We start from the raw sequence: 118,874 nt of genomic DNA, 5'->3' as shown, positions 1-118,874 counted from the left end.
ATATGCTATTATTGGGAGGGGGCTTTTCTATCAATAAACACAATCAAACCTCTCAGTGACAAACCTGTTTTTATATTCGATAGTAATTGATAGTAAAAACAATTTTGAGAGGAGAAATCATTTATCATTTAAACACAACAAAGTTCTATGTACCTACAATCAAACTTCTCAGTAACGAACCTGTTTCAGGCTCACCCTGCTCTACTCACTAAACAGTGGACTGTTCCATTATACCCGTAGGTGTTACCCTAATTAACCTTCTAGTTCAGTGTCTGTCAATTGGGTGTCTGTCAAATGGGTGTCTGTCAAATGGGAGATAACCAAATGCAATACCTTCCATTCAGTCTTGCTGAGCAGTACATAAAGGTCCTATACTTCAAAGTTATATGCCAGTCTTCACATTAGAACCCATATCAACCCGATGATAGACGGTCAGACGTGCATCAGCCGGATCCCAGGTTCAAGGACCAGACTGAGAGAGCAGAATGGGATCCTGATATTACAAATGCCATATAAAAAACGTTTTAGCTTATACCATAACATCAAATTTTAAAATGGATCCGTTTACGAGTGAGTTACAGAACGTACAGTTTGACTTGCGAAGACACTGTCACAGGAAAGTATGGCAGACTGACAAGCAGACGACGCACCAAGGGGGGTAACTCCAATTTCCTACCGCCATGGCTGAGAAATATAGACTATTATCGCCCACTCAAAATGCACTGACAAACCATATCAGCCCGGCAACTGGTGTAATACAGGTCAAGTTATTACACCCTGGGTGATATGACAGTCTGTGTGTGGGTCGTCCGTTCATGCAAAATTCTCACGGAGCTTAATATTCGTAAATCGCGACTTTCGGTCACACATGGTGCACGAAGATTACACCAACAATATTAAAGTCGCGGAAATAAGGTTATGGTATCTAAACAAATATATCTACAAAATGAGAAGCCAAATTCCATTTGGAGCCCGGAACAATGACACGAGGCGATGTAGATTTGCCAATTCATTCCAGACATGAGCTTAACTTATTCTCTAGGAACGTCAAGTGATGCTCCGAAACTGGTCTCACGTATGATTAACTGTTATTTTGTTTCAGAGTTTTCATTTAAAAGAAAGAATAAGGATTTCTCATTCTTTCCTGACAACGGCACATGATTCTGTATCGAAACGTCGGACTTACGAAACATCCCAGCTGACACGAAAATGTGATGCAAACATTTTGTGAAACGTTCCAGAAATGTCTTTTTTAAACGTTTTATTCACGTGGAGTACCAGAAACGTTTGCCAATGTTTTCTTTGAACATGTTTTTGCAAAATATTCAATAAAACCTTCTGAAAACGTTTTTTTCACATGCATTTGCATGCTTCCGGAAACGTGTTAATAACATTTTCTGTGTATATTTCCTATCACGGGCAGCATTCGTTTTGATGATTTTCACATAGACAGCGTTGTCTAAAGTTGACTCAGTCGGTCGGTTTACAATAAAAATTTAATACAAAATACAAATCTATATTTGTTTATGTCTACGTCAGGAAAGGTGACAAAACCATCTGTAAGTTTGAGTCTGCTTTAGTTCGCTGTTTAGGAGTGGATATTGGAAATCTGCGTATGGAAAAGAACAAAAGCCCTGTCTTAAAAAAACAACAACTAACTTGTTCTGTTTCCTTTGGTATTCAGGAAATTAGAAATATATACAGCAAGACCATTTGTTGTCAAATTTGCAGATTTTTAATCCATAACGCAGACTGCACTGCAGGTAAAAGCAGCAGAGAACATCAAAACATTGAATCGTATGTTACTGTATACAGACAACTCGGCCATTAAAAAAAAAGAAGTCTTTATTCGTTAATACGTGAAAGTGTATTAACAGAGACAATATAATATAATCTGTTATATGGTCTCTGGTATTAATAAATGAAATATAAGAAAGAAGATCGTTAATACCTAGTGCTCAGCTTTCTTGTTAATTTGCACTTGTCCCCTACATGCAGCCTTCATCCCAGCACTGACACAGGACGGAAACAATTGAATGGACAGTCGGTAGGTGTTTGCGAGTCGATAAATAGAAAAGTTACGACATGAGTTAGATTAAGGTCGAAATTATTCTCCAGCAACGTATTGTGTTATGATCTAGTTGTCTCATGTATTAACTGTTGTTTTGATTTGGAGTTTTCAATTTAAAAGGAGGTATTCCTTCTTTACAACGGTACATGAATCTAAACGTCGCACTTGTGAGTGAGTTTAGTTTTGCGCCACACTCAGCAATATTCCAGCTATATGGTGGTGGTCTGTAAATAATGGAGTATGGACAGACAATCCAGTGATCAACAGCATGAACATCGATCTACGCAACTGGGATACGATGACATAAAATTATGTCAACCAAGTCAGCAAGCCTGACCACCCGATCCCGTTAGTCGCCTCTTACGACAAGCATGGGTTACTGAAGATCAATATTCTAACCTGGATCTTCACGGGTCCAAAATAAGGAATAGTATCCGACATTATCTTTGTCATTGATGTGTCACATTAAGAAATACAAGCACATGTCAACCATAAAAATTGAAAAGCTTTACCGAGGCCAAGAATGTTGCACGCTTGATTAATCAACTTCTGGGCAATATCACGGCGTGAGACACCAATATCACGGAACTACACACATTGTACCCATGTGGGGAACGCTTTAGCCACCAGGCTAACTCACCGCCCGGTGAAGCAAAGAATGCACAGTGACATAGACAGTTAGGGGCGTTGGGGTAGCCTAGTGGTTAAAGCGTTGGCTCGTCACGTCGAAGACCCGGGTTCGAATCCCCACATGGGTACAATGTGTGAAGCCCATTTCTGGTGTCCTCCGCCGTGATGTTGCTGGAATATTGCTAAAAGCGGCGTAAAACCAAACTCACTCAGTTAGACATAGACAATTACAAGATGTGCTGACTTCCGGTCAACATGCACGCTATGTTTACTTCAGTCATGTACACCAGAACCTGGTAGTTCCTCTACCAATAGGCTGTATGTCGGACCTCCTCCGTGGTGTAGTGGTTAGAGCGTCCGCCCGGAGAACGGAAGGTCGCGTGTTCGATCCCCGACCCCGTCATACCAAAGACGTCAAAATATGGTACTTGTTGGTCCCTGCCTGGCGCTCGGCATTAATGGGTACAACAAGGACTGGTCGGCTCGGAGTCAGTATAATGTGTCTGAGTGGGGTATTCATGCTTCACTGCGGCATGGTATCTCAGTGGATTAGCACTATAAAAACCAGCTTCAGTCTGGGCTAGTACAAGCAGCCGCACATACACATACACACGCATGCACGTCGTCATATGAGCGAAATATTCTCAAGCACGACGTTAAACCCAGTTTCACCTCACCTCACTGTATGCCACCACCTAATACTGTGTGGCCATTGCTGGAACCTAGGTTAGTTTTGTTCATATGAAAATGATAGTAAAGGAACTTCAGAATGAAAACAATGCATACCGCTAAAACAGATGTGAAATAAGGGTAAAATCACTGGTCTGTTTGATTGGCATTTAGAGCGAGTGAGTTTTACGTCACATCGGCGACATTTCAGCCACATCGTGACGGCGACATTAAGAAGTTGGTGAGTAACAATAAAGGCAAGATATCTGTGGGTGACATCTTCTTTATTGCATTATCATGCGGCCCTCTTGCTTGACAACGGTATACAGAAACGGCATATCATGATATAATATAGAAGTTGACATCCACAGAGTCGCTTACCTTTAAAATTAACTAGTTTCGGTATGAAATCACTAGGTATTTTGGATACAAATTCATGACATCATCGGGATTGTGTTTGTTCTGCTTAAAACAGAATCTGAAATCATTGAGTCTTTATGGGTACTATATTTCTGTTGTGTATATTGAGCAAATCACTGTGCGTTTAACAGGACTTGGTGTTGTTATAAAGTATTTCTTAATGTGCCCTGTGGTACGTAAAACATCTTGAAAAACTCCAACTGTTCAATCTTTATTTGCACTTAAGGGGCCACAGGCCTATAGTACATCAGACAATATGATAAGGAGCAGAGAGTACATTTTTTCTGTGTAGAAAGACATGACACAGAAACATTTTTTCTAGATGCTCCTTAGTAGAATAGGTTAACAGATATATACATTTGTAAATATTATGATGTACAAAGTAATGTTTCTTAATATACTTATTTCTCAAAGTGTGTTAGGCTGGACAGACACAAAGAAAACGATATTCATCTTCAATTAGATTCAAATCCCACATTTTACATATTTTCTGTCTTCTTTTCTTATTCCAATATATCTATACCTGTTTTTATTTACAAATCATGGGATGAGCAACAAAATGTTGCAAGCGTGATTCTATATTATAAGATGATAAATAGGTTTCATTATATATTGATAACTTAAACATTCTGCAATACAAATATTTATTTGACACAGATAATTGGTCAAGCCAATTCTGGAGATATATATCTTGTAACCTTTGTTTAATGGATATGAGAAACTTTGGGCACGAGTCTATGCACTATTCTTGCCATATATTACCAAAAACCAGAAGAAACTAGTAATTTGTTAACATCTATGATCCAATTACCTTTTCCATTTCTATCGTACAAAATCATCATATTGTAACATTTTGGGGGTAATCATTAAAATGGCATATTTTACATTTTTATCCAATATTTTATTACTTTAATTTTTTGTTCAACAAATAATGGAAACCTACCACATTCACCATAAACCATAATGTTTGAAGTAGTAACTTTCTCACCAAGAAAACTTTTAATTGCATACGAGTGTACTTTTTCTAGTTTGAGATGTTTAGAGTCCCCAAGTCTCAGAACCATATACAAATGTAGAAGTATGGGACTAAACCTAGAATAAAAAAAATCTAAAAAATTATTTATGTGACAAGTCACGTAAATTATAAATATATCTAATAATACCAATGATTTTAGTCTTATCTCTATTTAAGATTAGTTTCCATTCATGACAGTATTTTTCTAATTCGTTTATTTCTACTTGTAATCCGCGAATAGTAGAGAAGAAACTGATATCATCAGCATATATACTGGAAATAATAGTTGTACTATATCTGGATGTAACAGAAACCATTTAAACTGTTTTAATGAATCTTTATTGCTAGTTCATTGATAAAGAAAGAAAATATAAATCACAAGTCGGTTAAAATGTCCCGGACGCAATACAAGGCTTGACTTCGTCGAGTAGAAAATGGTGCGTCCCGGTATAGAACACCGACCGTATTTTAATAACTGATGCATTATGGGAAAGAATTCAAAATGGCGGCGGCAAATTGCCTCGAAGTGCTCGTAAACAAAGTGGATAGTAAGATCTTCGGTATACACGTTAAACTTATCTATTTGGACATGGTGGGTTAATTAAACTGTCGGAGATGGATAACAAACAAACAGTTGTTCAGACAATATTGCTGATCGATACATTTCGACCTGAAATTTTGAGTGACAATCAAAGTTTACAAAAGTTTCGAGCTTTAGTGCTGACATCATTTCGTATTTTATGTAGTCTGCAGTCATTCCAGGAATCGAAGTCTGATGGAAAACAGAAGCCCAATAAAGAGAACGGATTGAAATGGAGTTTCAAGTTTTTTAATTCACGATCTTACAAGTCATCCGCGAAACAAGTTAATCTGAGGGACTTCAAACTGAGATATTTTGAACAGTTTGAAGCTAAGCTGAAAGAAACGATTCAAGAGACAGTGGCTGAAAAATTAGGAACCAAGACAAAAGTAACTGCAGCGGAATGTCTACAGAAGGCCTTGACAGAAATAGTCACAGACATCCAGTGGCAAATGCCAGATACAGCATCACCAATGAAGGGAAGACGGTATTCCAAACAAACTCAACAATCTAAAAATCACAACATCGTTTTTTTGTTTTCCGACTTGCCAACAAATTCGCAACAAATGCGTATGTTTGCAGGCAAACGCGTTTTAGATTCTGACATTTTTCTTGATGCTATAATGCCACCACATCTGTTTGATCAGTTCTGTCATCATGCCAGGTTATCTCTGTACTGGATTGACATTTCATCACTGAACAGACCATGTGTAAGTACCATGAGCAAAGTGTCATTTATACTGCTACAAACATGAACTGTGTTCATACTTCATAATTTATGAATTCATACAAATTATATAATTGCATTTCACAATAGGTATTTTAATATTTGAGTCTTCTTATGACATATATTCATCATGTTAATTTAAAAGCTATGTTGGTATCACTTTGTAGTATGTGTATAACAAAGGTGTTTCTATCAAAACTTTATTGGTCACTATGGCAACAACCTAATACAGGACAGTAAATATAACTATTAGAGAAAAAATGTTTATGTTGATTTGTCATTCAACTTTAGCATGCTCCAATGACTTTCATACTTGTCAGCTAAGTAAACTTCACATTCATGAGAAAAACAGTAATGAATTTCATTATGACCCAGCTTCTGAAACCGTTAACCTCCAACAAATGCAGAGTAAACAATCTAAATTACAAACTATAACACGTTAATCAGTTTGTCGGAAATCTTTGTTCAGATTTCCTTGCCTTTGATTAGAATATCTAATGTATCATGTAGAATTGGCTTGAAAACTTTTTTCATTATCATTTACAGGTAGATCACACTCAACAAAATACACATTCTGTAAATATTACCTATTCTGTTATTCAGTCTTCTGAATAATAGTTCTTCAGTTTGGTGTTGACTATGCATGATATACTTATGTTGCAGTATAAAAAGCCTGGTTGTCACCAACATCAAGTGGATACCAACAGTATTGAAATCATCACAAAAAGTTTAAGTCACATCAAGGGTACAGCACTAACTGTGGATAGCCTTGTAAACCTAGGTTCTACCTATGGAAATTATTCAAAAGTTGTGGTTAAGTCAAGGCAAAGAAGAGTTTCAGCTGAAGGTTTTCTCTCTGGTGAAACATCTGATTCACAGACGAAAGAGAGTGCTGACCATGATCAAACAAAGAAGGCACATGTGTCAGTCCACAAGTCTCTTGCATCGATCTTCTCATCGTACTCTGTGATACAGGGACTGGCAGATAGCCAGAGACAATGTGAACCAAGCACAAGACAATGTGAACCAAGCACAGGTTCACATACAGCCTGTCTGCAGCTGACAGTGGGTGAGTATGTTGTACTGAAGTGGCTGGCAGGGATGGGAAGAAATATTATCAATCTTACATAAACTATTTCAATGAAATGAACTTAAAATTAAACCCAATACACAAAGTTACATGTTTATTCAAGTGGTGCTTCTAACGTGAAATTGTAATATTTAGGGGTGTAACTTACATTGACATCGCAATCCGATACATACACCAGTAATATGAGTGTGATGCAATTTGTATCTTAATACAGTACTTTTATTTCATAAGTTCATAATCTTTCCCTATTTGTAGGTGAATCACAACCTTAATCATTTGTTTTTAAATTTCAGACAACAAAAATGAGATATTGTGAGGAGAAACATAAGCTTGAGGGCACTGAACAGATTCTGCTTTTTACAGCCGTTCAGCAAATGCTAGAAATTCTTTATAAACATTTTTTGGACATGCTTTTACCTCAGTATAGCTTGTAATGTAAAGAATCAGATGTATTTGTAATACAGGAGTTTGTGCCTACCAAAATCAATTAAGATGTATTGTAGCTTGAGGCTTGTATCATGATACAATGCTGTAATGTTGATAAATAACAACACTAGTAACATTTTTACTCATTACCATGGTAATCACACGGGCCAGTTATTTCTACGCAGCGTCTTCAAATACAAATGCATTTGGTTTGATGTTCCAGAAGACAAAATCATGGACTGAGAGTGTAAGTAACTTAAAGTTGGAGCCTGTGTCTGAATGGTGTAACACCACTAGTAACATTTTTACTCATTACAAAATGGGTAATGCTTTGTTTGATGTTTGAAGACAGGTGTAAACTTAAAGTTGGAGCCTGTGTCAGAATCCAAGAAAAGGTAACTTTGCTGAGTGTAACGAGTAGCACTGCAGGAGATGAGGAGGAAACTGCATCTCTATTTGCATTTGTACTCTCCTCATGGAGCTGATAATTACTTTTGAGAGCAAACTGATCCATTCACTTAATAATGGGGAAGCAGTTTAGGGAACCAGAAGCATTTTTATAAGTATGTGTACATAGTGTTATTGTTGTTGTTTATCTTAAATGACTTTTAAAGTCTGTTTTAAAACATATGAACAAATGTTCAAGTATTACCGTTAGCCTTCATACTAGTAATTACATTTTCTTTGCCAAAATGAAATGTTTTGTTTCCTTTGGTGTCCCTATAGTATTTATTCATAATATCTGTATCACTCATGCTCATGCTGTTGATCACTGGATTGTCTGGTCCAGACTCGATTATTTACAGACTGCCGTCATATAGCTGGAATATTGCTGAGTGCGGCGTAAAACTAAAACTCACTCACTTGTATCACTCATACTGTATCATTGTGTACATGCTCATAACACGACTTCACCATTTAATATGTTCTTGTCTGTATGCTTAACATGCTAAAGGGGGCAGTGGGGTAGCCTAGTGGTATCGCTCGTCTCGCCGAAGACCCAGGTTCGATTCCCCACATGGGTACAATGTGTGAAGCCCATTTCTGGTGTACCCTGCCGTGTTATTGCTGGAATATAGCTAAAAGCGGCGTAAAACCACACTCACTCACTAACATGCTAAAGGTTAAACGACTCTCACATATTACTGGGGTGGTGGTGTAGCCTAGTGGTTAAAGCATTTGCTCGTCACGCTGAAGACCCGGGTTCGATTCCCCAAATGGGTACAATGTGTAAAGCCCATTTCTGGTGTCCCCCGCCGCGATATTGCTGGAATATTGCTAAAAGTGGCGTAAAACTAAACTCACTCACTCACACATTACAATAGCCATGCTTGTGCAATATAGCATTGAACAGTTGTAGATACTTTTAGTTTCACCAATGGAATAGTTATGATTAATGCATATATATCATGATAATTATCATGGGTTTGAATTTCCTTTTTGTGACATGTTATATTTAGGATTACACTTTCTTTTTTTTTTCAACCTTTCTTTCACTTCAGGATTGCACTTTCTTAGTAAAGTACAATTTCTGGTACCTTTGGGGTTAGAAACCTTGATGGTAGAGTGGGTTAGATTACTGACTTTGTGTGCTGGTGATTTGGTGTCTTACCCTGAATTCCGGATGGGATTTTGGCCAAAAGGTACTTTGTATGTAGTAAGAAAGTGTAATTCCAGATATAACATATGTTACATTTAACCGCTATCAAAATGCCATGGTGTATTCGTTGTTTTTGTCTATCACAGTAATGTCTTCAGCAGTCCACAGAACACATATCCCAGTACTCAGGAGTTTGTCGCTGAACCGCATCAGAAGCTGGTGAAAGTACATCTCAGTAAGGATGATGCTCCACTGACCAGCTTGACCGTTCTGTCAAACAGTGTTTCATTACCCAGAAACCTACAGCTGGCTGTTCACAGTTGCATACCAAAGTGTATGTATTCAACACACTCTACAGCAGGCGCATCAGGCTTCTGGGCCTCAGTGTGTGGTCAAGGGGAGACAATTTCATCAGACAACACACGCAGGCTGTTTCAAGATCTGTTGCAAGGTTTAGCACTAAAGGACAGTCTTTTGGTATGTAGATTCTTATCTGTATTTAGAGATGAAATGAGTTATGAAGTTAAAATTTGTCATATTTTTAAACTTATCCTATCTCACATATTGTACTCTCTCTCTTTAAAGAACCACTAAACTTTGTTTTTTGTTACTCTTTTAACCATTACATATGACAGATTTGTGGTTAGTCTTATGCGGAACACCAAATTTATTCTTTAAAAACTTGTGGTTAATTAATACCGAGCGATTAAAAGTGGCCAAAAAGTCGCCTGCTTCCCTCTCGCCCGCCAACGAAACCACAGACAGGTTACGTAACTCTGTCGCCAGAGCACTACAGTGACGTCATATGAGGAAGCGATTTTCAGTTAGTTGTATATAGAAAATGTGTAGCACGCTCATCATTTTGATGATTTCTCGACATCAATGACGACATGCGAATCGTTGCTTTTGTCGCAATTGCTCCTAGGGTCGAGGCGATGGTGTCCCCATGCACAGATTTCCAGAGGACCCAGCAGTTCGTGCTAAATGGGTTATGTTTGTGAGCGGTCTTAGCGGCGTTGTGGAAGCCTGAAACGATATCTTACTTGTGTTCAGATCGCTTCACGAAGTTAAAGAATCAAAACTACTTACTAGTTGTAGTAAAATATGCATATGATTGATGACCATAAAGATTTTCTATGACACAACTTGTAACATAACGATTTCTTCCTCGGAAGTGAGGGTTGTGGTCGGAAGTAACAATAATATTATGGGTGTAAGTAGTATTATATTGACACCCACCTCGGCTGCCACGAGAGAAATTGTTATGATATCACGGCTATGTCATGCAAAAATCCTATTGGCCATCAATAAAATACATATTACTACCAGTAGAAAGTAGTTTTGATTTTGTAATTTCGGTGAAAACAAACCTAAATACCATTTATCCTCAGACTGGCGGATGTTCCCGACAGGGCCGCCATTTTAGAAATAAAAAATCTGTTAGAATTAATGAGATTATAGTTTGTTTTCATCAAGTTAAAAATCAAGACTACTTTCTACTCGTTGTTAAATATGTATTGGAATCATAACAAGCGGATTTTGCATGACACAACTTATAACATAACGTTTTCTTCCATGGAAGCGAGGTGGGGTCGAAGTCACAATACTAGCGTAATAAATTTCTTGCTACATTCCCATGGTTAATGTCCACTCACCAGTATGTAGATACTAGTCAATAATGCGTCTTTATATTTGGTCTTATAAGCCTAATTAGTTTATTATCTCACACTTGTATGCATTTTGAAACTAAATAAAAAGCAGGCGATCTGCTGATACTTATAGTGAATTTATAACAGAACTGTAATATCTAGACATTTTATAGTTGCCAATGTGAATCATAATTCGCACACACCTAGTGCATGTTGTCTGTCTCATTACACTTCACGGCGAAAACAATGACTCTGTTGAATGCTACGACAAATGAATAAAAACAAAATGCAAATATTAAAATTAAAACAGATTAAAGTTATAGGAACAATATCAGGCCATTACCTTGTTCGAGGAATGTATCCATCAATATCCACAAAACTGTTCCAAATGATGTGTCTTTTAACAGTTTAATATCACGAAAAAGTGATAAATCTTTTCAGGTATTGGTGTATAGTCTCATTGGTCACCCAAGATAGCACACCTGGCAACTAATTGCATCATGTCCGCCTTTCTTTAAAAACAGTAATTTAGTTAGCCAATAATGGGCAATCAATCAATGTATTGCCGGTTAATCCTTTGAAAGAAGGACGTTGTTTTTACGCAGACACCGACACGACAGAGTGTATTCATTATAGATTAGTAAATCTACATACATAAACACTACCTTTTGACAATTCCGCTGTAAGATAAAAGTAATTAATCAATCAGCGTGTTATCGGTTAATCCTTTGATCGATGTTTATAATGTTGAATATTTACTCCAGACACAAGAAATGCCAAATGGGAACCTTTGTCGGGTAATCTAAGTGTGTTACCACTAATTATACCTGTTTTAAATTCATTAACTGACCATCAAGTGAATGATGACAAATAACATGTGTAGGTTTATACCACCTAACACGGGTTACAACGAGGGGAGTATTAATTGCTGTATTGCATGTGAAAACTTATGGGTCGACACTGTTTTGAGAATACAAACAGATTTTTACATGACATGATTAAATATCGAGGTAAAACAACACAGAAATGGGATCAATTTGGATCAGTCATTATACAAATAGGGCCTAACGACACCAATCGATTTTGACAGAATCGTCTATGAAAACAAGTTGTAACTCGGAAACTAGGCAAAGCAGGAGACAAAATTAAATGACAGTAGATTGTGAGAACATATAGCTTTCATTTTTCCACAACAATTGTCACGATTTCAGGTTTATACAAGCCTGTAAACACGATAATTTACCCCTAAAATGTAGATGAATTCTGCATCGGCTCTCAAAGCTATTCCTCATATGACGTCACAGAGGCGCGCCGCTCTGATTGGTTGAAATTTCGTTCGCGGGTGAGAATTGTGCACTGTTGTCAAAAAGGTCGATTTAAGTCAATTAAAGGTCGAAATGAGTAGTTTTAATGACGGGGTTTCATTTATAACGATGCCAGTTAGTGATTTATGTATTTGTACCCCCTAGGGTTTATGTGACCTTTAATTCGACAAATGAGTGGAACCAAAAAAACTTGTGAACTTATCTCAGCCTCCGGTCCAATGTTGTCCTCCTTCCTGGACATCTCACTGTCTCTCGCTAGAGGCATGCGTCACGCTCCACTACCTTCTCACATGACCATTCCTTAGGGATCATTTCTCCCTCTTGTCGCCGAGCAGTGCAGACACTAATTTGTGAACGAAATTTTTTTCCAAATGAGAATATGGGAAAGAAAGAAACATCTTCCTCTAGAAAGAGGAAACTTTGTAATAAATGTAGAACTATCTTCGTTGTTGCTGATCCCCATACATCATGTGTGGATTGTGTGGGTTTTTGTTCTTGGGATAATCGTTGTTCCTACTGTAAACCTTTGACTGAGGAAGCTTTCGCTAAATATAAGAAAGTTGGGTCCCGCCGGCATGCGGACAGAGACTATCGGAAGACATCAGGAGAGAATGGCCCATCTTCTTCCAAAAAGTCTAAAGTAGATCTTCCCAAGAAAGTAGCAAAAAGGAGATCCCACACACCATCGTCTTAACCTAGGGATGATTTTCTGAACACTTCTTCAGACTCCTATTTACCAGAGAATCTTCGCCTTTTATTGGGAGATGAAGATGTGGATTTGTTGCATCGATCATCTTTATGCCACCGAAACCTCCAGTTACTTCTGTCGGACATTGACAATCGACTAGCCATCATTCATCGAGAGATCGATCGCTATCATCAGGCAGGAGTTCTCACCATTCCTCATCATCGGGGTCGCATTCGAAGGGATTTTCATCTATGGAGGGTCATCGAATGTCTCCTATTCGTTCAGATTCGAGCCATCACCATTCGTTGAATTCACGCCATTCGGACTCACGTCATGCGAACGCTCATGTGATGTACCGCCGACGAGCTTCCAGTAGTTTTGAGAATGGGAGCACCTCAGATTGCAGGTTGGAATCCTGATGGCAATTCGGCGAATATTGTACCTCAGCCTAGGAATATGGATTCGTGTAGTCATAGTGAGATACCACTTCAGCAACATAGTTTGCCTATGTCAACGGTAACTACGGGGAATGTGATCTCCAATCAACAACCTAATTTTGAGATGATGTTGCGAGCATTCACTACTGCTTGTCGGCAATGCAGCAGCCGGCGACTACGGTACCTCCTGTACCTACGACGTCAATCCAGATACCAGTACCTACAGCCACTGTACTGACTATTACTCCAATACGTTGACACAAGACTTTGTTCCCGAATTATTCGGCCGAAATATCTGGATCTGATGGGAGTTTTGATATCGCCGAAGCAGGCCAGGTTTTAGTTTGGATTGTGGAGAATTTGAAAGTACCAAGAAGCACTTCAGCAGAAGATAGTATTTCATCGTACTGCATGAAAGGACAGGATATGTCATCCATTACTTTACAACCAAGAGACTGTATCACTCGCATGACAGGATCATTAGATTTGGCCATCATTAATCTTAAGCGCGTTCGAGATGGGTTCTCTGCACCAAGATACCCAACCAGTGCGGCGCATGTACATGGACTTACGCGTCTTGCCATGGCCCCTACAATGGATGAAGATATTAATACACTATGCCTGAAGATGAATAATTCTCCGTTCCTGGTTGAAGATAGAGAACTAGCGCACATCGAAACGTCCATTCGACGAACCCTTCCAGCATTGAACTGTATTTTATCATCTGTTGATGCAGTGAGTGAGACATCACTACATGCACTGGCACTGCAGTATCTAACCAGGATGCTTACATCAGAGGTGCGACGAACCGGATTATTGAACAACTGTCTACTGTTTTCGACCAGATATCTCTTTTTTTTGTGTGTGTGTGCTAGCCATGAGATGCAGAGGTGCATTGAATCATTCTTCATGGGAGGATAGATACAAGGTTGAACTTTTTAGACAACCATGGTCTGCCGACAACCATGGTCCGCCGAGACAGATCCACAAGGTATCTTTTACAGTGGACAGAGAAAACCAATTTCAGGTTTCAGTGGATCTTATGCAACTTCAGAAAACTCAGTTGTAGGAAGCTCTTTGGAAGCGTGAGACTCCTTACTTCACTCCATTTAACCTGGACTTGAGGGAGGCTTTTCGTCGCCAAAGAGGACGTAAGTCATTCTGGGGAACCTCATCCTGTCGTCCCCCTAGGACCGTCTCCAGGACTGGAGCCGGCTTGGGACAACTCAAGGACATCATCGCCGCGACTGGGACCTTCTGCCTCCAGTAAGTGCCGATTATCCTCTCACCCTGTAGGTTGAAGACTGGGACTATTCGCTTAACTGGGAAATATTGAAGCGATCCGTTTGTCATTAATATGCTAGCGACAGGATACAGACTACCACTAATCGATTTTACCGCCTCTCAACCAACCAGCTACTACCGAACCTATTCAAACAGCCAGCTAACAGTTTCTCACGCACCCCGATAGGATACGTTGCTAGAAATTAACAATCAGTCAGCGGTCCAGCACCTTATGACTCGAGGCTTTATTCTCCAATATTCCTTGTCCCAGACAAGACTCAGACAAACTGCGACTCATTTTCGATATATACCTTCAACTTCCGCCCCACTTCAGGATGGTTTCAATCAATTTGCTCCAGACTATCCTGAAGAAGGGGGACTATCTCATCAGTTTAGATCTCCAAGACGCCTACCTACATGTGCCGATTTATCCCATTCATCGCAGATATCTATGGTTCATCTTCAAAGGCATACATTACCAATGGAAGTCCTGCCGTTTGGAATTTCTACGTACACCGTGGCTTTTTCACTTTTCGGATAACCAAGCCCATCACTCGATTCCTCCACTGTTGAGGAATCACCTTCGAATCTTATATCGACGACTGTACCCAGGCACAACAAAACCAATTGACCCTGCTTCAACATCTTCAGTTCACAACTCAACTACTTCGGCCGTTGGGATGGTTAGTGAACGATAAGAAGTCGGAACTAACACCGACCCAGAGACTACAGTATATAGGAGCAGTATTCGACACAAAGCAGGGCAAATTGTTTGTACCCCAGGACAGATGGTTGAAGATAAAACGATGGGTTCCCCTAGCCTTATCTCAAGGGAGATCTCTTCTCCAATGGCAGGAGCTGCTGGGCCTTCTCACGTTGGCTCAATCACTCACTTACAGGGGTCAACTACAACTCCGATCGATTCAACGTTTTATAAGGCCGTACCTACAAGCTCAAGATACCAATGTATTCATTCAACCTACACCATCACTCCACCCTTACCTGCAGTGGTGGCTCAAAGAACAGAATGATTGCGGAGGAGTCTCTTTGCAGCCTTTCGTTCCGACACATCACCTATTCATAGATGCCTCCCTACTAGGTTGGGGAGCCCATCTGGGCAATCATCAGGTGGCAGGGCAGTGGTCATTCATAGAACAGACCCTGCACATCGAGCTAGAATTCAAAGCAGCAATTCTAGCAATAGAACATTGGTCGAATCATCTACAGTCCACCAATCTCCTGATTCAGTCGGACAATGCAACAGTGGTCTTTTACATCAACCATCTGGGATCAACAATCTCATCACCACATCTCCTCGATTGGGCGCTATAGTTCTACAAACTAATAGACTCCCTCAACATCGTCGTAAGGGCAAGACACATTCCGGGGATCAAGAATGTCATTGCAGACACACTATCACGGTCCAGTCAACCATCCCCCACAGATTTGAAGTTGCTCCCATCAATATTCCAGACGATGTGTTGCCCGTTAACCAGGGCCCCGTTCCTCAAGCCGATCGTAGCGCCACGACAGTCGTAAGTCTATGTTAAAGTATAGGAGTTACGATCAACTTAGCGCCTTCTGATCGCCTTGTGAACAGAACCCAGACTACAGATTGACTTAGCAGCTTGAGATTCAACCATCAACTTCCCAAGTTTGTATCTCCCATTCCGGACGAATGCGGCTTGGGATCAGGATGCACTAGCAATCTCATGGGAAGGTCGCAGGCATACAATGCCTTCTCTCCAGCAGCTCTTCTGCCAGAGTGTTGCAGAGGTGCGGCCAATAAACAGATGGCACTGATTTTGGTGGGTGCCCTACCAAATCCATCCCATCCACCTTAATCGAAATGACCTGTTACTTCATCCTCACACAGAGCAGCACCACACATCATCAAAAACCCTAAATCTTCATGTATGGTCCATCTTCAGAAATCTCTCTTCGGTAAGGGATATTCGCAGAGAGAAGCTTCGGCTATTACGATGGCTCAACGCACTTCTACTCACTCATTGCATGATGATAAATGGAAAAGATTTGCAGCATTTTGTATGAATAGAGGCATTTCTTTACCTACTTCTGCCTCTGCTCAGGTTGTTGCGGTGTTTTTACAACACCTTCATTCAAATAAGAAATTGAAGGGTACGATGCTGGCTACTTATCTGGCTGCTATGAACACAGACTTGGCAACCTCTACTGGGATAAAGGTTTTGTCGACTCCAGAACTTCAGTACCTTTTGCGTTCTTATAGACTCGCTGACCAATCTCGGAAGTTCCGACCTCCAGCGTGGGATCTATCAGTTGTTTTACGTCATCTGGTCTCAGACGAGTATGAGCCTTTACAAGATAAAGACTTTGAACGCATATCATTCAAGACCTTCTTCCTGGTTATCAGAACTCCATGCAGTGGATGTTTCTCGGGTGACATTCAAGCAGGGCAGGGTTTTTCTCGGACTCTGATGGGATTTCGTCGCTAAAAACCAGTTTCTTGGACAGCCGGATCGTATGTTTACCATCCCACCACTGTCCACTATATTGGATCATAACAACACTGAAGATTTGGCGCTCTGTCCAGTCAGAGCGATTAGAATCTGCTTAGCTGCATCACAGGACCGACGCAGATTAAGGAAACAGCTGTTCAACCCTCTATCTACTGCATCCAGGGCTGAAGTATCCCGTACCACCTTATCCTTTTGGATGCGATCAACCATCCTGCAGGCTTTCAGGTTCGCCGAATTATAACCGCCGGCTGCATCAAATCCTTCCACGACTAGGGCATTAGTCTCCACTATGGCGTTATATAGTAACTGCTCCCTTACTTGATTATTATGGAAAGGATGCTTTTGGTAGTCTGGACACGTTTTTAAGCCACACCACACTACCTCAAGACATATCTGTCACCGATGTTTACACCAATTCAGCCCCTTGGTTCTGGCTCAGCAGTTGTCGTCCAGCCCATCAAGCAGATAACTTATGGGACTGGATCCATCGATGCTTCGCTGATTCCTTGTATGTACAGAATAAATTATTGAACCTTACTTCTCACTTGGTAATGGTCATGTGACTAGGTAGTAGGAGCGTGATGCATGCCTCTCGTGAGAGAGAGCGAGATGTCCAGGAAGGAGGACAACATGGAGGGTGGGTGCTTGGACCAGAAGCCGAGATAAGTTCACAAGTTTTTTCGTTTCCATTCATTTGTCGAATTAAGGAGAGAGTGTACAATACGTGAGATAGGATAAGTATATAAATGTACAATTTATAATTAAAATTTTCAACTTAGTCATGATAGTAGCATGTTTTTTATAGATAGATAGATAGCTATTTTATATGATGCGGATCCAAGACATTTATAGTTCTGTTGCTTTTAAATTTGATTTAGAAATTGACTTCAGTATATTATCTATTATGGAGGAATGAATTTAAAAAAAGTGGTGTGCATACTCTAAATCCAGTGAGTGTTTTCTAGTTGTTTTGGTTTATAGAAACATTAACATAAGCGTTGTCATACAGAAAGTTACAAAAAACTTTAGCACCCACTTGAGACTCATAGTGAAGATCAAATACACCTCCCCTGGGGAAACAACACTTTAACTCTCAGTCGTCAAGCCGGCATCATATATTTATTATTTTTAATCAGATACCAATTTATGTCAAAGACTTAAACCGGGTTAGATCTGGGTTAGAATTGATCTTCAGCAACCCATGCTTGTCATAAGAGGCGACTAACAGAATCGGATGGTCAGACTTGCTGACTTGGTTGACACATGTCATCGTATCCCAATTGCGTAGATCAATGCTCATGCTGTTGATCACTGGATTGTCCGGTCCAGACTCGATTATTTACAGACCGCCGCCATATAGCTGGAATATTGCTGAGTGTTGCATTAAACAACAAAGCAACCCACCAACCTATGTCAGTGACTCAGGACACTTCCACTCAAGTTGCAGTGAGAATAGCGCTGAACACAAACCCATCTAAATAAAACTCGATCAGTAAATATTGATTCTGCAAAGAAAAAGCTGATCCATATTTCATATTTTTATTTTTTATTACTATGACTATTTTTTATTTTTCATTTTCATATTTCAATAGTTTAAAACTTGCAGTTTTTTGTTTCCCCTTAATGTATATTCTGCAAAGTTGTTTGTAATTCATCCTGATCATCAACAACATAATCATGTCCTTGATATTACCCAGGTGCTGACAGTTCAGTCTGGTGGCCATGCCTCCCCCCTCCTAGCTGTACTGGATACCGTGTCTCCCCGCACAGCTGTCCTCACACTGCTGCCCCTGGGGGCCACACTACAGGTGGAGAAGGCCTGTCTCTCACAGGTATGACATGCTCGGTGTCGTCAGCTGATTTAACTGAGCCACCTAGGATCTTGTTAGCTACTCTGTGAAGTCTCTCATCGTGGTCATGTCCCCTCAGTACAGTCCTGGGGTGGTGAGGGCGGTGGGGTAGCCTAGTGGTTAAAGCGTTCACTCGTCACGCCGAAGACCCGGGTTCGATTCCCCACATGGGTACAATGTGTAAAACCCATTTCTGGTGTCCCCCGGGGTGATATTGCTGGAATATTGCTAAAAGCGGCGTGAAACCATACTCACTCACTCACTCCCTCCTGGGGTGGTGGGGTAGCCTAGTGGTTAAAGCGTTTGCTCTTCACGTCGAATCCTGGGTTTGATTTCCCACATGGGTACAATGTGTGAAGCCCAATATCTGCTGTCCCCCACTGTGATATTGCTAGATTATTGCTAAAAGCGGCGTAAAAACCAAACTCAGTCACTATTACACTAGTAATACTATTCAACACCCAATAAACACTTCCTTGTATTTGTTTCTGTTGGTCTAATGTTGACTTTGGATTTCAGGAATTATTGCTCTGGTGAAACAACATCAATGCCCAACCAATTGTTTACTGAGACTGTAGTTAAAATGTCCTACCCAGTTATTCTGTTATGACAGGGGCGGTGGGGTAACCTAGTGGTTAAAGTGTTTGCTCGTCACACCGAAGACCCAGGTTTCATTCCCCACATGGTTACAATGTGTGAAGTCCATTTCTGTTGTCCCCAGATGTGATATTGCTGGAATAATGCTAACAGTAAAACTAAACTCACTCACTCAACTGTTATGACAAATTACTGTAATAACGATACCTTAGACTGACATCATCATTTTGTGATACAACCTTGTAGTACACTGTCAATATTACTGGACAAGGTGATTGCTTTATAGTTTTCTAGGCAAATGTTTAAATGTTTAACTTATGCTAAATGTAACTATTTGTATTTAAGTCTGAGATGTGTTCTTCTCCACCTGATGTTGTTCAAACTGAGAGTCGTCTCCACAACCTGCATGCTGCATTGAAGAAGGAATGTCAGTCTGTAAAGGGGAAGATCTCGGCTGGAGGACCTCACAGGAAATGCAGAAAGTCAGGTAATCATTTCTGATGTTGAGGTCTCAGGAGATAAAGAATATGAGATAAATGTTTATTCTGGAAGTGATTATAGTTGGTTTGAGCGCTGCTAACTGTTTTCATTATCCCTATAATCACTTCAATAAATTGCGGTTTTAAATGACATTTATCGAAGCGTTTATACCTTATTCTGACTCCTTTCTGAACAATCCCTCTCCTCTCACAAGTTGGTATCACTTCTGTCCCTGCCTGGTGTTCAACATGAAGCTGATGAAACAAGGACAAATCAACTGGCACTGGTGTTGGAGTGGACTAACCACAGGCATAGAAATGAAAATTGTTATGGGTGCCATAGGGCCCCAGACATATAATTTATGTGTACCTTTGCGAAAATAAAATAAGCATGCCCATACCTTTTGATGATCAAGTTAAAATTAAAACATCTCAACAATTATGTTATTTCAATTTTTGTTCATAAGTCAGTAACCATGATTACACAATGCCATTTAGAAAGTGGTCAAATTTAACATATATTCTATTAACTTTGTTGGGTTGAGCCCCATGCGGGATTCGAACCCACACCCTCAGAGTCAGGCACCTAATCGCCAGCACACAAAGTCAGCCACCTAACCTGCTCAGCCACCACAATTTCCACACAAATGGAAGTCGGACAACTGGTAGTCTAGACTGCGGACTTTGTGTACCCCTCTGATAAGTGTAAATTAGCATGGCTCCAACGGCCGAAAGCCATGATTACACAATGCCATTTAGAAAGTGGGTTCGAATCCTGCAGGGGACCAAACAAAGGTACTAGAATCGGTACTTTACTAAGAAAGTATAATCCCAGATAAATTATATATGTTAAAGTCAGTAACCATCATGTAAACCTGTAAACTGTTAACCAGTCTGTCTCACGGTCCCTGAACCACGTTATTTTCCCCTACTGCCTAGCCCTTTCTGCAATGCTGAAGCCCTAAGGAAGCAAGTCTAGATTTCCTCAGGTTCTACCTCACTCTACCACTGAAAAGAAAAGCCCATTATTTTTATAATTAGTTCTGTAACAATTTGTGTATTGCAGGGGTACTAACTGCGGACACACCTGGGTGTTATAACCCTCAGGTTACCAACCCCTGGCATCTCCCTGGCACCTCCAAAGGTCTGCCAGCTCTCATCAATAAACTCAACAACAGGTGACAGTAACAGAATTATCTCTCAGCTTTGTTTAGTATTGTTTCTGAAGATGTACATCACCCAGATATATTTTTTAGGGCTGCCAACTGAGAGTCTCCATCTCTGTGCAGATTTGTGAAGAATAATTTGTTTGTTGTTTGGAAATACTGAAATTTGGATTAATTTTAAGATTTTTTACATTGATTGATAGTTTTATATCAATATTTGCTTAAACCATGCTAAACAATTTATTCATCATAAAAGAAACAGTTTCAAACTACTTACAAACATTTTGCTTGTCTTGAACTTGACAAATATTTGACACACCCTTGGCTTTGAGTCAGTGAGGCTTCACAGTAAGTTTACTGTGCATTGACTGTATTACATAGCCATGTGTTTGTATGAATCTGAAGGAAGATAGGGGCACTGTCTCCAAATGTACTCCAGGAGTGTCATTCATTAAAACACAGATTATTATGATGTGTTTGCTCTGTATTGACTTATTTCTAGTCTGGCAACTATCAAGGAAACAACAAAGATATATCATTTGTTCGCACTTTTACTCCATGTTTCTGTTTGTAGACTCAAGGACCTGGATTTTCTAACATCAGCTGAAAAGGAGACGCTTAAAGCTCTTCAGAAAATGTATCGGAAAGACAACCAACCACAAGCCTTGATACAGAGATCACGACAACAGCCAGACACTACGCAGACAGGAAAAGCTGGAGGTATATATAGTGTTTTCATCTTGACCTTCGAAGACAGCCTCCATGGTGTAGTCGTTAGAGCATCCGCCCGGAGAGCAGAAGGTCGCGGATTCAATCCCCGACCGCGTCATACCAAAAGACGTTAAAATATGGTACTTCTTGGTCCTTGCCTGGCGCTCGGCATTAATGGGTACAACAAGGACTGTGTCTGAGTGGGGTGTTCCTGCTTCACTTCACATGGCTGGCACTATAAAACCAGCTTTAGTCTGGGCTAGTACAAGCAGCCGCACATACACACATACACACGCATGCACGTCATATGAGCGTAATATTCTCAAGCACGACGTTAAGCCCAATTTACCTCACCTCACCTTGACCTTCGAAATGTAATGTAGTTTGTAAAAAAGGTAAAGAATCCTGCTTTAATTTAGATAAGTATGTGGCTCTTCATGCTATAAACTTATTTCCCAGGAAAAGGGTTCTCAGGATTCCACATTGCATTACATAGAGCCTACTATAAGTAGTGGAAGTATGAGAAGGTCCCCTCACTGTTATGTCATGAGAGGTGAATAGATGGGTTTAGAGATGAGTTGTTGTAGCTGATTGCATGTCATCATGCCCTAATGACAGTTGTTGCTCGATACCAGTCACTGGCTGATCTGGTCCAGACTTCAGCATCTACAGGTTGACCTCACATTTCTGCAATATTGATGAGTGTGTAAGTAGCAGATGTAGAATGGTGCAGGTAGATCAGGGGTAAGGCAAAAGTTTCTGGTGAGAGTTGTCCCCCCTAGTTTGATATGCTGCCTGGCTGAAGGCTTCCCTACTCAGATGGTTGTACCATGTGGTTGTCATACTTTGTTCTATAAATCAGGGTTAACGTCTTTGGTCATGTGGACAAGCCTGACCTCTGATCAGAGGCCCTGCAGTTCAAATCCCTTTATGGGATTCAGAGTGAGTGAGTGAGTTTAGTTTTACCCCACTCTCAGCAATATTCCAGCTATATTGCGGCGATCTGTAAATAGTTATGTCTGGCCCAGACAATCCAGTGATCAACAGCATGAGCATTGATCTACACAATTGGGATACGATGACATGTGTCAACTAAGTCAGTAAGCCTGACCACCCAATCCCGTTAGTCATAGCATTGGCTACTGAAGATCAATTCTAACCCACATCTTCACGGGTTATAGTATTCAGAAATTTGATGGCTTCTACATTTCCATAAAAAGAAATACTGTCACCCGACACCATGTCACTCACTATTGCATGCTTTCAGTGGTGTAGTGTTTGTTTGTGAATGTAACAGTGCACTTATGACTGTTGTTTGATGGCAGACCAAGATGATGAGATGGTGGACAGACAGGAGGGGAAGACGAGAAATTCCAAGCTGAACCGCGGGATGATGATGGTGTGTCGAAGCAAGGCAGCTGTAAAGAAGAACACCAAAACAGAGGAGGATTCATCTCAGGTGGACAAACAGACTGAGAGACAGAACATTGATGTCACCAATTTAGGTACTGCATGTTTCTCTTGAACTCACTCAATACACTAATTCACTCTAACCTTTCTTATATTTGGTCAGTAAAGGTGTTAAGCACTTTTCTTAATTTTTATGATGTTTTTACCTATTTCAGTAAGTATAAACTACCTATTTTAGCAGATATTCCAAAGAAAATGTCACTTGCTAGTCCTTTCTGAATTTTACACATTTTATTTAAAAATTAAAAGTCAAATGTTCAATTTATCGCACACACAAGGAATATTACACTTTGTGTACACTTCCATCTGCCCGTTGCTATGTCTTAAAAGTGATTGTAGTTCATAAGTTTGCATCAACTATCAACACATTCAAACTGTGAGTTATCATCATAGTACTGGAGAAGACCTTTCTTGGTATTTCCCTGTATGTTTTTCCACTAAATGTCATGGTATGTTGCCCAGACCTGCAGACGGAGGAGAGTGTCGGTCAGTACCTGAAGGATCTCTACAACCGGACATTGGACATAGAGGATGGGCTGGAGTCCTGTGTGCAGATGATGGTCACTGTGGCCGTGCATTTCATGAAGGAGAAACATGCCGATAATCCAGAGGTGAGCCGGTGTGGCAGATATTGTATGTAGGGTAATAAGGTAGGTTCTGTATGTGGTGATACAGCAGTTACTGTATGTAGGGTAATAAGGTAGGTTCTATATGTAGGGTGATACAGCAGGTACTGTATGTAGGGTAATAAGATAGGTTCTGTATGTAGGGCAATATGGCAGGTACTGTATGTAGGGTAATAAGGTAGGTTCTGTATGTAGGGCAGTATGGCAGGTTCTGTATGTAGATTAATATGGCAGGTACTGTATGTAGGGTAATAAGGTAGGTTCTGTATGTAGGGCAGTATGACAGGTACTGTAGGTAGGGTAATAAGGTAGGTATTGTATGTAGGGCAATATGGCAGGTATTGTATGTAGGGTAATAAGGCAGGTACTGTATGTAGGGCAATATGAAAGGTCCTGTATGTAGGGTAATACCGCAGGTACCATATGTAGGGTAATACCGCAGGTACCATATGTAAGGTAATATGGTAGGTTCTGTATATAGGGCAATATGGCAGGTACTGTATGTAGGGTAATACCGCAGGTACCATATATAGGGTGATACAGCAGGTACTGTATGTAGGGTAATAAGGCAAGTACTGTACTGTATGTAGGGCAGTATTGTACATGTAGGGTAATACGGCAGGTATTGTATGTAGGGTAATAAGGCAGGTACTGTATGTAAGGTAATATGGCAGGTACTCTGTGTAGGGCAATATGGCAGGTACTGTATGTAGGGTAATACCGCAGGTACCATATGTAGGGTGATACAGCAGGTATTGTATGTAGGGTAATACCGCAGGTACCGTATGTAGGGTGATACAGCAGGTACTGGATGTAGGGTAATACGGCAGGTACTGTATGTAATGTAATAAGGCAAGTACTTCATGTAGGGTAATACTGCAGGTACTGTATGTAGGGTAATACCGCAGGTACCGTATGTAGGGTGATACAGCAGGTACTGGATGTAGGGTAATACGGCAGGTACTATATGTAGGGTGATACGGCAAGTACTGTGTGTAGGGTGATAGGGCAGATACTATATGTAGGTCAATATTGTACACATCATGAGATGGAAATAAATCAGATTCTGTACTCTTAATCAGCAGTGTATAAGATTTCATGAAGGCATCACAATCTGATCCACATCTTCACAATGAACATACACTGTGTAAGTCGCTTTTGTGATTTGAACATGCATACACAATCTCCTCTATCCAACTCCATCCCTCTATTGAACCCTTGTTTATCCTATCAAACACTGTGATCAGGTTCAGGCTGTGGAGCTGGTACAGCGAGAGGTGGGCGTGTCCAGTGTGGCACTGAGGGAGAAGTATCAGAGTAAGGCCTCCGACACGGACAAGACCATGAAGATGACAGAGTAAGTCGCATCGTTTATCGTTTAGATTTAGATTTAGATTCACTGCCAAGGATTACACTGTTGTCAACCATTGATTAAATTATTTGACTTGACTTTTCTTACACAGAAGGTGTAAGAAAACACACTTTATTTAGTGTTTTTTTTAAAAAGTAAACTTTTCATTTTTTCTTATCCTGACTCATGATCTTTTGCGTATCTCCCTTTTCTTTTCGAATGGTAGTGGAACAGTTCCCTTGAAGTTCCCGCAGCGGACATATAAATACACTCACCCACGAGTTACCTCCATTTTGCCCTTTCCCGTGCAAACAGTCATGTGACCAGCCTTACTTGTCACTCTCTCCCTTTCCCCAAGTGGATGGTTGGGCGAGCACTGGAGTCCCATATACAGTATTATATCCTTTTTATTTAGGTCCTATTCTTCAAACTTACGCTGTGTATGGATTTGGCAATAACTACTTTGTATTATATGTAAAAAAATTGTAAAGATTATTTGTATTTGTATCATAATTTCATCGTTATGTAATTTTGTTTACATTTCATGAAATCTTGCAGTGTTTGCAGGCACAGGTTATCTGTGGCTGATCCTCACCCCCAATGCCCTTCGTACATAAAACCATGTTCTTCCAGCTTGCGCTGTACTTATTGTGTTGATTTATCAGATCTACAATTTAATCAATATTTGTCTTATATCTATAGACGTGCCATTGATCGGGTGAGGAAGTCATCTCAATTCACGGCTGATAAAACAGGAGATCAGCCTGCAAACCGTATGTTGCTTGCTACTGCTGAAATTCATAATACTGGTGCTATGTTGAGTACGCTGCAGGGGCAGTCTGCTGGTACGGGGGCTAAGAAGAGATTGGCTACAACGCAGTTGACTCCGACTCAAGCTAAGAAAAAGACGTCATCCTCTTCTACATCGCAGAAAAAAGCTTCTGTTACCAGATCGGAGGGTAAATCTACGCGGGCTAGTAAGTCAACGCATCAGAAATCCTTCAACGAAGAGATATTACCTCCACATGAAGTAGACGTTTTTGATGATCCCCCATTACTTCTACCTGAAGTACCTACGATTCAGCGACTCAATCGACTTCCACGACTACTAGATCGTATCCTGCAATGGTCACAGCAGGCCAGCTGTTTCATGAACTGCCACCTACCTCTCAACGCAGTGAAGTCGAGGCACACAACTCATCAGCGTTCGCGAACGCTTCTTTTACGCCGCAGCAGCTTCAACCAACGCAGAACTTTGACTTGGGTGAATTTATGAGACAATTCACCAACCAGATGATGACCATGATGGAACGCAGGTTCAAGGAAGAAGCGAGGGCTCGGCGAAGCCTCTCATCTACCGGCATCGTGTGCAAACCTACATACCTATGCACAACCTACCGACCTACCGACCGCGAACCTACTCCTCAGAGAACTACGTCTCAAGACTACGCTGGCGAACGTACACCTTTGCGAAGGTCTCAACAGTCGGACGACTCTGTCATCTTGGAGGAGGATAGAAGACATGAGATGCCTACTCATTGTTCTACATCTGCGAACCCTCAACGTTCGAGAACATCGAAGGATCCATCTTCTACAGATCTAGCTGCTCTAGATTGAGATCTCATATCTCTCACAGACGTTCGCGAAGTCACTCATCACGAGACAGAGGTTTGCGAAGAGAAGGCTCACATCACAGACGTTCGCGAAGGGATACATCTAGTGACAGACGTTCGCGAAGGGATACATCTAGCGACAGACGTTCACGAAGGGATACATCTAGCGACAGACGTTCGCGAAGAGGAAGCTCAAATCACAGAGGTTCGCGAAGAGATGAATCTACAGATAGAGGTTCGCGAAGAGAGGACTCTCAAGATAGACATTCGCGTAGGGTGGAATCTGCCAAGAAGCCATCAACTCACTACTTATGAAGGAGGCGGTAGAGATAATAGATAAGCATCATCTCACTCCAGGCTTCTACTCCCTAATTTTTCTAGTACCCAAGAAGAACTCCAAGGAGAAGTTCAGACTGATTTACAACGTGCAAATTCAACAAAGACTATCTACTGAAACCAGACAGGTTCAGAATGATCGACCTACCTCAACTCAGACTACTCATCCGTCAAGCAGATTACATGGCCAGCATAGACCTGCAGGATGCATACCTACACATCCCCATACATCCAGAATCAAGAAAGTATCTCCGATTCCTATTCAGAGGGCAGCACTTCCAATGGAAGTCCTACCGTTTGGAATATCTTCGGCCCCGTGGCTATTCACACGAGTAACCAAGCCTATAGTCACATATCTACATCATCGAGGTCTACACAATGCCTTCTACTTGGACGACAGAATTCAGGTTCACCAAGATGCCAGTCAACTCAGACTACAGCTGAACTTCACGATCAAGTTGCTCACTCAACTAGGATGGCTTGTGAACCTAATGAAGTCAGAGTTGGAACCAAAACAAGATCTGCAATTTCTGGGGATAACGTTTAGCACAACACAGAATCGTATTGTCATCCCAGAAGATCATTGGGTCAAGATACAAGCCATGATTCCACTAGCAGTCATCTCTCCATTAACACTACGATGATGGCAAGTTCTACTCGGTCTACTAACCTCGGCGCAGGACTTGACTCGCACAGGAAGGTTACAACTAAGACCGCTGCAACGGTTCCTGATAAAACATCTAGACAGCGTCGACCCTATCTTGCTGCCAGACAACCTCAAGAGGTATCTACTGTGGTGGACACACAGGACACGTTTGCGGAGGGACCTATTTACAAGAGCCGGCCTTCGATACACATCTCTACACAGAAGCTTCGATACAAGGCTGGGGTGCGTATCTCAACAATCAAGTTGCATCAGGAAGCTGGTCCAAAATAGAGCAGCATCTTCACATCAATCTGCTGGAGATGAAAGCCGAGATCAACGCCTTACAACTATGGTCGAGCTCGCTGAACAACAAAAATGCTGATGGTCCACACGGACAACTCTACAGTGGCATTCTCCATGATACTGCAAGGATCCACATGGTCTCCAAGCCTGGTACAGCTCACATTCCAGTTGTTCCACATCACGGAGGAAGCAAACATCTGGATAAAGGCGTGTCACATACCCGGAGCCAAGAACGTACTTGCAGACGCTCTCTTCCGACCACTGCACCCGTCACCTACAGAATGGATGCTCCATCCAGAAGCGTTCCGGCTCATCATAAGGGAAATAGGATCCCCTTGCATAGACCTGTTTGCCACGAGGTTCAACAAACAACTACAGACATTTGTCTCGCCAGTTCCAGATCCTCAAGCCTGGACAATGGATGCACTGAACATATCTTTGGAAGGACTAAACGCTTATGCGTTTCCACCCCCGATATTACTACCGGAAGTACTGTTGAAGATCAAACAGACACAGGCGCTACAACTGACTTTGGTCGCGTCATACTGGCCATCGAGAGTATGGTTCCTAGACCTAATAAAAGATCTCGGAAGTCCAACAATCAAGTTACCAGATTGGCCGAACCTACTAATACATCCGCACACCAAGCAAGTCCACAGGAACCCGACAGCGTTCCAGCTACACGTGTGGGGCAACATGCTGCAGTTCATCTAGGTAGTTCCACGTACCAGCGCTAGCTACAATCCTCGGACCAGAGGACAGCCAGGACTTATCTTTGTGTCCGGTCAGAGCCCTGAAGATATATCTTCAAAAGACTAAGACAAAGGAGACGAAAATTCAAGTGCCTGTTCATCCCATTATCCACAGAGACATCAGCAGAAGTCTCAAGAACGACGATACCGTTCTGGATGAGAGCCGTCATATTGAGAGCCTATAAAGCAGAATGACTAGAACCTCCTAGAGCTTCAGACCCACATGTAGTCAGAGCACTGGCAATTATGGAGGGCTGCTTTTGGAAGTGGGACATGATGTTTGCCAACCACTACCTCCGAGACATAGCCACTGAAGACGTCTCAGGCATTCACCAATTTGGGCCTCTCGTTGTAGCACAGCAACTAACGGTTCCTCAAAGGCACTGAGTTGGAAAATCTCACCCTTTATCACGTTGACTTGTTGACAACTTTTACTTTTTATGGAAAAGTATTAGTTTGAAAGTCCATGCGCACAGTCTAGGACAGGCTAGCATGAGTGATTAAAGATCCTGTACGGGTTAAGATCTTACCTGTACGTGAAGGGGTCGCAACTCATTTATGATAAAGATCTTATCATAATCTATGGGTTGTTATAAGATATCTAGTAATAAGAAGATACTAGTTTATCTGTAGCCACATGAATCAACATGATTGAACTTGTCTGAGACTGAAGTAAGACAAGAAAGTGGTCCCCCCCCAGAGTTATAACGGAAGTTGAAGGAATAGGATCACGGAAATGCCATTTCGCAGTTCCCATGGGGGGGATACAGGACGTATCTAAGGACAGCTGATGAATCCACGAAGTGGCTTGACCCACCACCAATCCATCGGATTCTATAAGCAAAAGATCATGAGTCAGGATAAGAAAAAATATGTAATTTTTCAAGTAAAATTGATATTTTTATGCTTATCCTGACTCATGACGAGAAGCCCTCCCAACCTCTCCGTTGGAAACACTTCGGATTTCACAGCAGATCCAAGTGCAGAGGCAGAAAATCAGGAGAGAGTGACAAGTAAGGCTGGTCACATGACTTTGCGCGGGAAAGGGCAAAAGGGAGGTAACTCGGTGTATTTTTACGTCAGCTTCGGGAACTTCAAGGGATTCAAGTGTTCCACTACCATTCGAAAAGAAAAGGGAGATAAGCAAAGATCATGAGTCAGGATAGGTATAAAAATATCAATTTTACTTGAAAAATTACATATTTAGAAAAATCCCAACATGATTTTTTGCTGAATGCCTCAGAAAAATTAGTTAAAGGAACATGCTGTATTTGTAATTGTTTGACTTGTGTTTGTGTAGATACAAGCTGCAGACTCTGTTGTTGCTGGAGATGGAGTCGGCTGTCCTCAGTGCCGAGGATTCTCATATAGAGAAGTGTGTGGACGAGGTGTGTCATTTGACTAGTTTCTTGCTTTACTTGTCACCAGTTAAAATTGTGCTGCAATATATGTTGATTGAAGACAAAAAGACATTTTAGTTTTTAATAGATACTTAGGGACACATTTTATTTGATTACTTAAACATGTAAACAATTCCTTGTAGACACAATTAAGAACTGCCAAACAAACAAGTCTTTATTGCTCTTGTTAGGTGGTGAACCTTTTGAGGACTTTATCATTCATCACGGACCCTGGCTTTGTACCCAAGTTCCTCAATAATGTCATTGTTACCAGGTGAGTGAGGCTGTGACAAATATATACATCAGCTACAGCAACAACAACTAGATACCACTGAGATGTCACAAGGTTCAACAAGGTGTTGGCAAAGGGCATAACTGCTCTGTGTGCAGGGCACTGGAATTATATGTTCAGAGTTGTGTCCCTTTACTTTGATAATGTCTGCTGATCATGGTTTTGAATCCCAGATTCACCTTAGAATGATCCTTGGCCTTTTAGCACCATTGTCATACTTTGAGTTCACAATAGCCGTATATGTGCACAAACAAGATCTATATTGGCTCTCTCTTACCCGACTACACCTCATCCTGCTTACCTTGTTTGTTGCTCTGAAAGTAGTACCTTCCAGGTAGTTACTGTTTATCAGTCAATGACCACCACATATACCTCAAGTGTAATCATCACATTATGGCTGAGATATTGCTTTAGTGACGTAAAAGTTTAGCTCACTCACTCACTTATCCAGTGTAAGCTATAAATTATATTGTAAATGATGTTCTGTGCGTACTGCAAGGGTAGTGAATATTCTATAGATGCTGTTGCCTTTTGTGTTCCAGTTACACTGCAACGCTGCCAAGACTGTTGGTCAGTGTGTATGATGAACTGATGCAGCCCTTACCGGACTCCCTTGCCATGTTTGCTTCCCCGAACAAAAGTGCTGACTCATCAGTCCTGAATGAGTCTCTCCAGAGCCATGACAGTATAGCTGAACCTGGTTCACAGTCTGATGTCTTACAGTCCCAGTCCAGTAGAAACCTCAGGTGGGTGTATAGTGTACTGGTATATGGTGTATAACCATGATCAGTTAACAATGTATTACAGTTAGGGGACAGAGGCTTTGTTGCTATACAGTTTCACATATTGTATATCTGCAGGAACAGAAAGCTGCAGCATCCAAGCCTGTCGGATTATGGTAGCCGAAAGCAGATCATGGTCCACAAGAAGCCTGCCAATGCTAAACCCAAGGTGGGTTAAAAAATATGCATTTATGTTCCTTGTGAAAGATTGTGGGGGTCCCAATGTTTTGTTCTTTGAGTCAAAGCTGGTAAACTGGTGACTTGGCAGATTAAGTGTCCATTATTGACCCTGTTTCAGGAGGAGAAAATAAAGAGGCAGAAGAGTGTACAGCCTACAACTAAGACCAAGAAAAACAAGGGAAAATCAGGTAGTTGTCTTTATCTCTGATTTTTTGTTCTTTTTGGGGGGGTACAGTAGCAGAGGGCTCCATCTCAGTCAAGTAATGAGAATCAGGTTCTTGCTTTCTGAACCGGGAACTTTCTGGAAGATTATGCATGTACATACAATGTAAGGATGAGCCAAGCTGCTGAGTGATCTGTAGCAGTTTTACCTTCTGCCCATGATGATGAATGTTGCAATACCATTAACTGTCAGTAATGTCTTCCTTATCTGTTGGTAAGTTTGGTTGAGACTGTGCCAGATTCAGATATTTCTGTGTAACAACAACTGGAAGCTATGGTTTGTGCTCAGCTGTGTGTGTTGTAGGCAGCTTTCATTGTTCCCTATCTCCAATCCACACCAATATGATAATTATCCCCACTTTAGTATTAAAGTGGACTCCACCGGGGGCGTGTGTAAAATTGACTGTTCGTCCGTGCACATTTGTCCTTTCCGGACCATAATCGTTCAATATTTCTTCACCAAACTTGGCACATAGATAGATCTGGTGGTCTACTGGTGCCCTTTGGTAGTTTGGGATTTCTGAATAAAATAGTTTTTGCGTTTCCATGGCAACAAGTTTGACTTAGAATGAAATTGGTGGTAGTACTCTTTTCCGGAGCAGAACTCTAAAACTGTTCATTGTGTCTTCACCAAACTTGGCACATAGATAGATATGGTGGTCTACTGGTGCCTTTTGGTAGTTTGGGATTTCTGAATAAAATAGTTTTTGCGTTTTCATGGCAACAAGTTTGACTTAGAATGAAATTGGTGGTAGTACTCTTTTCCGGAGCAGAACTTTGAAACCTTTCAGTACTCTCCTTACACTTAGCTATGTACATGCCAAAACATTTGACATAATCATAACTCGTAGACATATTCATGAAGAATATTTTGCCTTTGAGGGGGATATTGATGACTTTGTCTTCTTGTTGTCCAGTTATTACACTGATGCTGAGAATTTACAATCTGGAGATTACAGGGCCTTCATGCTATGGACTAATGTTCCCAATAACTAATGTTAGATAGGGATTTGAAATTTGTGGCCATTTCTGGAGACAAACATGGTTTCAAAACATTTACCACTGTTTGATACATAGGGTGATTCACTCAAACATTGTATTCATACACGGTTTCATAATGTTACTATACTGAGTGAAACTGTGTTGTAAACATCGATTATTCTAATATTAGGAATATAAACATATCATGTGCATTTAGCAACCATACCTGAGTTTTCAAAAATATAAGCAAAAATAATGTGGGTAATAATCCCCTTATCATGTAATGTCATTATGATATTTATGATACAGTCAATACACTCTTGGTCAGTAATCCCTGTTGACAATTTAACCCAGCCTACTGTGTGTGTTGTAGACATGGTGAAAGTACGGAGAAACCTGTTTGAAGGCGACCAGCCCAAGCTGGAGAGACGGCAATCTGTAGCCGTGATGGAAAGAACAAGAAAATCTCCTCGAAAAAAGGTCACATCAACCTCTTTCAGAAGTCCTAAAGGTGAATGTTTGAGACCCAATTCAGTGTGTTTATAATTTATTTGAATGCATTTAAGATGATTACTCTGTGTGCTGGCGACTAGGTGCCTGACTCTGAGGGTGTGGACTCCAATCCCGGAAGGGACTCAACCCAACAAAAGTACTAGAAATATAACATATGCTAGCCTTCAGGGGCGGTGGTGTAGCCTAGTGTTTAAAGCATTCGCTGGTCACGCCGAAAACCCGGGTTCAATTCCCCACATGGGTACAATAAGTGAAGCCCATTTGTGGTGTTCCCTGCCATGATATTGCAATATCTTGAATATTGCTAAAGCAGGTGAGGTGGCATAATACTAAAGCTCACTCAGCTGGTTTTATAGTGCTAGCCTAACTGAGATACCATACCGCAGTGAAGCATGAACACTCCCTGCCATGATATGACTGCCACTGCACTAAACTCACTCACCCACTCACTTGCAGCCTCCAAGTCTCCAGGGGTCAAGCGGCGGTCAGTAGCGGAGACACCAGCACACAAGCAGCGGTCTAATGCTGTGTGGAATCGTCTGGACAACAAGCGGAAGCGAACCAACACAGAGGAGGAGGTGGAAATAGTGATGGAGTCCCCCATGAAGCAGTGTGAAGGTGGGTTTCACAGATAACCTTTCATTGATTGATTACAATTCTTCTGATTTTCCTTGAGTATTGTATAATAATATGTGCACATTATCCACACCCAAGAGCATGGTCAAAACACTACATTATTACCATGGTCAGTGGATCAGTATGCACTCATGTTAAATTCTCAGCTCCCTGGGGAGTGTACAAATGAAGCTGCCTATCAGGCGTTAGAAGGTAAACAGTCTTAGTTCGAACACTTGTCTAAGGGGCCACCTCATGTGTTTTATATGCTTCTTCTACATATAAAGAACCATCTGAGGTGAGGTGAAATTGGGTTTAGCGTCGTACTTGAGAATATTTCACTCATATGACGACGTGCATGCGTGTGTATTTGTTTGTGCAGCTGCTTGTACTAGCCTAGACTTAAGCTGGTTTTATAGTGCTAGCCCACTGAGATACCATGCCGCAGTGAAGCATGAATACCCCACTCAGACACATTATACTGACTCCGAGCCAACCAGTCCTTGTTGTACCCATTAATGCCGAGAGCCAGGCAGGAACCAACAAGTACCATATTTTAACGTCTTTTGGTATAACGCGGTCGGGGATCGAACCCGCGACCTTCCGCTCTCCGGGCGGACGCTCTAACCACTACACCACGGAGGCGGTTAAGAACCATCTGAGGGAAGTGGGGTATAGCATAGTGGTTAAGGCATTCACTCATCACGATGAAGACCTGGGTTGGATTTCCCACATGGCTACAATGTGTGAACCTGGGTTGGATTTCCCACATGGCTACAATGTGTGAAGCCCCTTTTTGTACCCCCGCCATGATATTGCTGCAATTGCCAAAAGCTGTGTAAAACCCAGCTCGCTCACTCACTCACATCCACCTGACAAGGAGTGAGTTTGCTTACGGTGTGGGGATGCTGGCTTAGCTTAGTGGTAAAGTGTTTGCTTGGCATGCTGTAGACAAAGGTTTAACTGCCACTCATACCTCTCTTTAGGGATTGTTCCCAAAACCTCACTCAGAGGCCACACCTTCCTAACCCGAAGGCTAAAAATATTCAGGTCCAGTAATTTGTTAACATTTTCAATGATGATTTTCACAATCTTTTCAGCATTGACCAATATGCTCTTAGAAAACCTCATGTGGCCAATCAGTAATTTCAACAATTTATTTCCCTAATATATGTTTTTCACATGTACTTGCAGACAATTTCAAGAAAGTGAGTCCATCTCGGAACAAGCATGCGGTGAATATGATGCGGAGATCATTCTACTCAGCAGGGCCACGGAACAGGTCACGGAATCTTACCAAGTATTTCCAGTTTGCAGACAAGATTGCTGGTCGACAACAGCGGGCATCTGTTGGGGATGTCTCTAAATGTGGATCTGAACCTAGACCCCAAACCAGTTTCAAATCACCATCGCGTTCCTCCTTTCTCATGTCTCAGCTCATGGGCAGCCCTTCCCCACGACACAAGACGCCAAGTAAATCTCACACAGCCACCACTCCGAAACACATGGTCCAAGAATCACCCGTTCGGGGTAAAAGATCCAAAACACCAAAGAAATTTTCAAAAGTGCTCTTATTTGATAGTCCTAAACGTCCATCGGTTCCTGTACATGAACACGAGTCTTCTGACATTATGATGACAAGTCCAAGCAAACGACACAGGACGCCTAAGAAGCAAGGACAGGTGAATGTACTGTGTGCTGCGTCACCATATCATAACACCAGGTCGCACACTCCCAGCAGGTCAAGAGGCTCCACACATGACCACAATACCAATGCCTTCCCTGTATCTGCTGACAACATACCTATTCCGTCCACTCCAAAACAAACACCTCATCGTCATACATCAACACCCTCCCTCCTGTCTCCTCCCCCTGGTCCTCCACTCACCCCCCAGAGATCCATCCTCAAGTCTTCGCAGTCATCAGCAGCTAAGAGGATTCTGGATCTGCCCTCAACTCCTCAAAGGACACCCAAGTTGTCGCAAGGACATGTTCCAGAGTCTCCCAGTCAGAACACGCGATCTAAGGGATCCACCCCAAGTCGCACATCAGTATGTACTGCACTGTTTATGAAGAGCCCTAAAGAAAGGGTAACACCCAGAACTAAACTATTCAGGGATGTTAGGGCACCCTCAGACAGAGGTTCTCCATGCAGGCGTGTACACTTTGATGATGATGGTTGTGATGTTGAAAATTCAGAACAGAGAGAGTCCGATGTTGTTGTGACCCACGGTGAAAGAAAGATGTCCGATAAGTCATCAACACGAATTTCATTTCTGAGTATGGACGGTTCTGTTACCTCATTGAACCTGGATATACCAGCAGTTACGTGTCCTGCATCGAAGTCAGAGCAAGTGCAGAGGACACCGTCACCTCAGAAGCAACCGAAAGTGAAAACACCGGACTCTTTTGATAAGTGGCCTAGAAGGAAGAGACGTTGGGCATCCCCAACTCAACCACCTTGCCAGAAGGAGAATCTCCATGCAGGCAGCAGTCCAGCCAAGGAAGACAGAGGCAGCACAGTTTCAGGAACTGAACCTACAACCGAACACAAAGTTAGTAATGTATCCAGGAAGAGGAGTTTTGTTGAGACCATCCAAGACTCATCTACTATGTATTCAGCTTGTAAAAGATCCAAAACATCATGGTCAGAATCTGTTTCTTTTAAAGATTCAAAGGACACTCGGTACTGCCTTCATCGGCGAGTGACTTCACTTCCCAGTGTAAATGAACAGCTACCATCAGAAACCAATTCCAGTGTGGTGTCCTCCGGCTTGGACTACTTCTCTGCCACCAATGATGATGTCTTCTTGCCCAGTGACAGCCAGGAGATGCATAGTGTTGCACTGGACTCTAGTGGTCAAGCTTCTGGACACTCTCGCCCTCACTCAATGAGAAACAGAAGTCAGGTCCACAGTTTCCCCAGATCAGAGTCCCCTGTATTTGGATCTAGTCCAAGCATATCACGATTGCTCCAAGATCAACATACCATATCCAGTACATCCAGTCAGGGATTTGATGTGAACACTGAGGAGGAAGAAGAATTACCATCTTCTCCAAAGTTCCAAACAAGTCCAGCACTGACAAACAAACCATCAAAAACTATTTCTTCTCCCCAAGCCTCAACTGCCTTTGTCTCGCCAGTTCGACAGTCATCAAGAACAAACAAGTCGACCCCTTCTCCTAATTCTCGGTCACCCTCATCTTTTCAGATGTCGCCATTTCCACGCACATCATCTGTTGCAGAATCTCCTCGAGAGCGTAAATTCTCCCCTTCTGTATCGGCCCGAAGCCTTGTCCTTCTTATGAACTCTCCCATTATCAAAGCAGATGGGAATCAGATTAAATCCCCCCAAGAGAAAAGACATTCCTCACATAATCCACACTTGAAGTCACGGAAATCACTGAATCTGCACAAATGACAATTGTAATTATAGATAGTAACATTGTGTTTTCATGTTACCATGGTTAACAGTATCTCTTCAAAGTATTCAGTTTGTAAAAATGATGAAAGCTCTTAGATCAATTAATGTATATATTTCAATCATGGGTTTCAGCAGCATTGATCACATAGGTTCACAATAATGCAATTGTGGCCAAACCACTTTTATGACTAAGCCTTTTAATATATTAACCCGCGGTCATCAGAGAGGCATATACATTTTTGTGTGTAATTTTATGCAAGGTTGGACAGTTTGCATAAATAAGTCTTTCAAATGCAGAATTTGATTTTTCTGAACTGAAAGGGACGATTATACAGCCTGATATTAATGTTTGGGACATGTGTGAAAGGCAAGTTGATGGACTTCTCTGTATGGTGGAATGGAGCCTGTGTCATGAATGGGCCTTTTACATTCATGCAGAACTTTATTGTAGAAAGGTAGAACTTTACCTAAATCATGTCAATGCAGAATTAATTTATATTGTTCACTGTTTCACCTCTTCAGCATGGATTTTGATTAAGATTTACATGGGTTGCACATAAAGAACATAATCCATTTTTCTTCAAATGCTTAAGACTTCTATTATTTTCTATACAGTTATAACACTGTTAAAAACTAGCATTAAGACAAGCTCGTTTTGTTTCTTTTTATCAGATCTTACAGGCCAATTACAAATAATATAATACATTTCAAGATGTCAAAGTGTTGTAAATGTTAAATAAATAATATTGTAATTAGATGTATTATCTCCTTTAGTCAAATATGAAGTAAAGAGGCTTCACGTGTGAAACCCTGAATCAGTATCTGCAGTGTCAGAATATCAAAATAATCTTGTATATCAGCATTATGTTTCATAATAATTTCATGGCTCCTCCTGGAACTTGTTACCAGAAAATATGTACGAGTTGCCGTTAGATAGACATACATTTGCTCAAATTCATCTATGTTGGTGATAATTATGTAACTCATTGGTCTGTGAAAGCTGGAAGATCAGATTTGTAGGTTTGTGTATGAACTTATCAATGATCATTTTCAAATAGGAATCCCAAACATTATGTGGATTAATTGTTTAATCTACATTCAAGAAGTTCATGAGTAAATAATGAAGCATACAACTTTATGCAAAACAACTGCATGTTTATTGCATAAAGCAACATTTCAAACTAGTTTCTTACATTTTTTCCAAACTGACATTGGACTTTGTAATAAACAGCAGTTGCTATCCACAGAGTTGTATGCTTCGTTATTTACATGGATTACCCTGTCCATGTGAAAACATCTGAACCAGACATTTTCTTCAAAGACAAACTTTATTTCACAAGTTCTTAGAGTTTGTAGCTGCTTCTCCTTGAATGAGGCACAGGTATTTAGTTGTTCATATTTTCTGTCAGTTTTATTTTATTCCAATGTGCAGCAAATTTATATCAAAAACTAGTAGAGAATTTAATCCCTTATATGCTGAGAAGTCAGTTAGGACTACCTCTAATGTATTTTCACTTGTCTTTTGCCTTTTTGTAGTCTTTTGCAAGTGGAATAATGTTTATCTTTAAGGCTGCAGTGCAACATGACTTAGACTAAAGGCCCTGTCACACTTCTGTGTAGCCTAATTCCTTATGAGTTGTGCATTGACATTTCTTTCACATGCAGTCGTACACACATTAAGGGTGGGCGATAATACCGTTTAACCGGTATATTGCAATTCGAAATTCACAATACGATATACTCCAGTATTGCAGTACACTTTTCGCGAACTGGCTCACCCGATACAATCGGTAATTTTCGTGATGTAGTCAAAACTACTAATAACATTTTTATTTCCTTTATATTATTATACATTAATAGTTTTGAAAATGTTTAAACCTTTTAAACCATATAGAAAAGAAAAATGGATTAGTACCGGCACTCGTAATAATAAACAATCCAAACTGGCAGACGCCACTGCAGACGCTTTTTCCCCAAGTCCCAAACTTTAAGCGATTTGGAAACATTTTCGATTGATCTCTTGTACAATCACATCAGAGTCCTGGCAGTGGCCAGTGGCATTGTTTCAAAAGAAAGGAAACAGTAATTTCATTACCTTAACCCATGTGTTACACTTTCACAATATATTGCAATACATATTGCAATACGCCAACACATATCACAATATATCGCAATAATTCATGGACTCTGTATTATGTATTTATGCGGATTGTGAAAGTTAATCCAAGATTGTATTTTGGGCCAACAACCTTGATATTGGAATAAAATGTCTGTCTGTCTGCAATACGAAAATACCCAACCCGAACACACAATATGATCTCAATCGTTTTGTATAAGTTTTATGTACGCAGGCATGTGCACAGTACGGCCCAGTACACTTGATAGTTTTGGGCATGCACCAAACTACGCTGCATGTACTATTACTCAGGTCATAAGTTATAAATATGCAGTGCATTGGTCAAGCACAGTACGAGTATGCAATGTGTTCGTGGGGACTAAGCGGTTCATATGCGATAATACGCTAAACTCCCGGCACAAGCTATGAGTCACATATTCAGAGCGCACTTGCAGTGCAGATAGAATGCACACTGAACTAACTCATAGCGAATGCCAACTTATTGCACGAATTAGTACCGTTTGATCTGCAATCAGGCAGCGCATTGTATTTATTTGAAACTTATGACAAACGCACAGACAGCGTACTTACTGAACATCCAGGGTATACTCAAGATTTTGTATAAATATGATGGCTCCTCTAGACTCCAGGGTGAACAGACCTACTGAAGATGGCGTTTCGGATGGTCCATGAAAACAAAAGGTTGATTGTCACGCTATGGAATCTGCACTGGTAATGAAAACAGTGGGAAGCATTATTTATTTTAATAAATCCGGAATACGTTTGGAAAGCGGTCGGCGTAAGTTGGGTGTGTCCAGAAAATATGCTCAGTATGCACACTGCATATGCAGCTATTTGCAGCAAGAAAAATAGTGTTATGCAAATCATACACACCTCATATGCAATGGATGCACTGAATTTGTTATTTATACGCTACATATGCATCACACATACGTCAAAGTAATCAAAACATTTCGCAATTTTGAGACTACTGGCTGTGTATTGAAACTTTTTTAAGGAACTCATAAGTACTTGATATACACAAAAGTGTGACAGGGGCTTTAAATTAAGTTTCTTGAACTATTTAAGAATCTATAAACACCAATAAAGCAGTGCATGCATATCCAGGAGTCTCTGTGTCGGAGGGCTTCATCGTAGCGTGGTGTTACACTGCAGCAGGGAAGTGAACAAGACGATGTTGAGTTGGACTTTGTGGAAATCTGTGTTCACTCAGAACTGTGGCCATGACAAGGATGCTGGTCCATGAAGTGAGTCTGCTAAACTTTAGATAAGTCAGTATAGATGATATGACTTGAAAGTGTACATTTATTTAGAAATTACAATCAGTTTCATATTTATTTGTTGGTAATCAACATTTCTTTTGCCTGTCAAAGGATTAAAACTTTAGTTTTGCACAAGTGATCAATGATGTATTCATGTTTTCTGTTTATGAAACATGCTAATGTTTATGATTGCCAAAGTGTATCATTTGTATACTATTCACATAAGATTCTTAAGGTAATGATTAAAAATGATCTATTTTATGGGTTTTTTATTGTTTGTTACTGGTTGTGAACTTATGTGGTATATGTCTGAGAGTTCAAGTGAAGCTGAAACTTTGCACTGCAAGTTCGCTCACAGAATTTAAATCAAATTCTTAAATTTCAACCGGAGAGGCCATTCTGAAAAAGGCTAGTGAATTAACCAAAATGTCCCATGTAGTTTCCAATGGTTGTCACAAAAGCTGACTTAATGGGGATTGAGTGGTGAAACTTGGTGTCATGGTGTGCTGATGTTTCTCCTGCTATAAACCAAGAGTTTGTATGGTCCAGACTTGTTACAGCCTGCTGTGATATATCAAAACTGAATTTTGCTGACTGTAGTTTGAAAAAAAGAATGAGTCGGTATAATGTGTTCAAGTTGGGTATTCATGTTAAGACCCAAGACATCTCAGTCAGCTACCACTATAAGGCCAGGCATTATTTCAGACTAGTACCAGCAGTGGAACACCTACACAACAGGTTGCTAAGTAAGTGCAATAATCTTGAACACTATGTGAAGGTCCATCTCACCTCAGGTCTGTGTCAAAGAGGCAGTCTGTAAATAATCTAAGCCAGACAAGGGGTGTGGGATATTTCTAGCCCCATCCCATTCCTTTAGTCAGCATGGCTCAGAAATGATTATCAGAATGGTAGTCAGGCTTATATCGAGCCATTCAGGATTGCCCTTGCAAATATTCTGGCATTGGAATGAAGGTCAAGGTCACTGAAAATAACAAATGGGGAAAAAATCACTTGTAGGATTATGACTCAGTATGTAAGCTGCACCAAGAGGTTAAGATTACATACTCTTTATGATCATTCTTTACATTCTGTAATGATGAAACTTTGTATGAGTTGTCAGTCAGGGGATATTTAATATAACACTTTTGAGCGACCCAAGGTCACTTAGTGGGCATCCATTTAGTCATTTTACACCATTCTGCAAATATTTTGCATGTCATAAGATTTAATTGTTTTGCTACTCATCACATTGCTTTATCAAAACAAATATTACGAAGAAGTGCCACAATACTAGCTCACCTGCATATGTAGTCAACACTTTGAGACAGGTGCAATAACGAGGACCAAACCTAACACCAAATCTGTTGATGGTCATATATGTTCATCTAGTTCAGTTTCCTCAGCCTGGCTATTTCAAAGTTGTTCACAGCTGAATATTCATTTCAAGGAAATTGAAAAACATCATTATGTTCAAACTTAAAGGATGGAGCACAAACTTTAAAAAATCCCATTGATTTTCAATTGGCTACTCTTCAACAGTGTAGACGTTATCTGCCCTTGAGTGACAGGACTGTAACTGCCATGGTACCTGGTGATGTCAAAGGTTAATCCTGGAATTTACTACTGGAATAAACATGTGCCTTATAGTAATTATCAAACAACCTTATTCATTCGATATTTGGAAGAACTAAATTTAACTTATCAAAGTGTTGACAATGATAACAAAAATACTAAACAAATATCACCCCCTCTTGGGAGGTTAATATATTCAGCAGATTGATTTCAGCATCAAATAAGTGTACAACCCTAACCCTGCACAGTAGACTTGTTTCTTTGGAAATTCACCTCTGGCCACCTGACTGATACAGTGGGAAATTCAAATCTGGATTTCAAAAATTGAAATATTTTTTCAAAGGGTATCTTTTTAACTGTCTCCATTAATTTTTGACTGTCTCCATCAATACTTTTTGCCTAATGGTTAAAGTCTTCATAACATGGGCACCTTGGTGTTGATATTGCTGGAATATGTAAAACCAAATCAGTCACAGTCATAAGAACTATGACAAGTCAAGCTTTTGAGAAATTTCATGGAATATACCTGAATACTGCTTTGCCTTGCATCGAAAGACAGTTCTGTAAAGGCAACGTGACCACACCCCATTTGTGTATAGGTTTGAATCACAGCCTTTGAGTCATGACAAAACATGTTTCAAGTCAAACTACTAACAGAACACCAAATTTAAAATTAATTAAGTAAATGGGTCTTTTTCTATGATGACTAAGGTCATCACTTTGTAAATTCAATTCAGTCCTCTTGAATAAATCTTGGTGTCATGTTGAAAATGTTGTATATGTTGTCCACAGTATTATGGGGGTGGTGGGGTAGCCTAGTGGTTAAAGCATCCACTCGTCATACTGAAGACCCAGGTTTGATTCCCCACTTGGGTACAAAGAGTGAGGCCCATTTCTGGTGTCCTATGCTGTGCTATTGCTGGAATATTGCTGAGAGTGGCATAAAACCATACTCACTCACCATAGTATAATAGCATAGTTTTCAATCAGGTGGGCTAAAAGTAATCCCGTGATCATAAAACCTGACATGTTTGGTTCATGAGAAGTAATTGGTGTTGTGAAATAAGAGGCATTTTCTGAAGCATACACTGAACATGCTTGCATAAGCCAGACTAACAACATGACTGGTTCCTGAGAGGATTGTCCAGGGATTATCCAGGTATGGTGTTGCACCCAGTGATTTATGTTAATGGTGCCAGCTGGCCAGTTCTCAAAATGGCCCACACAGATTGTTTCTACCTACCCTCTGACACTCAATGTAACTGGCAGAGTGCAGATTTGCCATCTTGGATTATTCAGCTGCCATTTGGTTAGACCTTTCAAAATGACAACTACAGTGTGATTTAATCATCTTGGATATACACAAGCAACGAGAAACTAGCTTGGAATAAGTACAGCATTACTTCAACATAGATGAGTTTGGGAACCATTTGGAATTAATATCCAAGTTATAATTGTAAGGTCATTTTTTTCCCCCACGGAAAATGTGAGACTACCAAGATCTCTTCAAGATCAGTTCTCCATAACCCAAGATGTCGGACACATCACCAGAGCAGCCCTTAGATACCCTGTATAGTCCCAGGGCAATTGGACAAATCCCCCGGAGAGGAGGATATGTCAACAGGTTCAAGTTCCAGAGGGAGAGACTAAAAGCACTGCAGACCTTCGAGGATAAATTTCCAAAGAGCTACCCTATCAAGAAAACTTTACCCAAGGTAGGCCACCAAACCAGTGCCTTTGTTTCTTGTACAATGAAATAAAGGGTTAGACTGTCACCACTCAGAGACTTCTGAAAATCTGAGAGACAATCATTTCTTTTGTTCCAGGGCACCATTCCACAAAGTGATCTTAGCGCTAAGGTGATAACTTCCATACTTCAATATTAGCCTACAATAGTAGTAGCGCTAAGGTGATAACTTCCATACTTCAACATTAGCCTACAATAGTAGTAGCGCTAAGGTGATAACTTCCATACTTCAACATTAGCCTACAATAGTAGTAGCGCTAAGGTGATAACTTCCATACTTCAACATTAGCCTACAATAGTAGTAGGGCTAAGGTGATAACTTCCATACTTCAACATTACCCTACAATAGTAGTAGTGCAAAGATTGCTGTGTGGAACAGGACTCAACACCATATAAATTTTGTCACATAAACAACTAGTCTTAAATGAGTTCAATATACTTCTTGCAGTCAACCCCTGAAGAGTCACTTTTGGATTTATGAAATATTGTAATTATAAGATAATATAAAAAGGAAAGTCCAGAAAGCAGAAACAGACAAGGTCAGTAACCAGAAAAGTAATTTCTTTTAAGATATTTGAAGATGGATATATGTTAAGTACTATAGTTGAATTGTTTAGAAATTTATTCAGAAACTTGAATGAAATCATCAAATATCCGAACAGCGACTGTAAGAAAACTGTCCAATTATGTTAATTAGAAAGAGATATATTCAGCAAGTTGAATGAATTCATAGTGTCTGAAATGTTAACCTTGTAATTTTCATGCAAGTTTGTCATTTGCAGTTAGTATTCCATTTCTCATAAGATCAAAATACATACTCCCTAAGGTTTTTAGTTGAAAAGAACTACTAAAAGTGTACAAAGCCCTCATATTGAGTGGACCATTCTATTTGAAAACAACTGTCCAGGCATCTGAAATACTGGGCCAAACAATCTGAACAAATAATATATTTCGAATTCTCTTGTTTACATGTGCAAATGAAGGTGAAATCGAATCCCATGACATATGACTGGTCTTAATGTGAAATGTGAGTTTGTCATGACCTTCTGTGTAGGCATCTTTCCGTTTTAACTCAAATCAACAACAGATCTGAATTTAAAAGACAATCAGAGCCATATTATTACATTTGGGGGATTCAATGACAGGTGTACCTTGGAAAACTAAAGCAATGAGTGTATACAAAATACTTTCCATTCCAGCTGTTTGTTTCCTGTCTTACAGCTAGCTCACCTGAGACTGGATAGAGAGGACACTAATGTTTCTTCTATCAGCTCCAAGTCTATAGAGACCATAAAACTACCATCAGTCAGTTCCAACTCCAAGAGGTCACTCCATGCCAAGACTGACCCTCCTCTGCGGACACTGCATCTCAGGGTAAGTAACACACCAGATCATCAAACTATTTCACACATTTGTCATTACTCACCTTAGTGCAAGGAATAAGCCAGCACTGCTTTCTGTTTCTCAGCAATAATCCTAGTCTGTTTCCAGCGGTTTGTAAACAATTGGGTCTGGACAGTCTGCTTTGTAACTACATGTGAATAAATATATATTGTTATCAGCATATTGACATTTATGATAGAGGTGAAAATAACAGGACACTATTTTTATGGCATCAGTGGATATATAATTTATTTCTCTGTTTGCATTAAGTTTAGTAAAAATAGAGTTAAGGATAGCTTGTAATTACAATCTAAATTCACGTAACTATGGAAGTTGCTGTCCCTGAGCGGGTTAGGCGGCTGACTTTGTGTGCTGGTGAATAGGTGCCTGACTCTGAGGGTGTGGGTTCGAACCCAGATGGGACTCAACCCAACAAAAGAACTAGAATCTGTACTTTACTAAGAAAGTGTAATCCCAAATATAACATATGTTACATTTGACCACTTTCTAAATGACATTGTGTAATTATATTATTCACCTCCTGATCATAAGCTCTCAATGTAAACACATAGGGTTTTATAAAATCTTTATTTAGTAAAATATACATATATATTTGAAGCAAATTTGGTCCATCACTCTTAGTGGGAAGAGATGTGATATCATGGATTTCTTTTATATCTATTCTAAGTGCTTTGCTGTAAAAATATTTTTCATCCAAAAATTAATATATTTGCAGCTGTACCCTGACCATTTCTCCAGGATTGCCCATTCTCTTCCAAGCCTGCCATCCATCCCAGGCTCCCCAGGACCAATCCAGGCCAACGCATCCCCTGCAGAAGCTTCCCCTGACAATGAAGTTGCCCTTGAACCTCAGTCCAAGCCAGTCGTTATACCCAGCAAACATAGATACGAGGTCATTGCCTTTCAGAAGACCATCCACACAGAAAAACATGAGAATGGCGGCATTGGAAACCATGGAAAATTCCGAAAACACACTCTATACCATCTTGATGAAAGCCCCCAGAAATCTGCCCGAGAGGAAGATGGGAAAAAGCAGGTAGACATTCCTCCACTAATGATCAAAGCACCAGTTAAACATAAGCGACGACCACGTAGATCTGAGCACAGTAGTGATGCCAACAGTGATGGAGCCTTAGCACACAGGAAGTGGAAAGAGAACTGTGGGTGTTTGCGTTGTCAAATGATCAAGCGATACTGGAGTGAAGGCGATTCTCAGTATAAGATCTGGGGGGAGTATCCCTGTCACCATGTTGACCCTAAGGCTGTTGCTGATGAAGACAACTAAGAGGACTTTCATGTTACAACAAACAGTTTCTCTGCCAGACACTGTTTTATCAGTTTAAAAAGGTTCACTACATCTGAAAGCAGAAATATGAAGCTTTTCACAAGATATTCATTTCTGTTCATGCAGGAACGCATCAGAACAAATGTTCATTTCTTTCACAAATGTAAATATGTATTGACTTTTCGACATTCGAAGCAGTTTGCTGAAACAGTATTGTCAGTGTGGATATTTATATTATCATACAGACATCCTTTATATATTATTTTGCAGATATTTTCAACAACAACTTCAACTAACATTATTACAACTTTTTTCTTGAAACTATTTCATTATTGTCAATGATTTTTTCAAGAAATGTTTATGAAGGGGGTCCAACACATGGATACAACCTACTGCCTTTTATTCATGACAGATAATTATTGTTCTTGTGATGTTTGGAATTGCAAGAGCACAAGTAACTGTTATGGCCTTGTGACCTTATACCTAATTCTCAGGTTTCGCTATATATTTTCGGATTTTCAACATTTACGTTTCAGTTGGAACTTTCTCCTCGAAGGATGTTGACATAGTGATGATGTAATAAACATTATTTTATCCTGGAGAATTTATGAACCTTGTTACCACAATTGGTTCTGGAAGAATTACAGTTTTCTCACATATATTTTATAATGTAGGGACACTTCTTCCTGTTTCATAGGAAGGAATTTACTCAGGGTAAAGGTATGAATAGGATAGATTATCTTCAGTTTCCATGTTGCCCCTGACATAAACAAAAACCCTTTAATTTTGGTAATTTACTATTCAGGTTGTGTTATTGTATTTATAAGGTAGGGACAGTTCTTCCTATGTTTCATGGGAAGGAAAGTTACTCAGAGGTGAAGGTAAGAAAAGCAAAGATTATCTCTATTTTCCGTTGTCCATGTCATGTGATTTCGGTATTTTATTATTTCAGTTGTGTTATTGTATTTGTAAGGTAGGGACAGTTCTTCCCATGTTTCATGGGAAGGAAAGTTACTCAGGTGAAGGTAGGAAAAGCAAAGATTATCTCTATTTTCCATGTTGTCCATGTCATGTGATTTCCCATGGTATTTTATTATTTTATGGTTGTGTTATTGTATTTGTATTGTGTATTTGTAAGGTAGGGAGAGTTCTTCCTATGTTTCATGGGAAGGAAAGTTACTCAGGTGAAGGTAGAAAAGCAAAGATTATCTCTATTTTCCACGTTGTCCATGTCATGTGATTTCGGTATTTTATTATTTCGGTTGTGTTATTGTATTTGTAAGGTAGGGACAGTTCTTCCTATGTTTCATGGGAAGGAAAGTTACTCAGGTGAAGGTAGGAAAAGCAAAGATTATCTCTATTTTCCATGTTGTCCATGTCATGTGATTTCGGTATTTTATTATTTCGGTTGTGTTATTGTATTTGTAAGGTAGGGACAGTTCTTCCTATGTTTCATGGGAAGGAAAGTTACTCAGGTGAAGGTAGGAAAAGCAAAGATTATCTCTATTTTCCATGTTGTCCATGTCATGTGATTTCGGTATTTTATTATTTCAGTTGTGTTATTGTATTTGTAAGGTAGGGACAGTTCTTCCTATGTTTCATGGGAAGGAAAGTTACTCAGGTGAAGGTAGGAAAAGCAAAGATTATCTCTCATTTTCCACGTTGTCCATGTCATGTGATTTCGGTATTTTATTATTTTGGTTGTGTTATTGTATTTGTAAGGTAGGGACAGTTCTTCCTATGTTTCATGGGAAGGAAAGTTACTCAGGTGAAGGTAGGAAAAGCAAAGATTATCTCTATTTTCCATGTTGTCCATGTCATGTGATTTCGGTATTTTATTATTTCGGTTGTGTTATTGTATTTGTAAGGTAGGGACAGTTCTTCCTATGTTTCATGGGAAGGAAAGTTACTCAGGTGAAGGTAGGAAAAGCAAAGATTATCTCTATTTTCCACGTTGTCCATGTCATGTGATTTTGGTATTTTATTATTTCGGTTGTGTTATTGTATTTGTAAGGTAGGGACAGTTCTTCCTATGTTTCATGGGAAGGAAAGTTACTCAGGTGAAGGTAGGAAAAGCAAAGATTATCTCTATTTTCCATGTTGTCCATGTCATGTGATTTGGGTATTTTATTATTTTGGTTGTGTTATTGTATTTGTAAGGTAGGGAACAGTTCTTCCTATGTTTCATGGGAAGGAAAGTTACTCAGGTGAAGGTAGGAAAAGCAAAGATTATCTCTATTTTCACGTTGTCCATGTCATGTCCATGTCATGTGATTTTGGGTATTTTATTATTTCAGTTGTGTTATTGTATTTGTAAGGTAGGAACAGTTCTTCCTATGTTTCAGAGGGAAGGAAAGTTACTCAGGTGAAGGTAGGAAAAGCAAAGATTATCTCTATTTTCCATGTTGTCCATGTCATGTGATTTTGGTATTTTATTATTTGGTTGTGTTATTGTATTTGTAAGGTAGGGACAGTTCTTCCTATGTTTCATGGGAAGGAAAGTTACTCAGGTGATGGTAGGAAAAGCAAAGATTATCTTCATTTTCCATGTTGTCCATGTCATGTGATTTCGGTATTTTATTATTTTGGTTGTGTTATTGTATTTGTAAGGTAGGGACAGTTCTTCCCATGTTTCATGGGTATTTTATTATTTCAGGAAGGAAAGTTACTCAGGTGAAGGTAGGAAAAGCAAAGATTATCTTCATTTTCCATGTTGTCCATGTCATGTGATTTCGGTATTTTATTATTTTAGTTGTGTTATTGTATTTGTAAGGTAGGGACAGTTCTTCCTATGTTTCATGGGAAGGAAAGTTACTCAGGTGAAGGTAGGAAAAGCAAAGATTATCTCTATTTTCCATGTTGTCCATGTCATGTGATTTCGGTATTTTATTATTTTGGTTGTGTTATTGTATTTGTAAGGTAGGAACAGTTCTTCCTATGTTTCATGGGAAGGAAAGTTACTCAGGTGAAGGTAGGAAAAGCAAAGATTATCTCTCATTTTCCATGTTGTCCATGTCATGTGATTTCGGTATTTTATTATTTCGGTTGTGTTATTGTATTTGTAAGGTAGGAACAGTTCTTCCTATGTTTCATAGGAAGGAAAGTTACTCAGGTGATGGTAGGAAAAGCAAAGATTATCTTCATTTTCCATGTTGTCCATGTCATGTGATTTGATTTCGGTATTTTATTATTTCGGTTGTGTTATTGTATTTGTAAGGTAGGAACAGTTCTTCCTATGTTTCATAGGAAGGAAAGTTACTCAGGTGAAGGTAGGAAAAGCAAAGATTATCTCGATTTTCCATGTTGTCCATACATGTACAAAAACACTTTGTTTCCGGTACTGTTTGTTATTATGTGAGAAAGCTGTTTCCTTCCTTACTTCTAAACTTTCATGTTGTTCAAAGAAGTTTTGCATTGGAAGGAGGATATTCAAAACTCACTTGTTTCGAGACAAAAATACCCTTTCAATATGGAAAGGGAACTATTTGTGACGAAATATCTTCCTTTCAAATACATCAGGTACAAAGAGAATGTTATTCCCCCCAAATTATTCATTTGTAAAAATGTACATGTATGTAGATAGACATTTTGTAAATACTTATATTTATGTCATCACATCTTATTTAATGCTGTTCCTGTCTGAATTTTATAATAAAAAATTAAATAACTCAAGTGCATCTTCTCTGTCAAATTAATCATGAACTGTGAAGATTAATTATTTTCCAAAATAAATGGTATTTGTAGGACATTTAGTATTCAAAGTCTGTGACATGTGTAGGAGTAAAAGAACAGTTAAGTTTGTTTTCCCATTTACTTGGTTCCAATTCTGAGTTTATCCTGAGTCAAACTCTATTCGGACAGACCCTAAATGGTATTTGAATGAGTATGTACAACTAAAATTTGAAACTGATATGTTTCATACTGTTCTGAAACAATGTTCAACTCGTTATTTAACAAGTACTGTTAAAGTAACTGGAAGTTAGAAATGTACCAGTTCCTTGACAAAAGTATGGCAAAGACTCCAAGCAATCAGACTCTTTGCATTGCCATTTGGACACATAGAATATCCTTCAAACAAAAGAGGACATCAACACTAAAATGTGTTCTTATTCAATGTATTAGTCAAAGTCACGCTTCCAGCTTCTTGTTGAGCTCTGCAATACTGTGTTGTAGCTGTGAGTGCTGGTTATGCCACTGTCGTTGTCGGAGTTGCTGCTCCCTCACTTGTCTCTTTAACCGAGTAAGCTGTGCTGCATTACGCTTCTGAAACATTTCACATAAACATATACGAAAGACAATATGTGAATTCTTTGATTTCTCACTTGTCTCTTTAACCGAGTAAGCTGTGCTGCATTACGCTTCTGAAACATTTCACATAAACATACACGAAAGACAATATGTGAATTCTTTGATTTCTCACTTGTCTCTTTAACCGAGTAAGCTGTGCTGCATTACGCTTCTGAAACATTTCACATAAACATATACGAAAGACAATATGTGAATTCTTTGATTTCTTTAGGCATATATCATTCTGGAATTTCCCTATCAGATCTAAGCATTACTTGTTGAGAACCTATTGATTCTAACCTGGAGAATAGAGTATTACTATGTTGATGTCTGATTAACATGAAGAGGAAACTAATATGGCAAAAGGCCAGATGTATGTAATGCCCTTTGAGTGAAATCACAAACAGATTGTGTAAATGGGATTACCTGCAGATTAGACAGATGTTGCGATTAACATGGAATTGGATTAACTGGTAGACTTCATCTGTAAGCTGCTTATGATACAAGTTAATGTTTTCTTGACCTGGAGTGCCACCAACAAAACAAAATTGCTACAAGTCTAATTTGATATGTAAGTTGGAACACTGAAACTACATTTAGCACCTTCAGAAGCTGCAGACATCATTCACTCTTTGTATGAATGTTCAGTTATTTTCTGAAATGTGTTTCGTAATGAAACACCTTGTACATTGAGTAAGAACAGTATTATGGCTAATTTTTTTAATATTCTGGAAGGAAATATTCAAAACTTACATGTAAAACAGTAGTGGCTATTTGGATCTTTTCTTCTTGATGCTTTAAATCTTCTAACTGTAAAAGAATATGAAGAACAAATACTGATAAAATGTAGAAAAACATCATATCCAAGATAATTGCCATTATAAGAATCCCATTCTTGGTGTCCGCTGTTGTGATACGTCACTATCTCACTCACTCCTGCAATGCTAAAGCCAGGAAAATCTAAATTTCCTCAGATTCAATATCTCTGGTCTGACTGGGGTACCTTTTCAATTTAAGGGTATATTTGTTACTATCAAAATTATATATATTCAGAGACTAAGTGTTAGTCTATTACTCACTCACTCACTTATGCATAGAGATGATATTATGCTACTGTTTAATGTTGCTTTGCAATTATCTCACCGTCTTCTGTTTACGGAGCATCTCTTCTTTCCACGTACAAGTCTCCAACTTCACCTTGTCAATCTCCTCCCTGATATCACCTTCTCTTTGGCCTGTGCTCACAGATATAAACTCATCCATGTTCTCGGACAGATGCTGCTCTGGCAATATGCAGATCACAAGCAATCATTCAACATGTTTATGTTATTCACAGTATTTCTGACCACTCAGCAATTTCACATCACCTGAAGCTAGTTTTAAGAGTCAACTAATGACGACTGGATAGTTGCTAGGTACCAACTGGCTGATAATACCTGACAGTGTGTAATCTTGGACACCCTCGTCTGCCAGACCAAAGATATATTGTTCACATGCCAATGTGATACTGTTATTTTGTGGCATACATCAACAATCAGTGTGTTATTTCTGAAATAATGAATGTTATAAATCTACTTTATTAGTTCCTTTTATATCAACCCTTCAAAACGGTTTTATTTCATCTTTCCTACTGCAGGGGAGGATCGGGGGGTGTGTGGTTTCATGATTAATGTGTATCCCCTACTCCAAAATCCTGGATCTGCCCCTGCATATTGAGTTACCTTTGGTCCTTTCCCAACATTAAAATATGCCAAAATATTTTTGTTAGTATATTGATTTGTATTGATTAAAGTCATTACACTCGTATTATGAAATAAAAATAAGGTAGATACTTTGTTTCTTCAGATCTTCAAGTCTCTGTTGCAGTTCAACAAGTTTCTTCTGGGCAGGAAGTGACATTTCAAAGTTGTTCACTTGCATCTTGTAGGACTTCATCTTGGCAATGTAGGATGCATGCTTACTGAAAGGCAAAGGAAACATGATTTTTGATTAATGTAATCCTAGTATACAGATGTGTGACACAGCTGACCATCACATGGCCACAGTTACATGCTCCTATTTCTTCAGTTGTATAAGCAGCTCAGTATTTACCATTCAATATTACCCACAAGATTAGATATGGTTACAGCAAATTTATTTCCTTGTTTTGGTAAATTCATGAACTTGTTTTTATAGATCTGTCGAACAAGAAAAACCAAAAGACTAATGGTAAATAAGTATAAGTACTAGCATGATGAACTAATCATTTAGAATAAGACGGGATGGAGAGATTAATATGTTTGATTACAAACTCTTTATGACAGTGCACATCAACTGTTAAGGGTTGGGAAAGTGAATGTTTGGTTGGAGAACATATACATTGTATAATGTATTTTGTCTAAATCATTAAGTGTAGGAAGACAGTTACACAGAGTAATTTTTGATGTTGGGACTTTGGACAGTAGAATTATGTAGCAGTAGTTAAAATTAAATTTTTACATTTGTTATTTAATTACCTTGTTTCTGTGAGAAAACCTTTTCGCTTTGTTGTAAGTTCATGCCTGAGGCTTTCACAATCCTTTACCAATGAATATATTTCTGTAAATACAATAAATCATAATGTAGCATGGTTGCTAAAAATGTTCAACACATTTTCAGAGTTGGTTCCAAATTACAGCTTCCTGTGAGGAACTGAGTCAATGAATGCTGTTTTGTACTGCTGTCACCAACATTTCTGTGATTTCATTGAAGCATTTTAATCATGAAATCAGTGTATAATGAAACACAAATGCATGGTTTAAGATTGCAACCATCCAACCCCCATTTTGTCTTGAGATGCCCCCAATGGGAATTCCAGGCCAAAAATAGTCCCCATGAACCTTTGCTGGTCATAAGAAGCCAGTTGATGGATTGGGTCGTCTGGCTTATGGAGTAGCTTGTTGATAGCAAGTCCCAACAGCATGAGTTGTTGCTCATAATATCAGTCACTGGTTTGTCAAGTCAATTATTTACATGCTACCAGTATATGGCTTGAAAACAGGTGAATTACTCAAACACCAATTAACTGTTTTATGAACCAATGTGAAAAGTCAGTTTGCGATGTTTGGTTCCTAATTCTGATTATGTTGCAAAATGTTCAGACAAGTGAGAACTACACCTCAACCTACGTTTCTGATGAGCCTGACACAGCTTCTCACTCTCCATGACTTCCTCCTCCAGCATCCGAGTCTTGCGATCAATACTGGAGATCTCCTGCTTTACACTGCCATGTTTCGCATTACCTAAAATTAGAGATTTTATATTTTATCTCCTGGGGTCTAAGTCAAAAGATGAAGATAGTTCTGATAAAATGAAAAACATTTCTTTAACATTCTTGCATTGTTTAATGTTTCTGTTTAAATGCACTATCATGTGATTTAAGATAAGACATCACAATGATCATCATGCACTGGACATGAAAAAAAAAAGATGGCATAGCAAGTTAGTGTTTAACTTTTTTTCAGTAATATGTATCGTTTGAAAGTTTGAAACAAATAATGCCTTTTATGTAAGATATTTCAGTTGTCATGCCTGAATCGAATTTTTAAGTCAGTCTTGAATTGAATTGTCAAAACTAATACCGGGTACTCACTTTCTTTGATGTCATTCTGAAATGCAAAATGAAATTGTTTAAAAGACATCCTCTTTAACAGAAAGCTATGAATGCGATTAACATCTTATATACCTGGCATTGACAGATATTGAAAGACCCCAGGAAGGACTACATGATAGGATATCACTAGATGAGATGGACCAGTCATTGACTACCTACCTCTAGGTGTCTTAGCTGCATGAGTTGTCTTTCTAACTCCTGATTGTGGTCCTTCTGTATTGCACTGACTTGACTCACTACTTCAGGCAAACTCAGCAAGTTGTCGACAGCCTGTTCTACCAGAGCTCCCTCCAATGATACACTGCTCTGGGATAACTCTGAAAAATAAATAACAGGGAAAACAAGTTAATTATAATATTTATATCTTAATTATTAATATAATGAATCTTCCTAACTACAATATTAGCAAGTTGTGCTGTTGAGTAAATATTACTTAGAAATGAACATAGGGTACCTTTCTGTATACAGCTTGGCAATATATGTTTGGCATTAGTCTGAGGTCTGTTTTCACAATGTGCAATTTATGACCTTGGATTCTGGTTGGGGTACATCACTTGGGTATACAGAGAGATAGGACTGGGATGAGTCCACATTTCCTACCTGCATACCTGGCCATTTATCACTCAGTTCTACCATGGTATCTCAGTCCCGGCTGCATTGCACAGCCAAAAATATAAAAATTCTGAGAGCACTTGTAAATACTGCAATCCAATTTTGATAACCCTGCACATAATTCTGTGAACTTTAGAGCTTTGTTTAGTTTTATAGTTTTGGACCTTTCTGACTCTCTGTGGTTACCAGGATCCTTCTCCAGTCCCTATTCAGCCAAGCACCCTAGTGCCCCCCATCCCAGCCATTCAGAAAGGTACCTGGGGAACACTTCTTTAGTACCTGTGCCAACTGAACAACAGATAAAGTTGTCCATCCATTTTGATCTATGTTTACGGGATCCTTCCAGCCAATACAAAGGTCTGATGTATTACAGTAAAAAGTAGTGACCAATCATTTCATTAATTCATTTCATTTGTTCTTATCATGAAATATATATTGGACATAATGTAACAACTTAAGAATTGTTTGAGACTAGAGTGCATGTTTTTCATCCTGATTGTCTGTTTGTGTTATGTAATTATTATTCACACAAATGCTACAAAAATATGTCATGTTTCATATCCCTAAATTCAGTGACATTTTTGTACGACTTCATTTGAAATACAGACCATTCGTTCCACTTCTATCTGGAGGTGTTGGCAGTGGAAGGCCAACAACTGAAGTATGACTACTGATAACAGGAGGGGTGATCACTTGCGTCTCCATCACCCCGACTTTTCCCGACAAGCACACTGACCTCCGCAATTTAGGGGGACTGTGGCAAAAATAAAACCAGTTAATATTTTGAAATCCTCCTGTGGGCTTGGAAATTTGATATTAGTCTTAGCAGTTACCGTTAGGTCTACTGAGCTGTAGATCTAGATAATAGCTGATTTGTACCAGTAAATTTATATTTCTGGGATATTTATACATGCAAGTCAATGCACCAGCGTTCAAATATATGCGTCTTTTCTAACCAGGTTTACTTTACTGTTCTGGTAAAAACGCGCAACCAAACATAAAAGATTATATCAACTTCCCTAAATGTTATCTGCTACAGAAGCAAGTAATCAAGATAGTTCATCTTGTTTTAGACGTCTAAAAATATACCCAACGTAGCCATGAAACAAACCTGCTGAAGCCTGCTTCCATTCTCATATCATCAAGCAACCTACAATATGACCGTCTGTAATCTTCTTGATGTTACGTCTGCTGACACAAGGGAGATCACTCTTATTGACAACATGGCGACTGTTTCTGCTCCGATGACGTCCATATTCATATTCAATAATGGAGTTCGAACCACATTGATGAAATATTTTGGCTCGGATCGTGATATAAGTTTATTGGCTCAATATGTCGCATCGAAAACTCTTTTCATTATGTAGTAAATAATTATTCAGGGTTTTAGGAAAAAATGTCCGAATATCTTTAGTCAAATGTTATACAGATTGCTACTTTAATTTAATTTATTACTTTGCTATCAAGGCAAAACGATAGCGAAATTACAGAGGCAGATGCTTTAACAGTTTAATGTGCCGCCATTCTCTGTGCAAGGGTTGGTCCCTTCACTAAGATCGTGGTTTCGAATCCCGGTTCGACCCGATTACGTTGCTAGCACCGTGCTCGTGGGTTCCACTCCGTCATTTAAACTAAACAACCACGTGTGTTAGTGGACAGTGTTTGCTGGCGTTCCCTTAAGACTAGTCATACAGACCTTGACACAAAGATACCCAATACGACAAGAGCAAGCCTAGAACATGTGGCAACTCTGATAATGAAGAAAGCCACTGGGCTCCTATTTATCATATTTTATGAGAAAACAACCTGAGACCTCGTTTCTCCAAAATATGTTCATAACAGACAAGAGAGCTCGTTATAACCTTTTCGACTAAAATACACAGCAAGTTCCCGGGACCAGAAGCAGTTCGTTATATCACTCAGTCTGTTATACGCGTGTTCGTTGATAACGTAGTTTACTCTGTTTGCAATATTTCTGAACATTTTCTATTCAAAGATGTAAGATTATAAGAAGGAAATAAGACAAAATCTCCCCCAGAGTAGTTGGGTTCAGATATTGATTTTGAAGACGCAGAAATAATGAGTTGCGTCCCTTAGTCTGTGTATCAGTTTCACTGTATACATCCCTCTTTGTTCCGTGAAAAGCGGCGTAAAACCAAACTCAGTCAGTCAGTCTTTGTTCCGTGGTTCGCGGTAAACGTCAGAGAACTACACCACTTTCCTTCCCATCAAACTGACTGACTGAGTGAGTTTAGTTTTACGCCGCTTTTAGCAATATTTCAGCAACATCACGGCGGGGGACACCTGAAATGGGCTTCACACATTGTACCCATGTGGGGATTCGAACCCGGGTCTTCGGCGTGACGAGCGAACGCTTTAACCAGTAGGCTACCCCACCGCCCCTCCCATGAAACTGACTAGTTATTGTATAACTGAAATACCCTCTGAAAGCACAGTTAAACCACATTCAGTGGCGCATATTTATAATGTCTGCACAGATCAGGGTTGAGTGATCGTTGCTTAACGCTGCAGGAGGAAGACAATGAGGAAGAACAACAGAGGAAGGCCTCCCAAAAGCAAAATCGGTGAGTCGCTGAAAGACATTAAACAATTCAGGAGACTGGCTCTTACAGTTGGAAATATTCTTAAGGTATTGTTAATCTATGCTTGATTTCACGAAAATCCATTCTGGGAAGAGTCTTCTTTGGGAGGGTGGTGAATGAGTGGGGAAACGGTTGGATAGACTCGCATTTTAGTCGGGATGCATTGTAGTTGTTAACGCCCACATACTCCATCTTCATCCAACCGATCCTTTGTAATTACTGACTGGTCCCTAATCCCATACACATGTCAATTCGGACAGCAGTGGTCGCCGTTTCAATATCTCAAAGTCGTAGCTTCATTTGTTTTACAATCTGTCGCTCTTTTCACGGCCCCAGTATTTGTTCAGCTGCCTGTTGTGACCCGAGGAGTGAGACTTAACTTCAGAAAAGTCAGAATTCCATTGTCCCTTGAACCAGTGGAGTAATGATTCGAATACTTTACACATGGTTTTAGTACATAAGTGTTTGGGGTTTTAATATATTTCCAACCGTATCAGTGCGTGGACCTTCAATAACAGGCTTGACACATGGTACCCTGGTCTGTCCTACAGACCATGAAACAAATATACCCGTTACAGCCCATGCAAGTCTAGAATATGTGGTAATGTCCAGATTACCACAGTTTCAGGAAAATGAAGAATGTCTCTTGGCTTCCTTTTATTATGTTTTATGAATACAATTTAGGAACTTTTTTTCTGTAAAATATGTTCATTTCAGAGACAAGATGTACCCGTGCAGGGGACGGGTGGTACATGGGTGAGTGTTTTGGGTTAAAGTCCCCGGGTTCGATTCCGCACGTGGGTATAACGTGTGAAGCCAATTTCTGGTGTCCCTCTCCGTGATATTGCTGGAATATTGCTAAAAGCGGCGTAAAACTAAACTCACTCACATGATACTTTTTGTATAACATACTTCATTATTCTTCTTAACGACATTTGGAGCGGTGGGGTAGCCTAGTGGTTAAAGCGTTGGCTCGTCACGCCAAAGAACCGGGTTCGAATCCCCACATGGGTCCAATCTGTAAAGCCCATTTCTGGTGTCCCCCGCCGTGATGTTGCTGAAATATTGCTAAAAGCGGCCTAAAACCAAAACTCAATCAGTCAGTCTTAACGACATTTTTTACTCCTTCACCATGTGAATTTTATCTGTAAAAAGTGTCATGTGTCCATGCTTTCTTCTAACTTCTAAATGCATATCAGAGATCAAGATGATATAGTTTATGGAATCATTTTCTTAAGTCCTGCTTGCTAATAGAACAATGACGCACGTCACATGCTTTGTGTCTTTATGTCTTTAATGTAGATAATTTACTGAATTCATAAAGATTTGGCCACATATGCATGTTTGTTTTCGGTGTACATTACTCAGTCTTGAGGAAAAGAGATTTACATTTCAAACGACAGAGATACCCGTCTCCATCCTCAGCGGTAACACACTATATGTTATCTTTCTTTGCTGTGTGTCTAAACATATATTATATACCCATGTAAACTTAGGATAGAAATACAGGGGTGCAATACGGATGACGTGGTCAAATTCCGTATTGAACCCCAGACTCCGTATTGAACACTTGTCGGTTCTACTTTCTGTACTCTATGATTTGTTTTATTAAGTAACAGATTAGAGGGTATATAAGAGGTATATAATAAATATAGACCACCATACTAGTGTATTTGGATGTGTTGTATTGAGCGAGAAGATGTCATGGGAGCAGAGAAACAACTCGTTCTTCGAACTCGATGTTAGAGCATAGTATGAAATATTTCCATGTTTGTAGGAACTCTATCCTTGTATCTGTCCGACTTGTTACACATGATTACCTCTACATAATATAACCAATTGATAAATACAGAGTCGGGCAAACCTTGTCTACATGAGCTAAAGTACCATTAATATATACTTGATTTAAGAGTCCAGTATCAATTATCAATGTTGTCTGCAGTATAATCTCTGAGATTTCGTTATTGTAGTTGCATTTAAGGAAATGTGCACAGTGTTCGCTGTGATTACGCAGCTTAACTGTCCATGCTGTGTGTCGGAAATAAAATAAAATAAATAAATAAATATTAAAATTATTGATAGAACTGCAATGCTGTAATCCGTGCAGTACATATTGCACCAAACAGCCTGTTACTTGATCAATTTGATCAATTTGGTCAAATTACAACCTTCACATAGTAGTACTTGTTGAGATAAATGTATAAAAAACAACAACCAACCATTTGGCTGTAGATTCGCAAAAAACAAACGTTTGTACGATGACGTTGTTACCCTGCTTCAATTGTATCTTTGTAATCAATGGAACAATCAGATGTGTGTTGAGTTGAGGCAACATAGTTGTCCACGTCGGACCAGAAACCGCGTGGTATAAGTGTACAACTATAACATGTACAAAGGTGGAGAATGTAATAATTGATTTGTACACATCGACACGGGACCAGTGCAACACGTGCTGGTGAAATACATATTTACAGCATGGTACACATCTGTTGTGTCTTTCCCAGGGACACAGGCCCACCAACAAGACACGCCTACTCAGCCACGTAGAGAAACGCCGCTGCCACAGTTACGCGTATTTTGATTGGCTAGTTCGCATTATGTCGGCATCGACGTCTTTGAAGAGTCCCGTGCCGTCAAAGTGTATACCCGCACTGTGAGTATAAGATTATAATATTATCCGTTTTTGTAGCCTGTTCATATATTCCATCTTGTACTGAGCAGGATTATAACCAGGTCTTGATGTAAGTATTGGTTTACAACTAAACGTTTAGTATATTTAGAACTATATTTATATATACCTTCATAAAATTAACAAGATTATACCGTCAATGTAAGTCGTTTTCTGGTTTTGTTCGATGTATAAGCGCTATGGCGTTTGACGAGATGGTTAACCTCGTTTCATTCCATTTGTCTAGCTTACGTTACAGAACACCACCTTGAATATTACCGTCCTGTTTATTCTGATATTAATCTCTAAGAAAGTTTTAACTGATATATATATGTGATTCAGTTAGAGAAAACAAGATTCCTTTCATTAAGAGAATGACACCGCATCATTTGTGATTTGTTGAATGTACCAATAGGTATTCCTTGAGTTCTCTAATGAACCGATATCTTTGATTCTGACAGTGCTGCTATAAATTAATAACCTCTCACCTAAAAATACAGGTATATCTGTTTCAACGTTCACGTGAAGTACAGGTAAATATCTTTAAAGGTTTAATAATTTCATAGTAACTCTGATAACAGCATGTTTATAAGGAAAGCATGACGGTATTTCCAAACACAAACGGGGTCTGTTCTTTTCCAGACTTGAGTGCTCACCATGTCCAACATCCTTCGGTTCGTGGCGGTGTTGGTGATGACAGTGCTGGCGTTGTCTCAGGCTGCACGACACAAGGTGGGGAGGCTGAAGGGCAGGAGGCCAGATGAAGTCGTCATCACCGAACACGTCTACTTCGACATGGTCATCCACAACTACAAGGGGACTGAGAATCTGGAGGGACGTTTCGTTGTCGCCTTATTTGGGGAAATAGCGCCCATGACCGTGCTCAACTTTGTATCTCTGGCTAAAGGCTACAGGCGAGGCAAAGTAAGGAATAGCTTCATGTTTATAACCTTAATGGATGTAATGTCAAAATGAACAGATGTATCGAGTAGTGATCGATTAGTTATAAATGTTCGAACAGGTGAGTTAACAGTAGGAATGAACAATGAAGGTATATAATACATATTTTTACGTCTTTTATTCTAATTATATAAAATGAATACAACGTAAAAATGAATGTCTACATAACTAACAATTGATACGAATGTTCGGACATCTACTTAGATAATATATATGAAGTATAATAACTATCTTTCATATTTTACGTCTTTCCGTGGAAGTATAGAATAAGGGATACATTGTAGAAACTTCTACACAGCACTCAAGTAGTCCCGAATATTACAACAGTTGAATTAATAATAGACTTCAAACAACGTAAGGTACATGCTCTATATCCTCATCTCCAATGTATTCATGTTATAGAACGATGGACAATAGTTCAGTCAATTGAGAATAGAACACAAGTAAACAGCATGTAATCCAAGACATATTATATACGGCACGCCAGTGCATGTTTATAATAATTACATATCACATATATTCTTTTAAAATTTCATATTCGCCCGTGTGTTGTTTGTGCCAATTTATTAATTAATGTATGTACCTTATGATATTACAGAACGTTCAGAATAATTAGACAATCATTGTATACACTCCACCCATTTCTTCTCAATGATGTATTGAAGAATTTAAGAGTAAACCTAAGGAATTTATGATGACATTTCAGGACGTTCAGAATTATTAGACAGTCATTGCACAAAACTCCTTGTCTTTTCGATGATTTAATTGAAGAATTAAAGTATAAAATGTTATACACGAACAAAATCAATTTGTATGTTAGTGGTAAAAGTTTAAGGTCTCATATTCGTCACAATAATCGTGATGTATTCATATTATCCTGAAGAAATGCACGTTGCTATCTGTATTCGAAAAGTTTTCATTCGCCAAGTACACGATTCACGAAATACATTCCATACCGGTCGACTCCTATTGTGGTAGAGTCAATGGTTTGAGTCACAGATGGGAGGTTTCAAAAGTCAGCATCGATCACCCGGTATGCCACGTTCACCGGCTGCCTCGTGTACACACGAACCGTCCACGTTGGCAATTTACGATACTACGAACTAAAATAATTAATTTTGTAAATTTTGGCAATGGAAAAAGAAATATGGCAATGAAAACATGTTGGACGTTTCGACACACTATAACATGACCTGTTTTGTCTGTGAAAATATTGACCTAACTTCCCCTGGTTTTGTTACGTATATTGAGCGGTCTGTCCCACGGAATCGTTTTCAGTGTATTAGTTTCAACCACGTGTTGCCGTCTAATATCGTGTATATCGTTATTTTTATATCTGAAGTAACTTTTGAATTTACAAATTTGAATGAATTAAATTTCGTCTATACAGTTCATGTTGTACATCCACCCACTGTCTAGTTGTGTGAAGCCGTCTAGTTCATGTCACACATTGAACCCACTGTCAAGCTAATGTCTCACATTGACCCATCGGCCTAGGTTATACATTATGCCACATATACACATGTGCTTCTCCACCTGTAGGACACTCACATATACACATGTGCTTCTCCACCTGTAGGACACTCACATATACACATGTGCTTCTCCACCTGTAGGACACTCACATATACACATGTGCTTCTCCACCTGTAGGACACTCACATATACACATGTCCTTCTCCACCTGTAGGACACTCACATATACACATGTGCTTCTCTACCTGTAGGACACATTCACATGTGCTTCTCCACCTGTAGGACACTCACATATACACATGTGCTTCTCCACCTGTAGGACACTCACATATACACATGTGCTTCTCCACCTGTAGGACACTCACATATACACATGTGCTTCTCCACCTGTAGGACACTCACATATACACATGTGCTTCTCTACCTGTAGGACACTCACATATTCACATGTGCTTCTCTACCTGTAGGACACTCACATGTGCTTCTCTACCTGTAGGACACTCACATAAACACATGTGCTTCTCTACCTGTAGGACACTCACATATACACATGTGCTTCTCTACCTGTAGAACACTCACATATACACATGTGCTTCTCCACCTGTAGGACACACTCACATATACACATGTGCTTCTCCACCTGTAGGACACTCACATATACACATGCTTCTCCACCTGTAGAGGACACTCACATATACACATGTGCTTCTTCTCCACCTGTAGGACACTCACATATACACATGTGCTTCTCCACCTGTAGGACACTCACATATACACATGTGCTTCTCCACCTGTAGGACACTCACATATACACATGTGCTTCTCTACCTGTAGGACACTCACATATACACATGTGCTTCTCCACCTGTAGGACACTCACATATACACACATGTGCTTCTCCACCTGTAGTAGGACACTCACATATACACATGTCCTTCTCCACCTGTAGGACACTCACATATACACATGTGCTTCTCCACCTGTAGGACACTCACATATACACATGTGCTTCTCCACCTGTAGGACACTCACATATACACCTGTAGGACACTCTCACATATACACATGGGCATTCTCCACCTGTAGGACACTCACACATATACACATGTGCTTCTCCACCTGTAGGACACTCACACACATGTGCTTCTCCACCTGTAGGACACTCACACTCACATGTGCTGTAGGACACCTCCTACACATATCACCTGTAGGACACTCACATATACACATATACACATGTGCTTCTCTACCTGTAGACACACATAAACACATACCTGTAGGACAATCCACACACTCACATGTGCTTCTCTACCTGTAGGACACCACATATACACATGTGCTTCTCTCTACCCAGGACACTCCATATACACTGTAGGACACTCACATAAACACTCCATAGGACACACACATGTGCTTCTCTCACCTGTAGGACACTCACATATACACATGTGCTTCTCTCCACCTGTAGGACACTACACACACCTGTAGGACACACATATACACACATGTCTTCACCTGTAGGACACTCTCACATATACACATGTCCTTCTCCACCTGTAGGACACTCACATATACACATGTCATTCTCCACCTGTAGGACACACTCACATATACACATGTCCTTCTCCACCTGTAGGACACTCACATATACACATGTCATTCTCCACCTGTAGGGGACACTCACATATACACATGTCCTTCTTTACCTGTGTAGACACACTCACATATACACATGTGCTTCTCTAGGTGGACACTCACATATACCTGTAGGACACTCACATGTGCTTCTCTACCTGTAGGACACACTATACACATGTGCTTCTCTACCTGTAGGACACTCACATATACACATGTGCTTCTCCACCTGTAGGACACTCACATATACACTCTACCTGTGTGACACTCACATATACACTTCTCCTACCTGTAGGACACTCACATGTGCTTCTCTCACCTGTAGGACACTCACATAAACACATGTCACATTACACTCCACCTGTAGGACACACACATATATACACATGTCCTCCTCCACCTGTAGGACACTCACATATACACATGTCCTTCTCCACCTGTGGGACACTCACATAAACACATGTGCTTCCACCTCCACCTGTGGGACACTCACACATATAGGACACTCACATGTACACACATGTCTTCTCCACCTGTAGGACACTCACATATACACATGGACACTTCTACACATGTGTCATTCTCCACCTGTAGGACACTCACATATACACATGTGCTTCTCCACCTGTAGGACACTCACATATACACATGTGCTTCTCCACCTGTAGGACACTCACATATACACATGTCCTTCTCCACCTGTAGGACACTCACATATACACATGTGCTTCTCTACCTGTAGGACACTCACATGTGCTTCTCTACCTGTAGGACACTCACATGTGCTTCTCTACCTGTAGGACACTCACATAAACACATGTGCTTCTCTACCTGTAGGACACTCACATACACACATGTAGGACACTTCACTGTCCACCTGGGACACTCACATATACACATGGCCTTCTCCACCTGTAGGACACTCACATATACACATGTGCTTCTCCACCTGTAGGACATTCCCATATACACATGTGCTTCTCCACCTGTAGGACACTCACATATACACATGGCCTTCTCCACCTGTAGGACACTCACATATACACATGTGCTTCTCCACCTGTAGGACACTCACATATACACATGTGCTTCTCCACCTGTAGGACACTCACATATACACATGTGTTTCTCCACCTGCAGCAATTCTTGACGTACAACCAGACAAGGATTCATCGAATTGTCCCGGACTTTGTCGTCCAGATGGGAGACGTAGAACACAAGCAAGGACTTGGAGGTGAGTTCATACATAGCAAAACAAACATAGCCTTGTCTCTTGCATAAAATAACGGTGAACTTGGCCAAGGACCAGTGTGCAAAATAGCCACTTGCCCGCCTGCCCGTGGCTAGTAAAAATCCAATCGGGCCAGTAGATCTCCACAGTCACTGGTCCGAGTGTCTAATGAATTTGCATTTGGTCATTTTTTAAATGTATCACTCTCTCCGACTTGATACGTTATAATTCACTTTTAAATCATGCAAGATTGTGGCCTGATAAATGATGGCATTTTTTATCTTTTGTAATCTTTTGCTTAGTTTCTACATTCAAATTTTGGGCTAGTGAATTATTTGGTGGGCTAGTAACTTTCAGGCATAGCTAGTCCGACTGGCAAGCAAAATTTGGAAACTATATATTTCGCACACTGCCAAGGACAATGGACTACATAGGACAAAGAAATCTCAGGATTACTATATATTTCCATGCTTATAGTAACCTACAACTTTACGGCTAAAACCTGTAGATATATGTTGTCGTGGTATAGAGTATGTCCTGTATGTGAGACCACGTTTTTGTAGCCATTATCTATGACCACAGTAATTTCTAGCTACCGTCTAGGCAGGACATTATAACCATTAAATCTCCGCTAGTTTCTCATATGGTTTTGATGTTGCAGGAACCAGTATCTATGGTGACACATTCCGTGACGAGGATTTCGTCTTGAGCCACAGTTCTTCCGGAATGGTTTCAATGGCCAATGCAGGGGAAGACACCAACAAGTCCCAGTTCTTCATTACACTGCAGAAGGCGAGATGGCTAGATGGCCATCACGTGGTGTTTGGCAAAATCATTGCAGGAATGGTGAGTAAGCTTGTCTCCAGGATCTGAACCTATGAAGTATTTTTAAAAGATAATTATCTAACTTTAGGCCTACCGGAACAGAAGGATCGAGTTAGGTTATGGACGCCATCCTTACGTCAGACGACTTAGCCGGGGGGCAGTGAGGCAGCTTACTAGCTTAGTAGTTAAAGAGTTCGCTGAAGACCCGGGTTCGATTCCCCACATAGGTACAACGTGTGAAGGTTATTTCTGGTGTCCCCCGCCGTGATATTGCTGAAATATTGCTTTTCCCTTTTTCATAAAAGAACATCTGTTGTTGAAACAATCTTGAAAGAATCTTCTTCAAATCTCTCACAGGCCTTGGTCTTATGTGGAGCGACAACCATCAAACTAATTATAGTTTAATACAATCAATGGTTTCGTCAAGGATAGACCCATGAAGATCCGGGGTAGAATTGATCTTCACCAACCTACACTTGTCGTAAAAGGCGACTAACGGGATCGGGTGGTCAGACTCGCTAACTTGGTTGACACATGTTACCCAATTGCGTAGATCGATGATCATGCTGTTAATCACTGGATTGTCTGGTCCAGACTCGATTATTTACAGACCGCCGCATTATAGCTGGAATATTGCCGAGATCGGCATAAAACTTAACTCACTCATTCGTCCAGGATAGGTAGCAACGATTGCTCCTGAATCTTCTCATATCATGAATATTGAAATCCGATGTAATATGTCGGATCAAAATATTACTTGTATATTTATTCATTTGGAAATAGTTGACTGATGAACATTTAATAATTCTGAGGACAAAATCCACATTTAGAGGATGTTTGGCTCCACGGTTCAGTGAAGTTTTATCTAAATGCCATAGCGGTTCAAATGAGCTTTACGATGCTTTTTAAGCTGTCGACTTGAGAAGAAAGTTTTTATTGATGAAACTAAATTTGAATAATGATATTTCCCACAGGACATGGTTCTAAAGATCGGCGAGATTACTAGCTACAACACTGGTGACCCGAAGAAAGCCGTCATGGTCGGCAACTGCGGAGTGGAGGGAATCGGCTCTAAGTACGTGGTAACATTGCAACAGTTGGACAAGGATTCACAGAACTTCCGGAAGGATGACTTCGCGCCGATGCATGATGACGAAGACGACGACGATGACATACACTAAGCAACCAAAGTTACAACACCCAGCACCATATTTTCAACAAATTGCCCCCGTTTGAGATCATTTCGTGACCTCTCGTGTCATTACGGAGGTTACGGAAAGGGACGAACGGTGACGAGTGAAATTCCTTCTCTATTTGTCTCATTCGTAACTACTCGTGTCATTCCGGCGAATGTATTTGTCTCTACTCGCATCTTTCCGTAACCTACAAGAAAGCCATTCGGGTTGTTCCGGAATGAGACGAGTTGTCAAGTAAAAGTACAATTATCGTAATTCTGACACTTTGAATGGTTTACAACAATAGTACTGCTTGTGAAACACATACGAGAAAGGCAACAGAGATACAATTCAGAAATATTCATGTTTGGTTTGAAAGTATCTGGCGCCGAGTGCCTGTGTTTATAATAATAATAATAATATGTGTATTTATAATGCGCTGAATTCCACACCTAAGGCATGCTCAAAACGCTACATATTTACAAATTTTACAAAGCAAAGGTTATGCTAGAACGAGGCTGAAAATTTTTGGAAAGTTAAGTTATAGATCGTAATATTTTCTGAAAAGATGGGTTTTGAGGGAACTTTTAAATGAGTCAATGGAGGGAGACATTTTGAGTTCAGTTATAGGCTTGTCCTGTTTCATTCTGTGTTCTGCCATTGTCCTGTGTGAAGGCGTGACCAGCAGTCGGCATTAACGTAAACAGTTCTAATGCCAGATAGCTTTCACAGTCTGGCATGTATGTTTTTCCTAGGAGCAGCTACGCACTGCAATATGTAATAGTTGTTTTTGAATGAGTCAGATATGCAGCCGAAGCTTCACTTAGAGACGAGCTCAACTTTAGAACTGTAGTATAGTGTCTGGTCATTAGTGGAACGGTCAATGTTCCTGAGAATGCTGAACTAGCACTAACTTTTATCTGCGTTAGTTTGTTTTAGAATACGTCATACATGGAGTGAATGTTTTGATAATATGTACATGTATCCGAATAAAAAATAGTTTTGTAAAGATCTCATGTGTTGTCTCGTTTGACTTTAAAGAAAATTAACGTTAGGTTGTCAGTTTCAACAAAGTCTGTAAACTCGTTATAGAGTCACTGGATTGTCAGGTTGTTTCCACTGTCGGTTGGGGTCCTACTGTCCGGTGTTAGCCAACCACTTGCTAGTAGAACAGCCAGGTGTGCATGTTATACGTGTGAAATTGAAATTGCACTGCACAGCCTTCTTGATTACCTGGCTGTTCTAGCAGCAAGTTGTCCCCCCTCGTAAGAAATAGCGAAAAGTAACAACAAAATAATGATCGTTTGTTAAACAACTTTTTTATTCGGGTGTCCAAAATTATGAGACAAATCATCAGAGTTGGTCTGTCGATTTCACGTGACTGTGCAAAATTTGATTTTGTTGCAATTATTGGATTGTGTGTTAGTGAGCAATTCATCGGTCGAAAATGAAGTCAAACAGACTATAGTATGAATTGAATATCTCCTGCTGTAAGACAGGATAGGTGGAGATCACTGTAAAACGCTTTGTTGGATCGGACCTAACATTCAAGACTCAACTAAACCTTTGTACCAAATGTATCATAGTGGAACTATGGTCTGTTCATTGTAATTTATGGACACAAGGTAGATCTGTTGGACACAATGTAGATCTGTTGGACACAAGGTAGATCTGTTGGACACAAGGTAGATCTGTTGGACACAAGGTAGATCTGTTGGACAATGTAGATCTGTTGACACAAAGTAGATCTGTTGGACATAAGGTAGATCTGTTGGACACAATGTAGATCTGTTGACACAAGGTAGATCTGTTGCACACAAGGTAGATCTGTTGGACATAAGGTAGATCTATTGGACACAATGTAGATCTGTTGGACACAAGGTAGATCTGTTGGACACAAAGGTAGATCTGTTGGACACAAGGTAGATCTGTTGGACACATAAGGTAGATCTGTTGGACATAAGGTAGATCTGTTGGACACAAGGTAGATCTGTTGGACATAAGGTAGATCTGTTGGACACAAGGTAGATCTGTTGGACACAAGGTAGATCTGTTGTAACTGTTGGACATAAGGTAGATCTGTTGACACTAGACACATAAGGTAGATCTGTTGGACACAAGGTAGATCTGTTGGACACAAGGTAGATCTGTTGGACAATGTAGATAAGGTAGATCTGTTGGACATAAGGTAGATCTGTTGGACATAAAGGTAGATCTGTTTGGACACAAGGGGACACAAGGTAGATCTGTTGGACATAAGGTAGATCTGTTGGACACAATGTAGATCTGTTGACACAAGGTAGATCTGTTGGACATAAGGTAGATCTGTTGACACAAGGTGATCTGACACAAGGTAGATCTGTGGACACAAGGTAGACTGTTGACACAAGGTAGATCTGTTGACACAAGGTACATCTGTTGGACACAAGGTAGATCTGTTGGACACAAGGTAGATCTGTTGGACACATAAGGTAGATCTGTTGACACAAGGTAGATCTGTTGGACACAAGGTAGATCTGTTGGACACAATGTAGATCTGTTGGACATAAGGTAGATCTGTTGGACACAAGGTAGATCTGTTGGACACAAGGTAGATCTGTTGGACACAAGGTAGATCTGTTGGACACAAGGTAGATCTGTTGGACACAAGGTAGATCTGTTGGACACAATGTAGATCTGTTGGACACAAGGTAGATCTGTTGGACACAAGGTAGATCTGTTCAACACAAGGTAGATCTGTTCACACAATGTAGATCTGTTGGACACACAATGTAGATCTGTTGAACAGACTGATTGGGTGTCGTCGTATTCCGATGGCGTGGGGCGTTGTCAATGTGATCATGCTTGCTGGTCTGGATTGTTTATCACTGTGATAGTTCATGCTGCGACGATAACCTCAGTCATTCACAAGACAGGAAGTGGCGTTTACAAACCCAAGATGAACTTGCTGTCTTAATTCGCTTGTACTGTCTTTAGTTCATCAAGTTCAGAAATCAGCTTGGATCAGTGACTCATGATAGAGTGTTAGAAAACGTAAGGATGAAACCGTGTCTTTCTCGCTCATTTAAGTGTGCCAGGGGTGGGTATTGCAGAGAATTTTTAGATTGCGATATATTGCAATGCGAAGGCATACATTGCGATATGTATTCCAATATATTGCAAGAAGGTTTTTTCAACCAAAAACTACTTATAATCAAATTAATGCTGGATTTATAAAGCAAAACACACCAAAACACTATACTTGATTAAGCTTTAATAAAAACTTTTAATCATGACAAAATAAAAATGTAAATAATATTTGGCACAAATGAAACAAGGAAAAGAACAATTTAACATCAACACAGTGGTTACTAGTTTCTCCACTGTCAAAAAAAGCCCTGAGATTTTAGACAGCACCTTGACCTAGTCAGGACATATCTGAGATCACTGGTCATTAATGAGTAAATATTTAAAACATTCAGATCCAAAACACTGTGAAACACTTGTACGAAAAATAAGAACTCAACTTCAAACCGAACTTAACAATGCAGTAAAGTATATTTTTCTCCACGATCATTCCCACCACCATTAGCACAGTTGCCACAATCATCAACATCTTCATCACCACACCATTAAAAAACGGAAATATCCCAAGATTTTCGAGAGTTACGAAGTTTTCCAAATGCATGTCAAAATACCGGTTTTCGATCAGCGTATCGCAATACGTATCGTTTTCATGTCTGAACCGGTAAATACCGGTAAAACCGGTTATATTGCGCAAGTAATTTAATCAGTATAGGAAACACTCGTTGTGATTGGCGGTATATATTGGGGAAATGGTAGACAAAGAACCCGGAGGAATGTTGCCCATTCATCAATGGACGCATCGAAATATTAATTTTAAAATGTCTGATAGGGTTCCTTGTTACATCATTCAGGTGTTCAAGAAAATAAAAAAGTCCATGAAGGTCTTAGTAACACTTTATACAAGACAGCAGAGATGAGACACTATTAAATCTTAATTACGTTTCTCTAGTTTGCTGGACGATTGGAATATTCACGAATAAGTCATCATGTTTCCTGAGTGAGGGTCAATAGGACAGGAGAAACTCGTAAGAAGGCGATTGACTCCAGTGGACAATGTTGTGACCCCTGATACAAAATCCCTACGTGTGAATGAACCCTACATATACAGTTGGACACCGTTAGCTCCATATCTCGAATGGACCGATATATCGAACCATCTGTCATGTCCCGACAACTTCACTTTAAAACACGTACTATTTTGACCGCTTATCTCGAATTCGACATAAAACATATATAGCGCTATCTGGATACAAGCCTCGGACCCATCTATGACTTCACTACAAAAATTTGTGTCTTTATCTCGAATCACAATAACAATAAGTTAATAGTCAAGACCACTCACACTCGCCTACCTGTACCTTTAATTACACGTAATACTAATAGTATGTTATCCCTCTATATCAACTACATTTATGTATCCGGCCAATTCAAAGAATGATCTCTGTGTTTTACGCCGCAATATTTAAGCAATACCATACGAGAAATGTGGTCATACGCTGTACCCTTGTAGGGAATCAAACCCTTCGGCAACTATTTGGCTACCCCACCGATATGAATGACATATGGTGATCAAATATCGAGAAGGCAACAGTGCATTTGCATGATGAACCCGGGGAGATCCGGGTTAGAATAGACCACAGTGGATTGGGTGGTCAGGCTCGGGGACTTGGTGGATACTTTGTCATCTTATGCTGACATCATTGTACCTTGACCACTGGTTTGTCGATTATGTTTCGACCAGTGTGATAAAGATGAAACAGCTCTGACTGCGGCATAAAACAACACAATTTGACAAGAGGTGATAATATTTCTTGTGACTGGTTAACCTTAACAGGTGCAAGACGTGAGAGTTGTCAAGGTAACGAGCCCTGCCGAAAAGGATGAAGAACTGGAATCCGTTTGTGTCTTTTCCGTGGTTGGATACAGAGTGAGTGAGTGAATGAGTGAGTGAGTTAGGATTAACGCCACCTTTAACAATATTTCAGCTATATTACGACATAATCAGGTTGAAGAAGAGAGTGATGCACGTCTCAGACGTACGTGTACCACTTGAAACCCGTGGCATGGTGCGTTGTTGACTAGCCTCGGGCCGCCTGGTAATCGGGCCCATGATGATAGATTTCTGGCACGCTATTGTGAACACTGCCTGACTGACTGAATGTGGTTTTACGCCGCTGTTAGCGATATTCCAGCAATATCACGGCGGGGGACACCAGAAACTGGCTTCACACATTGTACCCAAGCTGGGAAGCGAACACTTTGATCACTAACCGCTACCCCGTCGACCCTATTCAGGGGTGGAAATAACCCATTGCCCGACGCCGGAGTCCAGTGTTTTTTTCTGTCGGGCAAGCAAATTTGTATATCACACTGTACCGGTGTCCAGTTGACTTTCCAATATTAATTATGTTGTTTATTTTAAAAAATCAACAAGAAAACGGCCTGTATAGTGGAAAAATTATCAGGGCAAGTGATTTTACATGTGCCACTGTACCGGAGTACACTAGCAATTTTTAAGTTATTTCCACCCCTGGCCTATTGTGAACAACAAATGGGGCGCCTTAGATGACTGGGTCACTCAAACCACGTGGGTAACTTATATCATATTCGACTATTTCAGTAATACCACGGCCACTCGGTTTTATGTGTTACAGGAAAGTGAATGAATACAGTCAAACACGTGTGCGTTACTGGTAAAACCCTCAAACACGCGGTTATAGAGCTGACTGAGTCAACGTTTTAAGTTGGGGAATCAGGATTCGAACCCCGGACATGTGGAATCTGTAACCAATGGAGCACAAACCGCACTGCTAGTTGCGGCGCTTTAAAACACTGTGAATCATGGATTCGATCCACCATTCGCAATACTTCCATGGTTGATGAACGCAACACTGTACAGCGAATTGAGTTTCCCTAGAGCACAGGGTTGCCTGAGCGCCTCCTGGTATTGATGCCAGTATGTTTGTAGGCCCCCTTTCTGAAGACCTGGGTTAGAATTGGTCTTCAGCAACCAATTCTTGTCGTAAGAAACGATTTACGAAATTGGGTGGTCAGACTCGTCGACTTGGTTGACAAATGTCATCGTATCCTACTTGACAGATCATAATGTTGATCTCGGGATTGCCTAGTCCAGAATATTTACAGACCACCGCCATATAGTTCGAATATGGTTGAGTGCAGCGCTAACAAATACACAATCCAATCATGTTACCCTGCCTGGCATTCGGTAATAAGGGGATATAACAAGGACTGGTCGGCTTGGAAACCCTTGAAGATCTGGGTTAGAATGGTCTTCAGCAACACATTCCTTTCGTAAGAGGCGACTAACGGGATCGGGTGGTCAGGCTCGCTGACTTTGTTGACACATGTCATCGTATTCCATTTGCGTATATCGATGCTCATGCTGTTGATCACAGGGTTGTATGGTCCAGACACGATTATTTACAGACCGCCGCCTTACAGCTGGAATACTGCTGAGTGCGGCGTAAAACTAAATTCACTCACTCACTCGGAGTCAGGATACCTTATAAGAGTGAGGCATCTATGTTAAACTGCGGCGCGGTATTTCAATACTAGAACACCGACGTAAGTCCGCATAAGTAGCAGCAGATGTACGTTGCAGATCAATGTACTATAGTCATCCCGTTCAAAACAATAAATACATATTTACGTAAAACTGGTTTATTCAAATGAACACAAGGATAAACTGTTACACGGGCTATAGTTTTACGGTTTAAACTGTACAGAGAACAACGAGCACACACAGACACACACATCTATAGTTACATCCAACTGCTGGTTAAGTACAATGGCCGCAGAGAGAACCTTTACATCAAAGGTTGTACAACATACACACAAATCCACATAGAGACGACTTACTGGGTCCCGATCCACAAAGCGTCATTCGTAAGCCTATAATAAACTCTAGAGTTACGACAGGTCGTAACGTTACGAACGCTTTGTGGATCGGCTCCCTGATGTCCTACACATTAACAGAACAGAAACAAGATTACAATATACAGTGTTGAACGATGACAGATGCACTACCTACACGTGATGCTAATCAAGACTATCTGATCTCTGATTGGTTGTTCCTACTTCTGTGTGACGTCATGTCGACGTTATTGTTATATGACGTCATGAGATGATGTGATAATGTTTTTATGCCCTGCTGGGATCGTCAGAGAAGAGTAGTTTTTCGGGGAGCTCGTATTTCTGGGCCAATTCCTCGACGGAGCAGTCAGCGATACGAACCTTCTGCTTGGGTACAGCTCTATCTATGTATGGGCCCATCCTGTTGATGTCTTCAACAATATCCTATAACAAAAGAGTAGTATTTAATGGTTGTAGAAAGGCACGCGGAAATTATCTGTTACCTGTCAACAGATTCTATGTACCAACCACTGTTCTCAACATTTGTGTTTAAAACATCCTCAAAGAGATGTTGTGACACCGCCAATATTAGTTTAACTTTCAACGGTTTTGACAAATATTTTTTTCATACACATCTGAAGGGATTCAGTGCGCGTCAAAAGTGAACAGGACTCGTGAAGATCCGGGTTAGAATTGGTCTTCAGTAACCCATGCCTGTCGTAAGAGGCGACTAGTGGGACCGGGTGGTCAGCTTCGCTGACTTGGTTGCCACATGTCATCGCTTCCCAATTGCATAGACAGATGTTCATGCTGTTGATCACTGGATTGTCTGGTCCAGACTCGATTATTTACAGACCGCTGGCATATAGCTGGAATACTGCTGAGCGCGGCGTTAAACAACAATCAACCAACCAACCAAAGTGTACAGAGTTGGAGTAGACGCATTGAAAGACGACTGGTTGAAGTATGAATGATCTAAGTGTCCCTAACAAACTTCGTGGCGTTTCTCAAATTCAGTGCATTTGGCTAAGGGAACAGAACACTGGACATCACTGGGTGGGCCACGGGTGGGTCAAAGGGGCTGCAGTTCGCTCTGCCAGAAGAATATTGATTCGATTCCCAGATACGCTCTGATAATGTTTTGCTTTTTACAGTACCATACCCTTGCTGGTATATTTAACCAAAGAGAGAAGAAACTGAAACCTGCATGTCAGACTTTTCAACATTAAACTGACATGCCAAAACTGTTCAAATTCCTCCCTCCCTCATGAATAAGGATATTTTTTAGACTTACCATGCCCTCCAAGACCTTTCCGAAAGCGACGTGATTGTTGTCAAGGTAACGAGCCCTGCCGAAAAGGATGAAGAACTGGGATCCGTTACTGTCCTTTCCGTGGTTGGCCATGGATACGATACCAGCGCTAGCGTGGTTGATCTTGAAGTTCTCATCAACGAATCGTTCACCGTAGATGCTGCGTGCTATGATAGAATATAAACACTTTGATGAAGAATTGGTTTGAATATTGGTTTATATACATGTCAATAAACAAGCTAGCGGCCCAGTTCCTTTGCTTGACAAAATGATTTTTAATCACGACTTGGATGTCAACATCCAAAGAGATGATTCTACAATTCATTGTTATTCGAAAGGAGAACTTACGACATGATTAAGCTTGAGATTGAGTAGATTTTTGAAACCTAATACTAGTAATATTTAAGATTATTGAAATGATTTCATTATATGTTGTGTATATTTTGAAGCCATGCCACGAGCGACACGGAAACAAAATCAGTGTAGTGTTACACCCGATGTTCAACGTGAAGAGTGAATGCTCTGACAACTAGGCTACCCGCCTGCCGTAGGTCTACAGTGAGTGAGTGGGTGAGTCTAGTTTGACGCCGCTTTTAGCAATATTCCAGCAATATCACGGCGGGGGAAACCAGAAATAGGCTTCACACATTGTACCCATGTGGGTATTCGAACCTGGGTCTTTGGCGTGATGAGTGTATGCTTTAACAACTAGGCTACCCATCGGTCGTAGGTCTACAGTCATAATCTCATTAAATCAGATCTAATATTCGTGATATTGTCACTTACATCCAGTTCCGTCTTGGTTGAGTACGTCACCGCACTGGATCAACATATCCTTCACAAGTCTGTGGCATTGAGTGTTTTTGTAATGAAGGCGGGCTTTCTGCAATACAATATAGAACATTTCAGGACTGTTACTTATCCATATCAATCACACAAGTTCACAGAAAACGTCAATGTTGAAGGACGCGTTCTCGGACACCTGAATGTATGCAAACTGTCAGCGGAAATAATTCGACCATACTCACCCCGTCTCTCTTGAATCCTTTGCAGATGCTTGCGAAGTTGAGCGATGTCATGGGAACAATATCTCCAAACAGACCAATCTTGACGTCACCCCTCAGAGTTTCGCCCTCGCCGTCCCAGTTTTTTATCTCAAACGTCAGGGTGGCGACGCTTGTGATCACATGAGGGATGGTGGTTTGTTTCTTAAGTTTCTTACGGTCCTCGTCACAGATGCATGTGGCCACGAAGGCAGCGATGATAACCAATTGCAGTTTCATGATTCTGGTGCTGAGGGAAAGAAAGTGGGTGGTGTTATTTGCATATTAGTGTAGCTGAGACTGCCATTAAACGTAACGGTTTCTTGGTTGTATAACGCATTATTCCAGCGAATCTGGCGGATCGCATATATTCGAATCCAGGGTGCCGATCCAAACGCCTTTTGAAGCGCTAAGACATTCGTAAGTTTATGGTTAACTGCAAACTTAAGATTGGTCGTAACGCTACGAATGCTTTCGGTATCGGGACCCACATGAAAGATATTAGTGGCCAAAACGTATGAGTAACGTTCGATTTCATCGGGTACGATACACTCCCAAAATTACATGATCAACAGAATCAGCTCTTATAGGGATATTGGTTACGGGGAATCTATTCTCCACAGTCTCTATATTTAACTGTATGACCATTTGACCTTGAAGGGACCTTTATCAATGACTACGTTTGGAACGTCAACGCCAGAGAATCAGCCGTCGTAACGTCGTAACGGATTCCATTGAGTGTATAACGCGAAACTGTGAATATTATATAAGATTGATCACTGAAAATCAGTGATGTACCAAGCGTTTTACGCCACTCTGGCTGCCCAATAACCGCTTATGACATTGTTTACCGTAACATTCATAAAGTACATATTTACTGCTAACATACGACGTTGTCAAAATATTAACGTGTAGTCGGGTAACTTCCTTACCCCAGAGAGATGCTATGACACTCTTAGTCTTTTGAAAATAATCTTTGTAAATAAATAATACGAGCCTATGTTCATTGATACATGGTTAAGGGAGACAAGTCGGCCCACCAAGCAAGCACCTGTGCCTCTCGACACAAGAACATACAAACAAATTAAAAACAAATTCATCGCAAATCGTTAACAAGAGTGAACGCCGAATGCATTGAGAGTTTTCATTGACTGTACAAGAATGTACCAGAGCTGCGACCTCGTGAGAACTATCCCATTTCAGATCAATGACGTTCTGGTAACACGTGGCGTCGACGTTGCAACGTCTAGTCGATGAACGCCCTGCCCAATCAATGCCTTCAGTGAGACATAAGGGTAGTAAAGGATAACCTCTACTGTTTGTGATTGGATAAAACTTGCCACGCCAATTTGCCGCAACGCTACGCCTTAAACATTGCCACGTGTGAAGTGGTTCTAACGACGTTCCAAGTAAGTTCGGACATTTGATGACGTTGACACGTTTCATTATTCCAAATAGTAATGACATTTATTTCCAACGTATTTGGTCGCTACTTCATCCCGTCATATCTTGCATATTTAATCTTTTCTAATTTTGTATTCGTCAACACTTAATAGGAATTCTACAGAAGAATGTCGAATGTCAAAAACACGCGCGTTAGCAATCGCCATGATTTGAATAATACACCAAACAGAATATTTCAGCAAACACTGAGATATGTACATTCCTACATGTTGAAAACCTTGACAAACATTTTTATAGAAATGGTAACTTCGTTACTCTTTGTAACATACTACACCTTTCCTAACACGTATAATCTTCCATTGCAGTAAAAATAGAAGTGCTACTGGTATTTGCGTTCGGTTGTTAGACATTTTAAACAGTTCACAGACCTGTGTTCATTAAGCATCGCATTGTTTTAGACATACATGCACGATAGTGGATATAAGGAGGTTTCGCTATTTCCAAATCATCAGCGAATTTCTGTTAATAATATGATCATGCAATAATATTTAAGAGCACAATTTGGAATAATCAGAAATCTGATTCAAAGAAGAAATGGGGAATGAACTGTAATTTGTTTCTTCCTCGTGGTAGAAAAATTAACCCTCCTTATCCTAATTTTGACATCGTCCCGTTCTACTTAAAATTGGAACATTTTCCCTGAACCATTTGACAAAAACGAACGAATTATTTAGAAAACAAATGAAGAATTTCTTAAGAACACTGCGCAAGTTTAGAGAGGGAAAGTAAAGACTCGCTTCTTACCTTTTGACTTTTCCTCTGCTGTTTCTACTACAACAATGCTTGCTGAGTTCCGTAGCAGCGGACCTTTTAAAGCATGTACGTGCCACGAACCGACGGATGAACCCACCAATCAGAAAGCGCGGTGCGGAAACAGACCAATCAGAGAGCAGCCAACTGGACGGGGCGATCGAAGAAAGTTGATGTGAAACATCACGATACGGTTGGCATTCTCCAAGTCTACATCAATAATCTATGATGTGGCAAAATAATGCATATAGTGTGTACATGAGACTCAGGTTGTCCACGCGCCATCGCCACGTCTAAAGCAACGTTTACGTGGAGATTACTACACAATGCAGAACTGTCCACGCAGCCATTACTTGATTTGAAACACGGGGGACTTTTAAACCAGGAAATATTTAAGCTTTTTGCTTTAGTGCAATATTAGATGTTCATGTATCGGATATGTACAGCATAAGCAATATAGAATATTTATGTGGTTAAATTAAACGATACTTGTTGCATGGTGTATATAGAGTTCTGACACGTATTCGTCATTGACTGGCACAATGTGACATGCATTTCATTTTATAGCGTGACATATTTAATCAAACTATTGCTGATGTTCATTTAACAATGGGAAAACACATTGTCTTAAGGTTTTGACTGAGAAATGATTATGAGGAAATGTGTGGAGTTTTAGTAATCTGAAGCACCGACTGAAGACAATACCTCGCGTTGAACATTAATCCTTATAATAATAATGCATTGTTTCGATTTGGGCTACATCATTTTTGGCCTTTGTAAATTTTTCAAAATGTTTTATGGTACATATCTCTAAGATATTTCCAAATTTGGCACTTACAATGTCCAGTACAATTCTCAAATTTACATTAGGGGCGGTGGGGTAGTCTAGTGGTTAAAGCGTTGGCTCGTCACGCCGAAGACCCGGGTTCGAATCCCCACATGGGTGCAATGAGTGAAGCCCATTTCTGGTGTCCCCCGCCGTGATATTGCTGGAATATTGCTAAAAGCGGCGTAAAACCAAACTCAGTCAGTCAGTCAGTCAAATTTACATTAATAATTTTCCCCTTTTTTTCGGGTGAACAATTGACTGTCCTTTGTAAGTGCTTGTGACGAATGAACCGGTGGGTAAGGATGTACGCTCCTTTTAGAGAAAATAGTTATAATGACGATTCGATAGTGAGTCATAAAAACATCATTGCAAAAGAACACTTAGTGCCGACTATCCTACGAAAGAGATTTCAATTTGGTGTGAAGGGTAAAATATCTGTGAAAGTGTATGAATGGACCTCTGAAAAACAATGAGGACACCGGGTGTTGGCGCAAAACGATAAGCATGTAAGCTACTCGTACACTTTGCCTAAAAAGTAAGTATTTACACCCTGACCCCTCACAACCGTAATTCTGCCATACTCAATGGACTAGACTAACACTTAGTCTCTGAATACTAGTATATATCATTGTGGAAGCAAAAAGATAAATTCTTTAAAATTGAAAAGGAGCTCCAGTGAGATGGGAGATTCCGAACCTAAGAACTTGGAATTGGATAACATCGTATGACTGATGTTTTTACACGTACACATCCATATCAAACGTACACAGAAAACCGAATGTACCGAGAGAGTGAATATTAGGACTTCGGTAAATACAGAATTGTGATTAGTTAATTAAAGTCATTCAGAGGTATATAATCACGTTTTTTACCTCTGATTTCCCAACACAGGATATATCTTTTTAAATTCAAAATATCGTGGTTATGGTAGAATGGAGATATACATACTGTGTTGGAAAATCAGAGGTATATAGCGAAATTGTAATAGCTCACAGTATCAAGTTTATCTCCTAAACACCACACCAGCAATTAAGCAGCTTGCCGGGCGTTTCTTTACGAAGAATTACATCTGTCTGTTTTGTGAGACACATTCTTTCGATACATTTGATCATCCCATATGCTCGACTAGTTGTAACTTTAATTGTTTCATACGAAATTTTAATACAAAAATGGCAATTTCCTTATTCCCCCTTTTACCTGTTTTGTCATACAGGACACTTCCATCATATCACACTCGGTATTTACTGTTCACATATAAATATCTTTTTCTTCTTTATGTATTTGAATACTTCCGATAAATTTTCGAATGAAACATATTCCCTGATTTTAATCCTGGACAAGGTAGCATAACGGTCACTTCTAAAGTTGGAGAAAAACGTTCTTTTTGTATATAATAATGTTAACTTAGGGTTAACAAAGTTCGGAATTCTAATTCGCAGGAACAAAAACGATACTTTAAGATGACATTTTCACAAAATATCTCTGATGTTAATGCTTTTTTAAACAGATTTTCGTCACATATTTGTCTGTGTATTTAGTACAACCTGGTTTATAGGAGAGAATCGTGGCTGTACGTCATATGAAAACCTTTCAGTCATTTCACGCAAACTCTTATCTTTAGAAACGAAAATCATTTCTTTCAAAATTTGAAATTTGGTGGTTCCATGAAATCAATGTCCTCAGAATTCTTCAAAAGTTAGAAACATATGTTTTTTTGGTCGTGCGTAATCATCATGCACGTAGCATATTCGCTCTCAGGACCTTTAATTGTACCAATAGAAAAGGCCCAATACAAGAGAACAACAACAAAAGGACCTTTACATTCTCGACCTATCTTAGCTCTAGAAGCCTTTGGTCTGGCCGAGGTGTAAGCCCAAAGTAAAGATATTTGAGAAGATTTTCATTAATTCATTGTTTTACATAGTGGAATACTGATTCATTGCTTTATATAGCGGGATACTTATTCAGTACTTTATATAGTGGAATACTGATTCATTGTATAGTTGAATACTGATTCAATACTTTATAAAGTGGAATACTGATTCAATACTTTATATAGTGGAATACTGATTCATTGTATAGTTGAATACTGATTCAATACTTTATAAAGTGGAATACTGATTCAATACTTTATATAGTGGAATACTGATTCATTGTATAGTTGAATACTGATTCAATACTTTATATAGTGGAATACTTATTCAATACTTTATATAGTGGAATACTTATTCAATACTTCATATAGTGGAATACTGATTCAGTACTTTATATAGTGGAATACTTATTCAATATTATATAGAGTGGAATACTTATTCAATACTTTATATAGTGGAATACTTATTCAATACTTTATATAGTGGAATACTGATTCATTGCTTTATATACTGGAATACTGATTCAATATTTTATATAGTGGAATACTTATTCAATACTTTATATAGTGGAATACTGATTCATTGTATAGTTGAATACTGATTCAATACTTTATATACTGGAATACTTATTCAATACTTCATATAGTGGAATACTGATTCAATACTTTATATAGTGGAATACTTATTCAATATTTTATATAGTGGAATACTTATTCAATACTTTATATAGTGGAATACTGATTAATTGTATAGTTGAATACTGATTCAATACTTTATATAATGGAATACTTCTTCATTACTTTTCATAGTGGAATACTAACTCATTACCTTAGGTAGTGGAATACTAATTAATTTCTTTATAAAGTGAAATACTTATTCATTGCTTTATATAATGGAATACTCACTCATTTATTTACATAGTGGAATACTGATTTATTTCTTCATATCGTGGAATACTAATTCTTTACCATAGATAGTGCAATACTAATTGGTTACTTTATATAGTAGAACTATAAAGAATCTCTTTCTGTAGTGTAATAGCCATATATCACTTTATATAGTGGAATATTAATTCATTACTTTATATACTTTATATTATATCTAATATTACAACATAAATCCATGGAAACTTTATTACTTCAAAGACAGAATTTCTAAAATTCTGTCGTACAATGTTATGATAAATTTGAAATTTTCTCCATGTTTAATTTGACCCCTGTGTTTTCAGCAGAAAATCGTCCTATGAAGTCATGATAATCAGATTAAACAGTACCAGCCTGTGGCACACATTAACGCTATAACTGTGCACTATGGGATATGAGCAAAGGACATTATGCCTACTATATACGTGTTAATCACATTATTTATAAAACAGTACAATGCACTCATTTGACGGACCTCATCGATCACCATGACCAAGCACATCGGGAATTCTCGCTGTCAAGAAAATATATTTTCAATTTTATATTTACCATATTGTCTTTCCAAAAAAGCTGCATGTATATATAATATGTGGTAAGAAACACAAGATAATAATGTCATATGAAACTTAAATTTGCCAGGAAAAAAAGTACAGAAACAAACTCAAACGGAGAGGAAATCCATTACGATACAACGGCCTATTGTTACCATTATTATATATTGTGACAGCTACGCAATCCTAATTACACGTTATTTAACATCCTACTGAATCTGTTGCAAGATCAGTGAAAGTCGTAAAATCCTAAATCTCCCATAATGAGAGAGTCTTCCGAGTCGTGGAGGACAACGTGTTGCTCACAACGTGTACACAAGGTGATTTCCTTGAAGACACATCAATACCGTTCATTGTTTCCGGCCTGACGGGGCAACACGTGTAAAATCTGACACGTAACGGCTGTTGAACGCTTTGACTACACAAGTCACAGCTCACATTGTCCAGCAGATTAGCAGGTGGATGCACCAATGGTTTTGTAAAAAAGTCGAGGTATTTACGAGCAGGGCCTGTCTACGGTGCAGTATGTCACCTGGCCAAAGAACTGCTATTGTTGCCAACTGACAACAAAGAACTCATCAATCAGCATCACAGTTTTTTTTGTGGTGGAATGTTTCAATCTGGCCAGTTGACATCACTGATTAATTTACCAGCAATCTCACCTGAGGAGCGATTAACCTTACTAAGTTTCACTTGAACAGGATTTCCGGAATTTATTAAGAATGTTAGAGTTAGAATACTTTCCCCAAATGATTTCATAATTCGGATGGTGTTTGTCTTATACCATTAGAAAAAAAGTAGGGGGTATTCCATTGTGCAGCATACCTCTCGCCAATGCCAATGCATATGAAAGTAATATATATCCATACAGATGAAACATTTCCAAAGGAATGGAACAAATTGTCACATTTTCCCTTAATTTCTCTTCATCATCTGTTTCCTCCTTGACTTAATTCATCATTTGCATTTTATCAATCTTGTAAATCCAATATCCCCTACTTTTAATAAATGGTATATACACTGGAAGAGGTATTTTGGTCAAATGTATCTATTTTCGCATCAATTGATTCCCGGTAATCCTTGTTTATGATCTTACCAACAGAAGTGTATGTTGAGGTTTTCATACAAGTAGAATACCTCTTGTCCAGGTTACAAGAAGAATGCATTTATAAAGGCCACAAGCCCAAGTACAACATGACTGTATAAGATACATACACTATGCATTCATATTGTACTTGGGCCTGTATACTGAATAGATTGTTTCCAGGTTTATAGGTAAAGTATACCCTTCCTGGTCAGATAGTTTAGGAATCTACCAAGATGGCAGGTGCATAGCCAAACAGCACTTTGTCACAAAAGGTGCATGTGTTACACCAGATCCCTGGGAGTATTCCTTTATACCACTTGAGACCACTGGTCTTCAGTCCATGAAATAAAGCTATGCATACCCTAAATAGAAATAATCCTAGAAGTAAACCTGACAAAACCCTTTCTAAAATTAATCTCTCCTCCATTGTATGGTTCTGCCTAAAACAAAACAGAATCAGTATCCACTAGCAGGCACCTAGCAAGCCAAATTTTTCGTGTAAGCCCGAGAGGTTACAAAGCTTTATATTTAGATAGTATTGTGGGCTTGCCCAACTTTCATGGTGATCTTTAGCAAAAATCATGTGTAAGCCCGGGCTGTTTTTTATAATGGTAGCTACGCCCCTGACTAGTGATGATACCAGGTCACAGCATCAGTGTTACTTAAATTACTTCACATCAGCTGAGTGAGTGAGTTTGCTTGTATGCCACTTATAGCAATATTCAAGCAATATCACCACGGTGGATTTCAGAAATCGGCTTCAGACATTGCACTCATGTGGGGAATCGAACTCGGGCCTTTAGTGTGGCGGGTGAATGCTTTAACCACTAGGCTACCCCATGGAGTTGTTTGCATGTTTCTGCGACAACCAAAACAACTGTACACTATGTAGCATTCATTCCTTATTCACTTGGAGGGGCGGTGGGGTAGCCTAGTGGTCAAAGCGTTGGCTGGTCACGCCGAAGACCCGGGTTCGAATCCCCAAATGGGTACAATGTGTGAAGCCCATTTCTGGTGTCCCCACCGTGATGTTGCTGGAATATTGCTAAAAGCGGCGTAAAACCAAACTCAGTCAGTCAGTATTCACTTGGATGTTGATAAACAACTAACAAATCTGTGGTTTCTATCAGTTTATTTTCAGTTCTTTTTTTTCCTTGTAAAATGTTTTGACAACACAAATGACAGCCGCATTGTGTGGCCCTATACTTGACAACATGAGCAGACGATAACACTGGCACACAACCGGGAATACTTGCACTACTGTTCCACTGTGTGAACATCACAATGTACAGCACGGGAGACAGTGGTAGACACTTTAACTCCAGGTGCACTGGCTAAGTCAAATGGTTCCATACCATATATGGGTTAACAACTAATACATATACATTCATGGATACATTGCCTTAGTGGTAGCACCACAGAGATATATATCCACTGCTTTTTGTAGAACTGAAAAGTTCATTGCTCAAAGAGGGCTGACTGTATTTATACACATATTAGTGATGTGTATATTTGAAGGTGAATTGTCAAAAGCTATTACAGTAATCTTGTAGTTGTGTAGTCATACTGCAAACATACCCCAGTTGTGTGTTCTTGCAAACATTGCCAACATAATGAGCAAGTTTCACATCACAGCATGGAAAAAAGAGTTATCTCCCCTCCGACCAGGCAAGAATTTCAATGATATTTCAACTATAGAAAACCCACACTATTTCCTACCAAAAACACAAAGGATATGCGTTAACTACATTTGAATTGTATTCATTCAATTGCTACAATAATCACAAATACCGTGCCGTACCAAAATACAACTAATACACACTGGTAATAAAAAGAAAAAGAAATAGTTGGGAAGGGAGATAACTCTAATTAAACAAGAGATACATGAAACGCAGTGACACATATCAATATATAAAAATAACAATAAATATAATATTTCACACATACAAAATCACGATATACTAAGATCCTGTGAAAATTCATATGACATGGTGTGTGATGGTATGTACTTGATTGCACTGACTGGCAGAAGCTTTGAGGCTCATGCAAAAATAGCACTTATATTGTTTCATGCACACAGATGTGACATGAAAACCAAAAATGTTTTAAATTTGACAACGCCATACAAAAAGTATGGTGAACTGTTAATGTGGCTAACAATGCTTGAATGCCGAAACAGGCATTCTTCAGTTTCCTACAACCAGTGTAAACAAAACTCGTCATTCCATTGTTCAGCCTTCTATAATAAGCATCCTTCAGTTTCTTTTAACCAATGTAAATGTATGGCATCTTTTGATTATTCAGTTATGTCTGTTAAACAAATCTCAATCTTATCTTGTCATTTCAAGCATTTACTTTCCTATAACCAATGCAGCTGTATCTTGCCTTTCCATTGTTCATTTTCCCATGGTAAGCATCCTTCAGTTTCCTATAGACAATGTAACTCTGTTATCTTCCCATGCTTCAGTTTCTTATAGTCAATATCCCATCATTGTGTGAACCTAATCAGTCAGATGATATTGTCAACATAACACCTCATGTTACCACCCTTCAGTTTCCTGTGATCGATATAACACCTCATAATACCACCCTTCAGCTTCCTGTGATCAGAGACCATATAATATGGTCTCTGCTGTGATCAATATAAGACCTCATGTTACCACCCTTCAGTTTCCTGTGATCGATATAACACCTCATAATACCACCCTTCCAGTTTCCTGTGATCGATATAACACCTCATAATACCACCCTTCTGTTTCCTGTGATCAATATAACACCTAATAATACCACCCTTCAGTTTCCTGTGATCGATAAAACACCTCATGTTACCACCCTTCAGTTTCCTGTGATCGATATAACACCTCATGTTACCACCCTTCAGTTTCCTGTGATCGATATAACACCTCATAATACCACCCTTCAGTTTCCTGTGATCGATATAACACCTCATGTTACCACCCTTCAGTTTCCTGTGATCGATATAACACCTCATGTTACCACCCTTCAGTTTCCTGTGATCGATATAACACCTCATAATACCACCCTTCAGTTTCCTGTGATCGATATAACACCTCATAATACCACCCTTCAGTTTCCTGTGATCAATATAACACCTCATAATACCACCCTTCAGTTTCCTGTGATCAATATAACACCTCGTAATACCACCCTTCAGTTTCCTGTGATCAACATAATACCTCATGTTACCACCCTTCAGTTTCCTATGATCAATATAACACCTCATAATACCATCCTTCAGTTTCCTATGATCAATATAACACCTCATGTTACCATCCTTCAGTTTCCTATGATCAATATAACACCTCATAATACCATCCTTCAGTTTCCTATGATCAATATAACACCTCATGTTACCATCCTTCAGTTTCCTATGATCAATATAACACCTCATGTTACCATCCTTCAGTTTCCTATGATCAATATAACACCTCATGTTACCATCCTTCAGTTTCCTATGATCAATATAACACCTCATCACACCTTCAGTTTCCTGTGATCCATATAACACCTCATGGCACCATCCTTCAGTTTCCTATGATCAATATAACACCTCATGTTACCATCCTTCAGCTTCCTATGATCAATATAACACCTCATTTTACCATCCTTCAGTTTTCTATGATCAATATAACACCTCATGGTACCATCCTTCAGTTGCCTATGATCAATATAACACATCATGGTACCATCCTTCAGTTTCCTATGATCAATATCACACCTCATGTTACCATCCTTCAGTTTCCTTTGATCAATATAACACCTCATAATACCACCCTTCAGTTTCCTATGATCAATATAACACATGGTACCATCCTTCAGTTTCCTATGATCAATATGACACCTCATGGCACCATCCTTCAGTTTCCTATGATCAATATAACACCTCATGTTACCATCCTTCAGTTTCCTGTGATCAATATAACACCTCATGTTACCATCCTTCAGTTTCCTATGATCATGTTACCAAATGTTCTTCCCTATAATCCATAGAACATCTCAAGTTACTATCTTTAAAAGTTCCAGTCCAAACTGCAGCAAAAAAACACACTATTGCTTGATATTCCCCCTTAAAAAGATTGGTTGCATACTAAGATATCAGTTCAGCTCCCTGGAAAATATTGCAGGCTTTAAACAATGACAAAAACATATCCAGTCTCCAAGCCACACCTCTGACATCAGCATGATGGCAAATCCTTACAGCCGAGCTCATACTGGAGATCACCTATCAGCTTCCCAACGTCTTACATGGAAATTGGCCACAATATGATCAAATGTTATATATGCACTATGAACCTGGTTGATAATAACAACATTATCCAGTGTCGTGGACTTTAGTATGTCAGATACAATGGTATATACAGAAGTAATGGATCCGTTTGCTATTTTGTCATATTATTTACAAAAACAATCACAAATACAAACATATTCATAACTTATTAACTATGGTAGGTATAGTTTCGCACAGTACGAGGATGACTTGAAGAAGATTCAGCTAGATATAAATAAATATATTCACAGTCAAATATTTTTTTGTATCCATGATGAAAATGTTACTTAATATTTGAAAATGCTAAAAATGTGTTAGAAACAAAACAAATTGTGTGAAGTAACTAGACCTTACAAAGGGACATGTATACAGTACGACATCTACAAGCATATAAATAATCATTAAAAACACAAACAGCGCCTCGTGGTCCGAACTACAAGAAAGCCTTTTGCCAGTACTTTCATTAGTTGATTTGCAATTACCCGGTATGCCAAAATGAAAAGAAAATGAAATGACCATTCATTCATTACTCTCAACTATAGTTTATAATGTATTTTTTATTATGCAGATGTGCAATGTTTTTTTAAATATAAGTTCAAGCATTACAGTGTGCTGTGCAGTTTTTTTGTTAAATAAAAACATTATTGAGGTTTGTGCATTTTTAAGTTAATATCACTTATTATCATGTGTTTAGAGTTCTTTTTTTCAACTTCAAGTTTCATATGTGGGTTGTCGTTTATATTGTGCAGTGGAGATTGTTCATCATGTGTTGACAGTTGTATATATCATAAAGAATTACACACATTTCCCTGTTTACTTCATTCATGAATATGTGAAGATTTGTGTCACCCAAAAAAGATTTATAGAAACATGAAATAAGTTAAAGTGATGTCTAACGTCTCAACCATCAGTTTGAGAGGTGGTGAGTTACAAAATGAATGGTGGTGGGATAGCCTTGTGTTTAAAGTGCCAAAGCGAAAATGTGTGAAATGCGGGTAAAATGTGTGAAACCCATCTCTAGCATCCCCTGCTGTGATAAAAGCGACACAAAACTTTATTCACTCACTACAAAATGAACATATGAATGAAAGGGTTTATGTAAGTATTCCAAAACCATCTCTCTATCCTTAGATGAGTATAATTATCATAAAATATCACATATATGGACAAGTAGCTTCAATACTGAAATATGTACCAATTCATAAAAAATCCACTCACTGAGGTGTTGTACAAGATGTATTAATAGAAAAGTTGAAGGAAATCTTGACGAGAACTTCATGGGTATTATGAAAATGCTTCTCTAATACAAAAATGGGCAGCATGTAGAAAGGTGTAGACATGAATGACACCTGAATTAGATGGGAACGGATAACAAATGTCTTCTACAAAAGGTAGCACCAGTCATAGGCAATTGATATGAATAGAGGTTCATGTAAAGAAAGTTTCATTGCATGCCAATTTGACATGTGCTGTAAGAAAATACATGTCAGGATCTGAAGCAATTAATCCAAGACTACAGAAATACTGGATGTGGGAATAACAAGATCAGAGTGAAGACCATAAGCCTATCATACCAGAAAAAAACAAGATAAACATGCTGATAGTCCTTAAATACAGGAAATTGTTTTGTTGTCTGCCGACTATCAGTAGCAACCGATTGGAAACTTATTACCTCAGTTTTGAGGGTTTACTTGAAGATATGTAGAACACAAACAATACTGCAAAAGCATTTAGCAGTGTACAGTGAATCTTCAGTTCTTTCATTTCCAATACACAGTTCACTTTTAATCTGACCTCAGTTTTGAGGGTTTACTTGAAGATATGTGGAACAGAAACATTACTGCAGATGCATTTAGCAGTGTACAGTGAATCTTCAGTTCTTTCATTTCAAATATGCAGTTCACTGACAGATTTTTTCCAGATCTTCCTTGATGATGTTTACAAAAGATCGATGTACGAAGAAGAAGTCAAATAATTATAGTCCACACAAAATATATATTGTCATTATTGTCCACACAAAATATATATTGTCATTATATGATTCTGACATTAATAAGATGAACAATTACTATCTGAACATGGCGTTTATTGTGATTATGAGTGTCACAATAAGATGAACAATTACTATCTGAACATGACGTTTATTGTGATTATGAGTGTCACAATAAGATGAACAATTACTATCTGAACATGACGTTTATTGTGATTATGAGCGTCACAATAAGATGTGAACACAATAAGATGAACAATTACTATCTGAACATGACGTTTATTTGATTATGTGATTATAAGATGTGTCACAATAAGATTATGAGCGTCACAATAAGATGAACAATTACTATCTGAACATGACGTTTATTGTGATTATGGGTGTCACAATAAGATGAACAATTACTATCTGAACATGACGTTTATTGTGATTATGAGTGTCACAATAAGATGAACAATTACTATCTGAACATGACGTTTATTGTGATTATGAGTGTCACAATAAGATGAACAATTACTATCTGAACATGACGTTTATTGTGATTATGAGTGTCACAATAAGATGAACAATTACTATCTGAACATGACGTTTATTGTGATTATGGCGTTTATTGTGATTAGTGTCACAATAAGATGAACAATACTATCTGAACATCGTTTATTGTGATTATGAGTGTCACAATAAGATGAACAATTACTATCTGAACATGACGTTTATTGTGATTATGTGTGTCACAATAAGATGAACAATTACTATCTGAACATGACGTTTATTGTGATTATGAGTGTCACAATAAGATGAACAATTACTATCTGAACATGACGTTTATTATGATTATGCCTGGTCACAGGATAAGGCCCTCAGTCATACAAGAGTGTATGTTTATCATTGGACCTGAGGAGCTGATTCAAATACAACCAAATACCTTAAAAGTAAATCAACCTTTCACATATTGAACACAAAGATGATGATAATGCTGACTGTGACGTATCATTCATAACTCTGTTCCACTGATGCAGTCAAATAAAACAGATCATTACTAAAAAACAAAATTTCTAAAAGTGATTCATGATACAAAATGTCACTAGGTCAGCCCCGGGACCCACATATGTGAAGCATATGCACATGATTAAACCAAAAACAAAATCAAAGGGACACTTTCCTTCTTTTGAACTCATATGGCTACTACTAATTTTTCAAAATGTCAGGTTGCATTTGATCAAACACCCTCCACAATGACTCATGATACAGATCCATTAACAAGTGTTTCAAATGGAGTCCTAATGAAGTATAAATTCTCTGCAAACAAAATCAAGGAAAGTTTATCGATCATCAGCTGAAATAATAGCGTAAACTGAGTTCATCCAAACATATTGCAACACATCCTTGGCCATTGCACCAATGAAAACAATCAAAAGAATGTTTTCTACAACCAATAAATAAATTATTCAGTTACATGACTAAATTCTGAGATTCTGTATATTTCATTCAGTTTACACACCACCATATAAGCAGATCAACAAATACATATTGTTCAGGTAGAAAGCTAATATTCATATCGACATCATATACACGACTTAAACAAAGCTGTAGGACTGTTTAAGGCAAGACACACACACCTAGATCCTGAAAAAGCTGTTTTGTTTGGATACAAAACATTCCAACATCTCTGCTGTAGACAACAAATATTTTAACATTAAAGATCAAACAACAACATAACTTTGTAAAAGAGTCAATAACATTATGCCCTGGTTTAGTCAACAATCATGTTAGACACTCCTAAACAAAAGAAATACTTTCAGATGCACTTCCTTTTATTCCAAACTAAAACAAGTTAGTAACAATTGTTTTCTTCCAAACTAAAATGAGTTGGAAATCCTTCCATCCTTTTCTTCCAAACTGAAGGAATACCACATGCCAGTACACCAATAAGATCCATAATGATCCATATTATACAAATTTGGAAACAAATGTATAAGAAAACCATCTAACAACCTAATAAATTAGGAAAGAAAAATTCCAAATATGCTGCTTAATTTCATCTCCTGTAATAAAATGCAGGGCTAGATGGAGTGATATGTCTTGAAGAAAATTGGTGAAAATGTAACTTTTGCCGAGTTTTTAATGAACAAATGAAAAAATATTGCAGAGATGGAACAACATGAAGATATGCTAAACCTGCAGACAAGAGTGAATAACATGGCTTGCTGGCCAACAGCATTCAGGAACATCTTAGGATGAATCCTACATAGGTACAGCAAGGATTCAGTACCTTATATATAGCAGGGTTAGAAATTAATCATAATTTTCACTAGTCTCTCGTCTCCTAGACCCTGGAGATTAAATTAAAAAAGGGTCCGGCACAAGTCTAAAATGTTTGGTAACTCTAATTCATTTTACATTAAGAATCCTTTTGGATTTTATTTATTTAGATCAAGATCTTCAAATAATTATTTCTGGGACTAAAGGTCACCCTAACTAGTCCCTCAAATGATCAGCCACCAAGTTGCCAATGATTTAATGTCCAAAGTGAAAGTCCACAGCGACAAGTCTGAACTATGGACAAGTGGACAACGATGGACAAAACCCTGCATTCATAAATAATACTTGGTGATGTGGATTTCAGAAACTTTCATTGAATGTCATCTGCAAGTAAAAGGTATGCATGACTATTCCTCAGCATTCTGTGAGATACTGACTCTTCCGAGTCTCATTACATGTTCAACAGTACAACTCACAGGCTGACCCAAGGACAAGTTGAGTTGAAAAACTGAATATTGATCAAATGTGTCCACGTCTGTAAATGCCAATCAATGAATTAACAGCACGTGAATAACATATCCGAATATATAATATTCAATGTACATACATGAAGTTTCAAAAAGGTGATAATGGACTATATATAGTGACTATCCACGTATTTGGATTCAAATATCAAAGAATACTCGGTGCTCACATTTCAAAGATTATCACACATTTAGCAGTATTTTTGGTTCAATAAATATGTTAACTACAAATCCATGAGTTAGAACAACAGGTACTTCTAAAAACCTCGAACCATTCGTTATTGGCTCACAACAAGTAGACCATTGGGGAAACTGCACTGTGCTACAATAATCAGACTAGAGTGATAATCCCATATGAGCAAAGCATTGCACATTAACATTGTATGAGAGGTGTAGATAATCTATTGTCTAATAGAGAACCATTGGGACTTTATTACAGTAAGAGCAGAGAAACACCAAGACCTTATTGTAAACTAGTTGATTATGTAGCCATAAACACTGTACCAGAGGTAGAGATGATCTTTTGTCTAACACAGAACCATTGGGACTTTATAACAGTAAAACCAGAGACCAGGCCTACCAAAGAAAACTTTCCTACTGTGCAGAAAAACGCAGAAAAGCCCACATTAATCGCTGAAATAGCAACATAAACATATTACTTCGCTACTGAAACAGTAAAACCGGCAACTTTAAATCGCTAAAACTGGATAAAAAACCGAAGAGCCTGCAACTTCGATTTTGCGAATGCGTACATGGAAGAGGAAGTCTCAACCACATGTTGACATTTTCCAGCTTGGACAAAAGTTACATTCCCTTTTTATATCATTTTTGTTGTGTTATTGGCATTTATCATCATGATACTTGTGTGCACACTTGTTTGGTTTAATTTCCATTTGTATGAAATGATTGACAGCAATTATTTTGACATATTCAATACTTTTTCTACGCGAGGCGATTCACAGTTGCTCGGAAATTTGAAAGAAGTGCGGATCGTAATGCGCATGCGCAGTAGAGGTCAAAGTTCACTGAAACAAAAATGTTGCAGTTTCATAGTCTTTCGTTGCTGGATTTTTTACTGTTTCAGTAGCGAGGTATTATGTTAATGTTGCTATTTCCACGATTAATGTGGGCTTTTCGGCGTTTTTCTGCAAAGTTTTCTTTGGTAGGCCTGATTGTAAGCTGGGATGTTTCAGCCATAAACATTGTATCAGAGGTACAGGTGATCTAATGCAGGATATTGTTAATATCCTGCATTAAGATTAAACACTACGTATTTAGTTCGCAGGCTCGCTAAATACCTTAATTCCTACATCTGGTTTCACTGGGTCTGTGTGAAGATAGTTTGTAGTATCTCTGGCTTAACTGTCTCCCAGGAAAGATAGCTAGATGTATATCTGGTTTAACTGGGTCTCAGTGAAGATAGTTTGTAGTATCTCTGGTTTAAATAGGTCTCTGTGAAGATAGCTAGAGATATATCAGGTTTCACTGGGTCCCCGTGAAGATAGCTAGATATATATTGGGTTAAAATGGGCCTCAGTGAAGATAGCTAGAGATATATCGGGTTAAAATGGGCCTCAGTGAAGATAGCTAGAGATATATCGGGTTCCACTTGGTCCCCGTGAAGATAGCTAGAGATATATCGGGTTAAAATGGGCCTCAGTGAAGATAGCTAGAGATATATCGGGTTCCACTTGGTCCCCGTGAAGATAGCTAGAGATATATCGGGTTAAAATGGGCCTCAGTGAAGATAGCTAGAGATATATCGATCCACTTGGCCCCGTGAAGATAGCTAGAGATATATCGGGTTAAAATGGGCCTCAGTGAAGATAGCTAGAGATATATCGGGTTCCACTTGGTCCCCGTGAAGATAGCTAGAGATATATCGGGTTAAAATGGGCCTCAGTGAAGATAGCTAGAGATATATATCGGGTTCCACTTGGTCCCCGTGAAGATAGCTAGAGATATATCGGGTTCCACATGGTCCCTGTGAAGATAGCTAGAGATATATCGGGTTCCACTGGGTCCCTGTGAAGATAGCTAGAGATATATCGAGGGTTCAAAATGGGCCTGTGAAGATAGCTAGAGATATATCGGGTTCCACTTGGTCCCTGTGAAGATAGCTAGAGATATATCGGGTTAAAATGGGCCTCAGTGAAGATAGCTAGAGATATATCGGGTTCCACTTGGTCCCCGTGAAGATAGCTAGAGAAATATCGGGTTAAAATGGGCCTCAGTGAAGATAGCTAGAGATATATATCGGGTTCCACTTGGTCCCCGTGAAGATAGTGTCATGCACTACAGTGTAACGGTACAAGTCTGGTAGGTGCACTTGGAAGAGCGGGGAAATTTCTGCTTAAATTTCATGCCTATAAATATTCATAGAAAACCTCCAAAATAGACATAGGAAGACCTTTGTTGTGTAATCTGAAGCTACAACAGACAGATTCTGTTTCATCTATACATAGAGATAACATCATAATATATTATCAGTATACTATTTATACAGCTCTACTAATATAAGGGGAAAAAAAATGCTACGCAAGAAATTAACATTTCAAAAGCACATATTCAAAGGCATATTATCAAAAACAATCAATACGAAATATTTGCCAGGGAATAATTTTTATAAGACATAGAAAAATAAGGCAAACCCAACCTCTGCAAATAATTCGTTCTCGGGCAATATCTTTTGGAACGGGAGAGTCAATTTTATTAAGATCAAAAAGCATAATTAATGTGTGTGCTTCTAAGATATCAGAATATCTTTTTCACAGCATATATGCTTCAGTTCATTGCAAGCTGAAAATGAAAACTAAGGTTATTAATAGCCATTTAATCACAATAATCAAGTGTAAAAAACAGAAAGTTTCTCTGCAATATCTATCACAATTTTTACGATTTGCTTCCATACCAAAGATTTTTTTATCCAAACTGCTATCTTCAGGACACTCTCTAAAAAGGGAGACAATCATGTTTTTTAAATATTGCACAAAACAAATATCTACACAATTAATTTTGATACATTTTGTAAATTCTTCTTTTTATGTAAATTTCATATTGACTAGAAGAGTCCAGACTCTTCATACATCTGAACACTGGCGTGTTGTCACAAGTATAAAAAGCAGCAAGAAAATCAAAATATTCTTTAATAGTTTTTCCAATCATTTGATTTTTTTATAAGTTTATATTACAAGTGTGAAACAATATATTACAAAACATATATAAAATATAGAGATGGATGCTCCTTGCAGACAATAATGTCGTTGTGCAAATATAAGGCTATTCAACAAGCAAGCTTTGGTCATCTAAATTGTGATTCTAAAGATGTCATCTACTTCAGCAACACTACAACTCTACACGTGTATTATAGTAGAATCATCTGGTCATGTTTGGCACTATATCCACAACTGACTAACCGTAATAATGGTGTATCATTCCCATTTCCAGTGGTATCAACATCACAGAACCACGACATGATCATGGCTCAGAAATATTGACACCTACGGAAATAAGGAAACATGCTTGCCATCTTCGAAAGTGCATGTGTGCAGTGTGATCCTTTTGCTTACACAGCATGCAGGATCCTTCATGATCCAAGTTCTGTCCCTTGGATCTGTGCTCTTGTGTGAAGGTCAAAATGTCCAGCCACAAGCGTGAGGAGGTGGAACCCACTATGATCACAGCGAGGGGTTAACTGGGATCAAGGCTTATGTTCTCCAGGTGGGCTAATGGGTTGGGATCCGTCTGAAACATCCACATTGATATGTATGTATACACAACTGATTCATACAGCATGACAAGTAGTGGTGGTCCAATTAATTGAAATAATCCAAGATTGGTCGCAATGACTAAACAACCAAGCAATCGATCATGTTTTGTCATAATTGAACACAAACAATTTAGGAACACTGGTTTGCTTCCACAATATTTTTCACAAGGTTGGTTTTGTCTGTTACATTTCATAAGCACTACCCGTTTGTTCCAAGTCAGGATTGGATTTATTTTAAAGACTCCAGGATATTTATGGTTCTAACATACTAGTCATCCTTTAAAGATGTAAAATTATCAAATGCATTTTGTGCAATTTACAAAACACTCGAAAGAACTACATGGTTTTTTTCTTCATTTTTGGTGCGTTAACAAACATAACCAGCCAAATTTGATAAATGACGCTAACCAATTACTTTTGATGATTTATCGGTTGTAATGAACCAATTATCAATTATGAGATTTTAACCAATTCCCAACACTAATGACAAGCAACACTTTGACCTCTACAAGCAAGTGTCCTCTACACCTTCCAATATCGATAAAGGGATTCAGACATGTCCTCAACAGCAGAGGCATTATTACTTGCTTCTATCATCAAGCAACACAACTACTGTCGGTTCTTCTTGCCCAGACTATTTTATTAAAGCAGCAGGAATTTGGACACTAGAGTCAAAGGGAGATAACTCTAAATCAGTTTCGTCTCATCCAAATTCAACACAAACTACTGTCAGTCCTGGTTCTTCTTGCCCAGACTATTACATTGCAGCAGTAGGAATTTGGACACTAGAGTCAAAGGGAAATAACTCTAAATCAGTTTCGTCTCATCCAAATTAAACACAAACTACTGTCAGTCCTGGTTCTTCTTGCCCAGACTATTACATTGCAGCAGTAGGAATTTGGACACTAGAGTCAAAGGGAAATAACTCTAAATCAGTTTCGTCTCATCCAAATTAAACACAAACTACTGTCAGTCCTGGTTCTTCTTGCCCAGACTATTACATTGCAGCAGTAGGAATTGGGACACTAGAGTCAAAGGGAGATAACTCTAAATCAGTTTCGTCTCATCTAAACTCAACACAAATATATGGTTAATTTAAAACATAGGACACTTCTCAACTACTTTACATGGTTTAATTGTCACATTTAATTATAAGTCATCAGTCATCAGTATGCAGAAGCTTCTACACCATCAAAATGTACAAACATAACATGTAGACACATATATACAGATCAAGCTGAGAGGTAGATCATGTTTGTTTATTATTTGTAGGTTTTCAACAACTAATTACCTGAAAGTACTGTTTCGATCAAGTAAAACACTTCTGAGGTTAAGAAACCTTTTTTTCACATATCTCATACAAAACACAAATTCTCCTTTTTTTCAAAAGGGGTTTCTTTTGGGCTTTGTATTTTCTTCCTCTCTTTGAGGCCGATGAGTGAGTGAGTATGGTTTTATGCCGCTTTTAGCAATATTCCAGCAATATTATGGCGGGGGACACCAGAAATGGGCTTCACACATTGTACCCATGTGGGAATTCGATCCCGGGCCTTTGGCATGACAAGCCAACGCTTTAACCACTAGGCTGCCCCACCGCCCTGAGGCTGATGAGAACCAGAGAGAGTAATGGATGGCCTCAGTAACTAGAACCAGATCTGTTGTTCCACATTTTTGTGTAAGAACAAGTGTTTGTTGTTTAATGCCACTCTCAGCAATACTCTAGCTATATTATAGTGGCTTAATTAATTTATAAACAGGTCTGCACCAGACAATCCAGTGATTAACATCATGAGCATTGATCTATGCACACAAGATACAATGACATACATGAACCATGTGAGCGAGCCTGATGAGTGGATCCTGTCAGTCGCCTTCTGTTACAAGCATTGGTTACTGAAGACAAATTCTAACCTGGACGAATTACAAATGCCTCAGTTCATTAATATATTTCTGCCAAAGAACAGAAAATACTGAAATTTACACAACATGATGCAGGCTATAAGGTTCAATCCATTAAAGCTGACTAATTCAATGCAGTTTTACAATGCTAGCAGACCCTTGGAAGGTGTTAATTAGGAGATAATTCTATTGTGTTTACATTTGGGAAGTGATTATAGTTGGTTGAACGCTGCTAAATGAAGCATTTAGCAGCGTTAAACCAACTACAGTAGAACATGGATATAGCGAACACGGATATAGCGTACAAACGGATATAGCGAACAAATTTAAAAGTCCCGTCAATAGTCCATTATAATATCATTAAAATTATATGCGAATAACGAACTCGTGAGTAGCGAATTTACGGCTATAGCGAACTGACTTACTACCCCCAAGACCCAATTAACGACGTGATTAGCGAACTCACTCAGTGTCAGCTCAGCCACTTAGCGGTATACATCAACCTTGTTGGCGGCGAATCAACATTGTTTGATGGTCATTAATTAATTAACAAAACAAACATATCGTGTTTAAAAGCTTGACTGGCATACAGGTCTTCAGTTCACTCTTGTCACTATGGCAGGCTAAAGTAAAGCTATCACCTTTGACACCAAGCTTCAGATAATTCAGGCTGTAGATTCAGGTGTAAAATCTAAGACAAACATCGCTTTCGACTTTGGCATTCAAAAATCCACTCTCAGTTCCATTATTAAGAATTTACGAATCTATTCTTGCAAAATCTGTGTCTACTGATTTTGGCCCCGCCCAAAAAAGTTAAGAGCTGCCAATCACCAAGATGAAGTCGGCAAGACGTGGTGTGCAGAGCAAAATTGTGGACTTTGTTAAACACAGTTAAGTTATATATTGTTGAGATTGTTGTGATTGTTAAACATGTTCTAGCTAATGTCTGTGAATGATAAATTCAGAATTTTAATGTTATGTCAGTGTACATGAATACAGATTTGTAGCTGCAGCATATACATGCCTCTACAATCCAAGATGGCGGTCAAATGTGAATAACGAACAACGGATATAGTTAACTAAATTTCTTGGTCCCTTGGAGTTGGTTATAACCACGTTCTACTGTATAATCACTTCCAAAATGTAAACTCAATAGGATTATCTCCATTCTACCATGACATATGCACCATGAATAAAACGCGTTTTAAATATGCACTCATTACCCTTGCGTAGTGTTTTACACTACTGCGGATAGAGCCTTCTTAATGGTTTCGCCCATACTGGGGAAACAGGAAAAAGAAACAATTTACATAGTGTCAAATGTTTTAATTATTTCCACAACGAAGTTTTCTTCAAATACATTGCAAGTTGCAACATCTGTACTGGCATTCTACTTCTTATGTTATGGACAACTTTAATGGAATGAGTTATGTAATAAGGAACACCCCTCTAACTTCAAAAATAGATTCGTCTGGTTTGACCTTCGTTCTGACGTCATTGACGCGTGGCGCGTGCCATTTTCGAAACGTGGCTGTCCTGGATGCGTGTCAGCTTTGCTTAGTTCCGAAAGTAGTTATTTATGACAACCTGACTGTCGTCAATTTTGAAAAGACCATCAAAGATGAAGAAGCAGTGATTGTGTGATTCGACTTACATACCAGGCTGGGTCAATATTTTCTCCATATCCGATCCAAACACATCAAAGAAATCGCTGAGGTCAAACGTAACAGTTTCAGACGACATGTTTGTTTACCTTTGTAAGGCTCTCAGAAGTGGTTATTGAAAAATGTTCACTTCTAATTTTTTAGTAACAGCCAATCAAAAAACGAACATACTTAAATGTCATGGTAGAATACAGCTTCATGATAGTACACTGTAAATAACCTAGCATGGATAAGCATTAGTCCCACCTTATGACAAGTATGGGCTGTTGAAGACCAATTTCAGGGATTTACAGGATGCGAATTCCTGCACCCTATACGCCTAAAAATTGACAAAATTTACTAGCGCGTCCACAGGGAGGCTGAAAAAGTCCAAATACTTTTTGTAAAAATTCCAATCAAGTGACAATAAGTTATCACTGAGTTTGTTACTAGCTGGGTTATAGTATTATTTGCATTTAATTACTGTAACAACGTGATGATCATGATACACAATACAATAACAGTATTAATAATAATATTTAAGTGTCTGGAACCCCCATTTTGTTGTCCAGGACCCCTGAAAATAAGAGTATGAGTCCCAGCGACCCTCAAATACAAAACTCGTAAATCCCTGAATTTTAACCCAAATTGTCAAGGGGATTATGCTGATAATGCCAATGCTTCAGTACCCCAAATCTGTCCTTGTCCCTGTTCCAGAACAAACAGCTACACGTCCTCATGAACCTACTACCGATGTCAGACTGACTTCTGGCTCACAGATTTCTTCAGGTGGAACAATGTAGAGGGGGTGAACTCATTTCAAAATCACCAAAGTCAAAGAACCTTTATCATCTTTACTTATTACTGATTTGAGTTAGGTACAAAATCAAACTCTAAGGTAAAGACTTCGTTTAACTTTTCCCATGTCCGCCGTTTGCCTTATACTTTCAAAGGTAGACATGTTCATAATTTGATCAAAATTCTACGAGCGATTTCAGTGACACTCTTGATGTGATAATAATTACATAATTTCATCTTGGTTTAGAAATGTTGACTGATAAATTCCTGAGAAGGTGAAATGCCAGCAAAATACCCCAAACAAGATATATTATGCATAAAACTTCATGCTGATACATACAGAAATTGATAAACAATGCAGCAAAATGGCCATCAGGGCAGCCATCTTTAAAATCCTCAAAGGGTGGTAAACTGGTTCAGAGAAACTATTGCTTGTCATCCATGCATCTATAAGATTTTATGTGTTTAGGGTCAGTAGTTTGGAAAATGGAAAACAGACATAAACCAACTTGAGAGACAGCTTCAGACTAGATAAATAAATCCAAAATATGTTACTGATGGAGTCACCCAGATCAAAGCACTACAAGAAGAGGTTGTCCCCTGCTTCCCATGCATGAGTCGACAGTACCTGCAGCCAGTTCTACAGCAAACAACAGCCAGGAGATGCAGATCTAAAACTACTATTACCTGTACCTCTGAGTACGCTGGTGGGGGGCGGTAGTCGTGAGGTTGACTGCACACGTACGTGTACATGGGTGTGAACGTTAGGTCTCCCATGTTGGAGCCGGGTTCGTCATCCTCGTCGTCACAGAGGTTGACTGCACCACCGATACTTTCAGCATAGGTCGGAGGGTCTGCAGTTGTAATAAACATATTGATTTGACTGTTTAGGCAATGATTTTATGACTGCTTCTATTTCAAGTTGCTACATATTCATAATTGAAGACCTTCAATTGTCTGAAGATGAGTTGAGGTGAAAGATGATTGCACTTAACGGTAAAGTGTGCTTGTATGTGTGCTTGAATGTGTGTTGGCTGGGGCTACCTGTTATAAAGTGCCAGGTCACTGATACACCATGCAGCCATTTTACTTGGACACTCAGTGAGACACATTTTACAGAGTCTGAGCTGACCAGTTCGAGTCTAAAAAATTTAATGCCAGGCTGGGTAACAAGTACCACATTTTAACACCATATGGTATGACACGACCAGGGACCAAACCACTGACCTTCCACTCTCTGAGCAGACACTTTATCTACTACATCACAGAGGTGTTGACCAGAGAAATCTAGTGATTGAGACGCCCATACTTTAACATAGACTTACGATGGTCGTAGTGCTACGATCTCTTTGCGAAAAGGGAACCTGGATCTCCACAGATATAAATGTGAATGGGATGGGACGAAAGTACAAGAATCTGTATGCGAAAGCAGGGGTGGAAATAACCCATTGCCCGATGCCCAAGTCCAGTGTTTTTTTCTGTCGGGCAAGCAAATTTGTATATCACACTGTACCGGTGTCCAGTTGATATTCCAATGTTAATTATGTTGTTTATTTAAAAAATCAACAAGAAAACGGCCGTTATAGTGGAAAAATTATCAGGGGCAAGTGATTTTAACGTCATTTCCACCCTTGGAAAGAGAAAGCGTAATCCCAATTGTAAACCAAAAGTCACAGTGTTCTTTAATCTGGTTGGTTGAATGGTATTCGATTCCCAGAAATTACAAGACTATTCACTGCATATTGACCTGTACAAATATCACACACAACTGTATTGTTGCGTTGTCAGTCAAATCATATTGTGACGTAAAGTCAGAATGACGTCACAAATGAGCAGTTCCAGATGCTACCATGGGAACCAGCTGAAACGGCCAGCTGTTGACACTCAATGAGTGCATACAGTAAAACCCATGTGGGCCTTTTGGTTTACATTTGTGTTTACAATGTCGATACACATCATGTGTTGGCCAATTTCCGGGTGTTACTGGGTACTTTAAGCATGAGAATATTTCATTTGAAACCTCTGTCTAACACCAATGAATTCCCGTGCTTCAAATACTCAAAATTGGCCAACACGTGATGTTTATCTCCTTAACATAACATATGTTACGAGATGTTATTGACACTAATCATGAGCCATACAGCCAATCATTAGATACATTACCTTCAAAACCGCCATATAGCTGGAATATTGCTGAGTGTGGCGTAAAACTAAACTCACTCACTCACTCATTACCTTCAAATGGAGGTGGTGGTGTGATCGTTTCTCTGTAGGGCGGAGGGACAGGGAGGAAGTCCATGGCAAACTGAGCCTGGGTTTCTCGGTAGAATCGGGACTCGGTGAAGCGGTAAGATTGTGCTCTGCGGTAAGGGACTGTTCCGATGACGATAGGTAGATGCATGGTCAAGTTGTAGGCACCAGGAATATGCAGTGCAACCTGACAACATGAACAGATGATGATTAGGATACACCACATGACTCACATCACAATAATCTACGTCCATAAACATAGATGGAAAAGTATCATTCAAGTTTATACAGTGACACTCTCATGAATTTGTCTACATCTGTTTAGATGCTGATGTTAGTCAAATGGAATCTAGATAAATCCGGGACTCAAGTCAAGCGCTTAATAATTCATAATCTGGTCCAACTTCATATGGCGCAGTTTAATGAGAAACTTTAAATGTAAGAAGCCAAATATGTGTTCAGGAGAAATCACGACAAACAGCAGTATTTCAACATTATGGAATGATGAGAACTGTTACCTTAACAAAGTAATCTACTTTCATCACACAACAATTCATGATTGATGGCGAAACGGCTGGTATCTTCAACAACTGGCTATCCCAGCTTCCTCGGTTGCCAGGGGCAACAGGCAAGCCAGTCAAAACGGTGAACTTAGTCCGCCTAACTCGAGACTTCCCGCTAGCAAAGAATGCTTGTGTTTGGTATAGGGTGGCGTACGGAATAACTGTTCGAGAAGAGTGGTTGTCAAACTCAGCCGATATTGCTATTGATTCCCCTGTTGAAAAACAAAACAGTGATATCATGTACATGTAGTCTCTAGCATAAGATATTTCAATCAATGGCTATGGGGCTATTTACAATGCATATATTCTGATATTTACATTGCTTATACCAGAACAAACCTTTCTGTCTCTATATGTAGCAGGGGAGGTGAGGTAGCCTTGTTTTTAAAGTGTTCGCTCATCACACTGAAGACCTGGGTTCAATTCTCCAAATGGGTACAATGTGTGAGACCCATTTCTGGTATCCCCTGCTGTGATATTGCAGCAATATTGCTAACAGCGGTGTAAAACTAAAACTCACTCACTACAGGTAGCATGCAAAATTATTTTTCTTATATTCATATTCTTCAATATTTTTTAGATGTTCTATGCTGATGTCAGCAACATTCCTGATGTCAGCAACATTCCTGATTTATGCTTGCAGTAGATAAATAATCATACTTAGGTCAGATAATTCAGTGGCTTAGTAGATAGAGAGTGAGTTTAGTTTTACACTGCTTTTAGCAATATTCCAGCAATATCACGGCGAGGGACACCAGAAATGGGCTTCACACATTGTAGCCATGTGGGGAACAGTGGCTTAGTAACATTCCACATCATTAGAGCATGATGACATGGAAGAAAGTTAGTCACTGGTTTTGACCATCATGTCCAATCAACTTCCCTTAGGGGTGGTGGGGAAGCTTAGTGGTTAAAGTGTTCACTCTTCAGAGCGAAGATCAGTTTGATTCCCCATGTGGGCTCACTTTTTCAGTTCGTAAGACGGTTCAAATTAGTGGGTCTGCCTCTGCATCGATATGGTCAGATCAACGATTGCTGCCAAGGAGGACATTGGATAAAGATCCTGAAGAACTTCATCCTGGCTGTCAATAACTGGCAGACAAACCATGAACATAATAACCCTCCCTCCTCCCATATCTCAAATTGTTTGTGGGGCGGTGGGGTAGCCTAGTGGTTAAAGCGTTGGCTCGTCACGCCGAAGACCCGGGTTCGATTCCCCACATGGGCACAATGTGTTAAGCCCATTTCTGGTGTCCCCCGCCGTGATATTGCTGAAATATTGCTAAAAGCGGCGTAAAACTAAACTCAGTCAGTCAGTCTGTGATATTCCAGCTACGTCTGTAAATATTCAAGTCTGGACAAACCAGAGGTTGATACCATGTGCAATAATCCATACCACTGGGGTTTCACAAATATATGTTGACAACCCTACCACCTCATCCTCTCATGACCTGGCTGCACCTTCTATTCTCCACATCCCACGGGGAAAAACGTGAAATGCAGTATGTAAAACCCACCTGGGCAGTAACCACGGCGATCGGTTCGTGCTGTGATGGAGATTGGTCCTGACATACACAACCAACAGCACAGAGTCTTCTCAACACTGCTCTCCACCTGAGTCTGAAACAAGGTTCCTGGACAGGATGTACAAGTCTCTACTGCAGGTTTACACGTCACAAGTCATACACAAACTTACACAGTATCTAGCCAGGACTAATGTGCTTGAAACAATAGTGCAGTAGTTCCTCTCAATCTCCAAGGGTACGAGGAATTAAACCTTATTTCTCAAAAATTACTTTTGTACAAGAAGATCAGGGCCTGTTCCTAACGAGCAGGCAAGTCATGCACGTTTTCCTGGTCCAACATATTTAACCATATTAACAGGAAATATGATCAGTGGCCAACCATAATCATTATTTGAATAAGTTATTTGGGTTAGATGATATGAAAACTGTTGTTGAATATCCTCTGTCAAACTTGTACTGAATACTAACTGATCCAAGCTTTCACTCTCTCCTACAATCTGACACACAAGTTCCATATCCCTGAACAACCCAGCTTCCCACAGCTGTCAAACATGGTCAACACAATCACAAATTTTACAGTGATATCTGAAATTATTTGTCAAGAAACAAGTTAGCTATCTACACAAAAAACAAACGACCCTATACAGTCATCCCTCGCAATAACGCTCTTCGTGATACCATGGATTAGGTTAAACCGCGGGGTAATCCGTGGCTCCCATAAAAGAAAAGTTGCCCAGCGATCACACATCTTCACGTCATCGAAAATAGCACTTCAACAAATCCGCTGCGGAAAATTCACCAAATTCAGTGCGGATTAACAGTATTTATCGTACATATCCATGTTTTTCAGATGCCTAAAACATGCAGTGTTTTCTCAATAATAATCAGACGAACAGCGAAATATCGTAATAAATTGTAAAAGACAACTTTATCATAAAGACATGCCATCAGCCGAGTGAATAACAGGTAGAATAACAGGAACAACAATTGAATTATCATGTTTTGTGATGTTTGATTGCAAGTTTCATGTACATACATCTGTTTTCATTTACAAAGTTTGTTTTTTTCACCTCCAACAATACGATATATTTTTGACTGGGCACAATACACAAAATAGCAGTTTTGATATGTCCACGGAAATATGATTTTACTTGGCCTTTGTTCCGCGTTACGTAATAGTTACTATAACGCGGGTGGTCATCCATGGACCCCAAGGGCCACGTTAAGGCGAGGGATGCCTGTATATTCATTGCATATATTGTTTGCCTCTGTTTCTTGGCACCTACCTGGTACTCTGGTCTGTTTATATCGATGGGGCTGATGACGGTGAAAGCTTTCTTTGTCTTGTGGTTGAAGGACCATGGTTTGTCCATTTCGGCCTTCAGCCAGTACCGCACACTTCCGTGCTTGCCCTCAAATGATGTGGAAATACCACTGAAACAACAGAAGCAGGTTGCACATACAGGTGAACACAAACATTCCACTGAGGCACTTTGATTAAACAGGGTATAATCCATGGAAGTATCACAACTGAACAGGGCATAATCCATGGAAGCATCACAACTGAAATATTGCTAAAAGCGGCGTAAAACCATACTCACTCACTCCTTATTAGACGATGTGACGTTAAATATTAACTCACTCACTCATTATTAGACATTATTAGACTATTTAACAGGGACTAATTCCTTGAAGCATTACAACTGAACAGGACATAAGCACTTGGAGAATTTCAATTAAAAAGAGTGTTATGATTTGAAATATTACAGTTGAACAGGGCATAATCCATTGGTCCATTACAACTGAACAGGTCAAGTCCATTGAAGTACATATTTCAGTTGAACAGGGCATAATCCATTGAAGCACTCCAATTGCAGCTGGATCATTACGGGAATCAGGCCATTGGGGAAATACTGTTTAGCAAGGCATAATCCATTGTCTTATAACAACTGTGTTGGACATAAACACGGAGTATTACAATTTAACAGGTCCTTAAAATCAGTTCAAATGAACAGGGCATAACACACTGGAGTTTTACAAACTGAGAATAACACTGCAACAGAATTACTTTCAATACTCATGATACTGGCTCCTACTTACCCCATTGGAAGCTCAAATGCGAAGTTGAATTCATGGCGGCCCTCTGTCAGTGTGTCTCTTCCGTCAGACACTTCTGCAAAATGGTCAAAAATACTTAGAAACCTGATAACACAGACACATACATACTGCAAGTTAATAGTTGTTGGTACCCGTGAAGATCCGGGTTAGAATTGGTCTTCAGCAACCCATGCTTGTCGTAAAAGGTGAGTAATGGGATCGTGTGGTCAGGCTCGCTGACTTGGTTGACACATGTCATCGATTCCCATTTGTGTAGATTGATCCTTATGCTGTTGATTACTGGATTGTTTGGTCCAGACTCGATTATTTACAGACCGCTGCCATATAGCTGGAATATCGCTGAGAGTTGCGTTAAAAACTAACCAACCATATTATAGTTATGAATACACAATGCCATTTAGAAAGTGGTCAAATGTAACATGTTATATTTGGGATTACAAATGCTGGCACTTAGGTGCCCGACTCTGAGGGTGGAGTTCAAATCCGGGATGGGACTCAACCAAACAAAAGTACTAGAATCGATACTTTACTGAGAAAGTCTAATCCCAGCTATAACATATGTTACAACTAATAGAACACCACAGTCAGCGATATTAAAGCCATATCACAGCAGCCAGTATATAACAAAGTCTACATCAGGCAAGCTCAGGTTTCAAGAGACTAATTCTAGTTTATAATCCCTATGGGTACATAAGTTATTAAACACAGCATTATGTTTGACTGCTGGGACAGATAGAGGAGGTTAGAGATATATATGTGGGCTGATCCATGCAGTGTTATATTACAGTAGGACATACGACCTATATTGTTACACCTTTAGTGAAAGCATCTATCTGGTGCTGTATAACACTGTATATCACTGCCAAACATTGTCTGATAATCCAAACGGCAAACTGTAAGGCTTCATCAAACAGTGAAGGCCACAAAAACTTCATCATTACACCTTCATGCGATTTATGCGAGGGTATCTGTTCATTCACTTTCAAGCTTTATGATAAATTCTAACATAAGAAAAATATTTTTCTTTACCATTTGGCAGTTATAACTTTCACTCCTGTTTTTATATTTTTCATCTTTCACCCTACTGACAATAACTTAAAAGTTAAATTTCAATCCCATTACCCTCTCACCCACCCCCTTGCCAAAAAAGGAAAAACCCAAATACCAACACATGATTATTTAAGTGTTATCAAATTCTAGGTAAATGCAAATGAATACAATTATGAATTCTTATTATGTTAATGATATGAAAACATTCAACTCAATGGATAACAACTTCTCTGAATATTCCATTTATATACATAATTTAGTGACATTCTAACATAGATTTCCATACAGTATCAAGCATGCATGGTTACAACCAAGTTATGACATATATATAAGCATTAGATGCAATAAAACAAAGGTTGTTACGCATTACATTGTATGATTGTTTATTTATTCACCAGTCACAACAGGGGTTCAAAAATCCCATCGCCCGACGCCCGGGACAAGTTAGTTTTCATTTCGGGCAATCAAATAATGGTATCTTACTTGTCCGTGGGCTACTAGATAATTTCCACTTATGGTTTCAAACCGCAAATAAACTTGGATTTAATTTCATATCTGCTCAAAAATGTAGCTATTACATTTTCGCAATGATAATAAAGTCGAGTTATCTTTCTTTGCTATTTATCACTTTTCAATAAATAGTCCAGTAAATATTAACATCAAATACCATGTTGATTTCTTCTTTCATAATTACATCATCATAATTATGTCATAAAATCAGGGCAAGTGGAAAATTAGTCAGGACAAGTTACTTTCTCAAAATCACTTGCCCTGTGGCAAGTGGCTTTTTAAAAAAAGTTTGAACCCCTGCACAACATGTAGAATGCCAAGCAAAATCTATCATGTTCGTGGTATTAGTAATTACTCAAATTAGACAAAAATAGCCAAAAGGATGTTTTTCACTGGAAGGAAAACATGTAATAAGTGATTGTGTTTCCGGGTCTGTATGTATACCTCCCAATAAAGCAATGAATGTCATCTAAAAAGGTATTTTCCACATTTCAAAATTGGAAAGAAGAGTTGAAGAGTAGAGCCAAATTTTACAATGTTAACACTCAAAGGCTTGACGTTTCTGCAAATGTGTTGAACTTTCATAAAGTAAGTTTGATATGCACATACATGCACACAGATAAAAGTTCATCTGCAAGACAGACTTCACAAAAACCTTCTTTTCCCTTCAATTTCCAAGTTTCATTGCCACACACAAGGGACACAACTCTGTATGTGATCATGGGTTTACATCCCTGATGTCCTTGATTATGATGTTTGGTTTACCTGCACCTGCCTGTGACAGAGGTACAGATAAGCTGTGTATCTGAGTAAATTACACCAATATTTATGTGAAAACTCAATTCCTATTAAGTTTATTGCGTACAAGTACACTTGAATTTTTGTAAATACTCAATAAATGTGATCTTACATGCGTACACACAAAAATGTCAAATCTTAGCTTGCGTACCAGTTAATAGATAAAATAACTGAGGTATACTGAGAGGTTCTATTTCAGGACATGAACTTGACAACTTGCAGTCTTCTCTTATCGTTTCTCATATTATAGATCAAATATAAATAACAAACACTAACATTTAAACTTTATTATATTTTAATTAAAGGAAAATGGCAAAATACCCAATTAAGTTTGAGTGAGGTGAGTACAACTTATTTGGTTACTCAAAGGGAAATTAGGATACCCAACTGAGATGAACACAAGCGAGTACATAACTCAATGACCCAAAACGTTATCTGTAGCTCTGCTGTAGTGGTGGTGGTGGAATTGGGTTTAACGTCGTGCTTGAGAATATTTCGCTCATATGACGACGTGCATGCGTGTGTATGTGTATGTGCGGCTGCTTGTACTAGCCCAGACTGAAGCAGGTTTTATAGTCCTAGCCCACTGTGATACCATGCCGCAGTGAAGCATGAATACCCCATTCAGACACATTATACTGACTCCGAGCCGACCAGTACCTTGTTGTACCCATTAATGCCGAGAGCCAGGCAAGGACCAACAAGTACCATATTTTAACGTCTTTTGGTATGACGCAGTCGGGGATCGAACCCACGACCTTCCGCTCTCCGGGCGGATCGCTCTAACCACTACACCACGGAGGCGGTCAGCTCTGCTGTACGTTTCATAAAAGTGAAATATCTAAAAAATTGTATCTTTTTGACACATCCAGCCGCGACACAATCAATATTCTGTTCAACTTACTCGCTCACGCAGTCCTGATGTATAACTACAGAAGAATATTGTCATGTTGTCTGTTGAGTGTATTCAGTACACAACATGGTACACTTGGTGTATATGTATTTTATGGTCTTACCATGCTTATCTAGTACAAATTTATTGATTTGTTGTTTCCAGTACTGTGACCAACCAGGCCATTGTTATAATAAACACAGGTAGAACATACAAATGGTTGTAGAACTCCTGCCTGATATTTTGCCATATGTCATCTTTTTCAATTATAAAAGTCAACGGTCTAGTTGTGAAAATGTTAACTCATCACGCCAAAGACCTGGGTTTGATTTCCTAGATGGGTACAATGTGTGAAGCCCATTTCTAGGGGCCCCCTCCGTGATATTGCTGGAATATTGCTAAAAGTGGTGTAAACCTATACTCACTCACTCACTGTTATTGGTGTTATTGGCGGAGTATTGCTAAAAGCAGCATAAAACCATACTCAATATTATAAGAAAGTAAGATTGTTTATGGATAATTGCTTATATAAAAGCAGCATAAAAACCATACTCAATATAATAGCTACAAATAAACAGCTATACAGTAAAACTTACTTTCCACCCCAAACATATATCGACAACAACACTATTGTGTACTTGTACATGTCCATGTCAACATGCATTTAATCTGCATTATCACTACATCAAACTCCCCCTTTAAGATAACTGAACAACAGGGTTTAGTTCCAATTAGCATGATTAGCAGTCAATGAACATTATCACAGCTTAATGTTGACATAATCGTGTTTCCATGGCAAGCGTATGATTCTAAAGCTAATCACTGACTCCATCACTGAAATACTTCTGAAATTATCAACTGTCATGATGGTATTACAATAATCAACTGTCATCTCACAAGCAGATGAGTTTTACAAGGAGTATCAGACGGTCTTATAATGTTGTTGAATTTGTCCCCCAAAGACGTCATCAAGATTAATAAGATGGCTGGAACATAACATCACCTGTTCAGTGTTCACGAATGGTGTATCAAAGTCCCAGGACATTGGGTCCCTTAAGTTTCAGATGTCTGTCTGACCCATTGAAAATGCACAGAACCCATGGAATAAAATTATACACACATTTCAGATTTAATATTTCTTATAAATGACATTGGATTTATAAACAGCAAACTCCATTCATAAAACAACTTCAGTCAAAGTCTTACAGTACACTGGGAAATCTTGAGCGGATTTGTCAGATCAGGACGCTATTCATACTGCCTTTGCCATGACACCCATATTTGTTATGGACTCCTTCAAGTGCTTCTAAGGAAATCTTTAGCTAATAGTATTTTCCGGCATAGTAATTCTGAAGCTAAAAACAAAAATACCAACTAACACATATGACTTTGAATACCAAATGTGTAAAGATATTACAAACAACTTTCAATAGTCCCATGCAAATGAAGGCATATTTGGGTTTGATACAGCCAAGTTATTAAGTCTGTCTCACAGTCCTTGAGCCACATTATTTTCCCTTTGGCTCAGTCCTATCTACAATGCTTAGGCCCTTTATGTATCTCCCATCTCACAGGTGCCCTTTTTAATATAAATGATATATGGTAGATCAAATGGAGATGAAGAATAGTGATCATGGTGACATAGAGAAAATCCACAGTGATGACTTTATGGAATTTTCAATAACTGGCGTTTTCAGTACGAAATAATCTAGATTGGGAATTGGATGTGCAATACCTCTGTACTTGTATTTTTTTTGCAGATTCTTGATCTTGTTTACTAAGTGTTTACAACTACAGTCTATGGGTGGGTGAAGTGAAATTGGATTTTAACATCATGCTTGAGAATATTTCACTCATATGACGACGTGCATGTGTGTGTATGTGTATGTTTGGCTGCTTGTACTAGCCCAGACTTAACACATGCTTAAGCTGGTTTTATGGTGCTAGCTCACTGAGATACCATGCCGCACTAAGCATGACTACCCCACTCAGACACATTATACTCATAGGCGGATCCAGAAGATTTCAAAAGGGGGTGGTTCCCCACCTAGGCTCCGCCATTGCAAAACATTAACTTGAATGTGTGTGTGTGTGTGTGTGTGTGTGTGTTCGAACCCCTTGAACACCCCCTCTGGATCCGCCACTGTTATACTGACTCCAAGCCAACCAGTCCTTGTTGTACCCATTAATGCCGAGTGCCAGGCAGGGAACAACAAGTACCATATTTAAACGTCTTTTGGTATGGCGCGGGATCGAACGGGGATTGAACCCACGACCTTCGGTCTCAGTCTATGGAGTCTGTTCCAAAAACAAGTCTACATATGTTCTACAAACGTTTTTACTTGACAGACAGACATATTATTATAGACCTGGATATTAGACATTGTGCTGTGGCTTGTTGGGAAATAATGATATGTGTTACAATATTGGGGATATATAAAGTGCTGTAACTAGTTGGGCAAGATACAGGACACAGTGAAGAGTGAGTGAGTTTTACGCCGCTTTCAGCAAGACACAATGATGGAGAACATGGGAGGTACTGTGACACTATCCCTTTTGCAATTTTAGCCACAATCTAGTATACTAGTGTGTCCATTCATGGAAGATGGCACTGGGAGTGAGAAACTATTTAAATACACCTTTCCATCTTGTCCACAGTAGATATCAGCAACACACTTCATCAAACCATGCCATCTTTCGTTTTCTCTTAAGTACAAGTCTTCAACTACACGTTATATATCAAATTTATAAACAAATACAATTTGGGCAATAAGAATACATTCTGGATATCAACAAAACGGATTTGAAATAAAACACATCGATGAGGTAGGTATTTCAGACGTTCACAATACGGCTTTGCAACACAACGTACAGACAACAACATGGACGATTAACAAGATGACGCGCTCACCTCCACCAAAAAGAACTTGTCGTTTGAAGAAATACTCCACCTCAGCATTGTAATGTTCCGTATAAGACCCCAATCTGCTTCCCGTACTTCGCGATTCCGTCCAGTGAACTTTAGCAACCCCTCGCATGAACACTCGCAATGACCTCATTTTCATATCGCCTTTCAGTTCCACTACAACCTGCCCGTTAACGCACTCGCCAGGGTGAAACACGGATCTCTGGTCCGGGAATACAATCTCGAAGCATTTAAGCTTCCCCATTTTCACCGATTAGACTTCAGTGGTCAAGGAGTGTCAGAAAATCACTAAAGTAAAGGTCATTCCATCCCTTCCTGGAGAAACCTCCATTTTGTTTTGGTTCCACAGACCGGAAGTGACCTTTGACGTGAAGTTAAAAGTAGGACAGCGTTGCAAGACTTAGTACCCGTTCTTGGAATTTCGGTTACAGTACATTGTCTGTCTCGATGCGAGTTAGAACTAGAAATTCATCACCGATTCCACAAAGGGTAACGCAGAGGGATATATTCGTAAACTTGATAAGGCTCATTACGATGTAATTTATGAATGAAATAGAGTCAGTGAACCTGCAACAAGACCTACGAAGCGACTTCGTTACGAACTGACCTACATTGTAATCGGGGAATAAAGGTGATGAATTAGATCTCTAATTGTGGTAGTTTACATTATAGGAGGGTGTAGACCGACACGGCGCAGGGGCTACATAATAAGGTCGCCGCTCTTTGTCACGCTTTGAAAGCATCAATACTACTGAATGAAGCAGCTGGCAAATCTACTAAAAAAGGGATCTGGATGGTGACAGGCGAGAGTCGACTCGGCTATTGTAAGACTGCTTTTGGTTAGGAAAAATCTTCATGATACATACTTCGAAACAGGAGAATGAAAAACATTTATTCTGTCCAATTATATTTGGAGGTTATCCTAATTAACTGTATTTTGACTTTCAAACAAGTACATGTTTGCTATTCTTACAACGGGTCCTCATACAGAGTAATATTTAGAAGGCTGGGCCTAGATTTTCGAAGCTCTCTTAGCGCTGAGATAGTCGTAAGTGCCATACATTAACATTAACTTACGACTATCTTAGCGCTAAGAGAGCTTCGAAAATCTAGGCCCTGATTAGTAGACAATCTCATTTTTGGACACTCTTTCTTTTGTTCAAGCGAATAGAATACAGTGTAACAGACACAAACGGTCTTACCAGTCAAAAATATAAATTTGGAAATTTGAGAATATAAGAATATATCTCCCGTAGAGAATACACGCACGCACACACGCACACGCACGCAGATATGTATGGACATTCATACCTATACACTAAATATGAACTATATTCATATTGACTTTATTACTCGCCCGTGGAAGATACTGCAGTGTAATATTTTTACAGCAATATTAGACTAGTGTAATACCGCTAGACATATGACGTCATAATGGTTTATAGTTATCACGTCACAATGCTAATACCTCTAGATCTGTCACAGTGGCATTAGACCTTGTTTGACTCGTGGAAAGCTCAGAGCTGTCACACTAAGTAGGCAGTTTCTATCAGTTTATGTTGGAGAGTAATAAACAGAATACTAAACTCGTTTCCGTGAAATACCTTTTTTATTAAACTCGTGAAAGATTTAGCATCAAACTCGCTACCAAGTCATTAACTCGTTTAATAGAAATGGTATTACACGGAATGTCGTTTAGTATCCTCTATGTATAATCTCGATAATTATGCGGATATTACCTTGATTCTGAAATGACACTGTTATAGTACTTGTTATTTTGGTTCAGTACATAAGATATTATGTTCAATACTTTTGGGTCTGTATACATGCCTTTCTGCACTGTGGACGGAACACGAATAGAGCATATATTAGCCTGCTATAATACGCTAATACCGTAATTGTTATTTTTATACAGTAAAAAATATATGTTCAGTATTTTTGGGTCTGTACATGCCTTTCTGCACTGTGGAAGGAACACAAATAGAGCATAGTATGTTAGCCTTAATGCTTTAATAAATGAAAGTTGACAGTGTTCATGTATTTGCGATAAATAAGCCTCAGTGACACGTGCCGATGCACTTAACAAAAATGGTGTCATGCATATAATTGCTGTTCTTTATTCAATTATTAAATTATCATGCATAATTATAACAAAATTGTGTATATGGGTTAGGAAACACGACGAAAGACTTGGTTTTATCATTTAATACGTCGCCGTTTATGAATTTCCTTTCATCCCTTCAACACAAATGTCGTACTTTTAATTAAGTCAGTCATATGCTGTGTTTATAGTTTGATGCTCTGTGATAGCTTCATTATCATTCTTACAGATGCATGAAACATAAAATGAGAAATGTGCTTAATTGGGCAATATCATCTTTCGAGAACTTGAACGAAACAAAGTGGAACATCTGTTAAAACACAGTTCCAGGTGTGTTTGAGCGTTGTTTGTACGTGTCTGTAAGCGAGCCGAACCATGTCAAGTGAGAGAACAGAGCAAACAGGTGAATGTACTCTATTCTTCGGTTTTTGGATTCGAACAACCGTAGCAACAAAATTAGAAGATCAGAATGTGAAATAAAAATACTCGAAATAGCTATATTTCCCCGTTTGTCCTGCCTTTGAAGCAGAAATAAAATGAAATAATGTGAAATAAAAATACTCGAAGTACTTACATAGTATTTTTGTTTGTCCGTTTGCCTTGCCTTTGAAGCATTGGTGCAAAGGTACATACACAATTAGGAGAATGTAAGTAAGACACAACATTTAAGTACATGATAACTTTATACATGCTATAGATAATTTATGAAATGGACAATGCTAACGACTTATAATAAGAAGAAACCCTTCTGAAAGAAGATACACCATACTTATTGTGCAACACTAAACATCAACCGAATCATGTTGCATAAGCATATCTTTTCTTCATCATATGCCGAGCGACACCCAGAACTTTTCGCAAGAGCAAATAAAAATAAAATCAGCCACATAATTTCAGGTTTCTTAAATATCAACTTTCCCCAGCTAATTGATAAGTGAATCGGATGAAGTTTGCCTAATCTTTCATACAGACCCTGAAACAAAGTTTTCCCGCAGCAATGTGTGATCGCGAACAAGGGACCTAACTCCTCCAGGCATAAAGTGTCGACGTGCGCTTGTATACAAATAGGCACACTGCACAGCATATGATCAGAGTTATTCATGTTATTGCGACAACAATATGATAAGGTATGACATCCAATGCGAAATAGATGCAATGCTGTAGAGAACCAAATAACTAGGGATGGTGTATTTCGTAAACATTGAACACCTAACTTTTGTGTATGTGGGGGTTTTTTTCACTTTAAAATAATGAAAATTTGAAAAAACTCTAATAAAGCGTCTGTAGTGTGTAACATCGATACTCATTGGATAATTTATGACGGAATATTACAAATATATAGAACAAAAGAAAAGTAAACGTAATTGTTTAAACACGACGTCGGTTGTCTCCCTTGATATTAGTGAATCTGAATAAAACAGAACTTATGCAATGTATATATAGCAGTGAATGTTTATCAGTTGGTATCACCGTGACGTACAAAAGTAAATGGGATATTTGCCGTAGGTGTATCACACTATTTAAGTGTATCAGTTACGTAATCACAGACTTCGCCAGAGGCGGTGGCAAGGCTTAGTGGAAAAAACTTCCTGTCTTGAAGCCGACTGTCGGGTTCAGTTCCCACGTAGTTCAGACATATGAAAACACGTGGTCTGTGCTGATGCAATGTTGTTAAAGGTAGTTTAAAGGGATGTCGGGCGGGGCGGGGTCTGAGTATGTAAGAAACTGACTGCTCGTTTAATAAACATCCTTGCCTCTTACTTAGCAAAATATATAAATTGTCTGAATGGGGTGAGACAACGCTTTACATAAAGGATATACTAACATCTACCCACTGAAATAAACATATTTTAAAAAATAAGTTTCTAAATTATCTTTACGAAATATAATAAAATGAAGCCCCGAGACTCCTCATTTTCAGAAAGTGAAAGTGCTATAATCTAGACTTGCCACATACTCTAGACTTGCATGGGCTATATTGGGTATATTTGTTTCAGGGTCTGTACGACAGTCTACAGTCTAAAGGAGTCCATTCACAAATACATTACGCACGTCTATAACGGGGGTGGAGAGGGGTGGGGTGCTTTGGCCACAAACGTTTTCGTGATGTTCCGTAGGACCTATAATGTGTCCAGAACACTAGTGGTGTTCCGATTAATTGAAATAATCGAAGATTGGTCGTGGTGACCAAACGACCAAGCAATCGATCACATTTTCTCATAATCGAACACAAACGATTTTGGAACTACTGTTTTAGTGTTTGAA

The 118,874-nt window shown here is 39.2% G+C and overlaps 6 protein-coding genes and 1 long non-coding RNA gene across 10 annotated transcripts; 3 read left to right on the top strand and 4 right to left on the bottom strand.

The window, feature by feature from the left end:
• Nucleotides 1-5,317: 5,317 nt before the first annotated feature.
• LOC124289953 lies at nucleotides 5,318-38,862 on the top strand. The gene is made up of 19 exons (XM_046726623.1): nucleotides 5,318-6,095; nucleotides 6,776-7,177; nucleotides 7,977-8,023; nucleotides 9,375-9,705; nucleotides 18,807-18,941; nucleotides 19,902-20,043; nucleotides 21,102-21,213; nucleotides 21,776-21,921; nucleotides 23,238-23,417; nucleotides 23,845-23,993; nucleotides 25,256-25,365; nucleotides 30,310-30,397; nucleotides 30,601-30,683; nucleotides 31,244-31,447; nucleotides 31,562-31,652; nucleotides 31,782-31,851; nucleotides 33,240-33,377; nucleotides 33,836-33,997; nucleotides 35,189-38,862. Exons 1-19 carry the CDS (start codon nucleotides 5,421-5,423, stop codon nucleotides 37,414-37,416), a joined length of 5,493 nt encoding a protein of 1,830 aa, XP_046582579.1. The 5' UTR covers nucleotides 5,318-5,420; the 3' UTR covers nucleotides 37,417-38,862.
• A 5,060-nt stretch (nucleotides 38,863-43,922) lies between these two features.
• Nucleotides 43,923-47,086, top strand: LOC124289941. The gene is made up of 3 exons (XM_046726615.1): nucleotides 43,923-44,105; nucleotides 45,359-45,511; nucleotides 46,209-47,086. The coding sequence occupies exons 1-3, from the start codon at nucleotides 43,923-43,925 to the stop codon at nucleotides 46,824-46,826; spliced, it is 954 nt and encodes a 317-aa protein (XP_046582571.1). The 3' UTR covers nucleotides 46,827-47,086.
• Nucleotides 47,087-50,895: 3,809 nt separating this feature from the next.
• On the bottom strand, nucleotides 50,896-56,548 carry LOC124289827 (protein Hook homolog 1-like). Its single transcript, XM_046726507.1, has 10 exons — nucleotides 56,468-56,548; nucleotides 55,965-56,110; nucleotides 54,904-55,061; nucleotides 54,724-54,739; nucleotides 54,260-54,373; nucleotides 53,609-53,690; nucleotides 52,946-53,073; nucleotides 52,257-52,396; nucleotides 51,867-51,923; nucleotides 50,896-51,089 (listed from the first exon to the last, which is right to left on the bottom strand). The coding sequence occupies exons 1-10, from the start codon at nucleotides 56,491-56,493 to the stop codon at nucleotides 50,955-50,957; spliced, it is 1,002 nt and encodes a 333-aa protein (XP_046582463.1). The 5' UTR covers nucleotides 56,494-56,548; the 3' UTR covers nucleotides 50,896-50,954.
• Nucleotides 56,549-60,527: 3,979 nt separating this feature from the next.
• On the top strand, nucleotides 60,528-68,942 carry LOC124289624 (peptidyl-prolyl cis-trans isomerase-like). Of its 2 annotated transcripts, none has more exons than XM_046726231.1 (5): nucleotides 60,528-60,612; nucleotides 61,270-61,551; nucleotides 65,840-65,933; nucleotides 66,592-66,776; nucleotides 67,730-68,942. In XM_046726231.1, exons 2-5 carry the CDS (start codon nucleotides 61,285-61,287, stop codon nucleotides 67,934-67,936), a joined length of 753 nt encoding a protein of 250 aa, XP_046582187.1. In that variant the 5' UTR covers nucleotides 60,528-60,612; nucleotides 61,270-61,284; the 3' UTR covers nucleotides 67,937-68,942. The 2 variants fall into 2 exon arrangements, with proteins under 2 accessions (XP_046582187.1, XP_046582193.1); XM_046726237.1 differs by lacking the exon at nucleotides 60,528-60,612 and adding an exon at nucleotides 60,613-60,700.
• Nucleotides 68,943-74,661: 5,719 nt separating this feature from the next.
• On the bottom strand, nucleotides 74,662-79,543 carry LOC124289616 (peptidyl-prolyl cis-trans isomerase-like). Its single transcript, XM_046726223.1, has 5 exons — nucleotides 79,433-79,543; nucleotides 77,210-77,474; nucleotides 76,968-77,064; nucleotides 76,164-76,348; nucleotides 74,662-75,313 (listed from the first exon to the last, which is right to left on the bottom strand). The coding sequence occupies exons 2-5, from the start codon at nucleotides 77,462-77,464 to the stop codon at nucleotides 75,158-75,160; spliced, it is 693 nt and encodes a 230-aa protein (XP_046582179.1). The 5' UTR covers nucleotides 77,465-77,474; nucleotides 79,433-79,543; the 3' UTR covers nucleotides 74,662-75,157.
• Nucleotides 79,544-85,819: 6,276 nt separating this feature from the next.
• LOC124289611 lies at nucleotides 85,820-90,992 on the bottom strand. Of its 2 annotated transcripts, XR_006901713.1 has the most exons (4): nucleotides 88,649-90,992; nucleotides 88,442-88,483; nucleotides 87,774-88,193; nucleotides 85,820-87,278 (listed from the first exon to the last, which is right to left on the bottom strand). It is a non-coding gene; the product is annotated as an uncharacterized LOC124289611 (long non-coding RNA). The 2 variants fall into 2 exon arrangements; XR_006901711.1 differs by lacking the exon at nucleotides 85,820-87,278 and having other exon boundaries at nucleotides 87,609-88,193.
• Nucleotides 90,993-95,841: 4,849 nt separating this feature from the next.
• On the bottom strand, nucleotides 95,842-114,852 carry LOC124289598 (arrestin domain-containing protein 3-like). Of its 2 annotated transcripts, none has more exons than XM_046726192.1 (8): nucleotides 114,494-114,852; nucleotides 108,315-108,387; nucleotides 107,501-107,648; nucleotides 106,206-106,308; nucleotides 104,644-104,900; nucleotides 104,111-104,312; nucleotides 102,563-102,729; nucleotides 95,842-97,510 (listed from the first exon to the last, which is right to left on the bottom strand). In XM_046726192.1, exons 1-8 carry the CDS (start codon nucleotides 114,750-114,752, stop codon nucleotides 97,457-97,459), a joined length of 1,263 nt encoding a protein of 420 aa, XP_046582148.1. In that variant the 5' UTR covers nucleotides 114,753-114,852; the 3' UTR covers nucleotides 95,842-97,456. The 2 variants fall into 2 exon arrangements, with proteins under 2 accessions (XP_046582148.1, XP_046582154.1); XM_046726198.1 differs by having other exon boundaries at nucleotides 102,569-102,729.
• Nucleotides 114,853-118,874: the final 4,022 nt, after the last annotated feature.

The sequence above is a fragment of the Haliotis rubra genome, unplaced genomic scaffold (genome assembly GCF_003918875.1).
Source record: "Haliotis rubra isolate DU_JTF1 unplaced genomic scaffold, ASM391887v1 Scf112, whole genome shotgun sequence".
Lineage (NCBI taxonomy): Eukaryota > Metazoa > Mollusca > Gastropoda > Lepetellida > Haliotidae > Haliotis > Haliotis rubra.
Note: the sequence above shows the minus strand (reverse complement) of the source record. Positions and strands in the feature narration are given on the sequence as shown.

Bases quoted from the DNA above. Each gene is read 5' to 3' on its own strand.
- LOC124289953 (XM_046726623.1), top strand. From the start codon at position 5,421: ATGGATAACAAACAAACAGTTGTTCAGACAATATTGCTGATCGATACA. The intron at 21,214-21,775 runs GTGACAGTAACA...TTCTGTTTGTAG, and splicing joins ATCAATAAACTCAACAACAG to ACTCAAGGACCTGGATTTTC. The intron at 30,684-31,243 runs GTGAGTGAGGCT...TTTGTGTTCCAG, and splicing joins AATAATGTCATTGTTACCAG to TTACACTGCAACGCTGCCAA.
- LOC124289941 (XM_046726615.1), top strand. From the start codon at position 43,923: ATGTCGGACACATCACCAGAGCAGCCCTTAGATACCCTGTATAGTCCC. The intron at 44,106-45,358 runs GTAGGCCACCAA...CCTGTCTTACAG, and splicing joins TCAAGAAAACTTTACCCAAG to CTAGCTCACCTGAGACTGGA. The intron at 45,512-46,208 runs GTAAGTAACACA...ATCTATTCTAAG, and splicing joins TGCGGACACTGCATCTCAGG to TGCTTTGCTGTAAAAATATT.
- LOC124289827 (XM_046726507.1), bottom strand. From the start codon at position 56,493: ATGAGAATGGAAGCAGGCTTCAGCAG. The intron at 53,074-53,608 runs GTAATTAAATAA...TTTGCCTTTCAG, and splicing joins GGTTTTCTCACAGAAACAAG to TAAGCATGCATCCTACATTG. The intron at 52,397-52,945 runs GTATCTACCTTA...GCATATTGCCAG, and splicing joins TGAAGATCTGAAGAAACAAA to AGCAGCATCTGTCCGAGAAC.
- LOC124289624 (XM_046726231.1), top strand. From the start codon at position 61,285: ATGTCCAACATCCTTCGGTTCGTGGCGGTGTTGGTGATGACAGTGCTG. The intron at 65,934-66,591 runs GTGAGTTCATAC...TTGATGTTGCAG, and splicing joins ACACAAGCAAGGACTTGGAG to GAACCAGTATCTATGGTGAC. The intron at 66,777-67,729 runs GTGAGTAAGCTT...TATTTCCCACAG, and splicing joins GCAAAATCATTGCAGGAATG to GACATGGTTCTAAAGATCGG.
- LOC124289616 (XM_046726223.1), bottom strand. From the start codon at position 77,464: ATGAAACTGCAATTGGTTATCATCGCTGCCTTCGTGGCCACATGCATC. The intron at 77,065-77,209 runs GTGAGTATGGTC...ATTGTATTGCAG, and splicing joins AAGGATTCAAGAGAGACGGG to AAAGCCCGCCTTCATTACAA. The intron at 76,349-76,967 runs GTAAGTGACAAT...ATTCTATCATAG, and splicing joins CAACCAAGACGGAACTGGAT to CACGCAGCATCTACGGTGAA.
- LOC124289598 (XM_046726192.1), bottom strand. From the start codon at position 114,752: ATGGGGAAGCTTAAATGCTTCGAGATTGTATTCCCGGACCAGAGATCC. The intron at 108,388-114,493 runs GTGAGCGCGTCA...ACCATTTTGCAG, and splicing joins ACAAGTTCTTTTTGGTGGAG to AAGTGTCTGACGGAAGAGAC. The intron at 104,313-104,643 runs GTAACAGTTCTC...TCATGTTGTCAG, and splicing joins AAGTAGATTACTTTGTTAAG to GTTGCACTGCATATTCCTGG.